Genomic DNA, 125,425 nt, shown 5'->3' with positions numbered 1-125,425 from the left:
AAGAACCCTAACCTTGCTCCCACGTCACCTAACTCCACCTCTCCGTGACGTCACATCCGGGAGGTCGCCCGCGCCCGCATTACACTATCATTCTCACGTCATGAAATGAGTGAATCGAGTCTTGATCTCTTCGTATAGCAGTGCGGTGCGCTGTGATGCCGCCACCACGAAGCCGTTCAGCGGATGCCCCACCCCGACCTTGCCACTACCAAGGGACGGAGCTGACCCCTGCGTCTCCCTCACCTCACCTCACATAAACACACCCGCACGCATTCCCCCCCCCCCCCCCCCATAGAGCTCCGAGGGGAAGTCACCTGGCCGACCGGTTTTTATCCGAGAAACCCTTATCGGGATTAACTTTCACGGTTTCCGGTGGCCAGGAAATTGGACGACCTCCCCCGATGCTACTTCGCGGCGCTGCGACCGGCATTAAGATTGCAAGTTCGCGGCGAGGGGCCACTCGGCCACCGCGCTTGAAACGCACCCCCCACACCCACGCACGTATCGACGAGGCCGGCAGGGGAGGGACGGAACGGCATGATTAGCGTGATCACAGGGGCTCTTGCGCGTAGTCGGCAGGATGGTTAGGATAATTATGCTTGAGCGCGCAGGCACCATTGTTAGGGAAGTTAAAGGATAAAGCTGAAATTATGAATAATCAGAAGGGCGGAGGCACGCGGGGATCCCGGGCACAAATTCCCACGGCGACCCTTTGGGATGGACGCCGCCGCATAATTAGCATAACCAAGACATCCCGGAACCGCCGCACGCGCCCGGACTGGCGCGCGCCCATTGATAAAGAAAAACTGGGAGTGCAGAACCACAGGCGGGGCAGCATCTCTTTGATGTAGGGGTGATAAAAGGGGGGCACAAATGGGTAGATCGCTCTCTCACTCCAAGAAGCCAGCGATCGAGACGGCTCCCAGCTCTGCCCTCCGGACGTCCGTGAAACGTGCCCAGACGAGCAGCGAGGAGAAGCCACAGGACACCGGGTACATCGAACAGTGAGTAAGGAGGTAAAAGTATTTCGTAAGGAGATAAATAGAGAATAAACCCAGGGGTATCAGAGTAGGCAAGCCTCGTCGATGAACACTGATTTAACAACAATTCACAGGCAGCCGGTAATAAACCATTAATAGCTGATCGTGGCCTCGTGTGATCTCGTTGAGAAGGGTGTCGCGTGTGGAGCTGTATGCGTGTGTGCGCGTACGTTCACTACGTGTATGATACAGGTGCGCGATCCTAACGTGAGTAGTCAGTGGTGAGTGCCGCGTGGAGCTGTGTGTGGGTGTGGGCGTACGTTCGCTACGTGTAGGATACAGGTGCGCGATAAAGAAAGGGAGGTATCATGGTAGAGTGGAAGGGGGCGTAATACTACTCGGTAATTAACCATGCCTACTACGCGGACCCACGGTGGGGGGGAATCCTCGAGCGACGGCTCCCACACCATGGGTGAAGAACCCAGCAGCGGTTCGCCTAGCAGCGGGGGGGCGAGTAATGATGTTAGCCCGGCCGTTAGCGGTACAGAGGGAGGGATCTCGGGGGCCAGCGACCCCCACAGCGCTCTGTGTTAGATAACGGCCCACGGAAGTGGACATCACAGAGGCACCTCTGACAAACCTTCAAAGTGGAGACCTCTGGTCCATGGGCACAGTAGATGGCAGCAGTTTTCCCTCCCACTCTGATTCAGAGAGATATAATTTAGTCAAGTTAAGTGCCGAAATTCAATGAGATGGGTTTTTTTGTGTGCAGTCATTGGTGACTGTACATAGCTGTTTAAATTCGGCTTTAGATTTACAAACTACTGATGTATGAAATGGCATTGCAAACACTAACATCATAAGGATGGTAAATATTCACAAATAAAAAACTAATTTAGTTTCATAACATCCAATAAGTATTATGTACTGTAGTCACGAGTGCATGCTACTGTACTGCTCCTACAAGGCGGCAGTGGGAGACGCGGCTGGAGGCGCTGAGCGCTACTGGGCTCCCAGTCCCGGGTCCTAGAGAGGCCCTCAGTCGACATTTCTGTGGCGAGGATTCTTTTAGGTGGAGCCCGAGACTTTGCACTGGTCTCGTGACTACTCACCAGGCTACACGCACCGTGACCACATTGGGGAGAAAACGTATACATAATCGATTTTCTTTTATGAATCGTTACCACGAATCGTGATAATCGAATCGTGTGGGGGTGGGGGTGGCGTCTGATTGGTTCAGGCTTGAGGTGGTCGAGCGAATGATGGGGGTGGGTATATTTACTCGTCCAGCTCTGCTGGGTATTCTCACTCGTGGAGACTGTGTAGATTTGTTGATTTCATTTATTTTTGTTGTTGTTAAAATGTTCTCCGGTACAAAGAGCACGACAACGAATCGGCGTTCTACGGGGGTCGCGCTCAGCCGGTTCTGCCGATATCTCTGCTGTCTGTAGACCATCTGAAGCCTCCCACGCATCATGCGACTTGCGTGTGGCCACCCCACCCTGAGCCCCTCCTCACTCATCTGTAGATCTCTTTCTCTCTATATCAGTGGTTCTTAACCTTTAATGCAGCCTTGCACCCCTTTGGTTTTCAATCGTTAAAACAACGTATAATATTAATAAATACATAGGGTTTGATCAAAAAAAGTAGTTGTACGTGCCCGTGCTTAATTTGTCTTTCGTGGATTTATCTTCTAAAAAAGTCTGGCCATGTCTCGCACCCCCAGAAAGGGAATATCGTATCCCCAGAAGGTTCGTGCACCTCAGGTTAAGAACCACTGCATTAAGGGGTCGTAGTGACTGATTTTCTATATTGTTACTTTTATTCTTCAGTGTAATCAACTGAGGCGATGAGTCTGGTGCCCTCTGCGTAGCGATGGTGTTTGATGCCAAAGCTATTAATGAGGTCAATAGGAGCTGCGTAGGCCGTGGACATCACGAGGCCGAGGTCAGAATGGTGAGAGACTCTCCATGGGTGCTCGGTTTCCGCAAACAAAGACTCCCCTCTTTGACCGAGAAACTCCAGCAGCCTGAGCAGTCGGACGTCATCTACCGTAGGGCTGGACCGCTGATAATGAAGTGACATTCCGGGAGGCCAATGAAGGGAGGAAAGTGGCTAACAGTGTCCATGGTGAAGAGATGTCAAGGCTAGTCTGGTGATGCGAGTTAAATATCTAGCCACGTCTAACATCATTCATGAGTAAAATTAAATGGGCCTCGATCCCACTTCACCAACCCGGATTGTAGTTTATGCTCTAAGTGTATTTATCGCGAGAAAGCAATTTTCGTTCATATTAACGTTCAAGTGTTCACATCCGCTCGTAATCCAAGTGCATTGTCTTCGGTTAGGCTGCGCATAAAAGAACGCACTGCTGACATCTTAAGGAGTCGCAGTAGAAGTAACTTTTGTATTTCGTATTGAACGCCTGTAAATGGCCACTTTAGCACCTGGAGAATGCTTGAGAGACGTGACGGTCAACACGCAGCCCAACCCAGACAACCACACGTGGAGTATTTGCATTTTATGGGGCTTAGAGCACCTCATTCATCCTGTAGACGATAACAAAATACATCTGGAAATTCAGGGACATCTAAAAAACGTCAGGCAGACTTCAAGAAATATCAGGCAAGATGCATGGATACTATGTATGTTGCATTTACAATATCCGTGTTTTTTTACGCAGTCTCGATTACTTTTGGAGCGATAGACTATACCCTCATTTTGTCCCCAAATAACCTTAAACATGTCACGTGCTTTGTTTGCTTTTGTTTAAAGTGCACAATGGAATGACAACTCGTGCTGAAACTATTCGCATTGTAGCTGTTCAAGAGATAAGGCGCTCATGTTTGGAATGCTGCTGAGCATTGTGCCAGTGCCTGCTGAATCATTCCACTTCTAGTTGGTTTCCAAAGGTCGCAGGTATTTTAACGTTTAAGCTGCCTGTCAGTTCTCAACGTAAAACAAACTTCTTATTAAACTTGTAGATTTATAATTATTATTATTTGATGACACTGCGTTGGCAGTTGTGCACAAGCAAAGATAGCAAACTCTCAACGCATTCGTCAATTATAGCCAGATAGTTTAACACGTAGGATTTCGCGACCAATATTATTCATAATCAACGTTTTTGGGTTTAGATCGCGTTATTTATAAATGTGTCGTAACCCTCCACTACCCGACACGGCCAATCAGTAAAAAAGTGTCACGTTGACAAAAGACAAATAGTTCACTGCTTTAGCCCCAAATTATCAACAGAAGGTGTATACAGGATTAATTGTTCATGTGGCAGATGCTATATTGGACAGACAGGGCGTAACATTAGTGTAAGACTAAAAGAACACCAGAGAAATATTAAACTTTCGCAAACGCAACTGTCGGCAGTGGCAGAACATGCTTGCCAACAGGGACACTCAATTGATTTTGACAACGTTGAAGTGTTGTGTAAACTAGTTACTACTGGAAAAGACTAATTAGAGAATCCATTGAAATTGAGAGAAACAGAAATAACTTTAATCGCTCTGACAGCTACAGGTTTAGTGCGGCCTGAAAGCGTATTATTAAATAAGATACATTACAATTCCTTATAGGGGAAACAACCACTAACTGATTACTAACGTAGCATAATCACAATAAAACACATTCCAAGTGATTAATAATCTACAACTCCATCGTAACAACTGCCTGATTACTAATCTAGTATATAATTACAATAACCCCCCCCCCTCAAATCTCTGCACCTGATGAGTTAATGAGTTAATGATGACGTCACCCTGCTGCTGCTCTATATAAGAACGGGAGACAGAGGAGAGCCTCACCATTCTGGCGAATTGCCCGATGATGAGGTCCGCGACCGCGGCTGTGTTGTCTCTACCATGTCTCTTCTTGTGTCGTGCCTAGTCTCGGCTCCCTGGCTGCCTGGCCAGGGGCAGCCTCGCAGACCCTCGGGGACATGGCGACCAAGCGCTCTGGGGTGGTGAGCCGAGGTGAGCGGGCCGGTGGGACTGCTGCTGAGGCGGAGGATGGTGCGATGAGACTGCCTGGAGGAGGGAGACCCGCAGAGGAGAGGGACGAGGCGCGAGCGTCGACCTCGAGGCGAGTGGAGGAGGACGCCTGGTGGCAGCGGGCGAGGAATGGAGAGGAGCCGACGAGGATTGAAATGGTGTCGGCCAGCCAAGGAGAGGAGGCGGAGGAAGCACCGAGCTCGGCGGGCCTGCAGGCACAAGGTGCCCAAAGCGACGCTGTCCAGGCAAGTCCTGGACCTGTGGGGGCAGGGCGGCCCCAGGAGCACGCAGGGCGGTGGCGCGGAGGATCGGGGGGGAACTTCACCCCGATACACGCCAAGCGGCACAATTGTGTACGGATGTCCTTCAAGGAGGACGTGCCAGAGGAGGTCACGATCGACAGACCGAGATTCGTGCGGTCTGTGATGATAGAAACTCTGCGAGTGGATCCTGCAGATCTGTTTTGTTTGATAGCCCTGCCGGGGGCCGGGCTTTTGACGTGAGCTTCAAGACAAGTAACTTGTTGCAACGTTTTATGACTTTGTTCGAGGAGAAGGCGGGGGAACGGCCACTGTCACTGCTTAAGCTCCAACTGCTCTCCGAGCTAGATACAAAAATTGTCACCGTGTTTTTGTATAATGAGACTCTGCCAGACCACGACGTTGAGGTGTGGCTGAGGCAGCACTGCCTGGTGCTATCTGATGGTAAACGAGTCCAAGACTCGCTAGGGATCTGGACGGGCGCCAGGCAATGGTGAGTGAGGCTGAAAACGGCAGAAGGAGCCCTACAACACATCCTGAGCGCCCTGAACATTGGTGGCAATAGGGGCGACGTGGTATACGCTGGGCAGCCCAAGCTTTTCAGAAGATGTGGCGGAAGCGGGACGATGGGGGACGGGAGTAGAGAGGAGGACGGGCTGGGTACGCCGCTGCAGGACGAGAAGGAGGAGGGGGAGATGACGTCAGAGGAAGACGCAGATCCCACGGGCCGGCAGGCGGAGCACCCCGTGGATGAGGACAAGGAGTTCGTGGAAAAGCCCCCCGAACCATCGGGGGCTAGCTGGGCAGAGGCGGTGGAGGTGGGAGAGGAAGGGGAGGAGCAGCAGAGGGCGAGCACCAAGAGGGAGAAACTTACGAGGGTAACGAAAAGAAAACGGAGGGCGCCATGCGCCCCAACGAGGGCTACCCCCACACACGGCCCAGAAACGTCGGGCTCCTCGACAGATGTGAGGACGTCGGAAGATGGTGCTGTGGCGGCTAAGATCAACCAGGGAAGAGGGCTGCCCAAGGAGCTTAGGAGAGCGGAACAGTTGCAGGGATTGGCTGATAAAAACGTGTACGAACTATTGGACGACGAGTCTGGGTAGGGAGAGGCAATTCTGAGTTTGGACCTCACCATAGCATCAGTAAACGTGAGGGGAATGTGGGGCAGGGCTAGGAGGGGGGCCATTCTACATTACCTACGGTCCCTGAAAAAGGACGTTTACTTTTTACAGGAGTGCCACTTGCCATACTCCCTTGGTCGAGAGGATCTGGCTAGGGACTGGGAGGGACACTGCTTCTGGTTCGGAAGTAATGTTAATAGGTGCACAGGAGTGGTCATCCTCCTAGGTAGAAAGAACATAGAGGTGCAGGAGGCCCGAGAAGTTGTCCCGGGACTACTCCACTATGTCGATGTTTCATATGATGGGGCGGCGGTCTGGCTGATCAACGTGTACGCCCCCACATGCTCTCCGGAACGTGTGGAATTACTAGAGAACGTGGCAGCCTTGCTGCTAACACGAAGGCACATCGTCATGGGGGGTGATTTTAATTGCCCGCTAACCCTGGTGGACACGCTGCCAGTCGCCGGAAGTCGAAAGTTGGACCCCTCCTCTAGGAGGCTGGGGGCTTTGGTTGAAGATTTTGATTTGATTGACTCTTAGCGGTCATTACACCCAAAGCGACCAGGGTTCACGTGGTCTAGTTGTTTGGGAACCTCACACTCGAGGATTGATTTCCTCTTTGTCTCTGCCAAGGTTAAGGCGGAGAGGGTGGAAAACAAACCCTTCTCTTTTTCCGACCATAAGATGATAGCTGGGAGGCTCGGAATCCCAGGTGGGCTGAGGTTGGGAAGGGGAATCTGGCGCATGAACTCGGGACTGCTGGAGGACAAAAAGGTGGTGGAGGAATTTGTCAGGCAGTACGAGGAATGGAGGAGCCTGCGGTGCTGCTTTGGCACTATAGCTGAATGTTGGGGAATGGTGAAGGGGCGAATTAAGACCTCTTTCCAGACCCAGAGCAGAAGGAGGAGCGTAGGGGGTGCGTTGCGGGGATTGAATGAGAGATTGGAGGGAGCGTATAAACTGATGGAACTGGGATTCCCCGTCATGGGAGAAATAAAGCAACTAAAAGATAGGATATCTGCGGTGTTGGAGAAGCAGGCCGCGCAACTTTCTTTCAGGGCTCGGGTGAAGGCGGTCGAGGAGGGTGGGCGTTGCACGCGTTTTTTCTTTAAGAAATGCAGGAAAGCGGGCAACGCAATCCGAGAATTGGTATGTCCCAGATTAGGTAGACTCAAGCACACAGATGAGATAACGGAGGCCGCCAGGGGTTACTTCAAGGAATTGTACAGGAGTAGGCCGTCAGACGAGGGGGCGCGGAGCACATTGCTAGGGGGGTAGATAGGGTTATTGGGACTCCAGAGGAGATGAACAAGCATATCCAGAGGGCAGAATTGGATGAGGTGGTGGGGGGATTACGTCTGCACAGAGCACCAGGGGTAGATGGGATACCGGCTGAATTCTGTGTTACGTTTTGGAATACCGTCAGGGACGACATGTGGCAGATGTATAAAAAAATTACGGAGGAAGGCCCTGTGCCAGATTCAATGACAAGAGGGGTCATAACCCTTGTATACAAGGGGAAGGGGGAGCGCAGTGACCTCGGGAGCTGGCGCCCGATCACCCTGCTGAACACCGATTATAAAATCCTGGCCAAAGTTATCGCGGCGCGACTGGGGAAGGTGGTGGGGGAGGTGGTGGGGTCTGACCAGAAGTGTGCGGTTCCGGGCAGGCGGATATCCGATAACCTCGTTCTGTTGAGGGAGGTGGTGGAAACCACTGTGGAGAGGGGTAATTCATTGGGACTACTCAGTTTGGATCAGGAGAAGGCATTTGATAGCATCTCGCACGATTATTTGTTCGCGTTTTGAGGCGAATGGGGGTGGGGAAATAGCTTATTGATTGAATAAGGAAACTATATCATAAGCTCACAGGTAGCCTGCTAATAAATGGAGTCCTCTCGGAAGGGTTTCCAATTGGGTCCGGTGTGCAGCAGGGGTGCCCGATGTCGCCTGTGCTATTCATAATGTTCATGGAGCCTTTTGCCCAGGCTGTCAGGGGAAGCCGGCTGATTAGAGGGGTGAGCATGCCAGGGTGTACGGAACCAGCAAAAATTGCAACGTATACGGACGATGTTGTCATTTTCTGTGGGGATGTTGCTTCGGTATGGGAGGCTCTAGGACTCGCGGATAGATTATTCTTGGCCTCAGGATTAAAGGTGAACGTAAGCAAAAGTGAGTTGTTGATATTCGGTGACCCCAGGTTATTTGAGGGCCGCCCGCCAGGTATAACGGTCCTGGTGGAGGGGATCAAAATCTTAGGAGTCACGTTCTATAGGGAGGACTCTGCGACAAAGAATTGGAGGGGAAAAGAGTGCATGGTGAGGGGCAGGCTGGCTGGTTGGGCAGACAGGTGCCTTTCAATGGAAGGTAGAATGTTGGTCTTGAGGGTGGAAATCCTCCCGGTACTTATCTACCTGGCCTACGTGTTCCCGCCGGGGGCGCAAATGGCAAAAAGGTTGGAGCGCCTGTTCTTCAAGTTCATCTGGGGGGGAGGGATGGACTGAGTAAAAAGAGAAACAATGTACAAACGTGCCGAGAACGGTGGGAGGGGGGCCCCGAATGTCGCGTGCATCCTCGACACGATTTTAGTCTGTAATACGCTGCGACTATATTTCTCCAATGGGCTCCAGGTGAAAGCCTCGTATTATGTTCTGTACAGACTGGCGTGGCTCCTGAGGTGGCTAAGCATGGCGTTGTTGCCACGTGGCACCCCCTGGCTTGGCCTCAGGGGTGGTTGTGCACCGCGGTAAATGAATACATCACGAAGTACGAGCCGGACCGGACACGGGGGTCGTGGGTTCCCAGGGAAGTCCTGGCGGAAATGTCGAAAAAGGAGGTCTGCACAGAGGTGCCAGGTGCTCGGGATACCCGGCCCCGACAAATTTGGGAAAATGTAACATCGGCAGCCCTGACGAAAAGGCAGCGGGACTTATCCTGGCTGGCCGCATGGGACAGGCTGGAATGCAGGCTATTTATGTGTTCCCGCAGATTGGTCCGCTCTCCTGATTGCCCGAGAGGCTGCGGCCTGGGAGAGAGCGCTGCTCATACCCTTGTACAGTGCCCATTTGCCCAGGAGGTGTGGGAGTTAAGTCGACCCCTGCTGTCCCATTTTTGCCCCGTAAAGGCCACAGCGCCTAAAATAATTTGGGGGATGTTCAGGCAGAGGGCGGGTGAGGTCTGGACTCAGGCATGGGCCGTCATAGGTGCCGTAAAAGAGGCCCTGTGGATGGCGCGCCAGAAGCTGATTAAGGGCGTCTATATGTCGCCTCCCGAGGTATACCGACTAGCCAGGGGGCTGTTAGAAAGGGTGGTTGAGGTGTAGCGGGCGACAACGGGCAGAGCAGCCACAAACGCGAAGTGGCGATGGCCGCCACCCAAGTGTGGGATAGGCTGAATTCGACACGACCCCCCCCCCTTCGACGAGAATGGGTGGATGAACGTACCCCCCACCCTCCGTTGGGACGGTGACTTCTTGCCTTTTCTGAGTAAAGGGTGTGAAAGAGGGGAACTCGATCGCGGCGTACTCAGTGCATCGGCTGTAAAAAGGATCCCCTGTTCCCGTTACGTTCATGTGTTTTTCCGGTCTTTTGCTGTTATTTTGGCTGTACAAGGCTTGCTCTTGATTGAAAGGAAATAAAAACGTTAAATCGCAACCAGCCTGGCTTGCCAGGGGAGACACCAGGAGCACCGAGGTGATCCTTCCAGCCCGTCCGGATCTCAAGTGAGACTTAGCCACCAGCCCCGATGCCTGCGAGGGCCCTGACCGTGTGGCTAGGGATGACCACGCTGCCAAGAAGCGGGGACTGCTGGAGAATGGAGATGGCAATCGCAACAGACGAGAGTCAAGGACCACGAGGGCCACCCGAGTTGCTGAAGGAGACCAGGATGACCGAGCCACCCAGCTTATGTTCGCAGCAGATGAAAAGGAAGCAGGGAGAGCGCCAAGAGCAATGAACGCCACCTGCACTGCTGAGGGAGCCTGGGACGACAGAGTCGGCCAGACGGTGACTGCAGGAGACAAGAAGAAGACGCGGCGGAAGGGGACTGGGGCAACCAGACCGACCCGCTGGCAGCAGGGGGATGCGTGGAGGAGGCACGGAGACGGATGGAGGGGAACGCGGCGGAGGCACGGCAGGAGAGGATGGAGAAATGGATGGGAGGGCGGGAGCTGATGGAGTGGGTGAGGGAGGCCGAGGAGAAAAAGGTATGGCGTCCGGAAGCAGAGAGGCCGGTGCCCCCGAGCGGATGGTGGGGAACGAAGCCAGGGAGACGCCAGCAACCCTGGGGCAGGGGGAGGCCCGGAGGGAGAACGCGACAGTGGATGCTGGACCGGTGGGAGCTGGGAGGCCCCGGGAACGAGCCGGGAAATGGCGAGGCGGGGCAGGGGTGAGTCTGACACCACCTCATGTCAAACGACATAATTGCGTCAGAGTAGTGATGAAGGACGAGGTAGCAGAAGAAGTGACCATCGACCGAGCGACCTTGTACGGTCAATAATGATGGGCTTGCTACAAATAGAGCCAACAGACTTGTACTGTTTGATAACTCTGCCAGGAGGGAGGGCGTTTGATGTAAGCTTCAACTCAAGCCCCCTTCTACAAAGATTTATGACCTGCTTCGAGGAAAAGGCAGAGGAGAAGCCATTGACATCAATGAAGCTACAACTGTTATCAGGGCTGGACACGAAGGTGGTGACTATTATCCTATACAATGAAGCCCTACATGACCACGACGTGGAGGTCTGGCTAAGACAGCACTGCTCGGTACTGTCGGGCTGTAAAAAGGTGAGGGACTCAGTGGGGATATGGACAGGGGCAAGACAATGGAGGGTGCGGCTGAAAACAGAGGGAGGGACCTTGAGACACATCCCGAGTGCCCTGAACATAGGAGGCAACCGGGGATATGTTGTGTATGCCGGACAGCCTAAACTGTGTAGGAGGTGTTGGGGAAGCGGTCACCTGGCCGCAGTGTGCAAGACAAAAGTCTGCTATAGATGCAAGGCATTGGACCACGAGGTAGAAGAATGCAGTGTTCCGGCACAATGTAACCTCTGCGGTAGTCGAGAACATCTGTACAAAAATTGTCCGGAGTCGTACGCCAACAAGGTTGGGGCGTATAGGGTAGGAGGAGCGAGGGATGAGGAAGGGGGTGGGACCAAACTGGACCCGGATAAGGAACTGGTGAGGGAAGAACGAGGGGAGGTGGCTGAGCAGCAGCTACCAGCGACGGACGGAGGGGGAGAAGGGGAGAGGCATGCAGAAAGAGCAGAATCAACATCGAGCGAGCAGGATGGGGGGCTGACGGGGGAGGGGAGCGACGGCATGGAAAGCATCACCAAGAAGACCGTGGAAGACTGGGCGGAGGTGGTGGAGGAGGATGAAGAAAAAGGGAAACGACAACAGGAGGGAGGCGATAGCGAGAAATGGGAGGGACCAATCGGAAGAAAAAGGAGGATACAGAGAGCTCTAAAAAGAATCGCCCCTTCAGACAGCTCGGAACCCTCGGACTTCTCGCTGGACACAGAGGCCTCGAGGGAAGGGATGGAGGAAAGGGTGGAGAGCTGGCGCAGGGGGAAACCCTTGAGAACAAGGGGCAAAATGAAATTACGGGAAGTGGTGAATGAAGACTGTTACGGAGGGCGAGCGGAGAAGGCCGTTTCGGACTGAGACACATCCCAACATGGAACTTTCCGTGGCGTCCGTAAATGTGAGAAGCTTGAAGGGAAAGGGGAGGAGAGGAGCAATAATACAACTACTACAGGCTACCAAGTGGGAGGTGGTCTTCCTCCAAGAATGCCACCTACCATACACCCTGGGCCGGGAGGAGCTGTTGGAGAGCTGGGATGGCTACTACTTTTGGTCCAGGAGTAATGAAAATCGATGCACGGGGGTGGTTACCATCCTAGGCAGGAGGGGTATACTGATAGTCGGGTCCCAAGAGGTGATCCCGGGCCGCCTCCATTATGTGGACGTGTCTTATGAAGAGGCAGACCTGAGACTACTAAATGTGTACGCCCCCACGACGTGCACAGAAAGAGTGGACCTATGGAATAATGTAGGGACCCTGCTCGTGACGAGACAGCAAGTCATAATGGGGGGTGATTTTAACTGCCCGTTGTGCCTGGCAGACCTATTATCGGTGGCTGGGAGGAAGAGGCTCGACCCTTCCTCTAGGAAGTTGAAGGAGCTGATAGAGGATTTTGAAACGGCTGACACCTTCAGAAAGGTACACCCGGTGAGACCGGGATACATGTGGTCGGATAAGGGCGGTAGAACGCAATCACGAATAGATTTCATCTTTGTGTCTGCCAATGTAAAGGTGGATGGAGCAGACCTGGAACCCTTTCCCTTGTCAGATCACAATTTGGTGAAGGCAAAGCTCGGTATTCCAGGTGGCCTGAAGATAGGGAAGGGAACCTGGAAAATGAATGTAAGCCTGTTGGAAGACAGAAGGGTCGTGGAAGACTTTGTAAGGAAGTACGAAGACTGGACGACCCTGCAGGAATGCTTTGCAACGAGGGAGGAGTGGTGGAGCATGGTGAAGGGCCGGATAAAGGCTCTCTTCCAGACACATAGTAGAAGGAGGAGTGTAAACAGGGAACTGCAGCTGTGGAACGCTAGAATCGAGAAGAAGCACAGGTTACTTGAGCTGGGATTCCCGGTGGGTGAGGATATACAGAGATTGAAGGGAAGGTTATCCTCGGTATTGGAGAAAAGAGTCAAACAAATAGCATACAGGGCAAGGGTCAGGGCAACGAAACAGGGAGAGAAATGCATTTCTTAAAGAAGAAACTCGTACAAGGCAGGAGACAAGACAGTTAGGGAATTGGTGAGTCCGGTCAGAGGCAGGCAGGCAACGACAGAGGGTATGATAGAGATAGCGGAGGAGTACTATGGGGAGTTGTATGGGAGGAAGGGAACGGATAAGGGAATAAGGGAGGCACTACTAGGGGAGCTAAAATATGAGGTTAAGAACCCAGAGGTACTGGGAGGGAGGATCCAGATGGAGGAAGTGGAGGAGGCAGTGAGGAGGCAGAATAGGGATAGGACGCCAGGACTGGATGGAATTCCAGCAGAATTCTATATTACATTCTGGGATTTAATGAAAGGGGACATGCTGCAGATGTATAGGGAAATGCTGGAGGGCGGACTGGTGCCAGAAGAAATGTGTGAGGGGCTCATCACACTGATGTATAAGAAGAAGGGGGATCGGAGAGAGTTGTGAAACTGGCGTCCAGTTACGCTCCTGAACTCTGACTACAAGATTATGGCAAAAATAGCTGCGACGCGCCTGGGGAAGGTTGTGGAGGGAGTAGTCGAACCCGACCAGACGTGTGCGGTGCCAGGAAGGAGGATTTCGGACTCCCTGATTTTATTAAGGGAGGCAATAGAAGAAGAGAGGGGATGCCCCCTAGGGCTTCTTAGCCTGGATCTTGAGAAGGCTTTCGACCGCCTCTCGCATGAGTATATGTTCGCAATGTTGGAAAAAATAGGAGTGAGGGGATCCTTGGTCGATTGGGTGAGGCGTCTTTACCAAGGGCTCAAGACCAGACTACTGATAAATGGGGAGCTCTCGGGGACAATTCCAGTAGAGTCAGGGGTGAGACAGGGGTGCCCGCTGTCCGCGGTTCTATTTGTAATGTGTATGGAACCCTTTGCACAGGCAATGAGAAACAATGAGGAGATTAAGGGAGTGACCATCCCCGGGAATAAGGAACAGGGGAAGGTGGCGCTATATATGGATGACGTAGTCGTGCTCTGTAGGGACGTGGCATCAGTGTGGGGGGCCATGAAGGAGACAAACTGCTTCGGCCTGGCCTCCGGCTTGAAGGTGAACTCGAGGAAGAGCGAATTGATGGCCTTCGGGGACCCGAGACTATTTGAGGGCCGGCCGCCTGAGTTGGGGATAAAGACGGAGGAAGTCAAGGTATTGGGAGTGTCCTTTTGCCGAGAGAGGTCGGCGGAACGAAACTGGGATGGGAGGATAAAGCAGGTAAAGGGACAGTTAGGCAAGTGGGCCGGGAGACGGCTCACGATGGAAGGGAGGATTCTGGTAGTGAGGGTGGTGGTTTTACCAACACTCAACTACCCGCCAGGTAGGTGGGAGGCAAGAATCCTGGAATCGCTGTTGTTTAGATTCATTTGGGGAGGCGGGATGGATAGAGTGAAGAGGGTGGTGATGTGTAAACGCGTCGAGAACGGGGGGAAGGGCGCCCCAAATATTGCACGTGTGCTGTCCTCAATTTTTGTGTGCAACACTTTGAGGTTATTCTTTTCCGAAGAGCCCCGGGGGAAGGCCGTTTGTTATTTAAGGTATCGCCTGACGTGGCTCCTGAGGGGGCTTGGGATGACCCAATTACCGGCGAGCACGCCCTTGGCCTGGCCACAAGGATGGCTGAATGCAGCGGTGGGTGACTACATAAAAGAGTACAATTTGAGTCAGAGAGGGGGACCATGGAACTCCAAGGAGGTACTGGCTGAAATAAACGAAGGGGAGGCTTGCGAGGGGGTGATGGGCGCAAAGAGGACTATGCACTGCCAAGTGTGGAAGAACATCTCTTCAACGGCACTCACAAAAGAACAGAGAGATCTGTCCTGGTTGGCGGTATGGGATAGATTAGCGACGAGGGGCTTCATGTTTTCCCGCCAAATGGCACATTCGCCCAAATGCCCGAGGGGCTGCAGCACAGACGAGGACGCGGTGCACGTCATGGTGAAGTGTCCCTTTGCACAAGAGGTGTGGAGACTGAGCAGTCTGCTGTTGTCCCTGTTTTACCCGTCGCAGGTGACAAGTCGGGACATTATGTGGGGAGTCTTAAGGGAGGTGCGGAGAGATAACAGAGATCGAACGTGGGCCATAATAGGCGCGACAAAGGAAGCCTTATGGGGAGCCCGCAGAAAAGAGTTGGATGGGTCCCCTATATCACCTTTGGGGGTGTGCTACTGGGCGAGGAGGTTGCTAGAAAGAATGATTGAAGTAGATCGGGTTAGGCTGGGATACAAAGCCGCAGGTGTGAAGTGGAAATGGCCCCTACCCGGCGTAGAGTAGCGAGGGGACTGGCGGAAATAGGGAAGGGATAGAGAAGGAGGGCCATGCACATGTTAACCGGCCTGCTATATCATGCGTGTGAGGAATATACGTGTTCGATCCGGGGAAGGCGATGTGATGGAACAGCGCACGGGTGTAGGGTGGTAATGAATGTATATAAGGGGCACGGGACGGCTATGTGATGCCGCCGCCACGAAGCCGTTCGGCAGGCGCCCCATCCCCGACCTCGCCACCACCAAGCAACGGAGCCAACCCCTCGTCCCCCTCACCTCACATGAACACACCCGCATGCATTCCCCCCCCCCCCCCCCATAGAGCTGGAACGGGAGCTCACCTGACGACCGGTTTTTATCCGAGAAACCCTTATCGGGATTAACTCTCACGGTTTCCGGCGATCAGGGAATTGGACAGCCTCCCCGACGCTACGTTGCACCGCGGCGCTGCGACCGGCCTTAAGATGGTATGGCTTCGGCGAGGGGCATTCGGCCACCGCGGTTGAAGCGCATCCCCCACACACACCACCCACGTGTCGACGGGGCAAGCAGGGGAGGGACGGGACAGCATGAGTAGCGGGACCGCAGGGGCTCTTGCGCATAGTCACGGATGGTTGGGATAATTACGCTTGAGCGCGCAGGCACCATTGTTAGGGAGGGAAAGGGATTAATTAGAATTTACGCCGCGCAACGCCGCACATTGATTAGCATATCACAGGCGCCTGGAACCGCAGTGCACGTGCTAGAGGGCGCGAGTCCATTGTTAAGGAAAAGCTGAGGGCCGCCATCCGGCGCGGAGCTGCATCCCTTTGATGTAGGGGAGGATAAAAAGGGGGGCAAAGGAGAGATCGGGCTCTCTGACTCCAGCGCCAGGTGACCAGACGCAGCTCCAGCCAGAGACCCGGACGTCCGTGCGACGCACCGAGGTACGCTGTTAGCACAAGGATCAGCGGACTGCCGTGGACACCTATCGGTGAGTAAGGAGGTAAAAGTAGGATCATAGCCGATAAATAGAGAATAGATTCAGGGGTGGTAGAATAGGCTAGCATCGTCGACTCAAACTGATTTAACATCAATTCGCAGGTAGCAAATAATAAATCATTAATAGCGAAGCGTGGCCTCGCGTGATCTTGTCGAGCAGTGTAGGCCGCTGTACGTGAGCTGTATCGTTCAGTTTCGTTCCGACAAACGGGGCACTACTTTTTCTTTGCTCAATATGTTCAACGTTAATAAAAGGTATCCAAGCAAAAAGTTCTCCACGCATTATCCTGCAGTTAATGAGAAAAGTGTAATTTATTGGCGCACTAAATTGACTGCGTATTGAGACATATAAAACTGTTGAGCTAGATTTTCAACCAATCAGCATCGAAAATGTAAGTAGGTCAGAGCCAAAATCAAGCCAATATCACTACGCACATGTAAACATGGAGGAGGACTTAAGCAGCGCAGCTTCATCTGATAGCGGCGATCAAACTCGATTAACACGGGTATGTTTACTCACTTGAATTGAATGTTATGCAAGTTAATATATTGCCAACTGGGTTTATAATTTATTCTTCATATCTTTATTATAGGACTTCTTCGTGAGGCAGCTCAAATGAAATCAGATCAGAGCATTCTGACATACATTCGTGGGAAAGACTGCATTGCAATCGAGGTCCGATACCACAAATCCTGCTATCGAGATTACACAAGATTTCTCAGCAAAACTGAAAAACATATAGGTAGGTAAAAAAAAATGTTTGTTCACAAATCTGTGGGGTCACTCCAATTACATTTACATATTGCGTGTGAATGCAATGTAATTCCATAATCAAATTATTTCTCTATAGAAGGTAGGGCTTTAAATATACATGTCCTATCTAATGCTCTGACTGGAGCCTTCACTTAGCAACAGTGAGACGTATGCTGGCATGGTATTTTGCATATGACCGCCAAAATTATGCAAGGTACCTATCAGCATATTGGGTCGAGATGATCAATCTTCCAAAGACTCATCCACACTGCTATGAAGAAATTACTGCAAAAGGAAACTGGACAGTATAGCGTAAGGATGCTAACAGGTTCTCATCCATAGCTTGTGACCAAAATCTCTGTAACCCTCAAAAACGCTAAGATGCCAGCTAGCAACATCAGCAAAGAGGAGCGTTTTGAATTAGCTCAATTAAAAAAGAGGGATGACATTGTCATCCTCTCAGCCGACAAAGGCAATGCCACTGTCATCATGGACAAAATAGAATACAACAACAAAATTCAAGAACTACTAAACGATGGCAGCTATACAAAAATAAAAAGAGACCCCACCAACAGCCTCGTCTCCAAAACCAACAACATCATTTCTGCTTCAACCGCATTAATTGATCAGACCAAACAGTTCTCGTTGAAACCTTCTGCAGCCAGACCACCAAGATTGTACGGCTTGCCAAAGATACATAAAGAAGATACACCTCTTCGTCCCATTGTCTCTACTACCAACTCCCCCACTTACAAACTGGCTCGTTTTTTGTCCGAAATCCTACGGCCTTTCACTGGAAAAACCACCTCTGCAGTACTAAACTCTACTGACCTGGTATCGACAATCAAGGGGATTGCCCTGTCCCCAGACGACCTGCTTGTCAGTTTTGATGTGGTTTCCTTGTTCACCAAGGTACCTGTGCCTGACACCATCGCAATCATTGAAGACTTGGTTCATCAAGGACTGAATGCTGGGGTACCCCCCTGGTGAGACACTGCTTAACCAATACATACTTCACCTGGAATGGAACCTTCTACAAGCAAATTGAGGGCACCCCAATGGGCTCCCCCCTATCTCCGGTTGTAGCCAACATCTTCATGGAGAAATTTGAGACGGACGCCATCCAGACTGCCACTCTACGCCCGACCTTATGGAAGAGGTACGTAGACGACACTTTTGTCATCTGGCCACATGGCCGGCCTGCTCTAGACCAATTTCTCGACCACATCAATTCCATACACCCAGCCATCAGATTCACCATGGAAGTCGAAAATGATGGCAAGCTACCCTTTTTGGATGTCCTAATCAAAAGGAGACCTGATGGTTCAATGAGCCACTCTGTCTACAGGAAAGCCACCCACACGGATGCTTATCTAAAACCGGATTCCCACCACCATCCATCTCAGAAGAATTCCCTCATCAAGACTCTATATCATAGAGCCCAATGCATCTCCGACCATGAACACATTTCCAGTGAACTCAAACACGTACGCCAAGCTCTTAAGGCAAATGGTTACTCCGACTATACAATCCGCAAAGCCATCACTCCAACCATCAAGAAGGATCCTGTTGAGGAGCCTTTCAAGACCATCACCTTACCCTACATTGCTGGGGTCACAAAAAAGATCTCCAAAATCCTGATTAAACACAAGATCCAGGTCCGATTCAACACAGTACATAAAATCCGTGATCTGGTACCGTCTGTAAAAGATGTGGTTCCAGACATACAGTACCCTGGCGTCTACAAACTAAGTTGCCTCTGTGGTAGCAGTTACATTGGGGAAACCAAACGACATGTCTCGGACCGCATCCGTGAACATAAAGCTGACCTGAAACACGGTAGGACTAACACCTCAGCCGTGGCAGATCACTGTTACAACTCAGTGGGCTCACATGATATTGACTTCTCCAAGACAGAGGTTCTCTGCAAGCCATCTGGCTATCATGAGAGATTCGTTCATGAGGCGATCCACATATACAAACACAGAGACAACTTTAACCGAGAAGATGGATTCTGGCTCAGCAATCATTGGAAGGACGTAATAAACCATTTCGATACACATTAGGGTGTGTAGAATAATACATAGTGTGATATTAAATGTATAAGATATAGGTTGGTTTACAGCAATACAGTATATAATTTAATGTTGGGTTTATCTATGGCAGTATATAGTACGGTATATGCTCGTGTGATGTAAGAGAATAAGGTTTAGATGGAAGCATATTATAGAATTTTTACGAGGTAAAATTGTAATGTATTACTTGCTGTTAGTAACTCAGCTTATTATAGAGTATAGTAAGTATACTGATGGTGCGATGCAGTTTATACTTTAGTTTTTATGTAGTTTATACTTTAGTTTTCTACGTGTTGTTGAGTAACTGCAGCTACATATCATTAACATTCCTTTCCTTTGTTACTGCTAATCCCTGCACCCCCCTTGGTTGCTGCTGATCCTGCATAATGCATGGGCATAATATGACTTTGACACCCCCCCGCCCAACGCCTACGCATTTTCCATGAATATGCTAAATCCCTCTTCACATGCACATTCTTTTTGTTAAGGCGCTCTTCAACCCCCAATGCAGCTTATATATAAGCTCCTAGTTTGGTAGTGTCTCATTCTTCACCTGAAGACGGCTGCTTGCGTTGTAGCCGAAACGTCGTGAGAATTGTTTTATTATGTTTTATTTTTATTATTTTATTACTTCCCTTCTACGTGACTTTACCGAAAGAAACAAGAAGATAAACCTGCAACCGTGATTCAAAGACCAAGGGCGGCATAACTGGGATAACATTGAACAGAGGTGCCATCCAACGATGGATACTGTCTCATCCTGAACGTTCTGCAATCACAAGGCAGTGTGAAATGATGGCTGGAATGCAACATGAAGAGAGGGGTCGTAAAGAGTTGGATGCAACACGAATTGCAAAAGACAATGCTGCTGTTATATCTTTGGTTTCAGCGGTTGAGTCTATGATCAATCCCTTGCTGCCTCGTGAAGATCTTTTAGGTATTAGCTCTGGTGTTGTTGCTACAAAGACTGTCAGAGATGACATACAAAGTGCTTGTGATAAAGGTGAAACAGCTCTAAAAATTTTCATCCAAGATCGAGTCCAGTCATAAAAAACAGACTTCTTCTCTCCAATAAAGTCATTGAAGCTCACTGCGTTTGGGGATCAAATGAAGAAATCATCCAAGACAAAAGATGGAAATCAAGTCATTCAAAAAAATGACAGGATACTCTTTGCACGACTGTTAGTGATAAGTCAATCCCTGTCTGTAAACTTGAAAGAGATTCTGACATATTCACTTGGCAATATCTCATCCTCGCTAGCAAGCACTGATGGTTCATTAGCCAAAACAAATAAGACTGCTTTTCTAGCTTGTTTAGAATCAAAGAACAAGGACTCTCATGTGAACAAGACTGTTGGTGATAATGGTGCCCTACTGATAGATGGCATGGCATTGATCAGGAGTCTAAAGAATATACCAGACACATTCGGCGAGCTTGCTGATGATCTTCTTCAACTTATGATTAAGATGGGTAGAAAGTTGTCCAAGGGTCGATTTTGTCATTGATCGCTACCCGGCAGTGAGCATCAAAAATGCTGAACGATCAAGACGTGCTGTTGCTGGACAACAATTCCTGCAAATATACAGCATCAAGCAGAAGACTCCAAGTCAGTGGACCAAGTTTCTAGCCAGTGGTGAAAATAAAAAAGCCTTGACAGACGTTTTCTTTGAGACATGGAGAACTGTGCCTTTACAAGCAGCTGGAAAAGACATAGCTATCTTTGTGGCACACAGAAATGTATGTCATCAACTCACTCTTAAAGATGGCATTATGTCTGTCAAAGAGGTAGAATCTTTGACTTGTGACCATGAAGAAGCGGACACGAGGCTCCTACTTCATGCAAAACATGCCTGGAGTGAACTTTATAATAAGATAATCATCCAGAGTCCTGACACTGATGTTGCTATCATTTCACTTTCAATAATGGCTAAGCTTCCCTCAGCAAAGATGTACTTTCTGACAGGAACAAAAGACAGGCAAAGAATGTTAGATCTCCAGGCTATTGGTTCTGCTTTGGGTCCTTCACTAACAGAGGCACTGATAGGACTACACACATTCACTGGCTGTGACTCAACTAGTTCCTTTTATGGGAAAGGAAAAGAGAAACCACTAAATATAGTGTCTGGAAATGCAGAGTACATCCGTGCATTTGTTGCTCTTGGGAGGCAATTTGAAATGGACAGCACCACATTTGTGACCATAGAACGTTTTGTGTGTGAGCTGTATGGAGAAAAGGTATCAGATGTTAATTTGGCCAGATACAATAGGTTCTGTGTCCAGGCCTCTTCCGAACAGGCATTACCTCCAACAAAAGATGCACTTACAGAGCACTTCAAGCGTGCTAACTACCTAGCTGCAATCCACAGGAGAGCATTGGATCATTTTATAAATGCTCCCAGTCCAGACGGCTTTGGATGGATTGTCAAGGATGGTGATCTCATCATATTATGGATGACTAAAGATCCAGCTTCTCAACAGATTTTGGGGTCACTCCACTGTGGGTGTAAGTCTCGTACTTGTACAGGTGGAAGGTGCTCATGCCACAAGGCTGACCTGGCCTGCACTGACCTATGTAAATGTGTTCATTGTGACAATGTGAGATTAACTGAGGATATTGTTTCATGTGAATCTGATAGTGAGGACAGTGATCTTGATATTTAGCGATGTGTATATGATAATACAATTAATATAGGACATATATATTTAATATAAATCAATAAAAATTCAATCTTGTTTACAATAATTATTGCTGTGAATATGTACATGTAGTGCAGTTGCTGCTCATGTATGCGAATTGACAATTCACCATTAAATGTGTTATTTTGAAAAGTGCTTTTTTATATATTATATTTTGGCTTAATTCTATTTGTTATTCAGATTTTACCTCAAATATTACCTTTCAATTGAAACAACATAATGAGAAGTAATTGGGATGTTAATGCTACAGCATAAGATTTCTTGATAATCTTATCATGTTTACTGTGCATAGATATCAACTTCAGGTATATCACACATTTCAAACTGGTTAATTTTGTACTTCAAGTGGTAATTCTGCATGTTTGGGTTTATATGATAAACAGGTTTAAAAGTGCAAAATTCCCTACGGTTTCCTTTTTTCAAAATGGGCACCTTTAGCATCATTTTTCTCAAAAACTGCAAAGTAGGTAGTTCCCCACTTGGTGGAACGAAACCCTATTTCTAGGCCTCTTTTAGGCTACCGACAGCGGCCTAGGCTGCTGTACGTGAGCTGTATCGTTCAGTTTCGTTCCGACAAACGGGGCACTACTTTTTCTTTTGCTCAATATGTTCAACGTTAATAAAAGGTATCCAAGCAAAAAGTTCTCCACGCATTATCCTGCAGTTAATGAGAAAAGTGTAATTTATTGGCGCACTATATTGACTGCGTATTGAGACATATAAAACTGTTGAGCTAGATTTTCAACCAATCAGCATCGAAAATGTAAGTAGGTCAGAGCCAAAATCAAGCCAATATCACTACGCACATGTAAACATGGAGGAGGACTTAAGCAGCGCAGCTTCATCTGATAGCGGCGATCAAACTCGATTAACACGGGTATGTTTACTCACTTGAATTGAATGTTATGCAAGTTAATATATTGCCAACTGGGTTTATAATTTATTCTTCATATCTTTAATATAGGATCTTAATTTTAGAACTTAGAATTAAATAATCATTTAATATAGGACTTCTTCGTGAGGCAGCTCAAATGAAATCAGATCAGAGCATTCTGACATACATTCGTGGGAAAGACTGCATTGCAATCGAGGTCCGATACCACAAATCCTGCTATCGAGATTACACAAGATTTCTCAGCAAAACTGAAAAACATATAGGTAGGTAAAAAAAAAAATGTTTGTTCACAAATCTGTGGGGTCACTCCAATTACATTTACATATTGCGTGTGAATGCAATGTAATTCCATAATCAAATTATTTCTCTATAGAAGGTAGGGCTTTAAATATACATGTCCTATCTAATGCTCTGACTGGAGCCTTCACTTAGCAACAGTGAGACGTATGCTGGCATGGTATTTTGCATATGACCGCCAAAATTATGCAAGGTACCTATCAACATATTGGGTCGAGATGATCAATCTTCCAAAGACTCATCCACACTGCTATGAAGAAATTACTGCAAAAGGAAACTGGACAGTATAGCGTAAGGATGCTAACAGGTTCTCATCCATAGCTTGTGACCAAGCAATAGAACAAACCTGCAACCGTGATTCAAAGACCAATGGCGGCATAACTGGAATAACATTGAACAGAGGTGCCATCCAGCGATGGATACTGTCTCATCCTGAACGTTATGCAATCACAAGGCAGTGTGAAATGATGGCTGGAATGCAACATGAAGAGAGGGGTCATAAAGAGTTGGATGCAACAAGAATTGCAAAAGACAATGCTGCTGTTATATCTTTGGTTTCAGCGGTTGAGTCTATGATCAATCCCTTGCTGCCTCGTGAAGATCTTGTAGGTATTAGCTCTGGTGTTGTTGCTACAAAGACTGTCAGAGATGACATACAAAGTGCTTGTGATAAAGGTGAAACAGCTCTAAAAATGTTCATCCAAGATCGAGTCCAGTCATCAAAAACAGACTTCTTCTCTCCAATAAAGTCATTGAAGCTCACTGCGTTTGGGGATCAAATGAAGAAATCATCCAAGACAAAAGATGGAAATCAAGTCATTCTAAAAAATGACAGGAGACTCTTTGCACGACTGTTAGTGATAAGTCAATCCCTGTCTGTAAACTTGAAAGAGATTCTGACATATTCACTTGGCAATATCTCATCCTCGCTAGCAAGCACTGATGGTTCATTAGCCAAAACAAATAAGACTGCTTTTCTAGCTTGTTTAGAATCAAAGAACAAGGACTCTCATGTGAACAAGACTGTTGGTGATAATGGTGCCCTACTGATAGATGGCATGGCATTGATCAGGAGTCTCAAGAATATACCAGACACATTCGGTGAGCTTGCTGATGATCTTCTTCAACTTATGATTAAGATGGGTAGAAAGTTGTCCAAGGGTCGATTTTGTCATTGATCGCTACCCGGCAGTGAGCATCAAAAATGCTGAACGATCAAGACGTGCTGTTGCTGGACAACAATTACTGCAAATATACAGCATCAAGCAGAAGACCCCAAGTCAGTGGACCAAGTTTCTAGCCAGTGGTGAAAATAAAAAAGCCTTGACAGACTTTTTCTTTGAGACATGGAGAACTGTGCCTTTACAAGCAGCTGGAAAAGACATAGCTATCTTTGTGGCATGCAGAAATGTATGTCATCAACTCACTCTTAAAGATGGCATTATGTCTGTCAAAGAGGTAGAATCTTTGACTTGTGACCATGAAGAAGCGGACACGAGGCTCCTACTTCATGCAAAACATGCCTGGAGTGAACTGTATAATAAGATAATCATCCAGAGTCCTGACACTGATGTTGCTATCATTTCACTTTCAATAATGGCTAAGATTCCCTCAGCAAAGATGTACTTTCTGACAGGAACAAAAGACAGGCAAAGAATGTTAGATCTCCAGGCTATTGGTTCTGCTTTGGGTCCTTCACTAACAGAGGCACTGATAGGACTACACACATTCACTGGCTGTGACTCAACTAGTTCCTTTTATGGGAAAGGAAAAGAGAAACCACTAAATATAGTGTCTGGAAATGCAGAGTACATCCGTGCATTTGTTGCTCTTGGGAGGCAATTTGAAATGGACAGCACCACATTTGTGACCATAGAACGTTTTGTGTGTGAGCTGTATGGAGAAAAGGTATCAGATGTTAATTTGGCCAGATACAATAGGTTATGTGTCCAGGCCTCTTCCGAACAGGCATTACCTCCAACAAAAGATGCACTTACAGAGCACTTCAAGCGTGCTAACTACCTAGCTGCAATCCACAGGAGAGCATTGGATCATTTTATAAATGCTCCCAGTCCAGACGGCTTTGGATGGATTGTCAAGGATGGTGATCTCATCATATCATGGATGACTAAAGATCCAGCTTCTCAACAGATTTTGGGGTCACTCAACTGTGGGTGTAAGTCTCGTACTTGTACAGGTGGAAGGTGCTCATGCCACAAGGCTGACCTGGCCTGCACTGACCTATGTAAATGTGTTCATTGTGACAATGTGAGATTAACTGAAGATATTGTTTCATGTGAATCTGATAGTGAGGACAGTGATCTTGATATTTAGTGATGTGTATATGATAATACAATTAATATATGACATATATATTTAATATACATCAATAAAAATTCAATCTTGTTTACAATAATCATTGCTGTGAATATGTACATGTAGTGCAGTTGCTGCTCATGTATGCGAATTGACAATTCACCATTAAATGTGTTATTTTGAAAAGTGCTTTTTTATATATTATATTTTGGCTTAATTCTATTTGTTATTCAGATTTTACCTCAAATATTACCTTTCAATTGAAACAACATAATGAGAAGTAATTGGGATGTTAATGCTACAGCATAAGATTTCTTGATAATCTTATCATGTTTACTGTGCATAGATATCAACTTCAGGTATATCACACATTTCAAACTGGTTAATTTTGTACTTCAAGTGGTAATTCTGCATGTTTGGGTTTATATGATAAACAGGTTTAAAAGTGCAAAATTCCCTATGGTTTCCTTTTTTCAAAATGGGCACCTTTAGCATCATTTTTCTCAAAAACTGCAAAGTAGGTAGTTCCCCACTTGGTGGAACGAAACCCTATTTCTAGGCCTCTTTTAGGCTACCGACAGCGGCCTAGGCTGCTGTACGTGAGCTGTATCGTTCAGTTTCGTTCCGACAAACGGGGCACTACTTTTTCTTTTGCTCAATATGTTCAACGTTAATAAAAGGTATCCAAGCAAAAAGTTCTCCACGCATTATCCTGCAGTTAATGAGAAAAGTGTAATTTATTGGCGCACTATATTGACTGCGTATTGAGACATATCAAACTGTTGAGCTAGATTTTCAACCAATCAGCATCGAAAATGTAAGTAGGTCAGAGCCAAAATCAAGCCAATATCACTACGCACATGTAAACATGGAGGAGGACTTAAGCAGCGCAGCTTCATCTTATAGCGGCGATCAAACTCGATTAACACGGGTATGTTTACTCACTTGAATTGAATGTTATGCAAGTTAATATATTGCCAACTGGGTTTATAATTTATTCTTCATATCTTTAATATAGGATCTTAATTTTAGAACTTAGAATTAAATAATCATTTAATATAGGACTTCTTTGTGAGGCAGCTCAAATGAAATCAGATCAGAGCATTCTGACATACATTCGTGGGAAAGACTGCATTGCAATCGAGGTCCGATACCACAAATCCTGCTATCGAGATTACACAAGATTTCTCAGCAAAACTGAAAAACATATAGGTAGGTAAAAAAAAAATGTTTGTTCACAAATCTGTGGGGTCACTCCAATTACATTTACATATTGCGTGTGAATGCAATGTAATTCCATAATCAAATTATTTCTCTATAGAAGGTAGGGCTTTAAATATACATGTCCTATCTAATGCTCTGACTGGAGCCTTCACTTAGCAACAGTGAGACGTATGCTGGCATGGTATTTTGCATATGACCGCCAAAATTATGCAAGGTACCTATCAACATATTGGGTCGAGATGATCAATCTTCCAAAGACTCATCCACACTGCTATGAAGAAATTACTGCAAAAGGAAACTGGACAGTATAGCGTAAGGATGCTAACAGGTTCTCATCCATAGCTTGTGACCAAGCAATAGAACAAACCTGCAACCGTGATTCAAAGACCAATGGCGGCATAACTGGAATAACATTGAACAGAGGTGCCATCCAGCGATGGATACTGTCTCATCCTGAACGTTATGCAATCACAAGGCAGTGTGAAATGATGGCTGGAATGCAACATGAAGAGAGGGGTCATAAAGAGTTGGATGCAACAAGAATTGCAAAAGACAATGCTGCTGTTATATCTTTGGTTTCAGCGGTTGAGTCTATGATCAATCCCTTGCTGCCTCGTGAAGATCTTGTAGGTATTAGCTCTGGTGTTGTTGCTACAAAGACTGTCAGAGATGACATACAAAGTGCTTGTGATAAAGGTGAAACAGCTCTAAAAATTTTCATCCAAGATCGAGTCCAGTCATCAAAAACAGACTTCTTCTCTCCAATAAAGTCATTGAAGCTCACTGCGTTTGGGGATCAAATGAAGAAATCATCCAAGACAAAAGATGGAAATCAAGTCATTCTAAAAAATGACAGGAGACTCTTTGCACGACTGTTAGTGATAAGTCAATCCCTGTCTGTAAACTTGAAAGAGATTCTGACATATTCACTTGGCAATATCTCATCCTCGCTAGCAAGCACTGATGGTTCATTAGCCAAAACAAATAAGACTGCTTTTCTAGCTTGTTTAGAATCAAAGAACAAGGACTCTCATGTGAACAAGACTGTTGGTGATAATGGTGCCCTACTGATAGATGGCATGGCATTGCTCAGGAGTCTCAAGAATATACCAGACACATTCGGTGAGCTTGCTGATGATCTTCTTCAACTTATGATTAAGATGGGTAGAAAGTTGTCCAAGGGTCGATTTTGTCATTGATCGCTACCCGGCAGTGAGCATCAAAAATGCTGAACGATCAAGACGTGCTGTTGCTGGACAACAATTACTGCAAATATACAGCATCAAGCAGAAGACCCCAAGTCAGTGGACCAAGTTTCTAGCCAGTGGTGAAAATAAAAAAGCCTTGACAGACTTTTTCTTTGAGACATGGAGAACTGTGCCTTTACAAGCAGCTGGAAAAGACATAGCTATCTTTGTGGCACGCAGAAATGTATGTCATCAACTCACTCTTAAAGATGGCATTATGTCTGTCAAAGAGGTAGAATCTTTGACTTGTGACCATGAAGAAGCGGACACGAGGCTCCTACTTCATGCAAAACATGCCTGGAGTGAACTTTATAATAAGATAATCATCCAGAGTCCTGACACTGATGTTGCTATCATTTCACTTTCAATAATGGCTAAGATTCCCTCAGCAAAGATGTACTTTCTGACAGGAACAAAAGACAGGCAAAGAATGTTAGATCTCCAGGCTATTGGTTCTGCTTTGGGTCCTTCACTAACAGAGGCACTGATAGGACTACACACATTCACTGGCTGTGACTCAACTAGTTCCTTTTATGGGAAAGGAAAAGAGAAACCACTAAATATAGTGTCTGGAAATGCAGAGTACATCCGTGCATTTGTTGCTCTTGGGAGGCAATTTGAAATGGACAGCACCACATTTGTGACCATAGAACGTTTTGTGTGTGAGCTGTATGGAGAAAAGGTATCAGATGTTAATTTGGCCAGATACAATAGGTTATGTGTCCAGGCCTCTTCCGAACAGGCATTACCTCCAACAAAAGATGCACTTACAGAGCACTTCAAGCGTGCTAACTACCTAGCTGCAATCCACAGGAGAGCATTGGATCATTTTATAAATGCTCCCAGTCCAGACGGCTTTGGATGGATTGTCAAGGATGGTGATCTCATCATATCATGGATGACTAAAGATCCAGCTTCTCAACAGATTTTGGGGTCACTCAACTGTGGGTGTAAGTCTCGTACTTGTACAGGTGGAAGGTGCTCATGCCACAAGGCTGACCTGGCCTGCACTGACCTATGTAAATGTGTTCATTGTGACAATGTGAGATTAACTGAAGATATTGTTTCATGTGAATCTGATAGTGAGGACAGTGATCTTGATATTTAGTGATGTGTATATGATAATACAATTAATATAGGACATATATATTTAATATAAATCAATAAAAATTCAATCTTGTTTACAATAATCATTGCTGTGAATATGTACATGTAGTGCAGTTGCTGCTCATGTATGCGAATTGACAATTCACCATTAAATGTGTTATTTTGAAAAGTGCTTTTTTATATATTATATTTTGGCTTAATTCTATTTGTTATTCAGATTTTACCTCAAATATTACCTTTCAATTGAAACAACATAATGAGAAGTAATTGGGATGTTAATGCTACAGCAAAAGATTTCTTGATAATCTTATCATGTTTACTGTGCATAGATATCAACTTCAGGTATATCACACATTTCAAACTGGTTAATTTTGTACTTCAAGTGGTAATTCTGCATGTTTGGGTTTATATGATAAACAGGTTTTAAAGTGCAAAATTCCCTATGGTTTCCTTTTTTCAAAATGGGCACCTTTAGCATCATTTTTCTCAAAAACTGCAAAGTAGGTAGTTCCCCACTTGGTGGAACGAAACCCTATTTCTAGGCCTCTTTTAGGCTACCGACAGCGGCCTAGGCCGCTGTACGTGAGCTGTATCGTTCAGTTTCGTTCCGACAAACGGGGCACTACTTTTTCTTTTGCTCAATATGTTCAACGTTAATAAAAGGTATCCAAGCAAAAAGTTCTCCACGCATTATCCTGCAGTTAATGAGAAAAGTGTAATTTATTGGCGCACTATATTGACTGCGTATTGAGACATATAAAACTGTTGAGCTAGATTTTCAACCAATCAGCATCGAAAATGTAAGTAGGTCAGAGCCAAAATCAAGCCAATATCACTACGCACATGTAAACATGGAGGAGGACTTAAGTAGCGCAGCTTCATCTGATAGCGGCGATCAAACTCGATTAACACGGGTATGTTTACTCACTTGAATTGAATGTTATGCAAGTTAATATATTGCCAACTGGGTTTATAATTTATTCTTCATATCTTTAATATAGGATCTTAATTTTAGAACTTAGAATTAAATAATCATTTAATATAGGACTTCTTCGTGAGGCAGCTCAAATGAAATCAGATCAGAGCATTCTGACATACATTCGTGGGAAAGACTGCATTGCAATCGAGGTCCGATACCACAAATCCTGCTATCGAGATTACACAAGATTTCTCAGCAAAACTGAAAAACATATAGGTAGGTAAAAAAAAAAATGTTTGTTCACAAATCTGTGGGGTCACTCCAATTACATTTACATATTGCGTGTGAATGCAATGTAATTCCATAATCAAATTATTTCTCTATAGAAGGTAGGGCTTTAAATATACATGTCCTATCTAATGCTCTGACTGGAGCCTTCACTTAGCAACAGTGAGACGTATGCTGGCATGGTATTTTGCATATGACCGCCAAAATTATGCAAGGTACCTATCAGCATATTGGGTCGAGATGATCAATCTTCCAAAGACTCATCCACACTGCTATGAAGAAATTACTGCAAAAGGAAACTGGACAGTATAGCGTAAGGATGCTAACAGGTTCTCATCCATAGCTTGTGACCAAGCAATAGAACAAACCTGCAACCGTGATTCAAAGACCAATGGCGGCATAACTGGGATAACATTGAACAGAGGTGCCATCCAGCGATGGATACTGTCTCATCCTGAACGTTCTGCAATCACAAGACAGTGTGAAATGATGGCTGGAATGCAACATGAAGAGAGGGGTCATAAAGAGTTGGATGCAACAAGAATTGCAAAAGACAATGCTGCTGTTATATCTTTGGTTTCAGCGGTTGAGTCTATGATCAATCCCTTGCTGCCTCGTGAAGATCTTGTAGGTATTAGCTCTGGTGTTGTTGCTACAAAGACTGTCAGAGATGACATACAAAGTGCTTGTGATAAAGGTGAAACAGCTCTAAAAATTTTCATCCAAGATCGAGTCCAGTCATAAAAAACAGACTTCTTCTCTCCAATAAAGTCATTGAAGCTCACTGCGTTTGGGGATCAAATGAAGAAATCATCCAAGACAAAAGATGGAAATCAAGTCATTCAAAAAAATGACAGGAGACTCTTTGCACGACTGTTAGTGATAAGTCAATCCCTGTCTGTAAACTTGAAAGAGATTCTGACATATTCACTTGGCAATATCTCATCCTCGCTAGCAAGCACTGATGGTTCATTAGCCAAAACAAATAAGACTGCTTTTCTAGCTTGTTTAGAATCAAAGAACAAGGACTCTCATGTGAACAAGACTGTTGGTGATAATGGTGCCCTACTGATAGATGGCATGGCATTGATCAGGAGTCTAAAGAATATACCAGACACATTCGGCGAGCTTGCTGATGATCTTCTTCAACTTATGATTAAGATGGGTAGAAAGTTGTCCAAGGGTCGATTTTGTCATTGATCGCTACCCGGCAGTGAGCATCAAAAATGCTGAACGATCAAGACGTGCTGTTGCTGGACAACAATTCCTGCAAATATACAGCATCAAGCAGAAGACTCCAAGTCAGTGGACCAAGTTTCTAGCCAGTGGTGAAAATAAAAAAGCCTTGACAGACTTTTTCTTTGAGACATGGAGAACTGTGCCTTTACAAGCAGCTGGAAAAGACATAGCTATCTTTGTGGCACGCATAAATGTATGTCATCAACTCACTCTTAAAGATGGCATTATGTCTGTCAAAGAGGTAGAATCTTTGACTTGTGACCATGAAGAAGCGGACACGAGGCTCCTACTTCATGCAAAACATGCCTGGAGTGAACTTTATAATAAGATAATCATCCAGAGTCCTGACACTGATGTTGCTATCATTTCACTTTCAATAATGGCTAAGCTTCCCTCAGCAAAGATGTACTTTCTCACACACTCACACACATATACTCACACTCACACTCACTCACTTACACACACTCACTCACACACCTACTCACACACTCACACACTCACTCACACTCTCACTCACACACTCACTCACACACTCAAAACCTCACACACTCACAACCTCACACACTCACTCACACACTCATTCACTCACACACAACAACCGCCATTCGCCACTAAGTGGCGGTGACGTCACCACGACGCTTGTGCCAGGCCAAGTGCACCTTGAGGCCACGTGAAGTGTCGAACGCCCGCTGGCAGGAGGTCACGGGGCAGACCCAGCAGGTGCCACGGGTCGACTGACCGAGATGACCGAGATGACTGGCTGATGCACCACCTGTGCCCCCTACTGTACCAACTTGCTGTGCTTTAGCCACCCGGCGCTCCGCTCATTGTTGTGAGCGTCGCTCCTCCGCCCTCCGTTGTTGTTGGAGGGCGACTGCCTCCAACTGCTCAGTAGCGTCCTTCACGAGCCTCCTCCACCGAAGCCGATCTTGACACCGCTGTTACCAGTCATCGGTAAGTCCACTCAGCTCCACGTCCTCCTGTACCACATCACTCCATCTCTTCTCTAGCCCGTGCCGCGCCCGTTTAGCCCCCTCGATCCGGCCGAACAAAAGCTGTTTAGGCACGCGGTGGCTGGGCATGCGGGCTACATGACCCAGCCAACGCAGCCTTGCCAACCGGAGGAGCTCACTGATGGGACTTTGCCCAGATCTTTCAAGGATTTGTGAGCTCCTCACACAATCCAGCCTGGTTAAACCCAGGATGGATCGTAGGCAGGCCAGCCTAAATGTTTCCAACTGGCGAAGATGCTCCATTAGGGGTTCCACGTTTCGCAAGCATAGAGAAGGGAGGGAATGACTTTGGCCGAGAAGACCTGAAGCTTCGTGCGGAGCGACAGACCAGGTAGCTTCCACACAGCGTTACGCAACCGATGAAAAGATATTGCCGCTCGACTGATTCGGAGTGAGACCTCTTCTGATAAACTGGAGCTGGTCATAAGCACACTGACAAGGTATGGGAAACTCTGCACTCTCTCCACAACTGCCCCATCACCGATTGGGAGTTGTGGGGGTGGAGTGTCCGATGGTACAAAATACCCAGGCAGGTGCTTAGTTTTGGTGGGGCTGATGGTCACGCCCCACCTCTTAGTGGCACGCTCCAGTCTCAGCAGCAGCGTCTCCAACTCTTCCTGTGAATGAGCAGCTATTACCAAATCATCGGCATACATAACGTGGTTGACCAATAGGGAGCCTCCCATTATATCTGTACCAAATGGAAATTCTCCCGGTACAGCTATTGAAGGCTTCACGAACTACGCGGTCAAAATAGATGTTAAATCATGTGGGAGCCAGAGGACATCCCTGTCGCACCCCAAGGTGTACAAAGAAAGGCTCTGACTTCCGGCCACGTAGTTTTACCCGGGCCTGCTCACCATCATGAAGGTCCATAATGATCGTGAGCAGAGGGTCAGGGACTCCGAAAGCACAAAGAACAACCCAGAGCCCAGGCCTACTGATGGTATCATAGGCCTTCACCAGGTCAATAAAGCAGAGATGTAGGTCATGTGGAATTCCCTACACCTTTGCTGTAGCAGACGGACAGAAAATATGGCATCTGTGCAGGACCGCCCTTTCCTGAAACCGCATTTGTGCTCCGCAAGCCTTTCCTCAGCGTGCCAAGCAAGGCGATGTTGAATAATCATTGCCAGGACCTTTCCCGGCACACTGAGGAGTGAGATGCCCCTGTAGTTGTTACAGTCTGTGCGGTCCCCCTTCTTAAAGAGGGGGACCACGAGGGCATCCTTCCAATCATGCGGAACCCGTCCAGTGGTCCAGACTGTTGTTATGATGTCATATAGGGCAGTCTGTGCACAAACGCCACCCTCCCTGAGTATTTCGCTTTGGAGATCATCTCTGCCCGGTGCCTTTTCTGGTCTCAGACTCCGGATCACCTTCAGTACTTCCTCAACAGATGGCACCTCAGCCAGCCACTCACAGGGGGTGACCTTTTCCAATATTTGAGGCACCGCAGCCCCAGCAGGGTTTTCCGCACTTTGTGCCATGATGTTTTCCTGGCTGAGGTATTTCCCCTCCCCCAGGACTTCACAGAAATGCTCAGCAAATCTGCAAACCTTTTCCTGGGGGTCGGAGATTGGATCACCGTTTTTTCCCCTGATGATGGTAATAGGTGTGGCGCTGCAGGTTACTTTTTTGATGGAGTTAAATAGTGATTTGTGATCGCGGGCCACTGAGGCAGACTTCATTTCCTCAGCAACCCGCGACCACCACTCATCCTTGCAGTGCCTTACTGATCTCCAAACCTCCGAGCGAAGGCTGTGGTACACCTCCTCATTCTCTGACGTGGGGTGCTGTAGCCGATGAGAGTGGGCCTGTCGCATTTTCTCAACTAACCTGAACACCTAATCTGTCAGCCAGGGTTTCTGGGGAGGTCTGGACCGCGTACCCAAAGCAGCCATTGCAGCTGCATGAGTCACAGTCCTAAACCTCGCCCATTTACCCTCGACATCAGGAGGAGTGGGGGACGATGCTAACGCCAGCTGCAAGCGATGATGAAATTCTCACTTGCAACTTTCATCAGCTGAGACCAAGCCACTTTAGGTTGGAATGGGGTCCTGGGTGTACACCCACCACCGGAGTGGAAGAATGGCAGGCGCATCTTACGGATGACTAGTCGATGGTCAGAGGGCAGATCAGCTCCACGGTATGTCCTGGTGTCAAGGACATGGGCTCGCATCCGCTGGTCCGTCACTATGTAGTCCAGCAGATGTTCTTGCTTGAACCCGGCATGCATCCATAATGTTGTGTGGATGCACCGATGCCGGAAGAGCGTGTTGGTAATTACAAGCCCATGGGCTGCACAAAAATCTAGCAGCCGCCTACCGTTGTTATTGAGCTGATCTGGCCCATGCCTTCCAATCACTCCAGACCAGGTGCCAGCATCATGACCAACTCGGGCATTGAAGTCACCCAACAAGATGACTCTGTCCTGAGTGGCCACTTTAGCCAGCACCTGTGACAGGAGGTCATAGAAGGCATCTGACTCATCGGCTTTGCCTGCATCCCTCCACGGATGTTCGTCTTCGGTGGGGGCATAAATAACCACGACCACCACTCCTCGCCTCCGGTTAATGGGAAGGCGAGCCCAAAGTATCCTGGGGCTTACAGCTTCCCACACCTCATCGCCACGCTCCCACGCCCCCTTCATTCTTTTGTTCAGAAGAAGAGCCACACCCTGTTGTTTGGCAGTCTCCTGCCCCGAGTGGAGGACTGTCCACCCCTCATGGTGGCAGGAGCCAGAGCCGGTCCACCGGACCTCCTGAATGCCACAGAGATCCAGGCGGTACCGGTCCAGCTCCCGACAAAGGAGTGGCAGCCTCTCCTCCGCAGTGAGCGTTCTAACATTCCACGTGGCCATCCGTAGTGGTTTTTCATTGTTTCTGGAGGAGCCCTTAGGGTGAAGATTCAATCTCCTGGCTCCGCCAATTGGGGTTTGGCCAGGAGACGTCATAGACGCCTGTCCCCCCGGTGCCTCCGGCACAAGCTTATTTGTTACATATTTATGTTTCATTCGTAGTTTAGTGGTAATGAATTGAGGGTGGAGGGGTTACCAGCCCCTCGCACCCGTCCAGAGCCCCCCTTTAGCCACTGTGGTGGTCACAGACGCCATGAGGGGAGAGGCCAATGGGCATTGGCCCTCCCCCCATAGCACTCTCCACGACAGTGTTGCCCGTCCGGCACCGCGAGGAGGTATGGGGTTGTTTTGCCGGACTCACACACTCACTCACACTCACTCACACACGGGCCTGCGGTCTGTCTCTCTTTCACTCACCGCTTGTATCAAGCCGTCTATGTCCCATCTGTATACTCCCGTACATTAATCTGTGTGTCTCTACTCTGTGTCTCTAGTCTGCGTGTGTCTAGTCTGCGTGTCTCTAGTCTGTATGCCTCTGTGTAGTACTTTACACTATATATACACTTTTGTGTTTCTGTATAAAGCCCTCTGTGTCCCATCTGTACACGACCACTAGCAGCAGCAGTGTTGGCAATGACCTGAAGCGGCCCTGGGCCTCCCCTAGGTCGACTCAACACCAAATGCATCCTGCCTGGTGCAGTGTGTGGTGAACATCGCTGCTGGGCAGAGGCGAAGCAAGACGGCTGTGGTGCTGACAGCCACCAACTCGTGAGCCGTCACGGCCTCCCTAGGCACTGCTGCTACTCGCTACGCTAACGGGACTTGTCCACACGATCTACTGAGGCTATACGGCGGAATTTGTGTGTAATCTGTTTGCATATAAGTCTCTCTGTGTATGTACAGCATCTGTGAAGCTCTTTTTCTTCACAGATGGTGCAGTGGTGAGGGGAGGCCGTGGCTTTCGGTGGCGCGTGGGGGGGAGTGAGAGGGATGACGTGGTGACGTCACTGCGTTGGGGCAGTGTGCGTTATGACGTCACCGCGGTGGGGCAGCGTGCGTGGTGATGTCACCGGTTTGTGAGTGTGCGTGGTGACGTCACCACGTTGGAGGAGCGTGCGTGGTGACGTCACCAAGTCCATTACGCAGAAGCAGCAGACAATTTGAACAGCTCGGACATTGTTGTTATTAATTTGTAGATTGAATTTGCTTGGCAGTGGCTGTGTAGAGGATTTGCTCCTCGTGTGTAATTAATGAACGGCGTTGCGGGATGCAGTGAGCAAGAAGGGCGCTGCACACAACTACATTGTTGTTGTTGTTTGTGTTCTGTATTTTTATTGTAGAATCAACGATACAAGCATTACAATTCCACTGTCATACGCGTACATTTATACTTTTTATAATTAATATTACTATTTTTGTTGTATCTCTCCCACAAACCATGACACCGCCAGTGTATAAACACATCCCAGTTTACCATTGCTAATCACTGCACCCGTACACTACAGTCACACTCTTTTGGCAGGGTGAATACACCAACGTTGGCTTCACACACCCACACAGAGCGGTACTTATTTTATCACCCCCCCCCCCCTATGTAGATTGTGAGGATTGTTTACGCTCAGCCCCCCCGTTGTGATGGAGAGCCACGCAGCCCTTAGCCACCGACAGCCACCAGCCAGTCACGGGCGTGGCGCTGCGCGTGGCGGTGACGAGGGTGGCGAGCGCCGTGCGTCGTGATGGCGTCTGCCCTCTGTGCTGTTCACGTTCACCTCTCTCAGGACGCACCACTCAGATCCACGATCCTCACTGAGTCATCATCATCCCACACCCCCAGCCCAGGGTGTAGGGGCTGAGTGAAGGTTTTATTAAACGAGTGCAACAGCGCCATGGAGTCAGCGCTGTAAAACGACAGCAGGCCCGCGTCCCAGTACAGATGGACCCCGACTCTCCGCGGAGGCTCCGGCACCGACAATGAGGTCTCTACCCCGACATGCAGCACTGAGAAGCTGTCGTCATGTTTCTGTAGACACCAGGAGACGTCGCTCACTCCCAGGAGGCACTCAGCACCAAGCCCTCTCCGTGGGATCGTCCCGTACGCGACTCCAACCTGACACCGCCTCGCGCTCCCCACGTCCACCTCCCAGTAGTGCTGACCCGACGAGAAGCTCTCAGAGCACAGGGCTTGGTTATAGACATCAAAGCGGTGTGGGTGATGGGGGCGACCCTGGGAGACATTGCTCCGCGTCGCCGTCCTGAGATCCGAATAAATCTGGAGGCGGTCGTAGGCTGAGTTTGTGTCCAGAGTCGGTGAGCGTCCATCTGTGGTGAGTATTAGTGTACACAAACTAATATTAGTTAGTGTTAGTGTACACAAACTAATATTAGTTAGTATTAGTGTACACATACTAATATTAGTTAGTATTAGTGTACACATACTAACATTAGTTAGTATTAGTGTACAGATACTAATATTAGTTAGCATTAGTGTACACGCACTAATATTCGTTAGTATTAGTGTACACACACTAATATTAGTTAGTATTAGTGTACACAAACTAATATTCGTTAGTATTAGTGTACACATACTAATATTAGTTAGTGTACACAATAATATTAGTTAGTATTAGTTTACACATACTAAAATTAGTTAGTATTAGTGTACACATTCTAATATTAGTTAGTATTAGTGTACACATACTAATTTTCGTTAGTATTAGTGTACACACACTAATATTAGTTAGTGTTAGTGTACACATACTAATATTAGTTAGTATTAGTGTACACATACTAATATTAGTTAGTATTAGTGTACAGATACTAATATTCGTTAGTATTAGTGTACACAAACTAATATTAGTTAGTATTAGTGTACACATACTAATATTCGTTAGTATTAGTGTACAATACTAATATTCGTTAATATTAGTGTACACATACTAAAATTCGTTCGTATTAGTGTACACATATGAACATTCTTCAGTATCTGTGGTACACATACTAACATTCGTTATTGGTTGTGTATACATGTTAGCATTCATTAGTATGTGTGTACACATACATTGCTAGTACACATACACAATTACTAACTCTAAACACATTTTTCTAAATGTGGACAGAAAACCTCGTGGACTAGGATAAATATCCACTCAACCACGGAGAGAACATGCAGACTTCAAATAGACAGCAGGCATTAGGGTGGGGATTGAGCCGACGACATTCTGTGTAGCAGGCGAGGTAGTTAACATCTACATCGCCACCATGGTGTTAACAACAGTGCTTGTACTGGAGCGTGCACTTCACCATCTTGGTGTGTGACTACACTGAGTCTAGTCACTCCTACAGCTCCTTACAGCTCTGCTGCAGTGTGGGCCTCTGAGCATCCTTTCATAAATTAATTGAAAAAACTTTAAAATATTTTTATTTTACCAGGTAAGGCCCACTGAGCTATTTAGTTCATTTTTTCTCAGTGTCCTGGCCACAAATGACAGCTCAACGAAATGGCTTATCATGCTCTAAACGTGTGATGTTGATTCTAAATGGAGGGAAAACCCGGAAGACCGAGAGAAAAACTCACGCCACCACCACCTGGAGAGAGGGAGAGAGATGCAGACTCCGAATATACAGCAGGGATTGGTAGGGTTGGAATCGAACCCACGACCTCCTGTATGTCAGGCGAGGTAGTGAACATCTCCCCACCGTGGCGCCCACCTCTCTAAGCTCTGGGCATCATTTTAAGAATTGTGGTCCAGCATCTAGTAATAAATAGCCCATTTAGAGTTGCAATTGATAATTAATGCACGTCTTGAAGTCGGCAAGGTGATAATAATTACTGGCTGTGAAGGCTGCCTGGGTGATGATGATTCTATTGCATTCACTCTCCACCCCGCCCTTTATATTTCAGTTGTTAATCCCAATCCTCTCTGACTCCACACACTCTGCTCTGTGAGAGTTGTGCCCCTACAATAATCGCTCTACCTTCATGGGACCTCCCTTGCCAGTATCAAATATTAGAATAGGTTTCACCTTTTCTGGCAATAAAACATTTGTGTTAAGATGTTAAAACACCAAACTGAAACCTTTTGCAAGGAATCGTGTCTGCATTAACTGCATTTGTGGTGAACATGCAAACAAAAAAATGCTCTGGTAGTATATGATGCATTGTCTTTGAAACTGATTGGTTCACACCAGAGACAGCTTTCTTTAGAGCCTCGTTTCAAACAGTGTTAGACCAGAGGACAACGCCCAATAGGCGAACAGCACAAGGACAATGCCACTATCAGGGCATTGAGAGCTCGGGGTGAGCAGCTACATCATGGGACCTCCCTTGCCAGTATCAAAATAGAATCGTTTTTTTGCATGTTCACCACAAGTATATGTGGTTAATTCAGACATGATTCCTTGCAAAAGGTTTCATTTTGGTATTTTATCATCTAAACACAACTGTTTTATTGCCAGAAAGGGTAAATCTATTCATATAACAGTACCTTGTTTAGAACACCTGCAGGGCGAAACGTGGTCGGCTCACATCAGCCCTGAGTCCAACTCGGCAACCAGCACCGTCACCCTCCTCTCCTCCCCACTCCACCCCGCGTGACAGAATGGGTGCCCGCCTGAGGGTGCCCTACGGTCACCGGTGTCGACATTCAACGCAAAGACACTGCACGGCGATTGATTTACCTAGACCAGCGGTCTGCAACCTTCGGCTCTCCTTGAGGGACCGCTTAGTGATGTTAATTATCAAGGTCACCACCGTCTCGTGTTCACCTCATGCATTGTGGCGACTTTTGACATATAGTTGTCTTATTTTATACCTGATTCAAACGTAAAATTATATTATTCTTATTTTGTCCTTCGACCCCTATCTTAGACTGTCACCATGCTGCTCTCAAAGAACACTCTTCCCGCTGTGTGATGTACCTCTTGATACACGGAGGCTCTCTTTGTTATCACTTCGGTGACCGCGTTTCTCGCTGAATCCACAACAGGTCTCCCCCTCCCAAGTTGGCAAGTGCCTGTGCACTCTCGCCTGGCTTAAACACACGACACAGGCCCGCCTCGTGGTGCTGATCTTGTGTTTGTAGCGAATGGGGCTGCAGCTATGAGTGAAGCAGAGAGACTTACACACAACAGCCAGGAGATTCGTTCGGATGTCTCTCACTGAGATTACTTTTGCAAAGATTCAGGCGGCTGGAGTCAGGGGCTGGGTCATCCTGAGTCTCCTGAGAGACGGAGCTCTTTCTGCACTCATAGCACAGGGCACATACAGAGTCTAATGAAGGTTCATGTCACTCTGAACACACAGCACGAGGCCCACAGTATAATGAGGGTCCATGTCTCTCTACACATGGACAATGCAGGCAGCCCTCGACTTGCGAATGCCCGTACATACAAACCAGCTTCCATAAAATAAAATAAACATTGATTGAAAGTGCAAACTCGCAGTTGCAAACTGAACTGCATAACTATTTTGGTCAGAGAAGCAATCCTCCACCAGATGGAATGAGTCGGCCTCGTGCTGGGAGTGTTTGCGTGTGTACGGACATTGTGTGTGTGTGTGTGAACATTGTGTGTGTGAAAGTGTGGGGGTACAGCTGGTGCATCTACCAGTAATCTAAGTCAGCCAACCCATGGCACCTGGGTCTGTCCCGAGACCTCCTGTCAGCGAGTCTTGTAGATTTCACGTGGCCTCAAAGTGCACTTGGCCTGGCAAAGGTGCCATGGTCACGTCACCATCACTTAGTGGTGAATGGCGGGTATTGATATTGGTGTGGGGAACGGTTAGTGTAACGGTGAGTGCGCTGTGCTACGAACGCGGCGACGTGAGTTCGTTTCTTGCTCACAGCCAACACAACACCTGGTGTGGGGTGTGAACATCGCCACCGGGGAGATAAAAGCAGTGGGCCGTGACGCTGGCCACCCACCCCCTCGTGTGCCACAGTGGCGGCAATCTTAGGCACTGCTCTCTGAGAGAACATGCCCCAAGCATCATGTTAAGGCTACACGGGGGATTGTTGTCGTTGGGGTGTCTTTGTCTTTGTGTGTGCATGCGTGCCCCGTTTGTTGTGGTGACTCATTGCCCCCCTTCCGACGACAGGCTAGCATCAATTGAACATAAATTTTGTTTTCTATTTATATTATTTTATTTTATGTTTAATTTACTATAGAGGTTTTTTAATTGTTAGATGCAAATGTACAACATTTCTTCTTTATTATGAGCTTAACAATGCTTCCCTCTTGTTGAACCGTAACACATTTTATAACCGTGTCGGCATTTAAATACGGTGCATTATTATTCTCCGATTTACGAACCGTTCGACTTACGAACGAGTCTCAGGAACAAATTACGTGCGTAACCCGAGGACTGCCTGTACGGGATACAATAGACTATATGGGATACAATTGCATAATGTTTTTTTTTTTAAATCACATCACGACCGTTCGCTGATTTGTCCACCAGGTGGCAGACAGAGCTCGAGTTTCAGTCTGGGTTGGTACTGACCTGAGACTCTCATGCAGGGGATCCTGAAAAACACAAACCCGCATTTCACATTAACATTGACATTATAAACAGATGCCCCGCATCCACACACTCCCCTGCTATTTACAGCGGAGTGCGACATCAGGGAATTAGCAAATACCTGCACACCGATAATGGTGAAAAACAGGGTTCGTTTAACTGGACACGGACTGACGTCTAAACATGACAAAACCACGCTAAACAGGTCTAGTCCATCACCTACACGAATGGTTTAATGACGCGCAACAACTGATGTATTGAACTCTGAATAAACTTAACTTTTTAACATTTTATCAGGTAAGGCCCACTGAACAATGTCGCTCTTTTTCATAAGCAACCTGGCTATCACAAATAACAGCTCAACGAAGTGGCTTATCACGTGGGAATTTATAGTGGCTGCCTAATACTCTGAATGTGTGATGTTGATTATAAATGTGGAATAAAAAATCAGAGAACCCGGAGAAAAATCTACGGGACCATGGGGAGAGAAAGAGAAAAACGCAACGCTATATTTACAGCAGGCATCGTCAGGGTCGGGGTCAAACCCACGATCTCCTGCATACCAGGCGAGGTAGTTAACATATCCTAGCCACCACGGCGAGTGAATGGAGGTGGTGCTACCTGCAGGAAGGAGAGCGGGTCCTGCACGGCGAGGGCGGCGAGCAGCTGGTTGATCTCTTGCTCCAGGCCGCGTGCTCTGCTCTCGTAGCGAGCGATGTCCGCCTGGATGCGGGACAGCACGGAGCGACCCTCCTCATCCACGTGCTTCAGCGCCTCCCTCTCCTCCTCTCTCAGCTGCTTCCTCCGGCGCTCAAACTCTCGGCTGATCCGCGCCTTGGTCCCACGCAGAGACTCCTACTTAGAGATACGATGACGCGCTCTTGAAACGCAACACAACAGAGTGCGATGTGACTTCATAAAGGACTTTGATACAGCCACGTCTCATAACTCCATACAAAGAGGTGGGTGACTTAATTTTTGAGAACGTCGAGTAATGAAATGCATGAAAGGAGGAGATTTAGTGAGGATATTCATGGGCACTCATGCCAAATGCTAAGTACCCGTATTGTTTGCGTGTTTGTTTATATCTGCACGTGACTGTGTGTCTCTGTACCTGCACGTGTCTGTGTGTCTCTCTGTACCTGCACGTGTCTGTGTGTCCCTCCGTACCTGCGCACGTTTGTGTGTCTCTATGAACTGCACATGTCTGTGTGTCTCTCTGTACCTGCACGTATCTGTGTGTCTCTCTGTACCTGCACGCGCCTGTATTCACCCTTGAGCTGCTGTGTCCGTGATTCTGCCGTAGTCTTATTCTTCTCTCTCCCTGTCTTCTCGAGTCTAAACGCCTCCTATACATGGGGTAGACAAATACGCGATGTTTCGTACTCCCATCATTATCATCATCATCTGGCCCATGTCTTTAACCCGGATCCTTGCAGGCAGGTTTCCTAGATCGCCCAGCGATAATCATTGCCTTTTCAATCGTTCAACTTCCCATGTTTGAGGTGGTCATTAGGAGGTAGCACAACAGCCGTGTTTGAGGTCGGTGGCTGGATCACAGCGCGGTGTATTGAGGAGTCCCCACTCCCACGCTCGTGTTTTCTACAGTGTTTCCCAACAATAGATTCTCACGGAACCGACAACCATAACCCCCCGAGATATCTACAGCACACACTTTGTGTGACAGTGCGGTAAATACCAAATCTTAAATCAGAAATTTTACAGGAAACCAAGCTGAGTGCCAGAGCGGTATTAGGATACAGACAGCGCTGGTGCTGATGGGGCTGCTGCTTAGGTGTGTTGGGACAAGTTGGACAGAACTCAGAGGAGGGGAGAGCCATGTGACCAGGTTCGCAGCATGCTAACCACTACACCACCGCGCCCCAATGTAGGAACAACTGCACACTCGTAACACAGTTTAAACATTTCTAGAAATGCAGTGTATGTGTAGGGCTGTTATGGAGGGGCTGTTTGTACATAAGATCAAACGGCGAACAAACACAGTGGGCGGAGCTCCGGGAGTAAACGGGGGCGGTGCCCGCAACGACGTCCGCATCGGGCAGCCTGGGGGTAGGGCTGCCCGGGGTTGTGATCCTGGAGGGGGTATAAAAGGGGATGACAGAGAGAGCTCGGGGCTCAGTATTAGAACGAAGGAGGGAAGATTGAAGACCCGGGTAGCTAGAGCCCTGGACTCCCCTGAGACACCGCCCTTGTCAGGGCCGCGCAGGACCGAGCCAGCGGCGTGTTCCCGTGAACCAGAGTCAGCACTCTGGGATTCCGGGTACCGTAGCCCGACTCGCCAGTGTCGGGCCAGACAGCCTCCCCTAGCCCGTTAGTGGAGGACTCGGGGTAGGTCAGGGATAGCTAGTGGTGTATCCCCAGTTATACGGGTCAGGGGGCCGATACCCCCTCTAGTGCTGTCCTGTCGTGACGACTTGTAAAATAAATACACGTGTGCCTCAACCTCGGTGTCAAGCGTCCTCACCGGTACTTCAACTGGAGTCAGAAGTACTACGAACATGGAAACGCGCAATACAGCTCGGGCCAGAGTACCGCAGGAGGAAGACACTGCTGAGATCGTCGAGCCCAAGACGGCTCCACAAGATATGGTGCAGCCGGGGCCTGACGCCTTCTTACCGGGGCATCGGAATGAAGAGGGGCCGCAGCCAGACGCGTTACGGCTGGCCCACGAAAGGCTGGCGGAGCTGCTGTATGCCGCTGCTGCCACGCTGGAGACCATCACGCGATTGGGGGCTGGTGGTCCACCACGGGGCGAGGGGAGCCGACGACCGGGGCGCCTTCCCGCCATTTCAGAAGAGTCGAAATTTGAATTTCTCGCCATCGACGCGGTGGCTGCTCAGGGCGTGGCCAGCTTGAACATCGGCTCCGACATCGGCCTCGCTGGAGCTGCCGCGTCATCACCGGCGGAGGGTGCGTCATTGCAGCTGCGACAGGCGATTCCATCGGCCGTTCGCGCCGAGCCACAGCCGTGTCGTGGTGACAACAACCTGCGGGGTTCTACAACAACCGCTGCACTACACCAGAGACTGTCCCCGCTTAAGGAGTTTGTCGGCGCGGAGGGAGACTGGGGCGGCTTTCGGCGACGCTTCCTCGCCCACCAAGAAATGGCAAACTGGTCGGACGATGAGGCTCTCTGCGCGCTGCCGGCGCTCCTCGACGGCGACGCGCTCGCCGCCCTCACATCGGCGCCGAGGGAGAAGCGTTCTACGCTGCCGATGGCGCTACAGCTGCTGGGCGGGGTCTATGGACCTTCAGCTGAATGCCGACAGCAGTTTTACGATCACAAGCGGGGTGAAAAGGAGTCGCCCCTGGCATACCGGACGAGCCTCCTAGCGATGGCGAAGACGGCCTTTCCTCGTATGGACGACGACGGCGTGGACGCGATGGTCACGGAAAAGATCCTCCTCCTGGCAGACGACCTCGACATCGCTGTCGTCGCACAGGAGGACGCGGAGATGACTTCTCTCCAGGCTGCGCGGCTCCTCCACGCCAACCTTCTGTCACTGCGGCGGAAGGCCAGCAGGGCATCGGCCGGGCGTGCGGTGGCTGCAGCCACCCTTCCGACGGAAGAGCTCTACGCCGTCGACCACCGACGGCAACAGGCGACAGGAGCACGGTCGGGCCGGGACGGGTCGAGCCGCTTCGACCGTCCATCATCTCCGACGGCGCTCCCGCGTTGTTTCAACTGCGGCGTCCGGGGCCACGTCGCCTCGGGGTGCCGCTCTCCTCGACAGCGCGGGATGACGCCTCGTCAGGACGCCGGCCCTCCTCCTCCCAAGTTCCAGCAACATGATCCGGCGAGTCGGCCAAAGCACTCACCTGTCGCACACTCTCGCACCGCAACGAACGGGGGGCCGATGTTGCGCTGCGACGGGCCAACACGGATCACTGCGGGGACTCAAATCGAACCCGGGCAGTGGTCCGTGTTAGCCCATCGCGTGGTGGCCGCGTCGTCGGGGTCGTCGGCCGTGGTCGGACACATTGACGGGGTAGAAGTACGCATCCTAGTCGATACGGGGGCATCGGCGACAATCATTTCGGAGCTAATTTACAATATTCTACCTGTACAGAGCCGTCCTTTACTGCCGGTTAACGTCCCATTCTATGCCGCTAACGGGGGCTCTCTCGGCATCATGGGACAGATTCGAGCGCAAATTTCTATCGGGGACATCAAATTGTCGGGGCCGATTTTTGTTTCCTCCTCGCTGGCGGTTCCGTGCCTGCTGGGGACGGACTTCTTAGGCAAAATGCCGATTCGTATTTTGATCAACCAAGGATGCATTGAGCTTCCGTCGGGGCGACGCATGGCGTTCCTGACTTCCCCTGCTGCGGCTCGGACGGCGTTCGCAACAGTACCGGCGTTCGTCGTTAAAACAGTTCGTGTGCCGCCGGGAGCTCAAATGTTAGTGCCTCTGAAACTTCGTAGGCCCTTCGCTAAGGGCGTTGGGGATCAGGGTGTTATGCTGGGACCGTCTAGGGCCGGGGTTAATGGACCTCATTTAATTCCGGCCCAGACCGTCGTAAGAGGGGAAGGGTGTTGTATGTATCGGGTTATGAAATTTTGATGAAAATAATAAAAATTAATAATTTTCCGAAAAATGCGCAAATCGCATTAATTATGATAGTGTGTGTATTAACATGCATAAATTATGATAATGCGTGTAATGATATGCATAAATTATGATAATCGTAGTAATTTATGCGGATGCTTGCGGTTATGTTAATGTGTGCAGTTGTGATAATTAGGCTCGGTTTCGTTTATCCAGGGTTATATCAATCAGGATAACACGATTATCATCGATTAAACATTTGCTGATTATCTTAGTGTGTTTATTATTTTTAGGTCACCAGTTTCAGATCTCATCACAGGATACAGCTGTCAAGAATAAGACAGTTTTGCATGGACTTGGAAGGAACACTCGATATGCTTCTGTGATAACAATTTTATTCTAACAAGCACGTGACATTCTATCATGCAGGTCAAACATGCGTCAATAATTCATGGGCAAGATTTTGCAATTAACTAATATGAACGACAACAACTTATGCAGTTGCGAAATTATGCAATTATGCAATATGAATAACGAAAACTCTTATGCATTTGACTAAAATGAATGAATAAACACTTATGCATTTAGCTAAATTGAATAACTAAAAATTCTTATGCATTTGCGATATTATGCATTAACTAATATGAATAACCAAAACTCTTATGCAATTACGAGATTATGCATTTAACTAAAATGAATGAATAAACACTTATGCATTTAACGAACTGAATGACTAAAAACACTTCTATCAATTGTAACCTCTACTTTTCCTACCAGGCATCTCATTAGTTCGCCCATGTATCGATCACAATCGGCGACTGGCCGAGTTTGAACAAGCATGACACACTTCCTATGGCGGTAATATAGCACTTATTATACCCAAGAGGCGAAGGTATATGTCAATAGATTCATCGGCAAGTATAAAAATCCTTTTAACGGAATGTTTGATACAATGGTGGGTGAGGGCGTGTGGGCGCGAGAGCGAATCTGGCTCTGTTTTAATTAATTCTTCGGCGAGACTCTGGGACAAAGGAAACTGGTTTGACAAGATATTCTCTCTCTGTGTTCGGTCGATTCGTAATGAGGATTTCGAGAGGTTGAGTTTGCCTCGACGAGTCTATTGATCGCCTATGTGATGAGCGGAACAAGGGAAAGGCACGGTAAACAACCTCACTCTTATCACCGACGGACTCTTAATCACTCGATGGGCCACGATTCCTCGTGGCCAGCTGATGGTTCATGTAGTTGATAATCCGTCTTTCGATAATTGTGTAGGGTTGATATGATGGTAGGGACGAAATGTATAGTCTCAAAGGGGGTTGGGCGTCGACGCGAGCGCGTGTGTTCCTACGTGAGGGAAGTTGTGGGTACGAACGACTTTCGGAGAAGGGTCCCCTGGCTGTCGCGCTGCGGTTGTCGGCTGCTTCAGACTCCTCCCTCGCTGAGCACGTACGAAGGTTGACGGCGCGGCTGCGCTCGTTTGCGTGGTCGGGCGAGCACGTGCGTGGTGGCGGCAAGGGAGCTGGCTCGTTCACTCGTGTGCGGCAGGCGAACACCTCGGCGATGCACGTCAAGGCAATGCACGTCAAGGCAACGCACGTCGCCACTCCACGAGCCTCGTCCTTATAGATGACAGGAGCTTCTTCGTTGGCGGCGACGAGGAGAGATGGCTGTCGCCCTGGAGAACTCTGGTGGGGCCTTAGCCCGGAGACGAGATGAGATGTAGGCCGTAGCCCGGACGAACTGTGGTGGAGCCAAAGCCCTGGCGACGAGGTGGCCCTCGTGGCCCGGATGGTCTGTGTTGGAGCCGAAGCCCGGACGAGATCTGTCTTTGTGTAATAAAAAGGACTCGAACACTTCTTTCTGTCTTCGTGTCCTTTATTTGGGGTTCGCGTTCTCCTTCCCACACGGCACTCCTCCTGAGACTCTCTCCCTGGCAGCCCCACATCTGCCTTCGCTCCCGTAGCCTTCCACGCTCCTGCAGCTCCGCTGCAGGCTCTTGGTACAGCCCTCTGGCTGCTCCCCCAGCAGCTCCATCTCTGCTCCCTGTTCCTCCGTGCGTGGCGATCTCGCCACCTCCCAACGTCAGCCCTTCGTGGCCTTTATGGCTATCTCGCCATTTCCTACCTCAATCCTCCACTCTCTCTTCCACCCCGCTGGCTGGCGCCGTCATGAGCCCCTCAGCCACCAGGCTGAGGCACGGCGACCACCCAACGTGTTCACCACCCTTCACTCCCCCGACTGCCCCAGATAGCTTCCTGTCTCCCCCCTATAACTTCTCCCCCACGTCACCCTGACTCCTCCCTCTCGGATCGTCATATCCGCCCCACCCATTTACGCCCGCATTACACTACCCTCCCCCGTAGAGAAAATCCCAGCCGTCCTCGGCTGAAACAGAACAAAATAATGCGGGCGAAGGCATCACAATCAGGAGTCCCCCAGACACAACGGAGATTATAACAACAACAACACAAGCAACGAAAGGGGAGGTATCAGGAACTGGAACAGAACACCGGCCTGTCCTCCGCACAACAACAACAAGAATAAGAATGGCACAATGAACAAAAACGGCAACTGACACGCAAGAACGGCCAACGCGCACAACCCAGAAATGTGATGTTTTAGTGCGTGTCCATGTTGCAGTTCCATCCGCTCGGCTCAAGTCCAATGTCAAAGAGCAAGTGGTAGAGCAGAACGACGAACGGTGCTCAATTGCTCCTTCAAGTCCTCATCCAGCTAGCACACCAGGTAACACCCAGTGCGACGGGAGCTGAAGAATCTGTGACGAGAAGGAGAATCCAATCCCCTGAGGCACAGCACAACAACGCACATCCGCATGTCGTACACGACAGCCACCCGGCCTCAGGGTAGTGGAGATGATGTAAATCCAGCCCGCTTAAAAAAAACTCCCCATAAATACCCAAAATAACGCAATGGATGCCCCAGTATTTACATTTTAACAACAATATTATTTACACGTGACAACAACAACAACAAAATTTTCTGCTCTTACCCACCAGCAGTCCACCCTTGAGGACCAGCACAGACATCGCACGTACACAGCATGTACCCACGGTCACTCTCAGCAACCCAACAAAACGCCTAATCGCACACCCTCGCGTGGAGAGAGCCACGCTCCCCAGCGGTAATGTTTAACTCGCCCTAACCCCCACCGTGGTCGTCAACCCACAGCAACATCCACTGACCATACTCTCAGCTAGTGCAATTTCGGGGATGAGCAGCAACTCGGCCACGCTCCTCCCTTACTATCCCATCAGAGATGGACACACACCAGCCTCGTATAGTCCGATGCTTTATAGCCCAGGGAAGGTTCATCCCCCAGCAATGCCAGACCCCCTGTACTCCCCCCACGGGGCAATGTTCTCTTATAGAGACAATAACACCCTAACCCAGATCCCGTGAGCCCCCGGCACACCAGGTTCAGTCTGCCACCGCACAACTGAACCATGACTCCCCGAGCCATATGAGCACATGGCCCATTAGTTTAAGACATACCACGGAGGTTTCGCCTCCGGGCTGTCAGGTCAGCCATCAGCCATAGGCCGAAGTGATCACAACTCGTGCATCACCCAATCAACAATGGCAGGCATAACAGATGGAATATTTGCCCCACCCCGGTTTTTCCCGCGCGCTCAAAATGGCGGCCCCCTTTGCCCAGCGCGTTCGCGCAATATCTCGCGCGCACTCAAAATGGCGGCCCTTTCCGCAAAGCGCATCGTCGCCATACCCCGCGTGCGCGCAAAATGGCGGCCCAACGTGCGAACACGTGGCCAGTTTTCTCCATTCGTGCACCCCAGCTTCCCTTAGCTGGGGGTCACAAGACGCATCCCCCGTCACGTTATAACAACCCCACCAACGATAGACGCACAGCCCCAGCCTGCTGCGCACAGCTGTCATATCGTGGAATTTTTAACCAATATTTTACCAACCACATTGGTTACACAACCCAACTCGCCAAGCAACTCGTGGCTGCATGCGATCAACCGAAAACGCGACGCCACTTGGCGCCAATTTACGGTCCCATTAGCATTAACCTTTGAGACACCCACAACGGCGTCATCGCGCACCCTCATTTTCAAAAAGCTCAATTACCCCTATAATATACACGCAATCTCGTGTGCACAACACCCATACAACCAAATTTTATGGTCCCCCTCTATAATATACACGCAATCTCGTGTGCACAACAACCATACAACCAAATATTTGGGTCCCCCTCGAATTTGTTAGCAATTTCCAACAGGTACGCACAATATAATAACAATCTCAATTCCAATAGTCAACCACTGCATCGCACCCCATAACCATACAGAACGGTATAACAGCACATACAATCAGCATATTGCGATCACACACGTACATTTAAACAATAGCAAGCAGATCTGCAGGCAACCAACACACCATTAATCCTGTCGTAACTTTGCAGCAATAACACAATTATTCTCTCTCTTGCAACAATCGCATCGCACACAGCACCTCGCAGCACAATACACCAAAAAAAATATTTTTTTTTTTCCCAATTAAGCCCATCGCACAAGGTAACCCACAATATACAGCGCAAGATACCCGACGCTCCCAAGTTAATAATTAACTTCACCATCAAGATAACAACTCCACGCAGCAGCCCACACACACAATTTGACACTCAGCAACTACAGCAGACTCTCCGTCCATTCTCAACACACGCACACACTTATATTGACACCAAGCAACAAGCAGATAGCGCGTTCATCGTTATTACACACACATACACACAGTCCGAACCGCGCTCCGCACAATCGAGTCATAAGAGAAACCCAAAATAGCCCCCCGGCCCTCGAAAGATGAGTGAGGTGTGTGTTAAGGCCGGGTGCGTATCGTTATGACTCGCCCGGGGCTGCAGCAAGAAGAGGACGGCAGGGTGGCAACTTGAGACGCCTCGCAGAACTCGTTCGGCGACTTGACGGCTCCGTTGTCACGCACCCGAGCCAGGACGGGAAGCTCCCGCCCCAGCAGCTGCAGCATCGGCGTCTTCTCCTCGCAGCACCCCCTCGAAAAACAGCAGCTCACAGCAGGCTGCTCACCCCGTGGCACCTCCAGATGGCAGCGCAAGGCTGCCTCTCCGCCGCGATGTTGAAGATGGCGGCGTCCTCCCGCCGCGGTGAAGACAAGATGGCGGCTTCCCGCCGTTTCTCCCCTGCCACGCCCAAGATGGCGTCTTCGTGCCACGTGGCAATGGCGCTGGCAGCGCAGGAAAGGCAGAGGCCTGCGGATCACCACCGGGCCTCCCCGACGTCGTCCTCGGCGTGGTGAACTCACACAGTCGCGCCAGCACGATTTTCAAGGTCCCCATCTGCATCACCATCTGTCTCCATCGTAAGTTGGCGTCCTCCGGCTGACAGGTCCACCGACGCGGCGACACCTTGCTCACCCGGACCCGTACTCGTTCCAGAACGGATCTCCTCTTCCATCGCAGGCAGGTCCACCGTCTGAGGAAGGTCGTCGTCGTCGGATGATGTAGCAGGAATATTCTTTTTTTTTTCTTCTTTCTCTCAGTTGTTTTGAGATGCCGTTTCACTTCTGACTCCAGTGTAATAAAAAGGTCTCGAACACTTCTTTCTGTCTTCGTGTCCTTTATTTGGGGTTCGCGTTCTCCTTCCCACACGGCACTCCTCCTGAGACTCTCTCCCTGGCAGCCCCACATCTGCCTTCGCTCCCGTAGCCTTCCACGCTCCTGCAGCTCCGCTGCAGGCTCTTGGTACAGCCCTCTGGCTGCTCCCCCAGCAGCTCCATCTCTGCTCCCTGTTCCTCCGTGCGTGGCGATCTCGCCACCTCCCAACGTCAGCCCTTCGTGGCCTTTATGGCTATCTCGCCATTTCCTACCTCAATCCTCCACTCTCTCTTCCACCCCGCTGGCTGGCGCCGTCATGAGCCCCTCAGCCACCAGGCTGAGGCACGGCGACCACCCAACGTGTTCACCACCCTTCACTCCCCCGACTGCCCCAGATAGCTTCCTGTCTCCCCCCTATAACTTCTCCCCCACGTCACCCTGACTCCTCCCTCTCGGATCGTCATATCCGCCCCACCCATTTACGCCCGCATTACATTTGTATGGATTTTCCTTCGGTTTATATCGGAAAATTCCACTCGGCTTCCCGAGTTGTTCAAAGGCTGTGTCATAAAACCTTCCTGTGGGGGTGGACCATCTGCGTCCGTGTGTGTGTCCATCCGTGTGTTTCGCGTGCGTGTTTGTCCGTGTGTTTCGCGTGCGTGTTTGTCCGTGTGTTTATTAGCTTTGAAGACACAGCTGTGTGTGTCGTTCGGGAAGAAAGGGGTGGGGGTGGGGGCCTCGTGTCGGCTGCTTCAGAAGTTATCCATTAGCCAGACCGATGATTCGCGTCGAGTTATAAAAAAAAAACATTCGAATCCATGTTTTGTTACTGAATAATATTTGTCGCGAAAACCTACGCGTTAAGCGAGCTTAATTATTCTCTCCCTTGCTCGGGGATCATATCTTTTGTCTCACACAGCTTAAGTTGTTTTGGTTTGGAAGTTGAAATGCAACTTATTTGCTGCTTTGTTCCATCTGCACAGTTATGCCGAAACCGTGTTCACGATGTTTCATCGTGACCCGATCTCTCATGGAAATGTTATTTCCTCGCGTGTGCAATTTTTGCTGTCCGTGTTGTGGGGAGACAAAGGCGGTTGTTTCCACGGTGGGAGCACCCGGCGCATGCGCTTATTTATTCGAAGGCGTGTGTTAATTTCCTTTGAGCCCTTGCCCCAACCTTTATGGGTGTCATTTCCTGGCTTGGTGCCTGTGTGTGGAGGTCCTCTCGGAAAGACAAAGGCGGCCGTGTTGCTCGCTTCCCATGGGTGTTGTGTTTGGTTAATTTTGAGAGCCTTCTCCGCCCTTGATTTCTCTTCTACTTTAATTCCGTACTTATTATTTGACTTCTTGTGATTATTTGATCTGATATCCCGGCTAGGAATTTTGTTTTGGAGCGAAATAGATGCCATAATTATTCTTTGATGCTTCGGCCCGGCCGTGTAGATATTCTTTAAAGGTAAATAATGTCAGTATTTAATTAACAATGATGGGTCGCGATTCTGGTGCAGACTGTCGTCTGGTTTTCAATTGGAGTGAGGATGGATACTGTTTGCTTAATCTTTATGGTTAAGTTGGTAACTTGTGTATTTAACATGGTTCAAAGACCCATCTGTGCTTTTTGTCGTCAATGCTGTTTCTTTGTTAAGAATATAATTATCTCTTCCTCCATGGTGCCCGGCCCTGCAACCCCCCGCCTGCCATTCCCCCCCTCCCTTGTTCCTCTTGTGTGAATTTAGGGGAGTTTTTATTACCTTATTGCCCCCCCTTTCATGTCCTCTTTCCTTTGAAATGAGGTGTGCGCACATCTGTGGTAGTGTGGGGGCCTCTGTGGACGTGTGGGGGCGTGTTCGTTCCCACGTGGCCGCGTCTATTAAAAAAACGATATTATCTATGTTGGCAGAATAATTCTTAAAAAAAAAATAATATTTAAAAAAATAAAAAGGCGGTACATACACAACAGTCCGCCCGTTTGAAAATTATCAGGGGTCGATTTGGCCACTGGCGAATTTTCAAACAAAGTAATGCCCCCTTTTTATGTCATGAATCCCATCCGCCGCCCTTACTCTCGGCGGTTATTTCTTACGACGCGCGTGCACGTATTACAATCTTAACCTGGTTACATTTGAATTAAGCAAAGAAAATAACAACACGTTAAAACATCGATATTGCGTTACATCGGTTCTCATCCCTCATAACTACGGCGAATATTCATTTTTGTTTTTGTTAAATCCTGGTTACATTTGAATTAAGCAAAGAAAATAACAACACGTTAACATCGATATTGCGTTACATCGGTTCTCATACATCATAACTCTGACGAACATTCATTTTTGTTTTGTTAAATCCTGGGAAACGCTAGGTAGCGGTTTCGAACGCATTTATGCGTTACCTTCCTCATGTTGCCTGGTTTACCACTTATCACTTTGATAATTTGATCACGGTTTTCGGGTTCGTTTTTGTAGTTTCCTCTCTCACTCTCTCGCGTCGTGGGAGTGTGTGGTGAAAAATTGTGCTGCACGTAACCAGAATTCGCGCACACGACCCACTTTGACACTTGGTTCGAGGCATTCGCTCTCTCTGCGATTACATGCACATTTGCCGAGTCAGTGTGTCGATTTAATTCTGTCCCTCGTAATGTTGCCCTCTTTGTTTTTACGAGTGTGTTGGATTTCAACACCATTCCCGATACGTCATGGACATTCGTCTCCATTTTAGCACTCCGATCCACGTAATTTTTGGTTTCCCTTGGATATTTTCCATTCAAAGGCTCACGCCTGCGCTCCTCAGGGCGTGTCTCTGTGTTCTCTCTTTGTCTCTGCTGTCTGCTATCCACCGTCCGATCACACTTCAATTCAGCCCTGTCACTTGCAGCCTGCTCAGGGTTTAACACCTCGGCGGGTGGGGCGCGTGTTGGCCGCTCGCTCGCACTCACTGTGGATGGTTCATCACGTATTTGGACCGCATTCTGTGTTATTCCTCTATTCCCTCTTGGTATAGCCGGTGGAGGAATTGGTCGGAATTGGATCGATTGTGTTTGACCTCCCATCCTGCGATTCTCCTGAATGTTCGCATCCATACCTCCGCGGTCTGTGTAACACCTTCCCGCTAGGTGGTTATCTTCCAATCTCTGTGCGTAATTTGAACCTTGCGTGTGTCGTGGGATGGGGTGTTGATATGGTTCTGCTCTGAACCTCTCCCTCCTGCGATTCTCGTACATTTTTGGCCAAGTATTTCTCCCATTTGGGTGCCAAATTTTTCCTGGATTGTTACCTCGCCATCTTTGTGGGTAATTTTGATCTTGTGTGTGTCGTGGCATGGGGTGTTGATATGGTTCTGTTCTGAACCTCTCCCTCCTGCGATTCTCCTGAATGTTCGGCTTTGTGCCGCTCTCATTCTCGTGCCAACCTCTCTCTGGGTTATTTTGCCATGTGTGCGTGCGTTTTTGCTCCGTCCTGCATGGTGGGACTGCTCGGTGATTTTTATTCCTCTCTGAGAGGCTGGGTTCCTCATCCCTCTCCCTGTGTTCTGGATCCGAATTATGATTCTTAGCTCTGTATAACCATGCCATGTACGCCTTGCTCTCTATGCGGCGTAAGGATGCGGTTTCTGGATTCAAAACTATTCTCACCCTTTCTGTAATCTCTGGGCTCAAGGATTCAAAAAACATAATTTTGAACATTTTATCTCCTTCGTGGTATTGATTCACATCGCCTGCGTAATATGCTCTTTTAAATTGGACGAGGTAGTCACGTGGATCTTGGTCCATGCCCTGGGTCATCGATTTTACAGCATAAAACCCCTCAGTGAGTGTCGAATATTCTCCAAACTTCCGAATCACTGCCAGGCTCAGTTGTTTAAAATCATTTCTAACCTTGTGTGGTAGTGACTTTACCCATGGAATAGATTATTTATGTAAGGTCCGTTTCAACAAACTCGCTTTTTCATCTCGTCTCCTCAGCCCTCTAATCATTGCCTTCTCTTCTACTGTTGCGATATGTGTGTGGATATCCATAGTCTTATTGTGGGGGTCAAAATCGGGAATTCTGACTAGAGCCTTGTCCATCAATTTAAGGGTTTTACTGGTGAATAGGTATTCCGAAAGTTGATCGCCGACAGCGTCATCATCAAACAAGTTATCATCAGGCAATCTGTCACTTTGGTCTGTGCTGTGTCGGGCGTGTTGCCATTTCCCTTCAGTTTTTGCCTCTGCCCTTAGTGGAGCATGTCCTGTTGACTTTACTTTAACATTTTTCCTCCCTCTCTCGAATTGTGAGGGTTTCCCTTTGTCAAGGATTTTTTGTTCGACATCCATAATTTTTGTGCGATTAGACCCTGGACTCTGTCCACGTACCCAAGAGTGTGATTTAATGTTACTTCCATATTTATTCTGTGGATCAACGTCTGTGAGTTTCGCTGGTGTCGCGAGCTTTGAGTTCTCCTCCCTCTCGAGGGTGTGAGGACATTTCTCCTCGTTTATTAGAGACGATTTCTCTCCCGTTTCCTTTCCACAATTTTCCTCATTCCACAATCCCTGTCTGTATGCCTGTGTGGGAAGGCATGAGTCCTGTCCTGCCTTCTCTGCAGTTTTTGCATCGTGTTCGCCTTTGTTACATCTTATCCAGTCACTTAATTTCCCTCGAGGTGTGTTCGTGTTATCGATATAGCTTCCTTCCCATATGTCTCTCTGACTGTACTGCTTTGTAACAGATTGGTCGGTACGTTTTAATACGAGTTCCCAGTATCCTGTAACCCATTCAAAAATTATTCTTAATCCCAGCATCTCAAAAGTGTGGCGGGAATTACTTTGACATTCCCTTTCAGAGTGCATATAAAACAATTATCTCACAGAGTGTAGTCAATTTGACTCGAGCTATCTGTTATTTTCCGATTCAGAGTGCGTACCTCTAACACCATTTATCACAGGATGCAATTGGTTTGATACGATATTATCTTAATTCCACTGTCTCTGTTTTAACCTGCTATTCTGGGTTTTAACCTTAGAGGGCGTTTTTTGTTTTCCGCCCGTTCACAATTACCATGCAATGTTCGATCCCGATATTCTGGTTAACACGAAGTGATTCATTCCATCATCCATGCAAAACACTGTCTGCGAGAGATCCCGGACGACGCCACCCATTATGTTGTATGTATCGGGTTATGAAATTTTGATGAAAATAATAAAAATTAATAATTTTCCGAAAAATGCGCAAATCGCATTAATTATGATAGTGTTTGTATTAACATGCATAAATTATGATAATGCGTGTAATGATATGCATAAATTATGATAATCGTAGTAATTTATGCGGATGCTTGCGGTTATGTTAATGTGTGCAGTTGTGATAATTAGGCTCGGTTTCGTTTATCCAGGGTTATATCAATCAGGATAACACGATTATCATCGATTAAACATTTGCTGATTATCTTAGTGTGTTTATTATTTTTAGGTCACCAGTTTCAGATCTCATCACAGGATACAGCTGTCAAGAATAAGACAGTTTTGCATGGACTTGGAAGGAACACTCGATATGCTTCTGTGATAACAATTTTATTCTAACAAGCACGTGACATTCTATCATGCAGGTCAAACATGCGTCAATAATTCATGGGCAAGATTATGCAATTAACTAATATGAACGACAAAAACTTATGCAGTTGCGAAATTATGCAATTATGCAATATGAATAACGAAAACTCTTATGCATTTGACTTCAATGAATGAATAAACACTTATGCATTTAGCTAAATTGAATAACTAAACATTCTTATGCATTTGCGATATTATGCATTAACTAATATGAATAACCAAAACTCTTATGCAATTACGAGATTATGCATTTGACTAAAATGAATGAATAAACACTTATGCATTTAACGAACTGAATGACTAAAAACACTTCTATCAATTGTAACCTCTACTTTTCCTACCAGGCATCTCATTAGTTCGCCCATGTATCGATCACAATCGGCGACTGGCCGAGTTTGAACAAGCATGACACACTTCCTATGGCGGTAATATAGCACTTATTATACCCAAGAGGCGAAGGTATATGTCAATAGATTCATCGGCAAGTATAAAAATCATTTTAACGGAATGTTTGATACAATGGTGGGTGAGGGCGTGTGGGCGCGAGAGCGAATCTGGCTCTGTTTTAATTAATTCTTCGGCGAGACTCTGGGACAAAGGAAACTGGTTTGACAAGATATTCTCTCTCTGTGTTCGGTCGATTCGTAATGAGGATTTCGAGAGGTTGAGTTTGCCTCGACGAGTCTATTGATCGCCTATGTGATGAGCGGAACAAGGGAAAGGCACGGTAAACAACCTCACTCTTATCACCGACGGACTCTTAATCACTCGATGGGCCACGATTCCTCGTGGCCAGCTGATGGTTCATGTAGTTGATAATCAGTCTTTCGATAATTGTGTAGGGTTGATATGATGGTAGGGACGAAATGGATAGTCTCAAAGGGGGTTGGGCGTCGACGCGAGCGCGTGTGTTCCTACGTGAGGGAAGTTGTGGGTACGAACGACTTTCGGAGAAGGGTCCCCTGGCTGTCGCGCTGTGGTGGTCGGCTGCTTCAGACTCCTCCCTCGCTGAGCACGTACGAAGGTTGACGGCGCGGCTGCGCTCGCTTGCGTGGTCGGGCGAGCACGTGCGTGGTGGCGGCAAGGGAGCTGGCTCGTTCACTCGTGTGCGGCAGGCGAACACCTCGGCGATGCACGTCAAGGCAATGCACGTCAAGGCAACGCACGTCGCCACTCCACGAGCCTCGTCCTTATAGATGACAGGAGCTTCTTCGTTGGCGGCGACGAGGAGAGATGGCTGTCGCCCTGGAGAACTCTGGTGGGGCCTTAGCCCGGAGACGAGATGAGATGTAGGCCGTAGCCCGGACGAACTGTGGTGGAGCCAAAGCCCTGGCGACGAGGTGGCCCTCGTGGCCCGGATGGTCTGTGTTGGAGCCGAAGCCCGTACGAGATCTGTCTTTGTATGGATTTTCCTTCGGTTTATATCGGAAAATTCCACTCGGCTTCCCGAGTTGTTCAAAGGCTGTGTCATAAAACCTTCCTGTGGGGGTGGACCATCTGCGTCCGTGTGTGTGTCCATCCGTGTGTTTCGCGTGCGTGTTTGTCCGTGTGTTTCGCGTGCGTGTTTGTCCGTGTGTTTATTAGCTTTGAAGACACAGCTGTGTGTGTCGTTCTGGAAGAAAGGGGTGGGGGTGGGGGCCTCGTGTCGGCTGCTTCAGAAGTTATCCATTAGCCAGACCGATGATTCGCGTCGAGTTATAAAAAAAAAACATTCGAATCCATGTTTTGTTACTGAATAATATTTGTCGCGAAAACCTACGCGTTAAGCGAGCTTAATTATTCTCTCCCTTGCTCGGGGATCATATCTTTTGTCTCACACAGCTTAAGTTGTTTTGGTTTGGAAGTTGAAATGCAACTTATTTGCTGCTTTGTTCCATCTGCACAGTTATGCCGAAACCGTGTTCACGATGTTTCATCGTGACCCGATCTCTCATGGAAATGTTATTTCCTCGCGTGTGCAATTTTTGCTGTCCGTGTTGTGGGGAGACAAAGGCGGTTGTTTCCACGGTGGGAGCACCCGGCGCATGCGCTTATTTATTCGAAGGCGTGTGTTAATTTCCTTTGAGCCCTTGCCCCAACCTTTATGGGTGTCATTTCCTGGCTTGGTGCCTGTGTGTGGAGGTCCTCTCGGAAAGACAAAGGCGGCCGTGTTGCTCGCTTCCCATGGGTGTTGTGTTTGGTTAATTTTGAGAGCCTTCTCCGCCCTTGATTTCTCTTCTACTTTAATTCCGTACTTATTATTTGACTTCTTGTGATTATTTGATCTGATATCCCGGCTAGGAATTTTGTTTTGGAGCGAAATAGATGCCATAATTATTCTTTGATGCTTCGGCCCGGCCGTGTAGATATTCTTTAAAGGTAAATAATGTCAGTATTTAATTAACAATGATAGGTCGCGATTCTGGTGCAGACTGTCGTCTGGTTTTCAATTGGAGTGAGGATGGATACTGTTTGCTTAATCTTTATGGTTAAGTTGGTAACTTGTGTATTTAACATGGTTCAAAGACCCATCTGTGCTTTTTGTCGTCAATGCTGTTTCTTTGTTAAGAATATAATTATCTCTTCTTCCATGGTGCCCGGCCCTGCAACCCCCCGCCTGCCATTCCCCCCCTCCCTTGTTCCTCTTGTGTGAATTTAGGGGAGTTTTTATTACCTTATTGCCCCCCCTTTCATGTCCTCTTTCCTTTGAAATGAGGTGTGCGCACATCTGTGGTAGTGTGGGGGCCTCTGTGGAAGTGTGGGGGCGTGTTCGTTCCCACGTGGCCGCGTCTATTAAAAAAAACGATATTATCTATGTTGGCAGAATAATTCTTAAAAAAAAAATAATATAAAAAAAAATAAAAAGGGGGTACATACACAACAAGGGGACCCTTTCATCGCGGTCCTCAATGTGGGGTCGCAGACAGTAGTGGTTCCTCAAGGGACGGTGCTCGCTCACGCGACGCCGGTGCCCTGCGAGGAACCTGTCGCGAACCACGTTGGCACTGTTTCCCGGACGCACCCGCATTCGGACAGCGATGAAGGGTGGCTCGACGCGCTTTGTGCGGGATCGACGGACCTGTCCAATTCAGAGCGCCAACAGCTTAGATCGCTACTGAAGGAATTTTCCGACGTTTTCAGTCGGAATAAATACGATTTGGGTTTTACTCACCTGCTGCGTCACCATATTGACACGGGTGACAGCGCGCCAATTCGCCAAAATCCATTTCGGTTGAGTCCCGCCGAAAAGGACCATGTCAAATCGGCTGTCGATGACATGTTAGCCGCCGACATCATTTCTCCCTCCACCAGCCCTTGGGGAGCGCCGATTGTCCTGGTTAAAAAGCAGGACGGCTCGTTGCGGTTTTGCGTGGATTTTCGGCGCCTTAATAAAATTTCGGTGGCCGACGCATACCCGCTCCCACGGATGGACGAATCGCTGGACGCCTTGGCGGGAGCGCGATTCTTCTCCACACTAGATTTACTTTGGGTATTCTGGCAGCTTCCTCTGGACGATGATTCAAAGCCTAAAACTGCTTTCCGTACACCGCACGGCCTGTTCCAATTCAACCGGTTGCCGATGGGCTTACACTCAGCGCCGGCAACTTTCCAGCGATTGATGGAATTGGTTTTGGCTGGATTGCAATGGGAGTCGTGCCTGATTTATTTGGATGACGTTATTGTCTTTGGAAAAACTTTTGACGAACATCTCCAGAGGTTGCGGGCGGTTTTCCAAAAGATGCGGGCTGCTAATTTGAAATTTAAGCCCCAAAAATGCCATTTGTTTCGCGAGTCGGTGCGTTATTTGGGGCACATCGTGGGGCGCTCAGGTATCGCTACCGATCCCGCCAAAACGCAGTGTGTCAGCTCCTGGACGACTCCCACCTCGGTGGGAGAGGTGAGGAGTTTTATTGGCTTCGCGTCATATTACCGACGCTTCGTCGCAAATTTTGCGACGATTGCCAAACCCCTACACGCTTTAACATCTAAAGGGGTTCGGTTCCACTGGGGTCGGGATGAGGAAGCTGCTTTCTGCTCCCTTCGGGACGCCCTGGTGAAAGCTCCTCCCTTGGTTTACCCAGATTTTTCGAGGCCGTTTTTGCTCGACACCGACGCGAGCAACACGGGTATTGGAGGCGTGCTTTCCCAGGTGGTTGACGGCGTGGAACGGGTGGTTGCGTACGGCAGTCGGGTGTTGTCTCCAGCGGAGCAAAGATATTGTGTCACCCGTAGGAAACTGTTGGCAATTGTCTATTTCATCCAACAGTATCGCCCATATCTGTACGGTCAGCATTTCACCGTCCGTACAGATCATGCGGCACTGCAGTACGCCCTGAAGGTTCAACAGCCATCGGGACAATTGTCCCGATGGTTGGAGGTCCTCCAGGATTTCGATTTCGAAACCACCTACCGTAAGGGCGTTCGCCACACCAACGCGGACGCTCTGTCGCGCATGCCAACCGCCTCCGAATGTGCATGCCTCCTGGGGTCGGGGCGTTGCAGGCCAGCAGGGGACGTGCCGGTTCCAGTCCTGGCGGCCGCCGCCGATGATGAAACATTTCTCCCCGATGATATCGCGGAACAGGGAAGAGATTCCCTGCTTGGGTTGCCCGTTAATGAATGGGGGCGCCTCCAGATGGAGGATACCTCCCTCCTCGCGTTGCGTCGTCGCGCCGGGGAGAGGGGGCGTGGGACGGGTGATGCCGACGCATGGGAAATGCACGCGGGGTTGCTTATGCATTGGGACGGAAAATCCCACCGTCACCGGCTGGTGGTCCCTTCTGGGTTACGGGGTAAGGTGGTGTGGGCTGCTCATGAGCGCCTCCTCCACCTGGGTACCCAAAAGACCCTCGCCTTGCTCCAGCTTGACTTTTTTTGGCCGGGCATGACACGGGATGTCACGGATCTGTTGTCAGCATGCCCTCGGTGTGCGCAGCGCAAACCACCAGCACGGGAGTCGAACCCGCCGTTGCAGTCCATCACAGTCTCCAGGGTGAACGAACTTGTAGCGCTGGATATCCTGGGCCCATTTCCCGCCACCCCTAGGAGAAATAGATATTTGTTAACAGGGGTTGAGTACTTTACGCGCTGGCCTATGGCCTGGCCCCTGGCCAATCAGTCGGCAGCAGCCATCGTGGACGCCTTTGTCCAAGGCTACGTCATGGACAAAGGTGCTCCGGAGCGGCTGCTGACCGACCAGGGTAAAAAATTTTCCGGGAAACTCCTCAAACAGGTCTGTGATCTCCTGGGAACGAAGAAAATTCGTACCTCTTCATATCACCCGCAAACTGACGGGATGGTCGAGCGTCTGCATCGCACCATCACGTCTATGTTGTCGCACCAGGTTTCGGAGTCACAGACCAATTGGGACTTGCAAATTCAAGGGGTCCTGGCAGCATATAGATTGGCCCCCCATGCTGTGACGGGATTTTCACCCTTCTTTCTCATGTATGGCCGCGAACATGACCCACCTGTTCGGGCACAGCTGCAGATCCCCGCGCCGCTGGGAAAGACGAAATTGGACGAACACGTTAAATTTAACCTTGAAAAACTGACGGAGGCACGGGATGCTGCCATGTTAAATTCCGACAGGCGTCAAAAGGCGAATGAGCGCCTCAGACTGGCACGCGCGCACGTGGTGCAGTGGAAGCCAGGGGACAGGGCATAGCTGCACTGTCCCCAGGTACCACTCGCGACCTCCTCGAAGCTGGTGCGGCCGTGGCGGGGCCCCGTCGAGGTGGTCGAGGTTTTGCGACCTCAGTGCGTTCGTATCAAGTGGGGGAAGCGCCGGTGGTTCGTTCACCCCTCTAGGCTGAAACCCTTCGTTGCGGTGCGAGGCCCCACTCCACACACGCAGGGCCAAACATGTGGGGGGTCGACCGACTCGGAGGGTCCGTCTCTGTTGCTCTCGCCTGACGTCTTGCCGGTTGTTCCGCCCCCAGGTACATCAGGAATGACGGGCTCGCGCCCAACAACCCACACAGGGGATGCCGAGAGTCTCGCCACTTCAATCGCGGACTCACCTCTAAAGGGACAGCTGCCACCGGATGGCCCGCCACCTGGGGTTGGCCCATGTGACGGGCCTGCGGCAAAGGACGCGCGCAAGGATGCGCAGACTCTTGTAATGCACAGAAAAAATATATATATATATTTTCACGTGTTATGGTTACTGTGCGCTGCGTTGGTGGGGTGCTCCTGGCACGTTGTTGTTGTGTGTGTGTGTGTTGTGTGTGTGTTGTGGGTGTTGTGTGTGTGTTGTGTGTGTGTTGTGTGTACGCTGGGGGTTCCTGGCGAATGTATATACTTTGCTTTTACGGATTTCGTATTTATTCGGGGGGGGGGGGGGCGCGTCGGTTTATACTCCATTCAGGGGTATGGTTATTGTTGTAGTTCAATTCGCGTTCTGTTGAAAAAATGAGGCACACACGAGGGTCAAGGGGTAAAGGTACCTTTATTGAAATTGTTGCAGCCGGGACGGCTGCGAGCTATGCAGGGGGGGGTGATGTAGGGCTGTTATGGAGGGGCTGTTTGTACATAAGATCAAACGGCGAACAAACACAGTGGGCGGAGCTCCGGGAGTAAACGGGGGGGGGGGGTGCCCGCAACGACGTCCGCATCGGGCAGCCTGGGGGTAGGGCTGCCCGGGGTTGTGATCCTGGAGGGGGTATAAAAGGGGATGACAGAGAGAGCTCGGGGCTCAGTATTAGAACGAAGGAGGGAAGATTGAAGACCCGGGTAGCTAGAGCCCTGGACTCCCCTGAGACGCCGCCCTTGTCAGGGCCGCGCAGGACCGAGCCAGCGGCGTGGTCCCGTGAACCAGAGTCAGCACTCTGGGATTCCGGGTACCGTAGCCCGACTCGCCAGTGTCGGGCCAGACAGCCTCCCCTAGCCCGTTAGTGGAGGACTCGGGGTAGGTCAGGGATAGCTAGTGGTGTATCCCCAGTTATACGGGTCAGGGGGCCGATACCCCCTCTAGTGCTGTCCTGTCGTGACGACTTGTAAAATAAATACACGTGTGCCTCAACCTCGGTGTCAAGCGTCCTCACCGGTACTTCATATGTGATACTAGTAATTTTAAGACTATTTCTAAAAGTAAATATATGCAGATTAAGTTTAACAAGTAGGCTTTGGCGACCAATACTATTCATAAAATAGTTTATTTGGGTTAGAGCGTGTAAATTCAAATGCGTGGTTAAACCCGCCACCACCCGACTCAGTTAATGAGGAAGGTTTGTCACGTAAATAAAACGTGCCAATACGTTACTAGTTCAGCACCACCGGTGTGTTGGAAAGTAAACCAACAACATTTACAATTAGTGACTAGTTCAGCACCACCGGTGTGTTGGAAAGTAAACCCATAACATTTACAACTCGAGTACCGTGACGTTTTGCTTCACTACTAATTACAACCAGCCTCATCAGGCGACAGCCATAATTGAATACGCAGAGTAACATTGTCAGTAGCAGCAAACACAATAATGTCAATCTTTATTTGAAGCTTTCGTGACTGCAGGAATTATTATCTGGTTCTTTCGGTAAAGTCACGTACAAAGAAAATAAATTAAGTAATAGAATACGACGTTTCGATTGCAACACAATCAGTCGTCATCAGGTCGCTAAATTTGAGAGAGAGACAAACATAGACACGGGGACACACAGACACACAAGTGTTGTCTCTTTCTGCTTGTGTGTCTGTGTGTCCCCGTGTCTGTTTCCTATTTCTGCTTGTGTGTCTGTGTGTCCCCGTGTCTGTGTTTGTCTCTCTCACAAATTTAGCGACCTGATGATGACTGCTTGTGTTGCAATCGAAACGTCGTATTCTATTACTTAATTTATTTTCTTTGTACGTGACTTTACCAAAATAACCAAAGAGTAATAATATCAATATTAAAACTATCATATTAACACTATAACGATAAGAGGAATATTACCAGCAGCAACAACGACAACAGAAACAACAACCACATCCATAGTCATGATGATGATGATTGACTTGAATATCCTTCATTGGGATATTTGACTTAAGCTCTCCCCATTTGATTGCAGGGCCTGACACTGGAAGGATTAAGCACTGTGAACGTGAAACTCTGCCCACGCCAAGTCCCACACAGTCTGCTGGCTGTGTGCCCTTAGACCCGCACTCTGTTGCCCCATTTCACCTGCCAATAAAAGCGTGGCAGGCTAAACGCTCTGGTAGTTAGCCAAGCTGCACCGTGGCAGCGCTCAATCACAATCCACTGTTCTGTCGCGGAATGCAAATACACATCGTCTATGTTAGAGGCATGGTGGCATTTTAGACACCAAACATTGCAACATAATCAAATCTAAATCTTCTATATGGACAAAAAACTCTGCCTGACGGCCTGTCTCTACCAACGGAATGGCTTCTGATTTGCCTCTTTAAAGTTCATGGACAGTGCACTTTTGAACCGTCTCACATTTGAAGTATCTCGCGGTAGTCCACATTTCTCTCCACCCATCATTGCTACTCAAAAGTACGAATCTTATCATGTCTTGCCTCACGGCAGATGGGGAGCGTACGTTAACAGGAAGTTCCTGTTTTTTTATGCTAATGTTGGTCACGTGACCAGGAAGTGACGATGTTAGATTTCCACTGTACCACGCGGGCGTCAGCCATTACACAGATAAGTCAAGATGGCGGCACGCATCGCATCTCAGTGAGACCACAGCCGCACTTGTCCATTGTGGGAGCTTAAGTAGCATTATCTGTAAGTTGTTTATATTCCTATAATATTGGAAATGCTGTTGTAATTTTGGAATGACCGTTATAGCAATGTAAATGCCTTTATGGTGCCGTTAAGTTGTTGTAGTAAATACGAGGCCTAGTTAGTAACGAAGCCTGTGACTTTCCTTATTGTGGATGTTACTTGTGATTTAGTAGGTCGAGTCAGACTTATGCCTATGTTGCGATCCTGAGAGTGATGACGAAGTATCTCATCCACAGTTTAGTATTAAGTGTAATGCTGTACATTTGGGGTGCAGTGGGATGAATACACTATGTTCCTGTAAGCAACGCACCAGCTTGTGCCTTTGTCTAGTTGTTCAGGGGTAATGTGGGGGCCTTGTCCTTCCAGGATCTATTGCTATCTGAGACAATGTTCTGATGCTGTGGTGTTCATTGTGTGGGTGTTTCCGAATTATAACAGATGCTGTATCTGTGTTTTCTCACCAGTTTTACCTGTTACAATCAATAAATGACGATCGGAGTTGGACGGTCATCCTGGCTCCGAGGGTTTATTGAACACATGGTTATCTACTCGACTAGCGGTGCAACGCAGCGCACAGCGAGGCCGAGATAGTAAAAATATATTCTTCCTGAAGCTCCCAACCCGTGCTGCAGCCAGCTCTCTGCAGCCAAGTAAAAAGATAGTCTTCTTGAAGCTTCCAACCAGCCCTGCAGCCAGCTCTCAAGCAGTCAGCCTGCAGCAAGAAAAGAGCTCTCAAGCAGTCAGCCTGCAGCAAGCAACCAGCTCTCAAGCAGTCAGCCTGCAGCAAGCAACCCAGCTCTCAAGCAGTCAGCCTGCAGCAAGCAACCAGCTCTCAAGCAGTCAGCCTACAGCAAGCAAGGAACTCTGCAACGTGTCTACATTAAAATCGTGTTGCAAGCATCGCAGCATGGACAGCCACAGTTCAGCAGGGAGAGATGTTGAAGAAGATGATTTAAGCAATCCAGGACCTCCCATCCTGCCTCAAGAGGACCAAGGGAGTTCAAGGCCCCAGAGGGAGGTCAGGTTGACGCAACGGGCCTTGGAAAGCTATGAGGCTGAGAAACAGGACCTGGATGCCAGGATACAACGGGCATGGAACTGGGTTGAAGCAGATTTATCTGAAGCTTCAAATGCCTCAGACACAGTGGCCTCAATTCAGCGGGCCATCCAGCGAATAAATGTGAGCAGCTCAAGCTACAAGCTCCTGGCAAATAGATACATCTCCCTCCTGATGAAGGTGAAAACAGATGAGGGCATTGAGGGAGTGCGCAGACAAGAGCACTTCCTTGAACTGCTCGATGATAATGTGCAGGCAGTGATACAATATGCAATGGACCGTGTGGAGGGCTTAAGAGAGACACGATCTCAGCACTCTGTCTCATCCAGGTCCACCACAAAATCTAAAGCCTCAACACACTCACATATATCATCTACTGGTATGGCAGCAGCTCAGGCACGCGCCGCAGCAGAAGCAGCAAACGCCCGTATTGCCTACATGGCCGAAGAGGAAGCCATGCTAATTGAAAGGGCTCGTATACAAGAAGAAGCAAGCATAGCAACTGCTGCCGCACGAGAGCAAGAGAGTATATTAGAGGCTACTGCCACATGGAAGAAAATTGAGCTAGATGCTAAGTTAGGCACCCTACAACTCAAAAGGGAAGCAGCTGCTGCAATGGCCCAGGCAGAGGTGCTCGAGGCAGCAGCCAACCTGGATAAGGAAGAGAATTGGAGTGAGTTTGGCACTCAGACACCTGTCAAGGACCGTGATCAACTCACCAGAAAAAATATTTTGACTGGTCTGAACAATGCATCAATGCTCCTCCACCAAACCATACTGAACAAAGGGTGGACGTTCAGGCATTGCCATCTCCACTCCGAATGAACATGAATGCTGTCTACAGGAATGGTGGAAATGCATATCCTGCTCTGGCAGTTAGTCGCCAACTCAGCGTCGCGCACGTGGGGTCTGACGTGGATGCACCAAGTCAGACCCACATTCCAGACAGTCACATAAGGGGATCCAACCAAGGTGATCGAAACCCTTTGGGCCCACAGTCCAACGCCATTGCAAATGACGGCATGCTAGGCAATACAGCCAATAATGCCGCCTCACAAGCGCCAGTATGGACACACCCTGGATCTGCAGGACTAGGAGACTTTGCTAGGTACCTGGCTCACCGCGAACTAATCAACACAGGACTCGTTAAGTTTGATGACTACTCTGAGAACGATCGAGCCTGGAGATCTACCTTCAGGAATGCAATCCGAAATGTAGACATCTCTGCAAGTGAAGAACTCGACCTCTTAGTGAAATGGTTAGGAAATGAGTCTGCAGAGTACGCAAAGAGGATCCGGTCAGCAAACATTGACGACCCTGCCTCAAGCCTGCATGCGGTGTGGGAGAGGCTCGAGGAGTGCTATAGTAGCCCAGAAACCATTGAGAAGGCTCTCTTCAAGAAGTTGCAGAACTTTCCAAAAATCTCTGGTCGAGACAATAAAAGGTTACGGGAGCTTGGAGATCTTTTGATGGAGCTTGAATCAGCCCAGGCTGATCCCTACTTACCAGGTCTCATTTTCTTGAATACCTACCATGGCGTGAACCCCATCGTAGAGAAATTGCCATTTGATGTGCAGGAAAAATGGAGAACAGCAGGTTCAAGATACAAGTCAGAGCATCAGGTTGCATTCCCCCCATTCTCTTTTTTTCTCAAAGTTTATCCGCAACCTGGCTAAGACTAGAAATGACCCGAGTTTCATGTTTGGCACCACGGGGATTTCCAGTCCAGATCTCCCAAAAATGAAAAGGACAACTGCGAAACGAGGAACAGCGAGAGTGCCAATTTCCGTACACAAGACTGAGGTCTCTCCTGCGACATTCGCAAACTCCGTCCAGGCAACCACCACAAAAAAAAGATAGAGGATCCAGAGAAGCAATGCCCATTGCATGATAAACCTCACTCCCTCCAGAAATGCCGTGAGTTCAGGAGGAAGCCATTGGAAGAGCGGAAGAACATGCTGAAAGAATTTGGAGTGTGCTTCAAATGCTGTGCTTCTACTAACCACCTTGCAAGGAATTGCAAGGCAGATATCAAGTGCGAGGAATGTGGCAGCGACAAACACGCAACTGTTCTGCACACATTTTACTCGAAACCCAGTAGCACTAAGGCTTCCGATCCCGAAGCAGAGCAGGCGGGGAGCAAGGCGAGACTGCCGCACTCACTTCGTCAATCACAACCAAATGCACAGAAGTCTGTGGAGAAGGCTTCAAAGGAAGATCTTGCTCAAAGATATGCCTCGTCCGAGTCTATCCCAAAGGACATCCTGAAAGGGCAGTAAGAATGTCCGCCATAATGGACGACCAGAGCAACAGGTCTTTGGCAAGGTCAGAGTTCTTTGATCAGCTAAGTGTAGGTGGGAATCCCTTTCCATACACGCTCAGAACATGCTCAGGACTGATGGAGACAGCGGGAAGAAGAGCGAGCTGCCTCATGGTGGAAACCATAGATAGCGCCATGAAGCTAGCCCTTCCTACGGTGACAGAGTACAACGAGATACCGGACGACAGGAGTGAGATTCCCACGCCCGAAGTTGCACGTCACCACCCACACCTGAAACCCATAGCAGAGTTCATCCCGCCATTGGATCACGTGGCACAGATTTTACTTCTGCTCGGCAGGGACATGCTGAGAGTCCACAAGGTTCGCGACCAACGCAATGGACCTCACGACGCTCCCTATGCCCAGAGACTCGACCTAGGATGGGTCTTCGTAGGTGACGTTTGTCTGAAGGGAATACACAAACCAGACCACATTAGCACATTCAGAATGAGTGTGCTCACGAATGGACGCACGTCGCTCTTCAAACCGTGCCCCAACCACTTCACGCTGAAAGAGAAACTCGGCGAGAGAAGTCAAGGCTGTACCGTGCAGACTTACGAAGAAACCACCACGACTTCGCTTGTACATCCACCGTCTTCGCTGGAGTTTGTTCCTCCACGTTTCTCCAAGCCAGTCCTGACTGACGGGAAGAAAACTAAGGTGAAGCCGCTGCTCGTCGCTCTGCTGGTGGTCGTGGTGGTGGTTGCTGCGGCCGTAGCCTCTTCGTTCCTAGACGCGGAGCTGTCATCCGAGTGGGAATCCTGGAAGGAGTTCCACGGCAAGGGCCCACAACCCGACCATACCATCTCAAGGCTCGAGCTGTGTGGAGCCATTCTTGCTACAGAGGTGGCGGAACTGATCTTAGACGAATTTGACGTCAAACTGGACGCGGTCAAGTTCTACACGGACAGTAAGGTCGTACTAGGCTACATAAACAACCAAACCAGAAGGTTCTACACCTACATCAGCAACCGGGTGGAGCGCATCAGGAGATCGACACAGCCGGAGCAATGGAATTACGTTCCAACTGACCAGAATCCAGCAGATCTCGCAACTAGGTCCGTCCCTGCATCTCTGCTGAATCAAACCATCTGGCTGACGGGTCCAGCGTTCCTGTTACGACGTGACGTTGGCCCATGTACTACCAAGGAGACCTTTGGACTCTTAGAGCCCGAGTCCGACAAGGAGATTCGTCCTCTAGTGACAACTTTCGTAACAAATGTGCGACCAAGAAGTCCACTGAGTCCACACCATTTTGAACATTTCTCGAAATGGACGACGCTCGTGCGAGTGATAGCACATTTAACGCATATCGCAGACTGCTTCCATCGCCCGATGAGAGGCACCACTGGTAGCTGCAATGGATGGCATCACTGCACAGTGCCACGCACTGAAGACGAGCTTTCCAGAGCAAGGAAATCAATCTTCCGCTGTGTGCAACAGGCAGCTTATGCAAGTGAGATCAAGGCCATCAACAAGGGAGAAGACCTTCCTAGGGTCAGCACCCTCAGGAAGCTAAACCCCGGGAAGGACAAAGACGACTTGCTCAGGATCGGTGGTCGGCTAGGGAATGCAAAATTAGATGAGAATGAACGAAACCCCTTCATAATCCCAAGCCAGAGCCACATCGCAATCTTACTCGTGCGCCACTACCACGAGAAGGTCAAGCACCAAGGTCGGCACTTCACAGAAGGAGCAATCCGATCTGCAGGGCTGTGGATCGTTGGAGCAAAGAGGTGCATCGCCAGAACAATCCACAAGTGTATTCGGTGTCGCAAGCTACGTGGAGAACAGGAAGAACAGAAAATGGCTGACCTCCCAGCCGATCGACTCAGTGTGGAACCTCCCTTCACCTCTGTAGGGATCGACGTGTTTGGACCGTGGACGGTCATCTCCCGCCGCACCAGAGGAGGGCTCGCGAACAGCAAACGTTGGGCAGTGCTGTTTACCTGTATGAGTACACGAGTAGTGCACATCGAAGTCATCGAGTCCATGGACTCTTCGAGCTTTATAAATGCATTCCGGAGGTTCTTCGCCATCAGAGGGCCAGCCAAGCAACTCCGTTCTGATTGTGGAACCAATTTCATAGGAGCATGTAAAGAGCTTAAGATCAATACGGAGAATGTCGAAGATTATTCTGTCAGGAAATACCTTAGTGACCAAGGCTGCACATGGATATTCAATCCTCCCCACTCTTCGCACATGGGTGGAGCCTGGGAACGCATGATCGGGATTGCTCGACGCATTCTCGACTCCATGCTATGTGATGTCGGGTCCACATGGCTCTCTCACGAGGTCTTGACCACTCTCATGGCCGAGGTCTCAGCCATAATTAACTCAAGACCCCGGATCCCCGTCTCAACCGACCCGGAGTCACCATTCATCTTGACTGCTGCTACACTTCTTACCCAGAAGACAGATGTGCTCACAGCACCTACCGAGGAGGCCAGCACTGCAGACCTCTACAGACGTCAATGGAGACAAGTGCAGAGCTTCGCGAACACGTTCTGGCGTCGCTGGAAAAACGATTACCTTACGACACTCCAAGTGCGCAACAAGTGGCAGTCTAATAGACCAGACATCCAAGAAGGCGACCTCGTCCTACTGAAGGACAACCAAGCCAAACGGAATGAGTGGCCAATGGGCCGCATCCTCAAGTCGATTCCAAGTGCCGATGGAAAAGTTTGAAAGGTCGAGGTTATGATTGCGAAGCAAGGAGTCGCAAAAACTTTCATCAGGCCCATAGTCGAGATAGTACTACTTCTCTCTCGCAAAGATATGGACAAATAAGTCGACCCGTTGAAGTTGTTATACACTTGTTTATGAGATAGGAAATAAATGGTGGTATCTCCTAGATACCAGACGGGGAGTGTCTTGCCTCACGGCAGATGGGGAGCGTACGTTAACAGGAAGTTTCTGTTTTTTTATGCTAATGTTGGTCATGTGACCAGGAAGTGACGATGTTAAATTTTCACTGTACCACGCGGGCGTCAGCCATTACACAGATAAGTCAAGATGGCGGCACGCATCGCATCTCAGTGAGACCACAGCCGCACTTGTCCATTGTGGGAGCTTAAGAAGCATTATCTGTAAGTTGTTTATATTCCTATAATATTGGAAATGCTGTTGTAATGTTGGAATGACCGTTATAGCAATGTAAATGCCTTTATGGTGCCGTTAAGTTGTTGTAGTAAATACGAGGCCTAGTTAGTAATGAAGCCTGTGACTTTCCTTATTGTGGATGTTACTTGTGATTCAGTAGGTCGAGTCAGACTTATGCCTACGTTGCGATCCTGAGAGTGATGACGAAGTATCTCATCCACAGTTTAGTGTTAAGTGTAATGCTGTACATTTGGGGTGCAGTGGGATGAATACACTATGTTCCTGTATGCAACGCACCAGCTTGTGCCTTTGTCTAGTTGTTCAGGGGTAATGTGGGGGCCTGGTCCTTCCAGGATCTATTGTTATCTGAGACAATGTTCTGATGCTGTGGTGTTCATTGTGTGGGTGTTTCCGAATTATAACAGATGCTGTATCTGTGTTTTCTCACCAGTTTTACCTGTTACAATCAATAAATGACGATCGGAGTTGGACGGTCATCCTGGCTCCGAGGGTTTATTGAACACATGGTTATCTACTCGACTAGCGGTGCAACGCAGCGCACAGTGAGGCCGAGATATATCACGTGAAGTGTATTTTACATCTGTGCCAGCCATGTCACAAAGTGCTTGGTCTTCTAACTAAAACATGGAACACCCTACTTTGCTATCCATTAAAATCAACATTGCCATCCTTCGTGTCTTTGCTGTCTATCGTGTGCCAGTTTTTCAATCCGCGTTGCCCAAAGTGATTTGGTTTACTATCACAATGCTGGCACAATATGAGTTACCTAATAATATTCAAATCTAAATGATAAAATACAGACTTTCTATCTGAACAACACACGTACACAGAATGCTGTAGTCACACTGAGGGATATTGGATTACAGCAGTGATTAATATCTCACCTGATTTGTCCGTTGTGCATTTTCCACTGGAATGACCTCATGCCCTCTATGTTCCCCAGTGATGGTGCTGTTGTGTATGTACCCCCTTTTTATTTTTTTAATATTATTTTTTTTTTAAGAATTATTCTGCCAACATAGATAATATCGTTTTTTTTAATAGACGCGGCCACGTGGGAACGAACACGCCCCCACACTTCCACAGAGGCCCCCACACTTCCACAGATGCGCGCATACCTCAATTCAAAGGAAAGACGGCATGAAAGAGGGTAATCAAGGTCATAAACTCCCCGAATTTCACACAAGAGGAACAAGGGGGGGGTCAGCAGGACGCCCTTTTGAAAAAAAAACCCCACAGAACCAGGAGACACGGAGGAAGAGATAATTATATTCTTAACAAAGAAACAGCATCAACGACAAAAAGCACAGATGGGTCTTTGAACCATGTTAAATACACAAGTTACCAACTTAACCATAAAGATTAAGCAAACAGTATCCATCCTCACTCCAATTGAAAACCAGACAAAAATTGCACCAGAATCGCGACCCATCATTGTTAATTAAGTACTGACATTATTTACCTTAAAAGAATATCTACACGACCGGGCCGAAGCATCAAAGAATAATTATGGCATCTATTTCGCTCCAAAACAAATTCCTAGCCGGGATATCAGATCAAATAATCACAAGAAGTCAAATAATAAGTACGGAATTAAAGTAGAAGAGAAATCAAGGGCGGAGAAGGCTCTCAAAATTAACCAAACACAACACCCATGGGAAGCGAGCAACACGGCCGCCTTTGTCTTTCCGAGAGGATCACGACACACAGGCACCAAGCCAGGAGATGACACCCATAAAAGTTGGGGCAAGGGCTCAAAGGAAATTAACACACGCCTTCGAATAAATAAGCAAACGCCGGGTGCTCCCACCGTGGAAACAACCGCCTTTGTCTTCCCACAACACGGACAGCAAAAATTGCACAAGCCAGGAAATGACATTTCCATGGGAGATCGGGTCACGATGAAACATCGTGAACACGGTTTCGGCATAACCAAGCAGCAAATAAGTCGCATTTCAACTTCCAAACCAAACCAACTTAAGCTGTGTGAGACAAAGGATGTGATCCCAGAGCAAGGGAGTGAATAGTTAAGCTCGCTTAACGCGTAGGTTTTCGCGACAAATATTATTCAGTAACAAAACATGGATTTGAATGTTTTTTTTTTAACTCAACGCGAATCATCGGTCTGGCTAATGGATAACTTCTGAAGCAGCCGACACGAGGCCCCCACCCCCACCCCCTTTCTTCCAGAACGACACACACAGCTGTGTCTTCAAAGCTAATAAACACACGGACAAACACGCACGCGAAACACACGGACAAACACGCACGCGAAACACACGGACGGACACACACACGGACGCAGATGGTTCAGCCCACAGGAGGGTTTTATGACACAGCCTTTGAACAACTCGGGAAGCCGAGTGGAAGTTTCCGATATAAACCGAAGGAAAATCCATACAACACAGATCGACAGGGGCTCTGGCCCCCATCACAGATCTCCAGGGCTGTGGCTCCATCTCTCCTCGTCGCCGCCAACGAAGAAGCTCCTGTCATTCAGAATGACGAGGTTTGCGGAGTAGCGACGCGTAGCTACAAGCCGAGGTCTGCACCACCTGAGAAGAATCGCTACCCTGAGTCGCAGAGTTGCGAGTGAAGCCAACAAAGACGCCAACGTCCACCCTGCCACGATCGAAGCATCGCTCCTCGTCAGAGTGACGACCAGCGAACAACCCGCAGGAAAGGCGGAGATCGCTGAACGAGCACCACCGTGCGCCACCTTGCGCCACCGTGCGCCGCCGTGCGCCACCGTGCGCCACCGCGCGCCATCGAGCGACAACGAGCGACACCTTGCGCCACCGAGCGACACCGAGCGACACGAGCGACCGAGCATCTTCAAGGACAGCATCGTGCCAACTCGTCATCTAGCAGTAGAAAGAGAGAGCGCACGAGCAGCACCAAGCCCCCGGAACCATCAAGCGCCAAGCAAGCAAGTTTCTTCAAGGAACATCGTGCCAACGCCGCTCAATCCAGCAGTGGAGAGAGAGAGAGAGAGCAAAAGCCGAGCGACACGCCGAGCGAGGGAGCAGCAGGAGCTGTTCGTATCCTCCCACACCACACAAGCTAACGACACAATTAATATTACGAGGGGACAACGCACACACAGCACGCACACGAATAAGACTTTAAAAGAAAAACTGTCTTTTCGTTTCAAAAAGGGTTGCCATTTCGAGGTGGTGCGTTCAATATCAACTGATCGTGCAAAGCAGTTGCTGCCGTCGAGTTACATAAATGCATAAGAGTTTTCGTTATTCATATTGCATAATTGCATAATTTCGCAACTGCATAAGTTTTTGTCGTTCATATTAGTTAATTGCATAATCTTGCCCATGAATTATTGACGCATGTTTGACCTGCATGATAGAATGTCACGTGCTTGTTAGAATAAAATTGTTATCACAGAAGCATATCGAGTGTTCCTTCCAAGTCCATGCAAAACTGTCTTATTCTTGACAACTGTATCCTGTGATGAGATATGAAAATGGAGACCTAAAATATTATAACACACACTAGGATAATCGGTAAATGAATCTATGATAATCGTGTTATCCTGATTGATAACTCTGGATAAACGAAACTAAGCAAATTATCATAACTGCACACATTAACATAATCGCAAGCCTCCGCATAAATTACTACGATTATCATAATTTATGCATATAATCACACGCATTATCATAATTTATGCGTATTAATACACACACTATCATAATTAATGCGAATTGCGCATTTTTCGGAAAATTATTAATTTTTATTATTTTCATCAAAATTTCATAACCCGACACATACAACATAATGGGTGGCGTCGTCCGGGATCTCTCGCAGACAGTGTTTTGCATGGATGATGGAATGAATCACTTCGTGTTAACCAGAATATCAGGATCGAACATTGCATGGTAATTGTGAACGGGCGGAAAACAAAAAAACGCCCTCTTAGGTTAAAACCCAGAATAGCAGGTTAAAACAGAGACAGTGGAATCAAGATAATATCGTATCAAACCAATTGCATCCTGTGATAAATGGTGTTAGAGGTACGCACTCGGAATCGGAAAATAACAGATAGCTCGAGTCGAATTGACTACACTCTGTGAGATAATTGTTTTATATGCACTCTGAAAGGGAATGTCAAAGTAACTTTCGCCACACCTTGAGATGCTGGGATTAAGAATAATTTTTGAATGGGTTACAGGATACTGGGAACTCGTATTAAAACGTACCGACCAATCTGTTACAAAACAGTACAGTCAGAGAGACATATGGGAAGGGAGCTATATCGATGACACGAACACACCTCGAGGGAAACTAAGTGACTGGATAAGATGTAACAAAGGCGAACACGATGCAAAAACTGCAGAGAAGGCAGGACAGGACTCATGCCTTCCCACACAGGCATACAGACAGGGATTGTGGAATGAGGAAAATTTTGGAAAGGAAACGGGAGAGAAATCGCCTCTAATAAACGAGGAGAAATGTCCTCACACCCTCGAGAGGGAGGAGAACTCAGTGCTCGCGACACCAGCGAAACTCACAGACGTTAATCCACAGAATAAATATGGAAGTAACATTAAATCACACTCTTGGGTACGTGGACAGAGTCCAGGGATTGATCGCACAAAAATTATGGATATCGAACAAAAAATCCTTGACAAAGGGAAACCCTCACAATTCGAGAGAGGGAGGAAAAATGTTAAAGTAAAGTCGACAGGACATGCTCCACTAAGGGCAGAGGCAAAAACTGAAGGGAAATGGCAACACGCCCGACACAGCACAGACCAAAGTGACAGATTGCCTGATGATAACTTGTTTGATGATGACGCTGTCGGCGATCAACTTTCGGAATACCTATTCACCAGTAAAACCCTTAAATTGATGGACAAGGCTCTAGTCAGAATTCCCGATTTTGACCCCCACAATAAGACTATGGATATCCACACACATATCGCAACCGTAGAAGAGGAGGCAATGATTAGAGGGCTGAGGAGACGGGATGAAAAAGCGAGTTTGTTGAAACGGACCTTACATAAAGAATCCATTCCATGGGTAAAGTCACTACCACACAAGGTTAGAAATGATTTTAAACAACTGAGCCTGGCAGTGATTCGGAAGTTTGGAGAATATTCGACACTCACTGAGGGGTTTTATGCTGTAAAATCGATGACCCAGGGCATGGACCAAGATCCACGTGACTACCTCGTCCAATTTAAAAGAGCGTATTACGCAGGCGATGTGAATCAATACCACGAAGGAGATAAAATGTTCAAAATTATGTTTTTTGAATCCTTGAGCCCAGAGATTACAGAAAGGGTGAGAATGGTTTTGAATCCAGAAACCGCATCCTTACGCCGCATAGAGAGCAAGGCGTACATGGCATGGTTATACAGAGCTAAGAATCATAATTCGGATCCAGAACACAGGGAGAGGGATGAGGAACCCAGCCTCTCAGAGAGGAATAAAAATCACCGAGCAGTCCCACCATGCAGGACGGAGCAGAAACGCACGCACACATGGCAAAATAACCCAGAGAGAGGTTGGCACGAGAATGAGAGCGGCACAAAGCCGAACATTCAGGAGAATCGCAGGAGAGAGAGGTTCAGAAAAGAACCATATCAACACCCCATCCCACGACACACGCAAGGTTCAAATTACGCACAGAGATGGCAAGATAACCACCTAGCGGGAAGGTGTTACACAGACCGCGGAGGTATGGATGCGAACATTCAGGAGAATCGCAGGATGGGAGGTCAAACACAATCGATCCAATTCCGACCAATTCCTCCACCGGCTATACCAAGAGGGAATAGAGGAATAACACAGAATGCGGTCCAAATACGTGATGAACCATCCACAGTGAGTGCGAGCGAGCGGCCAACACGCGCCCCACCCGCCGAGGTGTTAAACCCTGAGCAGGCTGCAAGTGACAGGGCTGAATTGAAGTGTGATCGGACGGTGGATAGCAGACAGCAGAGACAAAGAGAGAACACAGAGACACGCCCTGAGGAGCGCAGGCGTGAGCCTTTGAATGGAAAATATCCAAGGGAAACCAAAATGTATGTGGATCGGAGTGCTAAAATGGAGACGAATGTTCATGACATATCAGGAATGGTGTTGGAATCTAACACACTCGTAAAAACAAAGAGGGCAACATTACGAGGCACAGAATTAAGTCGACACACTGACTCGGCAAATGTGCATGTAATCGCAGAGAGAGCGAATGCCAGGAACCAAGTGTCAAAGTGGGTCGTGTGCGCGAATTCTGGTTACGTGCAGCACAATTTTTCACCACACACTCCCACGACGCGAGAGAGTGAGAGAGGAAACTACAAAAACGAACCCGAAAACCGTGATCAAATTATCAAAGTGATAAGTGGTAAACCAGGCAACATGAGGAAGGTAACGCATAAATGCGTTCGAAACCGCTACCTAGCGTTTCCCAGGATTTAACAAAACAAAAATGAATGTTCGTCAGAGTTATGATGTATGAGAACCGATGTAACGCAATATCGATGTTAACGTGTTGTTATTTTCTTTGCTTAATTCAAATGTAACCAGGATTTAACAAAAACAAAAATGAATATTCGCCGTAGTTATGAGGGATGAGAACCGATGTAACGCAATATCGATGTTAACGTGTTGTTATTTTCTTTGCTTAATTCAAATGTAACCAGGATTTAACAAAAACAAAAATGAATATTCGCCGGAGTTATGATGTATGAGAACCGATGTAACGCAATATCGATGTTAACGTGTTGTTTATTTTCTTTGCTTATTTCAGATGTAACCAGGTTAAGATGGTAATACGTGCACGCGCGTCGTAAGAAATAACCGCCGAGAGTAAGGGCGGCTGATGGGATTCATGACATAAAAAGGGGGCATTACTTTGTTTGAAAATTCGCCAGTGGCCAAATCGACCCCTGATAATTTTCAAACGGGCGGACTGTTGTGTATGTACCCCCTTTTTATTTTTTTAATATTATTTTTTTTTTAAGAATTATTCTGCCAACATAGATAATATCGTTTTTTTAATAGACGCGGCCACGTGGGAACGAACACGCCCCCACACTTCCACAGAGGCCCCCACACTTCCACAGATGCGCGCATACCTCAATTCAAAGGAAAGACGGCATGAAAGAGGGTAATCAAGGTCATAAACTCCCCGAATTTCACACAAGAGGAACAAGGGGGGGGTCAGCAGGACGCCCTTTTGAAAAAAAAACCCCACAGAACCAGGAGACACGGAGGAAGAGATAATTATATTCTTAACAAAGAAACAGCATCAACGACAAAAAGCACAGATGGGTCTTTGAACCATGTTAAATACACAAGTTACCAACTTAACCATAAAGATTAAGCAAACAGTATCCATCCTCACTCCAATTGAAAACCAGACAAAAATTGCACCAGAATCGCGACCCATCATTGTTAATTAAGTACTGACATTATTTACCTTTAAAGAATATCTACACGACCGGGCCGAAGCATCAAAGAATAATTATGGCATCTATTTCGCTCCAAAACAAATTCCTAGCCGGGATATCAGATCAAATAATCACAAGAAGTCAAATAATAAGTACGGAATTAAAGTAGAAGAGAAATCAAGGGCGGAGAAGGCTCTCAAAATTAACCAAACACAACACCCATGGGAAGCGAGAAACACGGCCGCCTTTGTCTTTCCGAGAGGATCACGACACACAGGCACCAAGCCAGGAGATGACACCCATAAAAGTTGGGGCAAGGGCTCAAAGGAAATTAACACACGCCTTCGAATAAATAAGCATACGCCGGGTGCTCCCACCGTGGAAACAACCGCCTTTTTCTTCCCACAACACGGACAGCAAAAATTGCACAAGCCAGGAAATGATATTTCCATGGGAGATCGGGTCACGATGAAACATCGTGAACACGGTTTCGGCATAACCAAGCAGCAAATAAGTCGCATTTCAACTTCCAAACCAAACCAACTTAAGCTGTGTGAGACAAAGGATGTGATCCCAGAGCAAGGGAGTGAATAGTTAAGCTCGCTTAACGCGTAGGTTTTCGCGACAAATATTATTCAGTAACAAAACATGGATTCGAATGTTTTTTTTTAACTCAACGCGAATCATCGGTCTGGCTAATGGATAACTTCTGAAGCAGCCGACACGAGGCCCCCACCCCCACCCCCTTTCTTCCAGAACGACACACACAGCTGTGTCTTCAAAGCTAATAAACACACGGACAAACACGCACGCGAAACACACGGACAAACACGCACGCGAAACACACGGACGGACACACACACGGACGCAGATGGTTAGCCCACAGGAGGGTTTTATGACACAGCCTTTGAACAACTCGGGAAGCCGAGTGGAAGTTTCCGATATAAACCGAAGGAAAATCCATACAACACAGATCGACAAGGGCTCTGGCCCCCATCACAGATCTCCAGGGCTGTGGCTCCATCTCTCCTCGTCGCCGCCAACGAAGAAGCTCCTGTCATTCAGAATGACGAGGTTTGCGGAGTAGCGACGCGTAGCTACAAGCCGAGGTCTGCACCACCTGAGAAGAATCGCTACCCTGAGTCGCAGAGTTGCGAGTGAAGCCAACAAAGACGCCAACGTCCACCCTGCCACGAACGAAGCATCGCTCCTCGTCAGAGTGACGACCAGCGAACAACCCGCAGGAAAGGCGGAGATCGCTGAACGAGCGCCAACGAGCAACAACCTTGCGCCACCGTGCGCCACCTTGCGCCACCGTGCGCCGCCGTGCGCCACCGTGCGCCACCGCGCGCCATCGAGCGACAACGAGCGACACGTTGTGCCACCGAGCGACACCGAGCGACACGAGCGACCGAGCATCTTCAAGGACAGCATCGTGCCAACTCGTCATCTAGCAGTAGAAAGAGAGCGCGCACGAGCAGCACCAAGCCCCCGGAACCATCAAGCGCCAAGCAAGCAAGTTTCTTCAAGGAACATCGTGCCAACGCCGCTCAATCCAGCAGTGGAGAGAGAGAGAGAGAGCAAAAGCCGAGCGACACGCCGAGCGAGGGAGCAGCAGGAGCTGTTCGTATCCTCCCACACCACACAAGCTAACGACACAATTAATATTACGAGGGGACAACGCACACACAGCACGCACACGAATAAGACTTTAAAAGAAAAACTGTCTTTTCGTTTCAAAAAGGGTTGCCATTTCGAGGTGGTGCGTTCAATATCAACTGATCGTGCAAAGCAGTTGCTGCCGTCGAGTTACATAAATGCATAAGAGTTTTCGTTATTCATATTGCATAATTGCATAATTTCGCAACTGCATAAGTTTTTGTCGTTCATATTAGTTAATTGCATAATCTTGCCCATGAATTATTGACGCATGTTTGACCTGCATGATAGAATGTCACGTGCTTGTTAGAATAAAATTGTTATCACAGAAGCATATCGAGTGTTCCTTCCAAGTCCATGCAAAACTGTCTTATTCTTGACAACTGTATCCTGTGATGAGATATGAAAATGGAGACCTAAAATATTATAACACACACTAGGATAATCGGTAAATGAATCTATGATAATCGTGTTATCCTGATTGATAACTCTGGATAAACGAAACTAAGCAAATTATCATAACTGCACACATTAACATAATCGCAAGCCTCCGCATAAATTACTACGATTATCATAATTTATGCATATAATCACACGCATTATCATAATTTATGCGTATTAATACACACACTATCATAATTAATGCGAATTGCGCATTTTTCGGAAAATTATTAATTTTTATTATTTTCATCAAAATTTCATAACCCGACACATACAACAGTGCAGACTGTGCAGACCGGGCTCTCATCCTGTTCACAGTAAAGAATGAGCTCCTGTCTGTGCTGCCGGCACCGTCGCTCCTCCAGGTTCGCAATGGGAGCCGCCAGGACGGGGTCACTTAGTCTGGGATTCTCTACTTGAGGCCTCAAGTGCCTCGCACAGAAGGACATCTCACATCTCAGGCAGGTCTTCACTGCAGGAGTTTGGCCATCACCACAGTGGTAACACACAACGGCCGTGGCCATCCCGTCTCCAACTCTGAGCTGCTCTGCCAGGTTTGCGAGGGCCACGTTCCTTCTCAGCTTGGGTCGCACAGGGAAGGTCACTCGGCACTGCGGGCAGCTGAAGCTGCTCGCCGTCTGTTGTATGTGTTGGAATTATGAAATTTTGATAAAAAATAATAAAAATTTATAATTTTCCGAAAAATGCGCAAATCGCATTAATTATGATAGTGTTTATTAATATGCATAAATTATGTTAATGTGTGTAATTATATGCATAAATTATGATAATCGCGGAGATAATCGGAGTAATTTATGCAGATGCTTGCGGTTATGTTACTGTGTGCAGTTATGATAATTAGGCTTGGTTTCGTTTATCCAGGGTTATATCAATCAGGATAACACGATTATCATCGATTAAACATTTGCTGATTATCTTAGTGTGTTTGTTATTTTTAGGTCTCCAGGTTCAGATCTCATCACAGGATACAGTTATCAAGAATAAGACAGTTTTGCATGGACTTGGATAGAAGCATTCGAACAGTTGGTGTTAAGCAATTTTAATTCTTAACAAGCACATGACACTCTCTTATGCGAAAGCAGGTATACGTCAATAAATTCATGTAACTCGATTATGCAATTAACGAAAATGAATGACTAAAAATACTTCTTCATTGGCGAAATTATGCAGTTAACGAAAATTAATGACTAAAACATTCCTTATTCATGTAACTCGACGGCAGCAACTGCTTTGCACGATTAGTTGATATTGAACGCACCACCTCGAAATGGCAACCCTTTTTGAAACGCAAAGACAATTTTTTTAAAAGTCTTATTCGTGTGCGTGCTGTGTGTGCGTTGTCCCCTCGTAATATTAATTGTGTCGTTAGCTTGTGTGGTGTAGGAGGATACAAACAGCGGCCAGAAGTTTTCTCTGGGTTGGGCGTGGCCGCCGCGAGCCCCTGCTCGTTCCGTCTCTCTTGCGTGTCTCTGCTTGTGCGCTCTCTCTCTCTCCACTGCTGGATGACGAGATGGCACGACGCTCGGTGACGCCCGTTGACGTCCGAATCGTGCTGCTCTTGCGCTCTCTCTCCCTCTACTGCTAGATGACGAGTTGGCACGACGCTCGGTGACGCCCGGTGACGTCCGAGTCATGCTGCTCTTGCGCTCTCTCTCTCTCTCCACTGCTGGATGACGAGTTGGCACGACGCTCAGTGACGCCCGGTGACGTCCTGTCTGTTCACACTGGTCGTTGGTCGGTTTGCCCTCAAACACACGGCGCATTCGATGGCGCTGTCCTCTTCCTCCCAGCCGTTTGATCAGGCTTTCTCCACTGCTTCGCACTCTCTGCTTTGCACGCTTGGTCGACGCTTGGCGATCTCCGCCCTTTTACAGGTTGATTGCTTGTCGTCACTCGTCACTCTCTCTGCTCCGTGCTTCCCTTGTTCGTGCAGCTGCCAGCTTCACTCGCACTTAACTTTGTTCTGCGAGAAGCGACACCAGCTATCGGCATCGGTGTTTCGTTTCCTCACGGCGCTCCGCCAGCCGGAGCACGGCTGAAACCCAGCCCCGACCCAGGTTGAACTCAGACTTCTGCGACTCGAACGACTCCTCCTCGTTCCATCACTTCTCGAGGCACAACCGCCCCAGCTCTCTTGCGAGCCCCCGTCGCAACGCTGCGTCGCAAGCCGAGTTGCGAGACTGAGCGCGACTCAACCCAGACTGCTCTCAGACTGTCACTTTAACGATGTCTCGTCGTTCCATCTCTCCTCGAGGCACGACGCGCCTCCACTCTCTTGCGAGCCCCGTCGCAACACCGCGTCGCAAGCCGAGTTGCGAGACTGAGCGCGACTCAGACAGACTGCTCTCAGACTGTCACTTTAACGATGTCTCGTCGTTCCATCTCTCCTCGAGGCACGACGCGCCTCCGCTTTCTTGCGAGCCCCGTCGCAACACCGCGTTGCAATCCGAGTTGCGAGACTGAGCACGACTCAACCCAGACTGCTCGTTCGCTGTGTGCCTGTGCCTAACTCAAAACGTGACTCCCTCTTCTCTCTCCGCGTCTCTTGCGAGAGAAAACAAACAGAATTAAAAAAAACAGATATCTTTGGAATGTCAGGCACCGATTCCCCACTGTGACCTTTTTGCTCCCTTCTTGCTTGCCCTGCGTGGGTCATTCTGAGGTCAGACCCCGCTGGAAGACAAAGGTGGCTGATGAGATGTTTGCAATACATTTATGTGGTCCTGTGTGTTACATTTATTCTTGAATTATATTTTATGAGTTCCTTTGGTCTTAGTATCGGGGTTATCATTCGTCTATGTTTAATGAATATTCGTAATGATCCTCGTCACATTATTATTTTGGGGCTTCGCCAAGTTTAGTTCTCCAGAGATTGGTGTTTTATTCTGAGTTATATTTTAATGTCCTGAGGTTAAGCGTAACTATGTTTCCACTTAAGCTTTCTGGAATTCGTACTCTTTAGTTTTTAGGAAGGTCGTAATAATAATAAAAATGTTATTGTTTGTTGGTTAATTATCTTTGTTAAGTTTCTACTTTTCGGTAAGGAAAACGTTAAGAAAACGCGAAGTTTCAACCGTTATTTACTCTGCACCTTATCTGTACATCTCCAGATGTCTTGGGAGGCTAGTCCATACATCTTTTTGTCCATCTGGATGTCTATGACCTCTCTGTGACTGAATTCTTATCATTTTAACCGCCCTCCATGTTTCATGGATTCCTGGTGTGCTTGTGAGAAGTGAGTTGTTTTCATTGTTTAAATAAAAAAAAGATATATAGATAATATAAAAAAATATAATAATTTGTTTTTGAATTGTTCTTAATAAAAAAAAGGGTATAGACACAACAATCCGCCCTTTTGAAAATTATCAGGGGTCGATTTGGCCACTGGCGAATTTTCAAACAAAGTAATTGCCCTTTTTTTGTGTTATGAATCCATAAGCCGCCCTCACTCTCGGCGGTTATTCCTTACCACGCGCGTATGTATCACAATCTTAACATGGTTACATTTGAATTGAGCAAAGAAAATAAAACAAAACGTTAAACATCGATATTACATTACATCGGTTCTCATACATCATAACTACGGCGGATATACATTTTTTAGTTTTTGTTAAATCCTGGGAAACGCTAGGTAGCGGTTTTGAACGCATTTTTGCGTTATTTTCCTCCTGTTACATCCTTGCAATCTTTTTACCAAGTTCCGAGTGTCTGGTTTACCACTTATCACTTGATCATTCGATCACGGTTTTCCGGTTCGTTTTTGTAATTTCCCCTCTCACTCTCTCGCGTCGTGGGAATGTGTGGTGTAAAATTGTGCTGCACATAATCAGAATTCGCGCACACAACCAACTTCTGTACTCCGTCATCAATGGCATTCGCTCTCTCTGCGATTACATGCACATTTGCCGAGTCAGTGTGTCGATTTAATTCCGTGCCTCGTAATGTTGCCCTTTTGGTTTTTCCGAGTGGGTTGGATTTCAACACCATTCCCGATACGTCATGGACATTCGTCTCCATTCCAGCACTCCGATCCACCTTAATTTTGGTTTCCCTTGGATATTTTTCATTCAAAGGCTCGCGCCTGCACTCCTCAGGGCGTGTCTCTGTGTTCGCTCTCTCTGCCCCACCATCGCGCGCTCTTGCGACGTTCTGGGTGGCTTTACCTTTTTCCGGGCGATCCAGTTTTCCTATCTGTCTGTTATCTACCGTCCGATCACGCTTCAATGCAGCCCTATCCATGTGTAGTAAGTATCGGAGGAGACGATGTCGAAGTTGAGACACACTGTTTATTAACTCCGGGACAGATACAATAGTTGAAGGGGTATCGGCCCCTTCACCCGTACTATGGGAAACCCACCCTAGTACTAAGCCCTCTGTCCTGTCCCCCAGTCCTCCTCTACTGGGCTACGGGAGGCTGACTGATCTGGCCCTGGCAAGCACAGATCTCGGCACCAGCTAACCAGCCTTGCCCTGACAAGGGCAGCGGTCTGGAAGCTCCTGGGCCGCGCCACTGGCTTACCCGGCTCGGCCCTTATAAGGACGGCGAGACCGGGGAGTCCCAGGGCCTAATCTCCGAGTCTTGGATCTTCACTGGTCAGCTTCGTGTCGAACTGAACTCGAGCTCTTTGGGTTCCACCTTTTATAGGGATCGCCTCCGAGGGCTGGGGCGTGGGCAATAACTGATGCGGACGTCGGTGTGACCACCCGTGTATGTGAGTGCCGACAACCCTGTGTTTGTTGTCCGCCGTTTCTCCCGTAATAACCCCTACACATGTATTTGATCCGCGCGTCATTTACAAGAGCACTGCTCGTGTTTCCTACCGCATCGTATGCTTTTAATGTTTCCCTGTCGTGGCGGTATTTGTTCGCCCTGTCACTTGCAGCCTGCTTGTATTTCCCATTGAGCTCAGGGTTTAACAAAATTTCAGCGTGCGTGGCGCGTATGGGCTGCTCGTTCTCAATCACTGTAGGTAGTTCATCACGTATTTGGACCGCATTCTGTGTTATTCCTCTATTCTCTCCTGGTATAGCCGGTGGAGGAATTGGTCGTAATTGGACTGATTGTTTTTGACCTCCCATCCTGCGATTCTCGTACATTTTGGCCCAGTGTTACTCCCATTTGGGTGCCAAATTTTTCCTGGATTGTTACTTTGCCATTTTTGTGGGTAATTTTGACCTTGCGTGTGTCGTGGCATGGGGTGTTGATATGGTTCTGCTCTGAACCTCTCCCTCCTGCGATTCTCGTACATTTTTGGCCCAGTGTTTCTCCCATTTGGGTGCCAAATTTTTCCTGGATCGTTACTTCGCCATCTTTGTGGGTAATTTTGACCTTGCGTATGTCGGGGCATGGGGTGTTGATATGATTCTGCCCTTGGCCTCCACATTCTGCGATTCTCCTGAATGTTCGGCTTTGTGCCGCTCTCATTCTCGTGCCAACCTCTCTCTGGTTTATTTTGCCACGGGTGCGTGCGTTTTTGCTCCTCCCTGCATCGTGGGACTGCTCGGTGATTTTTATTTCTCTCTGAGAGGCTGGGTTCCTTATCCCTCTCCCTGTGTTCTGGATCCGAATTATGATTCTTAGCTCTGTATAACCATGCCATGTACGCCTTGCTCTCTATGCGGCGTAAGGATGCGGTTTCTGGATTCAAAACCATTCTCACCCTTTCTGTAATCTCTGGGCTCAAGGATTCAAAAAACATAATTTTGAACATTTTATCTCCTTCGTGGTATTGTTTCACATCGCCTGCGTAATACGCTCTTTTAAATTGTAAAAGGTAGTCACGTGGGTCTTGGTCCATGCCCTGGGTCATCGATTTTACAGTATAAAACCCCTCAGTGAGTGTCGAATATTCTCCAAACTTCCGAATCAATGCCAGGCTCAGTTGTTTAAAATCATTTCTAACCTTGTGTGGTAGTGACTTTACCCATGGGATAGATTCTTTATGTAAGCTCCGTTTCAACAAACTCGCTTTTTCATCCCGTCTCCTCAGCCCTCTAATCATTGCCTCCTCTTCTACTGTTGCGATATGTGTGTGTATATCCATAGTCTGATTGTGTGGGTCAAAACCGGGAATTCTGACTAGAGCCTTGTCCATCAATTTAAGGGTTTTACTGTTGAATAGGTATTCCGAAAGTTGATCGCCGTCAGCGTCATCATCAAACAAGTTATCATCAGGCAATCTGTCACTTTGGTCTGTGCTGTGTCGGGCGTATTTCAGCGGTGTGCATTTTCTGTGTGCGCGCCCAGTGCTGTGTCGCTCGTGTTGCCATTTCCCTTCAGTTTTTGCCTCTGCCCTTAGTGAAGAATGTCCTGGTAGCTTTACTTTAACTTTTGTGCGATCAGTCCCTGGACTCTGTCCACGTACCCAAGAGTGTGATTTAATGTTTCTTCCATATTTATTCTGTGTATCAACGTCTGTGAGTTTCGCTGGTGTCGCGAGCACTGATTTCTCCTCCCTTACGATGGTGTGAGGACATTTTTCCTCGTTTATTAGAGACGATTTCTCTCCCGTTTCCTTTCCAAATGTTTCCTCATTCCACAATCCCTGTCTGTATGCCTGTGTGAAATAGAATGAGTCCTGTCCTGCCTTCTCTGCAGTTTTTGCATCGTGTTCGCCTTCGTTACATTTTATCCAGTCAATTTGTTTCCCCCGAGGTGTGTTCGTGTTATCGATACAGATCCCTTCCCATATGTCTCTCTGACTGTACTGCTTTGTAACAGATCGGTCGGTATGTTTTAATACGAGTTCCCAGTATCCCGTAACCCATTCAAAAATTATTCTTAATCCTAGCATCTCAAGTGTGGCGTCAGCTTTGACCTTTTCTTTCAGAGTGCATATAAAACAGTTATCTCACAGAGTGTGGTCAGTTTGACTCGAGCTTTCCTGTTATTTTCCGATTCAGTGTGCGTACCTCTAACACCATTTATCACAGGATGCAATTGGTTCGATACGATATTATCTTAATTCCACTCTTTGTTTCAACCTGCTATTCTGGGTTTTAACCTCAGAGGGCGTTTTTTTTTTTTCCGCCCGTTTACAATCACAATGCAATGTTTGATCACGATATTCTGGTTAACACGTAGTGATTCATTCCATCATCCATGCAAAACACTGTCTGCGAGAGATCCCGGACGACGCCACCCATTATGTTGTATGTGTTGGAATTATGAAATTTTGATCAAAATAATAAAAATTAATAATTTTCCGAAAAATGCGCAAATCGCATTAATTATGAAAGTGTGTATTAATGTGCATAAATTATGTTAATATGTGTAATTATATGCATAAATTATGATAATCGCGGAGATAATCGGAGTAATTTATGCAGATGCTTGCGGTTATGTTGCTGTGTGCAGTTATGATAATTAGGCTTGGTTTCGTTTATCCAGGGTTATATCAATCAGGATAACACGATTATCATTGATTAAACATTTGCTGATTATCTTAGTGTGTTTGTTATTTTTAGGTCTCCAGGTTCAGATCTCATCACAGGATACAGTTAACAAGAATAAGACAGTTTTGCATGGACTTGGATAGAAGCATTCGAACAGTTGGTGTTAAGCAATTTTAATTCTAAACAAGCACGTGACACTCTCTTATGCGAAAGCAGGTATACGTCAATTAATTCATGTAACTCGATTATGCAATTAACGAAAATGAATGACTAAAATACTTCTTCATTGGCGAAATTATGCAGTTAACGAAAATTAATGACTAAAACATTTCTTATTCATGTAACTCGACGGCAGCAACTGCTTTGCACGATCAGTTGATATTGAACGCACCACCTCGAAATGGCAACCCTTTTTGAAACGCAAAGACAATTTTTTTTAAAGTCTTATTCGTGTGCGTGCTGTGTGTGCGTTGTCCCCTCGTAATATTAATTGTGTCGTTAGCTTGTGTGGTGTAGGAGGATACAAACAGCGGCCAGAAGTTTTCTCTGGGTTGGGCGTGGCCGCCGCGAGCCCCTGCTCGTTCCGTCTCTCTTGCGTGTCTCTGCTTGTGCGCTCTCTCTCTCTCTCCACTGCTGGATGACGAGTTGGCACGACGCTCGGTGACGCCCGGTGACGTCCGAGTCGTGCTGCTCTTGCGCTCTCTCTCCCTCTACTGCTAGATGACGAGTTGGCACGACGCTCGGTGATGCCCGGTGACGTCCGAGTCGTGCTGCTCTTGCGCGCTCTCTCTCTCTCTCCACTGCTGGATGACGAGTTGGCACGACGCTCGGTGACGCCCGGTGACGTCCTGTCTGTTCACACTGGTCGTTGGTCGGTTTGCCCTCAAACACACGGCGCATTCGATGGCGCTGTCCTCTTCCTCCCAGCCGTTTGATCAGGCTTTCTCTACTGCTTCGCGCTCTCTGCTTTGCACGCTTGGTCGACGCTTGGTGATCTCCGCCCTTTTACAGGTTGATTGCTTGTCGTCACTCGTCACTCTCTCTGCTCCGTGCTTCCTTTGTTCGTGCAGCTGCCAGCTTCACTCGCACTTAACTTTGTTCTGCGAGAAGCGACACCTGCTATCGGCATCGGTGTTTCGTTTCCTCACGGCGCTCCGCCAGCCGGAGCACGGCTGAAACCCAGCCCCGACCCAGGTTGAACTCAGACTTCTGCGACTCGAACGACTCCTCCTCGTTCCATCACTTCTCGAGGCACAACCGCCCCAGCTCTCTTGCGAGCCCCCGTCGCAACGCTGCGTCGCAAGCCGAGTTGTGAGACTGAGCGCGACTCAACCCAGACTGCTCGCAGACTGTCACTTTAACGATGTCTCGTCGTTCCATCTCTCCTCGAGGCACGACGCGCCTCCACTCTCTTGCGAGCCCCGTCGCAACACCGCGTCGCAAGCCGAGTTGCGAGACTGAGCGCGACTCGGACAGACTGCTCTCAGACTGTCACTTTAACGATGTCTCGTCGTTCCATCTCTCCTCGAGGCACGACGCGCCTCCGCTCTCTTGCGAGCCTCGTCGCAACACCGCGTCGCAAGCCGAGTTGCGAGACTGAGCACGACTCAACCCAGACTGCTCGTTCGCTGTGTGTCTGTGCCTAACTCAAAACGTGACTCCCTCTTCTCTCTCCGCGTCTCTTGCGAGAGAAAACAAACAGAATTAAAAAAAAACAGATATCTTTGGAATGTCAGGCACCGATTCCCTACTGTGACCTTTTTGCTCCCTTCTTGCTTGCCCTGCGTGGGTCATTCTGAGGTCAGACCCCGCTGGAAGACAAAGGTGGCTGAGGAGATGTTTGCAATACATTGATGTGGTCCTGTGTGTTACATTTATTCTTGAATTATATTTTATGACTTCCTTCGGTCTTAGTATCGGGGTTATCATTCGTCTATGTTTAATGAATATTCGTAATGATCCTCGTCACATTATTATTTTGGGGCTTCGCCAAGTTTAGTTCTCCAGAGATTGGTGTTTTATTCTGAGTTATATTTTAATGTCCTGAGGTTAAGCGTAACTATGTTTCCACTTAAGCTTTCTGGAATTCGTACTCTTTAGTTTTTAGGAAGGTCGTAATAATAATAAAAATATTATTGTTTGTTGGTTAATTATCTTTGTTAAGTTTCTACTTTTCGGTAAGGAAAACGTTAAGAAAACGCGAAGTTTCAACCGTTATTTACTCTGCACCTTATCTGTACATCTCCAGATGTCTTGGGAGGCTAGTCCATACATCTTTTTGTCCATCTGGATGTCTATGACCTCTCTGTGACTGAATTCTTATCATTTTAACCGCCCTCCATGTTTCATGGATTCCTGGTGTGCTTGTGAGAAGTGAGTTGTTTTAATTGTTTAATTAAAAAAAAAGATATATAGATAATATAAAAAAATATAATAATTTTTTTTTTTGAATTGTTCTTAATAAAAAAAAGGGTATAGACACAACACGTCTCCCAGGCGGCCTCCAGGCACGGCAGGCAGAACGAGTGTCCACAGCTCAGCGTCGAGGGGCAGACGAACGTGTCCTGGCAGATGGAGCAGCGCAGCTCACTATCCACACTCTCACTGGGAGTCGCGCTCGCCATGACCCATGGCTTCGCTGGCATCGCTCGCTGTGTGGCTCAAAGAGACTCTGGACCAGGACCTCTCTCTTACAGCGACGGCGAAGAAGGAAGGAAAATACTAAAAATATTTTCATTGTCGTCACTGACATCACGCGTCACTGCCTGGGATGTGAACCCGCGCCCCTTGGTGCGCAAACAGAATCTTCAAGGTGAACACCTCTACTGTACACACGTTGATATTTAAAGAAATTAGGTGAGGCTCAGCTGCGGTGGCTCATTCGTGAGATGAGTGTCGAGAGATGAACCCATCCTTCTACAACAAGTTGATGGCAAGATGTTATCTCGCTCGCCCGGTGTACAGGTGTGGGGGCCGTTGGCCCCCGGGGTCGCCCCCGTCTGCATCCCTTATTCCGGTTGCGCCACCGCACCGCCCTAATACCCGCTAGGGTTTCGCCGGGATTCGAACGCGACGCCCCTACTCCTACAGCCTCGCGCAGCGCTCCAACGCTGCGAGCGTACGTACGCACAGCATCATCAATCAAACGCCATACCCCCCCCCCCCCTTCTACACCGCTACGTACAGCTCTCACACGCTGCGAGCGTGTGCCCGTCTATAGCCCTGTGCGGCACTCTCCTCCACGTCGAATAACCACGTTACCAATGCGTACCTATATCCGACACGTAGCGAGCGTACGCACACACCCACGCACAGCTCCGCGCGCTCTCACTCAATACTGACTACTCACATTGTGATCGCGCACCTGTATCATACACGTAGTGAACGTACGCGCACACACGCAGCTCCACACGCGACACCCACTCTTGCGCCGCTCCGCGCAGCGCTCCCACGTGGCGAGCCGCTGTATACACAGTGCCACATGCGTTCACACCTCTCAGCGAGATCACACGAGGTCACGATCAGCTATTAATGATTTATTGTCTGCTACCTTCAAACAATGCATCACAGAAACAACAGAAGTCATGCTGGGACATCAGCCACCGAAAAAGAAACAACGATGGATGACACATTATATTCTCGATCTAATGAGCAAACGAAGAATGTACAAAAATAACGACTTGAAGAAGTACAAACAAATGCAACAGAAGATCAGAGAAGCAATCCGACAGGCAAAAAAAAAGTGGATGGATGAACAATGCACCGAGATTGAAGAACTAATTAAAAAACATGACAATTTTACTCTGCACAAGAAGCTCAAAGAAGCTGGTAACATCTACAGACCAGCCCCAACAGCTACCTTGTATGCGGACAACAACCAACCAATCCTAAATAAACAAGAAAAAATGGACACCTGGACAAACTATATACACAAGCTCTATGGCGCCACGAGAACACCTGCAGAAAAAGACCAACAGATGTCGAAAGACGCTCTACACATTTTAACATCAGAAGTAGAACATGCAATCAAAACAGCTAAGTCAGGCAAAGCGTGCGGGCCCGACACAATCCATGTAGAATTGCTCAAACTATTAGACAGCAACAACATACGACAACTGACTAATTCGTACAATTGTAATAAAAGGACTCAGACACTTCTTGCTGACTCCGTGTCCTTTATTTGGGGTTCGCGTTCTCCGTCCCACACGGCACTCCTCCTGAGACTCTCTCCCTGGCAGCCCCACATCTGCCTTCGCTCCCGTAGCCTTCCACGCTCCTGCAGCTCCGCTGCAGGCTCTTGGTACAGCCCTCTGGCTGCTCCCCCAGCAGCTCCATCTCTGCTCCCTGTTCCTCCGTGCGTGGCGATCTCGCCACCTCCCAATGTCAGCCCTTCGTGGCCTCTATGGCTATCTCGCCATTTCCTACCTCAGCCCTTCGTGGCCTCTGTGGCTATCTCGCCATTTCCTACCTCAGCCCTTCGTGGCCTCTGTGGCTATCTCGCCACTTCCTACCTCAATCCTCCACTCTCTCTTCCACCCCGCTGGCTGGCGCCGTCATGAGCCCCTCAGCCACCAGGCTGAGGCACGGCGACCACCCAACGTGTTCACCACCCTTCACTCCCCCGACTGCCCCAGATAGCTTCCTGTCTCCCCGCTATAACTTCTCCCCCACGTCACCCTGACTCCTCCCTCTCGGATCGTCATATCCGCCCCGCCCATTTACGCCCGCATTACACTACCCTCCCCCGTAGAGAAAATCCCAGCCGTCCTCGGCTGAAACAGAACAAAATAATGCGGGCGAAGGCATCACAATCAGGAGTCCCCCAGACACAACGGAGATTATAACAACAACAACACAAGCAACGAAAGGGGAGGTATCAGGAACTGGAACAGAACACCGGCCTGTCCTCCGCGCAACAACAACAAGAATAAGAATGGCACAATGAACAAAAACGGCAACTGACACGCAAGAACGGCCAACGCGCACAACCCAGAAATGTGATGTTTTAGTGCGTGTCCATGTTGCAGTTCCATCCGCTCGGCTCAAGTCCAACGTCAAAGAGCAAGTGGTAGAGCAGAATGACGAACGGCGCTCAATTGCTCCTTCAAGTCCTCATCCAGCTAGCACACCAGGTAACACCCAGTGCGACGGGAGCTGAAGAATCTGTGACGAGAAGGAGAATCCAATCCCCTGAGGCACAGCACAACAACGCACATCCGCATGTCGTACACGACAGCCACCCGGCCTCAGGGTAGTGGAGATGATGTAAATCCAGCCCGCTTAAAAAAACTCCCCATAAATACCCAAAATAACGCAATGGATGCCCCAGTATTTACATTTTAACAACAATATTATTTACACGTGACAACAACAACAACAAAATTTCCTGCTCTTGCCCACCAGCAGTCCTCCCTTGAGGACCAGCACAGACATCGCACGTACACAGCATGTACCCACGGTCACTCTCAGCAACCCAACAAAACGCCTAATCGCACACCCTCGCGTGGAGAGAGCCACGCTCCCCAGTGGTAACGTTTAACTCGCCCTAACCCCCACCGTGGTCGTCAACCCACAGCAACATCCACTGACCATACTCTCAGCTAGTGCAATTTCGGGGATGAGCAGCAACTCGGCCACGCTCCTCCCTTACTATCCCATCAGAGATGGACACACACCAGCCTCGTATAGTCCGATGCTTTATAGCCCAGGGAAGGTTCATCCCCCAGCAATGCCAGACCCCCTGTACTCCCCCCACGGGGCAATGTTCTCTTATAGAGACAATAACACCCTAACCCAGATCCCGTGAGCCCCCGGCACACCAGGTTCAGTCTGCCCCCGCACAACTGAACCATGACTCCCCGAGCCATATGAGCACATGGCCCATTAGTTTAAGACATACCACGGAGGTTTCGCCTCCGGGCTGTCAGGTCAGCCATCAGCCATAGGCCGATCTGACCACAACTCGTGCATCACCCAATCAACAATGGCAGGCATAACAGATGGAATATTTGCCCCACCTCGGTTTATCCCGCGCGCTCAAAATGGCGTCCCCCTTCGCCCAGCGCGTTCGCGCAATCTCTCGCGCGCACTCAAAATGGCGGCCCTTTCCGCAAAGCGCATCGTCGCCATACCCCGCGTGCGCGCAAAATGGCGGCCCAACGTGCGAACACGTGGCCAGTTTTCTCCATTCGTGCACCCCAGCTTCCCTTAGCTGGGGGTCACAAGACGCATCCCCCGTCACGTTATAACAACCCCACCAACGATAGACGCACAGCCCCAGCTTGCTGCGCACAGCTGTCATATCGTGGAATTTTTAACCAATATTTTACCAACCACATTGGTTACACAACCCAACTCGCCAAGCAACTCGTGGTTGCATGCGATCAACCGAATACGCGACGCCACTTGCCGCCAATTTACGATCCCATTAGCATTAACATCTAAGCCACCCACAACGGCGTCATCGCGCACCCTCATTCTCAAAAAGCTCAATTACCCCTATAATATACACGCAATCTCGTGTGCACAACACCCATACAACCACATTTTTGGGTCCCCCTCTATAATATACACGCAATCTCGTGTGCACAACACCCATACAACCAAATTTTATGGTCCCCCTCTATAATATACACGCAATCTCGTGTGCACAACAACCATACAACCAAATATTTGGGTCCCCCTCGAATTTGTTACCAATTTCCAACAGGTACGCACAATATAATAACAATCTCTATTCCAATAGTCAACCACTGCATCGCACCCCATAACCATACAGAACGGTATAACAGCACATGCAATCAGCATATCGCGATCACACGCGTACATTTAAGCACAATAGCAAGCAGATCTGCAGGCAACCAACACACCATTAATCCTGTCGTAACTTTGCAGCAACAACACAATTATTCTCTCTCTTGCAACAATCGCATCGCACACAGCACCTCGCAGCACAATACACCAAAAAAAATATATTTATATTTATATATTTTTTCCAATTAAGCCCATCACACAAGGTAACCCACAAATAATACAGCGCAAGATACCCGACGCTCCCAAGTTAATAATTAACTTCACCATCAAGATAAGAACTCCACGCAGCAGCACACACACACAATTTGACACTCAGCAAATACAGCAGACTCTCCGTCCATTCTCAACACACGCACACACTTATATTGACACCAAGCAACAAGCAGATAGCGCGTTCATCGTTATTACACACACATACACACAGTCCGAACCGCGCTCTGCACAATCGAGTCATAAGAGAAAACCAAAATAGCCCCCCCCCCGGCCCTCGAAAGATGAGTGAGGTGTGTGTTAAGGCCGGGTGCGTATCGTTATGACTCGCCCGGGGCTGCAGCAAGAAGAGGACGGCAGGGTGGCAACTTGAGACGCCTCGCAGAACTCGTTCGGCGACTTGACGGCTCCGTTGTCACGCACCCGAACCAGGACGGGAAGCTCCCGCCCCAGCAGCTGCAGCATCGGCGTCTTCTCCTCGCAGCACCCCCTCGAAAAACAGCAGCTCACAGCAGGCTGCTCACCCCGCGGCACCTCCAGATGGCAGCGCAAGGCTGCCTCTCCGCCGCGATGTTGAAGATGGCGGCGTCCTCCCGCCGCGGTGAAGACAAGATGGCGGCTTCCCGCCGTTTCTCCCCTGCCACGCCCAAGATGGCGTCTTCGTGCCACGTGGCAATGGCGCTGGCAGCGCAGGAAAGGCAGAGGCCTGCGGATCACCACCGGGCCTCCCCGACGTCGTCCTCGGCGTGGTGAACTCACACAGTTGCGCCAGCACGATTTTCAAGGTCCCCATCTGCATCGCCATCTGTCTCCATCGTAAGTTGGCGTCCTCCGGCACAGACAGGTCCACCGACGCGGCGACACCTTGCTCACCCGGACCCGTACTCGTTCCAGAACGAATCTCCTCTTCCATCGCAGGCAGGTCCACCGTCTGAGGAAGGTCGTCGTCGTCGGATGATGTAGCAGGAATATTCTTTTTTTTTTTTTTTTTCTCTCAGTTGTTTTGAGATGCCGTTTCACTTCTGACTCCAGTGTAATAAAAGGACTCAGACACTTCTTGCTGACTCCGTGTCCTTTATTTGGGGTTCGCGTTCTCCGTCCCACACGGCACTCCTCCTGAGACTCTCTCCCTGGCAGCCCCACATCTGCCTTCGCTCCCGTAGCCTTCCACGCTCCTGCAGCTCCGCTGCAGGCTCTTGGTACAGCCCTCTGGCTGCTCCCCCAGTAGCTCCATCTCTGCTCCCTGTTCCTCCGTGCGTGGCGATCTCGCCACCTCCCAATGTCAGCCCTTCGTGGCCTCTATGGCTATCTCGCCATTTCCTACCTCAGCCCTTCGTGGCCTCTGTGGCTATCTCGCCATTTCCTACCTCAGCCCTTCGTGGCCTCTGTGGCTATCTCGCCACTTCCTACCTCAATCCTCCACTCTCTCTTCCACCCCGCTGGCTGGCGCCGTCATGAGCCACTCAGCCACCAGGCTGAGGCACGGCGACCACCCAACGTGTTCACCACCCTTCACTCCCCCGACTGCCCCAGATAGCTTCCTGTCTCCCCGCTATAACTTCTCCCCCACGTCACCCTGACTCCTCCCTCTCGGATCGTCATATCCGCCCCGCCCATTTACGCCCGCATTACACAATCAAATATACAATGGCAATAAAATTCCATCCGACTGGCTACAATCCATCTTTGTGGCCATACCAAAGAAAGCAACAAGCCGGAAATGCGAGGACTACAGACTGATAAGCTTGATGAGCCACGTGCTGCAAGTCTTCCTGAAGGTGATCCAACAGCGCATACGCTCCACATGCGAAAATGCATTGAAGAACACAGTTTGGCTTCTGTAAAGGACTAGGCACAAGAGAAGCAATCTTCTGTCTACAGATACTACTACAGCGATGCTACGAACATCAGAAAGAAGTGTACATCTGCTTCATAGATTACGAGAAAGCCTTTGACTCAGTCGACCACGACCGACTAGCAGCTCTATTAAAACAACTGGGACTAGATAAAAACGACATCAACTTCATCATTGCTCTTTATTGGAAGCAAACAGCCCAACTCCGATATGACAACGAATTGACAGACCCAACACCAATACAAAAAGGTGTACGACAGGGCTGCCCACTTTCACCCAGTCTTTTCAACATCTACTCGGAGCAGATTTTTGATCGAACACTAGCAGATAAAAACATTGGTATTAAAGTCAATGGACAATACATCAACAACATCAGGTATGCCGACGACACTGCACTGCTGGCCGATTCAGAACAAGACCTACAACAAATCTTGGACGAGGTTGCCACAGAGAGTCAAATATGGGGCTTACGAATTAATAAAAAGAAAACAAAGGTTATGAAGGTCAGCCGAACTACAAGCGAAATAACAATCAAGCTGGGAAGCGAAAAATTGGAACAAGTACACCGATTTAAATACCTTGGTGTAATCATTGACGATCAGTTGAACCATGAAGTTGAAATCAAGAGCAGAATTGAACAAGCAAGGCAAGCATTTATTAAATGGAAAACACTCCTTGCAGACCGCAACTTGAGTATATCACTGAAACTGCGCACACTGAAATGCTACATCTGGTCAATTTTACTGTACGGAGTAGAGACGTGGACACTGACAACAACAGCAACAAAAAGGCTCGAAGCTTTCGAAATGTGGCTGTATCGAAGAATGCTGAAAATCCCATGGACAGCCAAAACCACCAATACACAAGTTCTGCAAGATATGGGCACTGACAGGCAACTGTTGAAGACCATCATTAGCAGGAAGTGTTACTACCTAGGCCACATTGCCCGAAACGACCACAAATATCAGCTATTAAAGCAAATCCTGGAAGGAAAAATCGAAGGGAAAAAACGACCAGGACGGCCAAAAACGACATGGCTCAGTAACATCAAAACATGGCTACAATTAACAACAGCACAAACTCTACACGCCGTGCTAGACCGGGACCAATATCATCGTGAAGTCGCACACGCCGTTAGGCAGCACTAAAGAAGAAGAAGTCTGCTACCTGGGAATTGATGTTAAATCAGTATAAATCGACGAGGCTGGCCTATTCTACTACCCCTGGACCTATTCCCTATCTATCGGCTTATGATACTAATTCACCTTCTTACTCACGGTTCGAAGTATCCGGTGTCCCGTGGATTCTCCTCGCTGCTCGACTGGGCACGTCGCACGGACGTCCGGAGGGCAGAGCTGGGAGCCGCCTTGATCGCTGGCTTCTTGGAGTGAGATCCCTCTACCTTGCTACGATCCCTTTTATCCTAACTCCCGGACTCAGGCCTCCGCCTCCCCGTTCATGTGCGGCGCATATGCTAATCAATCCCTTTCTCATGCATGGTGCCTTGGTTATGCAAATTATGCGGCGGCGCCCATCACAAAGGCACGCCGTGGGAATTTGTGCACGGGCTCCCCGCGTGCCTCCGCCCTTCTGATTATTCATAATTTCAGCTTTATCCTTTAACTTCCCTAACAATGGTGCTTGCGCGCTCAGGCGTAATTATCCTAACCATCAGCGACTACGCGCAAGAGCCCCTGTGGTCATGCTAATCATGCCGTCCCGTCCCTCCTCTGCCTGTCTCGTCGATACGTGGGGGTGTGTGTGGGGGAGGCGTTTCATCCGCGGCGGCCGAATGCCCCTCGCCGCGACCATACAATCGTAATGCCGGTCGCAGCGCCGTGGTGCGAAGTAGCGTCGGGGGAGGTCGTCCAATTCCCCGGTCGCCAGAAACCGTGAAAGTTAATCCCGATAAGGGTTTCTCGGATAAAAACCGGTCGGCCAGGTGACTTCCCCTCGGAGCTCTATGGGGGGGGGGGGGGGAAATGCGTGCGGGTGTGTTTATGTGGGGTGATGTGAGGGGGACGCGGGGGTCGGCTCCGTCACTTGGTGGTGGCGAGGTCGGGGTGGGGCGCCTGCTGAACGGCTTCGTGGCGGCGACATCACACAGGAAGTGGTGGGGTTTGATCCCGACCCTGACACCTGCTTTATATTTAAAGTTTGCGTCTCACTCTCTCTGTGCTCGCGTGAATTTTTCTCCTGGCCCTCCTGTTATTCCCTCCACATTTACAATCAACATCACTCGTTTAGAGTAGTTGGCTGAAATACATTTCTACGTGATAAGCCATCATTTGTGGCCAGGTCGTTTCTAAGAAATAGCTACACAACTCAGTGAGCCTTAGTTGTAGATATCTCATGATGTCCTGTAACTCCATCTCCGTGTAATTACCCCAACGTGACAAGTTGCTTGAATGTCATCGTGGCATCAGAAAAAAAATGTGCGTGTAGCCTCCCGTGACAGATCCTAGAATCTTGAGCCTTTTGCTAGCAGTGTGAATCTATCACCAACTCTACCTGCTTCCATCACCCACTGCTGGCGATGTCACCGTCTCTCACTCTCACCTTGTCCGAGACTGCAGATCCCCGTGCCGGCCATTCACAGCGGCACCCACCGCTTTGTTCACCTGCGTTGTTATGCAAATTATGCGGCGGCGCCCATCACAAAAGCACGCCGTGGGAATTTGTGCACGGGCTCCCCGCGTGCCTCCGCCCTTCTGATTATTCATAATTTCAGCTTTATCCTTTAACTTCCCTAACAATGGTGCCTGCGCGCTCAGGCGTAATTATCCTAACCATCAGCGACTACGCGCAAGAGCCCCTGTGGTCATGCTAATCATGCCGTCCCGTTCCTCCTCTGCCTGTCTAGTCGATACGTGGGGGTGTGTGTGGGGGAGGCGTTTCAACCGCGGCGGCCGAATGCCCCTCGCCGCGACCATACAATCTTAATGCCGGTCGCAGCGCCGCGGTGCGAAGTAGCGTCGGGGGAGGTCGTCCAATTCCCCGGTCGCCGGAAACTGTGAAAGTTAATCCCGATAAGGGCTTCTCGGATAAAAACCGGTCGGCCAGGTGACTTCCCCTCAGAGCTCTATGGGGGGGGGGGGGGGGGGAATGCGTGCGGGTGTGTTTATGTGGGGTGAGGTGAGGGGGACGCGGGGGTCGGCTCCGTCACTTGGTGGTGGCGAGGTCGGGGTGGGGCGCCTGCTGAACGGCTTCGTGGCGGCGACATCACACAGGAAGTGGTGGGGTTTGATCCCGACCCTGACGCCTGCTTTATATTTAAAGTTTGCGTCTCACTCTCTCTGTGCTCACGTGAATTTTTCTCCCGGCCCTCCTGTTATTCCCTCCACATTTACAATCAACATCACTCGTTTAGAGTAGTTGGCTGAAATACATTTCCACGTGATAAGCCATCATTTGTGGCCAGGTCATTTCTAAAAAATAGCTACACAACTCAGTGAGCCTTAGTTGTAGATATCTCATGATGTCCTGTAACTCCATCTCCGTGTAATTACCCCAACGTGACAAGTTGCTTGAATGTCATCGTGGCATCAGAAAAAAAATGTGCGTGTAGCCTCCCGTGACAGATCCTAGAATTTTGAGCCTTTTGCTAGCAGTGTGAATCTATCACCAACTCTACCTGCTTCCATCACCCACTGCTGGCGATGTCACCGTCTCTCACTCTGACCTTGTCCGAGTCTGCAGATCCCCGTGCCGGCCATTCACAGCCGCACCCACCGCTTTGTTCACCTGCATTGTTTCACATTCACACGCACGGCTACTCAACACGCATGCACACGCAGCAACACAAATGCCCATCTGCGTTCACCATGATTGTAAAAAAACATGCAAATAAAACTAAACTATTTTCATGTTACCACTGAGCTATTATCTTATTTTTCAGAAGCGACCTGCCCATCACAAATGACAGCTCAACAAAGTGGCTCATCATGTTAGAAATGCATAGCAGCCAAATAATCTAAATACTGAACTCTAAACGCTGCTTGAAACCGGAGACGCTCTTAGACTCTGTGGGTTGTTCACAGCAGATAACGAATGCCTTGGACTCGACACCCCAGTCGGACTCATGGAAAAGCCCGACATGAATTACACTGAACACACGGCCTGGACTCGTCCACTTTACTTACTAACAGATAAAAACTCGGCACTGTGTTTGAAAGCTTCCTTCTACAAGGTCACCAATGCGAACGAAGGGGGTCTCCCCACGATGTCCATGGCTCATTCCTCGGTACGGCAGCAGCGACGGCTCAGTGCTCAGCAGGCGCAGTGACTCCAGGCCAGGCAGGCAGCGTGATCCGCCGCTGGTTTTGCAGCCAACAAATCCTCGCAGCGTCCCCCGCTTTGGTGACAGCTCAGCACCCCTCGGGTGCAAAGCAGCACACACCCGGCTACGCGCTCAGTTTCACTCACACACTCACACACTCACTCACACACACGCACCTACAGTCTCTCTCTTTCTGACTCACCGCTTATATAAAGCCGTCTATGTCCCGTCTGTATACTCCCTTACATGTGTAATGCGGGCGTAAATGGGCGGGGCGGATATGACGATCCGAGAGGGAGGAGTCAGGGTGACGTGGGGGAGAAGTTATAGCGGGGAGACAGGAAGCTATCTGGGTGAGTCGGGGGAGTGAAGGGTGGTGAACACGTTGGGTGGTCGCCGTGCCTCAGCCTGGTGGCTGAGGGGCTCATGACGGCGCCAGCCAGCGGGGTGGAAGAGAGAGTGGAGGATTGAGGTAGGAAGTGGCGAGATAGCCACAGAGGCCACGAAGGGCTGAGGTAGGAAATGGCGAGATAGCCACAGAGGCCACGAAGGGCTGAGGTAGGAAATGGCGAGATAGCCATAGAGGCCACGAAGGGCTGACATTGGGAGGTGGCGAGATCGCCACGCACGGAGGAACAGGGAGCAGAGATGGAGCTGCTGGGGGAGCAGCCAGAGGGCTGTACCAAGAGCCTGCAGCGGAGCTGCAGGAGCGTGGAAGGCTACGGGAGCGAAGGCAGATGTGGGGCTGCCAGGGAGAGAGTCTCAGGAGGAGTGCCGTGTGGGAAGGAGAACGCGAACCCCAAATAAAGGACACGGAGTCAGCAAGAAGTGTCTGAGTCCTTTTTATTACACTGGAGTCAGAAGTGAAACGGCATCTCAAAACAACTGAGAGAAAGAAAAAAAAAAGAATATTCCTGCTACATCATCCGACGACGACGACCTTCCTCAGACGGTGGACCTGCCTGCGATGGAAGAGGAGATCCGTTCTGGAACGAGTACGGGTCCGAGTGAGCAAGGTGTCGCCGCGTCGGTGGACCTGTCTGTGCCGGAGGACGCCAACTTACGATGGAGACAGATGGCGATGCAGATGGGGACCTTGAAAATCGTGCTGGCGCAACTGTGTGAGTTCACCACGCCGAGGACGACGTCGGGGAGGCCCGGTGGTGATCCGCAGGCCTCTGCCTTTCCTGCGCTGCCAGCGCCATTGCCACGTGGCACGAAGACGCCATCTTGGGCGTGGCAGGGGAGAAACGGCGGGAAGCCGCCATCTTGTCTTCACCGCGGCGGGAGGACGCCGCCATCTTCAACATCGCGGCGGAGAGGCAGCCTTGCGCTGCCATCTGGAGGTGCCGCGGGGTGAGCAGCCTGCTGTGAGCTGCTGTTTTTCGAGGGGGTGCTGCGAGGAGAAGACGCCGATGCTGCAGCTGCTGGGGCGGGAGCTTCCCGTCCTGGCTCGGGTGCGTGACAATGGAGCCGTCAAGTCGCCGAACGAGTTCTGCGAGGCGTCTCAAGTTGCCACCCTGCCGTCCTCTTCTTGCTGCAGCCCCGGGCGAGTCATAACGATACGCACCCGGCCTTAACACACACCTCACTCATCTTTCGAGGGCCGGGGGGCTATTTTGGTTTTCTCTTATGACTCGATTGTGCGGAGCGCGGTTCGGATTGTGTGTATGTGTGGGTAATAACGATTAACGCGCTATCTGCTTGTTGCTTGGTGTTGATTAAAGTGTGTGCGTGTGTTGAGAATGGACGGAGAGTCTGCTGTATTTGCTGAGTGTCAAATTGTGTGTGTGCGCTGCTGCGTGGAGTTGTTATCTTGATGGTGAAGTTAACTATTAACTTGGGAGCGTCGGGTATCTTGCGCTGTATTATTTGTGGGTTACCTTGTGCGATGGGCTTAATTGGAAAAAAATGTTTTTTTTTTTTTGGTGTATTGTGCTGCGAGGTGCTGTGTGCGATGCGATTGTTGCAAGAGAGAGAATAATTGTGTTGTTGCTGCAAAGTTACGACAGGATTAATGGTGTGTTGGTTGCCTGCAGATCTGCTTGCTATTGTGTTTAAATGTACGTGTGTGATCGCAATATGCTGATTGCATGTGCTGTTATACCGTTCTGTATGGTTATGGGGTGCGATGCAGTGGTTGACTATTGGAATTGAGATTGTTATTATATTGTGCGTACCTGTTGGAAATTGGTAACAAATTCGAGGGGGACCCAAATATTTGGTTGTATGGTTGTTGTGCACACGAGATTGCGTGTATATTATAGAGGGGGACCATAAAATTTGGTTGTATGGGTGTTGTGCACACGAGATTGCGTGTATATTATAGAGGGGGACCCAAAAAAAAATTTGGTTGTATGGGTGTTGTGCACACGAGATTGCGTGTATATTATAGGGGTAATTGAGCTTTTTGAGAATGAGGGTCAGGGTTGCGATTTCCGCATGAAAAATGCGGAAGGAGGGTTCAAATTTTCCCGCATTTTTGCTAAAGTCAACCGCAAACGGTGAAAAGACTACTCCTATGACCGCGCGCTTTTAACAACACGTTAATGCGTTCTATTGGAAAGGATACATGCAAGGCCCAGCATCACGTAGGGCTTTGAGTTACTGATTGGAATGAATATATGATTTCCGCATTTCCGCACAAGAACCACATACTTTATTCAAATGCGGAGCCGTGATTACGAGCACATGTACATGATGTATCCTTTCCAATAGAACGCATTAACGTGTTGTTAAAAGCGCGCGGTCATAGGAGTAGTCTTTCCACCGTTTGCGGTTGACTTTAGCAAAAATGCGGGAAAATTTGAACCCTCCTTCCGCATTTTCCATGCGGAAATCGCAACCCTGATGAGGGTGCGCGATGACGCCGTTGTGGGTGGCTTAGATGTTAATGCTAATGGGATCGTAAATTGGCGCCAAGTGGCGTCGCGTATTCGGTTGATCGCATGCAACCACGAGTTGCTTGGCGAGTTGGGTTGTGTAACTAATGTGGTTGGTAAAATATTGGTTAAAAATTCCACGATATGACAGCTGTGCGCAGCAAGCTGGGGCTGTGCGTCTATCGTTGGTGGGGTTGTTATAACGTGACGGGGGATGCGTCTTGTGACCCCCAGCTAAGGGAAGCTGGGGTGCACGAATGGAGAAAACTGGCCACGTGTTCGCACGTTGGGCCGCCATTTTGCGCGCACGCGGGGTATGGCGACGATGCGCTTTGCGGAAAGGGCCGCCATTTTGAGTGCGCGCGAGAGATTGCGCGAACGCGCTGGGCGAAGGGGGACGCCATTTTTGAGCGCGCGGGAAAAACCGCGGTGGGGCAAATATTCCATCTGTTATGCCTGCCATTGTTGATTGGGTGATGCACGAGTTGTGGTCACATCGGCCTATGGCTGATGGCTGACCTGACAGCCCGGAGGCGAAACCTCCGTGGTATGTCTTAAACTAATGGGCCATGTGCTCATATGGCTCGGGGAGTCATGGTTCAGTTGTGCGGTGGCAGACTGAACCTGGTGTGCCGGGGGCTCACGGGATCTGGGTTAGGGTGTTATTGTCTCTATAAGAGAACATTGCCCCGTGGGGGGAGTACAGGGGGTCTGGCATTGCTGGGGGATGAACCTTCCCTGGGCTATAAAGCATCGGACTATACGAGGCTGGTGTGTGTCCATCTCTGATGGGATAGTAAGGGAGGAGCGTGGCCGAGTTGCTGCTCATCCCCGAAATTGCACTAGCTGAGAGTATGGTCAGTGGATGTTGCTGTGGGTTGACGACCACGGTGGGGGTTAGGGCGAGTTAAACGTTACCGCTGGGGAGCGTGGCTCTCTCCACGCGAGGGTGTGCGATTAGGTGTTTTGTTGGGTTGCTGAGAGTGACCGTGGGTACATGCTGTGTACGTGCGATGTCTGCTGGTCCTCAAGGGAGGACTGCTGGTGGGTAAGAGCAGGAAATTTTGTTGTTGTTGTTGTCACGTGTAAATAATATTGTTGTTAAAATGTAAATACTGGGGAATCCATTGCGTTATTTTGGGTATTTATGGGGAGTTTTTTTTAAGCGGGCTGGATTTACATCATCTCCACTACCCTGAGGCCGGGTGGCTGTCGTGTACGACATGCGGATGTGCGTTGTTGTGCTGTGCCTCAGGGGATTGGATTCTCCTTCTCGTCACAGATTCTTCAGCTCCCGTCGCACTGGGTGTTACCTGGTGTGCTAGCTGGATGAGGACTTGAAGGAGCAATTGAGCGCCGTTCGTCATTCTGCTCTACCACTTGCTCTTTGACGTTGGACTTGAGCCGAGCGGATGGAACTGCAACATGGACACGCACTAAAACATCACATTTCTGGGTTGTGCGCGTTGGCCGTTCTTGCGTGTCAGTTGCCGTTTTTGTTCATTGTGCCATTCTTATTCTTGTTGATGTTGCGCGGAGGACAGGCCGGTGTTCTGTTCCAGTTCCTGATACCTCCCCTTTCGTTGCTTGTGTTGTTGTTGTTATAATCTCCGTTGTGTCTGGGGGACTCCTGATTGTGATGCCTTCGCCCGCATTATTTTGTTCTGTTTCAGCCGAGGACGGCTGGGATTTTCTCTACGGGGGAGGGTAGTGTAATGCGGGCGTAAATGGGCGGGGCGGATATGACGATCCGAGAGGGAGGAGTCAGGGTGACGTGGGGGAGAAGTTATAGCGGGGAGACAGGAAGCTATCTGGGTGAGTCGGGGGAGTGAAGGGTGGTGAACACGTTGGGTGGTCGCCGTGCCTCAGCCTGGTGGCTGAGGGGCTCATGACGGCGCCAGCCAGCGGGGTGGAAGAGAGAGTGGAGGATTGAGGTAGGAAGTGGCGAGATAGCCACAGAGGCCACGAAGGGCTGAGGTAGGAAATGGCGAGATAGCCACAGAGGCCACGAAGGGCTGAGGTTGGAAATGGCGAGATAGCCATAGAGGCCACGAAGGGCTGACATTGGGAGGTGGCGAGATCGCCACGCACGGAGGAACAGGGAGCAGAGATGGAGCTGCTGGGGGAGCAGCCAGAGGGCTGTACCAAGAGCCTGCAGCGGAGCTGCAGGAGCGTGGAAGGCTACGGGAGCGAAGGCAGATGTGGGGCTGCCAGGGAGAGAGTCTCAGGAGGAGTGCCGTGTGGGAAGGAGAACGCGAACCCCAAATAAAGGACACGGAGTCAGCAAGAAGTGTCTGAGTCCTTTTATTACACATGAATTGGTGTGTCTTTAGCCTTTATGTCTCTAGTCTGCGTGTCTCTAGTCTGTGTCTCTAATCTGTATATCTCTATAAAAATTATGTGTCCCGTCTTTGTTGTATATTTGCCTTTTCGAAAAAAAATTAAGAGTGATATTGCCGATTTGTAACGTAACAGTTTTTTCTCTCCATATGTCTGGATGTAGCGCGTTCTAAAAAAACGCATAATACGAATTACATCAATTCTCCACGACCAGAATAACATGTATTTCAGGGGTCCAGAGCCTGCCCTAACGCCTTTGTCTTCCCAGTGGCTGTCATTGCATGCTGCAGCAGAAATTCATATTAAGGATGAGTCGACCTCAAGAAGGGGGAAGGCCGTTTCACAATAAACAAGGCTACAGACACACACCACACCAGGGGCAATTAAGAATATCTGCGCTCACACAATCTTGGGATGGCCTCCGGAGGGAGGGAGGCAGGGAGGGGAGTGTTAGAGGGGTTATGATATCAGGTGTCAGCATGTCCAGGCAGCCGTAACAAGAGGCAACTAGGCTGACCAGATCAATGCAAGGGGCATGATAGGAGGAGGAGCTTTGGGCTTTTGATGTGTCTAAGAGAAAAAGTCCCTACATAACAACATACGAAAATCATACAAGTCAGTCTTGCAGAGGCAAACTCCGGAATATGGTCCTCAAAATCAACCATAAGTGTCGAGTCTTGCAGAGGCAATGGCTCGGTGTTGCTAAGTGTTGAGTTCTGCGTTGAGTATCGCTGAAAGTTTTATTCTATGTTTTTCCTTAATGTTTCCGAAAGAACCAAGAAGATGAATCCCTGCAGTCACGAAAGCTTTAAATCGAAATGTTTCGCGTCACTTGCAGAGTCAAAGACTTTGAGAAGTTGTACTGTACTAAGCTAAGAGTTGTAATAAGCTAAGAGGTGTGCGAATGCATTTTCATATAATACTGTGATCAACTAAGACGTGTGAGAAGTTAAGTGGAGATTTTAGTTATACACCAATATCGAGAGTGCATGAAATGTTATCAAAGCTATATACTGGAAAAGTTATGTTGACCAAGTGACTGATACTCTGACGGTAAGAGTCTTGATGAGTTCTGGAGAAAGCGAGGAGCAGTGAGACAACGGCGCACAGCAGGAGACCTCCCGAGGGAGGGAGGGGAGGGGGGCCCCAAGAGTGCTCGCGCGAAGCGAGCACCCACAAGGAACGAGGAGCAGCGTGGCCACAGAGCACTGCAACTGCCGATGGAGCCTGGCGTGCAGATCACCTGCAAGCCGTGCAGCGCAGCAGCTGGCGGCTGACCACGAGCGCGCCGACTCGGAAGCCTCGAGCACCCTGCAGCGTGGAGCGAGCACGATGCACAGACAACCGTACGAAGGGGCGGCAAGCAGCAGGGCCGTGAGCGCACTACAACTGTGGACCAAGCCTGCCGTGCTGCAACTTCGTTGTGGGACTTGAGGTGTTGTTTAGAAATAAGAAAGGAGGATAAACATGAACTTGACACTCACTCACTGTTTGTAACTGTACCTTGTACAGTTGTGGGCTAAGAAGAATCTCAGCTTGGACGCCTCACACACCACAACAAGGGAATTGTGTATGGTCACGTTAACATGAGACAGCCTATTGTTTTATTTTAATCACGTGATCGTGAGATCAGAACGTTGGTTCTAACCATTTGATACGCATATTTTCGGACAGGCATTCCATGCGAATATTGCTATTTTAAGGTCTGCCTATTGTTTTATCACGAGATAGTGCATTTTATCCAATACTTGTTTTTCTGTCATTCAATACGGATTGATGAGTAGGTATATTTGCATGGGTACTGTAGTTTATTTGAATGCCTGTTGATAAGAGTTATGCATATTAGAGTAAGTTGATATTAAAGTTGCTCAGATTAAAACAGGTTTCCGAGTGCTTATTTCCTAAGCTCATGCATCATTGTCGTAATGACGAACTGTCTCCTGAGATCTGAATCCCGAGACATTACATAATTACACACGTAAATGTTAAAGCGAGAATCATGAAATCAGAGAGATAATTTGATATTATCACGATTGGTGAAACATACCCCAAGACGAGAGAAGCAATTATAATTGTAATCTACATAATAGATAGACTACATAATAATCACACACACACACAATCACTAACACATTATTACGCATACATGAACACACATAATCATAAATATGTAATAAAGGACTCCGTCACACGATGTTGATCTCCGTTGGTCCTTTATTTGTGTTCGTCTTCCGCTCACCCCGCTGGCCTCCTCCTCGGCCCAGTGTCGTCTCTCCTTGCGCCCCGCGCACTCTACAGCTACCCTGCTGCTCTGCTCTGCAGCCACACTGCTGCCTCCGCTCTGCAGCCACACTGCTGCTCTGCTAGCCCTGCAGCTACTCTGCTGCCTGTGCAACCTCGCACCCTCTGCTAGCCTCCGCTAGCTCTGCAGCTACTCTGCTGCTCCGTGCAACCTCGCACGCCCTGTGCTAGCCTCCGCTAGCTCTGCAGCTATTCTGCTGCTCCGTGCAACCCCGCACGCCCTGTGCGCCCCGCGCACTCTGCTCTCTCCACACCCCGCTGGCTGGCGCCGTCCGGTGAGCCCCCTCAGCCTCCAGGCTGAGGGCACGGCGACAACCCAACGTGGTCTCCCTCTTCACTCCCTCGACTGCTCCAGATCTCTTCCTCTCTCCTTCCTATAACATCTCCCCCACGTGACCCTGACTCCACCTTCTTCCACGTGACCCTGACTCCTCCCTCTCGGATCGTCACATCCGGCCTGCCCATTTACGCTCACATTACACCCCCCCCCGTAAAGAAAAATCCAGCCGTCCTCGGCTAAAACAGGACAAATAATGCGAGCGAAGGCATCACAATCAGGAGTCCCCCAGACACAACGGAGATTATAACAACAACAACAACAACACAAGTAACGAAAGGGGAGGGATCAGGATCCGGAACAGAACACCGGCCCGTCCTCCGCGCAACAACAACAAGAATAAGAATGGAACAATGCACAACAACGGCAACCGACACGCAAGAATGACCGACGCGCATAACCCAGGAATGTGGTGTCTTAGAGCGTGTCCATATTGCTGTTCCATCCGCTCGGCTCAAGTCCAACGTCAAAGAGCAAATGGTAGAGCAGGAATGACGAACGGGCGCTCAATTCCTCCTTTAAGTCCTCATCCAGTTAGCACACCAGGTAACACCCAGTGTGGCAGGCGCCGAAGATCTGTGACGAGAAGGAGAATCCAACGCCCTGGAGGCAAAGCACAACAACGCACATCCGCATGTCGTACACGACAGCCACCCAGCCCCCAGGGTAGTGGAGATGATGTAAATCCGGCCCGCTTAAGAAAACCCAAATAAATACCCAAAATAGACGCGATGGATGCCCCAGTATTTACATTTTAACAACAATATTATTTACACGTGACAACAACAACAACAAAAAAATTCCTGCTCTTGCCCACCAGCAGTCCTCCCTAGAGGACCAGCACAGACATCTGACGTACACAGCATGTACCCACTGTCACTCTCAACAAAGCCCCCAGTCGCACACCCTCGCGTGGAGAGAGCCACGCTCCCCAGCGGTAACGTTTAACTCGCCCTAACCCTCACCGTGGTCGTCAAACCACAGCAACATCCACTGACCATACTCTCGGCTAGTGCAATTTCGGGGAAGAGCAGCAACTCGGCCATGCTCCTCCCTTACTATCCCAAACAGCGATGGACACACACCAGCATTTTATAGTCTGACCCTTTATAGCCAAGGGAAGATTCATCCCTCGGCAAGGCCGGACACCATCGACCCCCCCCCCCCCCCCCCACCCCCCCCACGGGGCAATGTTCCCTTATACATTCAACAACGCCCTAACCCAGAGCAAAACAAGTCCGCGGCCCTTCCCGCTGGAGGACCCGCATAGAGAATCCCCGCTCCATGCTAGCCAGGTCACCCAGTTCGCTGGCACATAACAAAACCTCCACTCCAGAATCCCGTGAGCCCCCAGCACACCAGGTTCAGTCTGCCACCGCACAACTGAACCACGTACTCCCCAAGCCATATGAGTACATGGCCCATTAATTCGAGACATACCACGGAGTGTCTTGCCTCCAGGCTGTCAGGTCAGCCAACAGCCATAGGCCGATGTGAGCACAACTCGTGCATCACCCACTCAACAATGGCAGGCATATACAGATGAAATATTTGCCCCACCGAGGGTTTTCCCGCGCGCTCAAAATGGTGGCACCCTTCGCCAAGCGCATCCCCGCAATTTCTGGCGTGCACTCAAAATGGCGGGCCAACGTGCGAACACGTCGCCAGTTTTCCCCGTGCGTGCACCCCAGCTGCCCTTTGCTGGGGGCACAACACACATTCCCCGTCACGTTTTAACAACCCCCCAATGATAGGACACAGCCGCAGCTCGCTGCGCACAGCAGTCGTATCGGGGGAATTTTTACCCATATTTGACCAAAACACATTTCTTACACACACCGACTCGCAAAGCAACCCCTGGCCGCTAGCAATCAACAGAATGAGCGACGCCTCTTTGCGGCAATTTACGGCCCCATCACCCTTAACAGCAGAGTCACCAACAACAGCATCATCGCGCACTCTCATCGCGCGCCCTCTCTCTCAACAAGCGCAATTACCCATGAATACACACGCAATCTCGTGTGCATAAACACCCATACAACCGAATTTTTGGGTCCCCCCCAAATTTTTACCAATTTCCAAACAGGTACGCACAATTAATGACAATCCCGAACCCAAAGGTCAAGCAATGCACCGCACTCCGTATCCGTACAGAACAGTCTAAACAGCACATAGTTAGCATATCGCGATCACAAGTGTATATTTAAGCACAATAGCAAGCAGATCTGCAGGCAACCAACGCACCATTAACCCTGTCGCACCTTGCAGCAACAACAAAAATATTCTCTCTTTTGCAATCAACCACATCGCACACGGCACCTTGCAGCAACAACACACCAATTTTTTTTTCAATTTAGCACGTCACACACGGCAACCCACGAGATGGTACAGCACGGGATACCCGACGCACCCGAATTAATAATTAACTTCGCCATCAAGATAACAACTCCACGCCACAGTGCACACACACTATTTGACAGTAAGCAAACAAGCAGATAGCGCGTCCATCGTCAACACACACACACACAGCCCGAACCGCGCTCCGCACGCTCGAGACATGAGAACAATCGCCCCCCGGCACACGCTAGATGGGTGAGGTGTGTGTTAGGGCCGGGTGCGTATCGTTACGACTCGCCCGGGGCTGCAGCAAGCAGAGGACGGCAGGGTGGTAACTTGAGACGCCTTCTTGTTTACCGAAAGAAACAAGAAGATGAATCCCTGCAGTCACGAAAGCTTTAAATCGAAATTTAACTTGAGACGCCTCGCAGAACTCGTTCGATGACTTGACTGCTCCGGTGTCTCGCACACGAGCCAGGACGGGAGAGCTCCCGCCCCAGCTGCAGCAGCGTCGGCGTCCTCTCCTTGCGGCCCCTCCTCACAAAACAGCTGCTCAGCAACAGGCTGCACACCACGCGGCGCCTCCAGATGGCAGCACACGGCCGCCTCTCCGCCGCGATGTTGAAGATGGCGGCGTCTTCCCACCGCGGCGACGACAAGATGGCGGCTTCCCGCCGTTTCTCCCCGACCACACCCAAGATGGCGGCGCCCTGCCGCGTGTTGGAGAGGCAGGAAGCGTGGGCCAGGCCCCAATGGCGGACGGCTCAGCCCCACTCGGAGGCTCACCACTTCCAGGCCCGTCGCGTGGCCGATCCGGCCTCATCACCGGCGCCAACAGGGTGACAAAATCCAGCAGAATGGCCCGCAGCGATGCAAGTTGGACCGCCACTTGGCCGCTGGAGGATGTGCACCGACGGCCGTTTCTTCATCGTCGGAACACGTAACAAGTGGGTTACGCTTTTCCAAGTTCTCAGCCCTCTTCCTCGATGTTATTTTGTCTTGAAAAAGTCCACTCTGACACCAATGTAATAAAGGACTCCGTCACACGATGTTGATCTCCGTTGGTCCTTTATTTGTGTTCGTCTTCTGCTCACCCCGCTGGCCTCCTCCTCGGCCCAGCGTCGTCTCTCCTTGCGCCCCGCGCACTCTGCAGTTACCCTGCTGTTCTGCTCTGCAGCCACACTGCTGCCTCCGCTCTGCAGCCACACTGCTGCTCCGCTAGCCCTGCAGCTACTCTGCTGCCTGTGCAACCTCGCACCCTCTGCTAGCCTCCACTAGCTCTGCAGCTACTCTGCTGCTCCGTGCAACCTCGCACGCCCTGTGCTAGCCTCCGCTAGCTCTGCAGCTACTCTGCTGCTCCGTGCAACCCCGCACGCCCTGTGCGCCCCGCGCACTCTGCTCTCTCTGCACCCCGCTGGCTGGCACCGTCCGGTGAGCCCCGTGTGAGGGCCGGCTCGCGGGACCCAGAGGTTGTGACCCACGCCCAAGCTTGGGGTGGGTCTGTAGGCTCCATGGACGTTACGGGGCTGGAATGCAGTGTGAGCATGCAGTGTGAGCATGCAGCGTAAGCTATAGTAACTACACGTGTCAGTGGAGTGTGTAGCGGGAGAAGTAGTGACCACACGTGTCAGTGGAGTGTGTAGTGTGAGAATAGAGACCACACGTTGTATCGTAACAAGTCAAGATTTAATAAAAGAGTGTGCTACCCGTCAAGTGGATTCCTGCCATCATTCCGAATACTTCAACTGGCGTCAGAAGTGAAACAGTCTTCTAGGCATGGATACAAGGAAGACCCGTCGGACTCACGGGAATGACCGCGAGGATAACCTTGACGACTCGGGCCAGCTGGCATCGGGGGGAGAGGACGAGGAAATGCCGACGCCGCAGGACCCGCCAAGGGCGCCGGACGAGCGACTGAGGACCGAGGCCGTACTCCGCTAGGCGCACTCCCGTCTGGCAGAGCTGCTGTTCGCCGCCGCGTCCATCCTGGCAGAAATCAACACAGCGAGAGGAGCGGGGACGTCGACGGACATTCAGCAAGCGCGGCCCGCAGATTCCCGCCAAAATGACTTGGCGATTCCCGCCATTTCAACTGCGCGGCCATCTTTTGGCGGGAACGGCGAGCAACACGTGGCGGCGGTTCTCCACGCGCGCCCGCTCACGTCATCAACGCGCACCGCGGACGCCATCAGCCGCCCGCCATTGGGGCCGCCATCTTGCAGACCGACGGTGCGGCAAAGAGGAACCACGTGGCAGAGGACGACTTCAATTTCCAGCAGCGCCTTCCCACATTGTCAGCCTTCAAGGCGGAGGGTGGGGACTGGGGCGCATTCCAGCGCAGGTTTCTGGCGCATCAGGAGATGTCGGCCTGGACCGACGCTACGGCGCTGCGGGCACTGCCTGCCATGTTGGACGACGACGCGCTCGCGGCCTTCAGGTCCGCACAGAGGTCGGACCGCTCCACGCTCAAGGCGGCGCTGGGTCTCATGGCCAAGGTCTACGGACCTCCCTCGGCGTGTCGCCATCACTTTTATGCCCGACGGAAGGCAGACACGGAGACCGCTCTCGCCTACCGCACGGCGTTGTTGGCTCTCGCCGACGCCTCATTCCCTCGTATGGACGAGGAGGGCCAGGGCGCGATGGTTTTGGAGCAGCTGCTCAAATTGGCACAGGACCTGGGGGTCCCCATCAACACGGCCGACGAGGTCGATATTTCTTCGTTGCGGGTCGCAACAAGTATACAGGCATACGAGGTCCTCCAGCGTAAACAGGGGGCCGTCTGCACTGCTGCCGTGGCCTCAGCTCCGGGCCCGGTCGTCACCAAACCCCAAGTCATCGGCCCATGGGAGGAGGCGTTCACCGCTGGACGACCGGGGGACTGGAGGTCGGGGGGTCGTTCGCCTCTGCGATCGGCCCGCAAGCCGGAGCAACCGAGACCTCCGACGTCCCTCATCACGTGTTACAACTGCGGCCTCCGGGGCCACGTGGCGTCCGGTTGCCGCGCTCCTCGTCAGCGCGCCCTGGGACCTCGGCTGGACGACGACCAAGGCCCCAAGTCATCCCTACTACCCCCGGCAAGTCGCGGCACTTCACATGCCCGGCCTACATGCACGACACACATGGCCCGTCGCGTTGCGGCGGAGGAAGGCCGGTTAGGGATCGGGGATTCGGTTCGGCGAGGGGGGTTCGTGCGGGACCGAGGGGACATTGAATGGTCTGAGTTGGGGCACAGGATAGTGGCTGCGTCGGCGGGATCATCGGTCGTTACAGGATTCATTGACGGGGTCGAGGTCAGGGTGTTGGTGGACACGGGGGCGTCGGCGACTATTATATCAGACCTCATTTACAACATTCTCCCCGTCCAATGTAGACCTCTGCTCCCGGTCGACGTGCCATTTTACGCGGCAAATGGGGGCTCGTTGGGCATTGTCGGCCAAATTAGGGCGTCCATTTGCATTGGAGATATTAAATTGTCGGGACCCGTTTTCGTTTCTTATTCCTTAGCGGTCCCTTGTCTGTTGGGCACAGATTTCTTGGCTAAAATGCCCATTAAAATTCTCATCGATCAGCGTTGCATTGAGTTACCATCGGGTCGCCGTATTTCATTTTTGACGAATCCTACCGAAATTCGGACGGCGTGCGCTACAATACAAGCGCTGGCGACGCAGACCGTGAACGTGCCCCGGGTTCACAGATGTTAATTCCCCTCCGGTTGAGAAAACCATTGGTTGGAGAGACCTCGGAACGAGGCATGCTTTTGGGTCCTTCTAATAGGGTTGTGGGGGGTCTCGATTTGTCGGTGGCTCACACTTTGGTTCGGGCTGACAGGGACCCATTCGTGATGGTTTTAAACGCTGGTTCGCGGCCGGCCGTTATTCAGCAGGGCACTGTACTAGCTCACACAACACGGGTCCCTGCGGAGGAGCACCTAGTTGCACAGGTTGACCCAAGCCCGACGCAGAACAATCCATCGAGGGAGGACCTTGAATGGGTCGATTCGCTGTGCGCGGACTCGACCCATTTGTCAGCGGTACAGTTGGGTGCGCTGCGTGCGTTACTGATTGAATTTTCGGACGTCTTCAGTAAGCATAAATATGACATTGGGTGCACGGACCTGTTGCACCACCACATTGAAACAGGCGATGCGTCACCGGTCAGGCTAAATCCCTTCCGGCTGAGTCCTGTTGAAAAGGAACACGTTCAGTCGGCCGTTAACGATATGCTGGCGGCCGACATTATTTCGCCTTCTTCCAGTCCATGGGGAGCACCTATTGTGCTGGTTAAAAAGCAAGACGGGTCTTTGCGATTTTGCGTAGATTTCCGTCGCCTGAATAAGATATCCGTGGCTGACGCGTATCCGCTCCCCAGGATGGACGAGTCCCTCGATGCATTATCTGGCGCGCGATATTTTTCGACTCAGGATTTGTTGTTGGGATTCTGGCAGCTGCCACTCGACAACGAGTCTAGACCCAAGACGGCATTTCGGACTCCAGGGGGCCTGTTCCAGTTTAACCGGTTACCCATGGGTCTTCACTCCGCTCCCGCGACGTTTCAGCGCCTTATGGAGTTGGTTTTGTCGGGCTTGCAATGGGATACTTGCTTGATTTACCTAGACGATGTCATTGTTTTCAGTAAAACGTTCGAGGAACACCTCCAGCGATTGAGAGGGGTGTTCTTGCGTATGCGATCGGCTAAATTAAAGTTTAAACCGGCCAAATGCCACCTTCTTCGTAAGTCCGTGAGGTACTTGGGCCACATTGTCGATTCTTCGGGGATCTCTACCGATCCCGCGAAGACGAACTGTGTCAGTTCATGGCCAACGCCCACGTCGGTTTCGGACGTGCGCAGTTTCATCGGTTTTGCTTCTTATTACCGCCGATTCGTTGAGCATTTCGCCACCATTGCAAAACCCTTGCACGCTCTAACGGCAAAAGAAGTCAAGTTCCGATGGGGACCGGAGGAGGAGGCCGCATTCTGCTCCCTCCGGGACGCCTTGGTGGGTGCCCCGCCCTTGCATTACCCTGATTTTACAAGTCCCTTCTCGCTAGACACGGATGCTAGCAACACGGGCATTGGGGGGGTACTCTCACAGGTCGTCGGGGGAGTCGAAAGGGTGGTTGCCTATGGTAGCAGGGTTTTGTCGCCGGCGGAGCAGCGCTACTGCATCACCCGTCGCGAGTTGCTGGCTATTGTTTTTTTGTACAACAATTTAGACCATACCTCTATGGCCGTCACTTTACGGTCCGGACGGACCACGCGGCACTTCAGTATTCATTGCGGGTTGCCCAACCCTCGGGCCAATTGTCACGGTGGTTGGAAGTCCTCCAGGACTATCAGTTCACGACCACATACCGAAAGGGGTTGCGCCACACTAACGCCGATGCCCTGTCGCGATTGTCGCCTTGTCACAAATGTGCGTGCTTAATGGGATCGGCGCGCTGTAAACCGCCAGCTGCGGAAAGTATGGGGGCGTTCGCCGCGACCGCGGATGCACCGATCGGCGATGTTCCCGCTGCCCCTGAAGGAGTGGACTCGCTGCTCTCATTGTCGCTGATTGAGTGGGGCCGTCTCCAAATGGCCGACAGCTCCCTGCTCGCGCTGCGCCGCAGGGTGGGGGGTCCCGAGGAGGGCCGGGAACGGACTGGCTCCTGGGTGCTCAAGCAGGGCCTGTTAATGAGATGGGACAATTTGTCCCGGCGGCACGCACTCGTGGTGCCTTCCGCTGTGCGGCCGCACATGAACGCCTCTTGCATTTAGGGGTCAACAAAACGCTTGCTCTGCTTCAGCGTGACTATTATTGGCTGGGGATGGGGAGTGATGTGGTGAACATTCTAAAGGGGTGCGTTGATTGCGCCAGACGAAAACCGCCGGCCGTGGCGTCGAATCCACCGCTGCAATATATTCAGGTTTCGCGCACTAACGAGCTCGTTGCGCTCTATTTTGGGACCTTTTCCAGTCACGCCGAGGGGAAATAAGTACCTGTTGGTTGGTGTCGAGTACTTTACCCGGTGGCCTATGGCGTGGCCACTCGCCAACCAGTCGGCGGCGGCTGTGACGGACGCCTTTGTCCAGGGCCATGTTCTGGACAAGGGGGCTCCCGAACGCTTGCTAACCGATCTAGGGAAAAAAAATTTCTAGTAAATTGCTGCAAGAGGTGTGCGACCTATTGGGTACTAAGAAGGTGCGTACCTCCTCGTACCACTCACAGACAGACGGGATGGTGGAGCGACTCCACAGGACTTTGACTTCTATGCTGTGCCAGAAGGTGTGCGAGGCACATGTTGACTGGGACCTGCAGGTCCCGGGGGTCCTCGCCGCGTATAGAATGGCCCCCCATGCAGCAACGGGATTTTCCCCATTCTATCTGATGTATGGTCGGGAGGCCGACCCGCCCATGGAAACGCAGCTGGGACTATCCGCGCCACGAACGAATTCGAAATTGGCTGAACATATTAAATTTAACATTCATAAGCTGACCGAGGCACGGGAGGCCGCACGGCTTAATTCGCGGGCTCGCCAAATTGCCAACGAGCGTTTGCGTGCACGGAAGGTGTCCCTGCACATTTGGAAACCAGGCGATAGGGCCTGGCTGCACTGCCCTCAGGCACCTTTGGCTACGTCGCCTAAATTGTTGAAGCCATGGCGGGGACCCATGGAGGTCGTGCGGGTTGCACGCCCCCAGTGTGTTCAGATAAAATGGGGAAAGCGCCGTAGGTACGTCCACCCCTCCCGACTGAAACCGTTCTCGCCTCCATATGGCCTCCCTTTGTGTCGTGAGGGCCGAGCATGTGACGTGACCGACGACCCGAGGGGGGAAATGTCTCCGCCTGATCCTCACATGTCTCCGCCTGATCCGCTCCCAGGTGTCTCGGAACTGACAGCTGCCGACCACCGGCGGCCGGATCCCCGCGGCGCGCCCGGTCCTTCCAGGCCCGATCCGCGCCTTCCAGGGCTGCCGGAGCCACCAGACGGTCGTCAGCGTCCCGTCCCATACGATGGACCGGCCAGGCGGACTCGCGCTCAGTCGCGCAACTTTTCTTGACCAACCGAATGAGGGGCCGATGCGGCCGGAGCGCCTCGTCACTGCGTTCCTCTTCTGCTCGACCGCTCCATCATCCCGGTGGAGGAGCGAGCGGAGCGGGGGGGGGATCGATAGTCACAGAGACACTGGACACGTTCCTTTTCTCGGACTTGCTTTTATTGTGTTGTTCGTCGGTTTGTACATAACTTGTTGTCTAGGTGTTGTGTGTTGTTGTTGTTTTTTTTATTGTGTTGTTGTTGTTGTGTTATGGGGCACACTGGGGGGTTGGGGTTTTGTTGTGTTACTATTGTTGTTGTTGTTGTGTTGTTTAGCGAGCTATGTGGGAGGGGGTGATGTAGTGGTGATACGCGCTGACAGTGGGGATCGTGGGGCAGCGCGTGGTGATTGGCTGTGTGCCGGTGACGCGCGCTGACGGTGAGGGATCACAGGGCAGCGCGGGGTCACGGTTTATGTGGTGGTGATTGGCTGTGTGTTGGTGACGCGCGCTGACAGGGAGTGATCGTGTGGCAGCGCGGGGCGATTGGTTGTGGAGTGGTAACACGCGCTGGGAAAACGGATCGTAGGAACAGCGCGCCGTGATTTGTCGACTAGTGGGTGCTCACATCGCGGTCCGCAAGAGGGCTATATAAGGCGGTGCGCGCGGGCGCTCGGGGAGTTGGTGACCAGCGAAGACTGAAGACGGCGGAGGAAGAGATAGGGCCCTGCGGCACCTAGTTCCGCTGTCCTCGTAAGGACCGGGGCTCTGTGTGACCCAGAGGCGGCACCCTGGGACCCGGGGCCGAACGTCCGTGTGAGGGCCGGCTCACGGGACCCAGATGTTGTGACCCACGCCCAAGCTTGGGGTGGGTCTGTAGGCTCCATGGACGTTACGGGGCTGGAATGCAGTGTGAGCATGCAGTGTGAGCATGCAGCGTAAGCTATAGTAACTACACGTGTCAGTGGAGTGTGTAGCGGGAGAAGTAGTGACCACACGTGTCAGTGGAGTGTGTAGTGTGAGAATAGATACCACACGTTGTATCGTAACAAGTCAAGATTTAATAAAAGAGTGTGCTACCCATCAAGTGGATTCCTGCCATCATTCTGAATACTTCAACTGGCGTCAGAAGTGAAACAGTCTTCTAGGCATGGATACAAGGAAGACCCGTCGGACTCACGGGAATGACCGCAAGGATAACCTTGACGACTCGGGCCAGCTGGCATCGGGGGGAGAGGACGAGGAAATGCCGACGCCGCAGGACCCGCCAAGGGCGCCGGACGAGCGACTGAGGACCGAGGCCGTACTCCGCGAGGCGCACTCCCGTCTGGCAGAGCTGCTGTTCGCCGCCGCGTCCATCCTGGCAGAAATCAACACAGTGGGAGGAGCGGGGACGTCGACGGACATTCAGCAAGCATGGCCCGCAAATTCCCGCCAAAATGACTTGGCGATTCCCGCCATTTCAACTGCGCGGCCATCTTTTGGCGGGAACGGCGAGCAACACGTGGCGGCGGTTCTCCATGCGCGCCCGCGCACGTCATCAACGCGCGCCGCGGACCGCCATCAGCCGCCCGCCATTGGGGCCGCCATCTTGCAGACCGACGGTGCGGCAGAGAGGAACCACGTGGCAGAGGACGACTTCATTTTCCAGCAGCGCCTTCCCACATTGTCAGCCTTCAAGGCGGATGGCGGGGACTGGGGCGCATTCCAGCGCAGGTTTCTGGCGCATCAGGAGATGTCGGCCTGGTCCGACGCTACGGCGCTGCGGGCACTGCCTGCCATGTTGGACGACGACGCGCTCGCGGCCTTCAGGTCCGCACAGAGGTCGGACCACTCCACGCTCAAGGCGGCGCTGGGTCTCATGGCCAAGGTCTGCGGACCTCCCTCGGCGTGTCGCCATCACTTTTATGCCCGACGGAAGGCAGACACGGAGACCGCCCTCGCCTACCGCACGGCGTTGTTGGCTCTCGCCGACGCCTCGTTCCCTCGTATGGACGAGGAGGGCCAGGGCGCGATGGTCTTGGAGCAGCTGCTCAAATTGGCGCAGGACCTGGGGGTCCCCATCAACACGGCCGACGAGGTCGATATTTCTTCGTTGCGGGTCGCAACAAGTATACAGGCGTACGAGGTCCTCCAGCGTAAACAGGGGGCCGTCTGCACTGCTGCCGTGGCCTCAGCTCCGGGCCCGGTCGTCACCGAACCCCAAGTCATCGGCCCACGGGAGGAGGCGTTCACCGCTGGACGACCGGGGGACTGGAGGTCGGGGGGTCGTTCGCCTCTGCGATCGGCCCGCAAGCCGGAGCAACCGAGACCTCCGACGTCCCTCATCACGTGTTACAACTGCGGCCTCCAGGGCCACGTGGCGTCCGGTTGCCGCGCTCCTCGTCAGCGCGCCCTGGGACCTCGGCTGGATGACGACCAAGGCCCCAAGTCATCCCTACTACCCCCGGCAAGTCGCGGCACTTCACATGCTCGGCCTACATGCACGACACACATGGCCCGTCGCGTTGCGGCGGAGGAAGGCCGGTTAGGGATCGGGGATTCGGTTCGGCGAGGGGGGTTCGTGCGGGACCGAGGGGACATTGAATGGTCTGAGTTGGGGCACAGGATAGTGGCTGCGTCGGCGGGATCATCGGTCGTTACGGGATTCATTGACGGGGTCGAGGTCATGGTGTTGGTGGACACGGGGGCGTCGGCGACTATTATATCAGACCTCATTTACAACATTCTCCCCGTCCAATGTAGACCTCTGCTCCCGGTCGACGTGCCATTTTACGCGGCAAATGGGGGCTCGTTGGGCATTGTCGGCCAAATTAGGGCGTCCATTTGCATTGGAGATATTAAATTGTCGGGACCCGTTTTCGTTTCTTCTTCCTTAGCGGTCCCTTTTCTGTTGGGCACAGATTTCTTGGCTAAAATGTCCATTAAAATTCTCATCGATCAGCGTTGCATTGAGTTACCATCGGGTCGCCGTATTTCATTTTTGACGAATCCTACCGAAATTCGGACGGCGTGCGCTACGATACAAGCGCTGGCGACGCAGACCGTGCACGTGCCCCCGGGTTCACAGATGTTAATTCCCCTCCAGTTGAGAAAACCATTGTTTGGAGAGACCTCGGAACGAGGCATGCTTTTGGGTCCTTCTAATAGGGCTGTGGGGGGTCTCGATTTGTCGGTGGCTCACACTTTGGTTCGGGCTGACGGGGACCCATTCGTGATGGTTTTAAACGCTGGTTCGCGGCCGGCCGTTATTCAGCAGGGCACTGTACTAGCTCACGCGGCACGGGTCCCTGCGGAGGAGCGCCTAGTTGCACAGGTTGACCCAAGCCCGACGCAGAACAATCCATCGAGGGAGGACCTTGAATGGGTCGATTCGCTGTGCGCGGACTCGACCCATTTGTCAGCGGTACAGTTGGGTGCGCTGCGTGCGTTACTGATTGAATTTTCGGACGTCTTCAGTAAGCATAAATATGACATTGGGTGCACGGACCTGTTGCACCACCACATTGAAACAGGCGATGCGGCACCGGTCAGGCTAAATCCCTTCCGGCTGAGTCTTGTTGAAAAGGAACACGTTCAGTCGGCCGTTAACGATATGCTGGCGGCCGACATTATTTCGCCTTCTTCCAGTCCATGGGGAGCACCTATTGTGCTGGTTAAAAAGCAAGACGGGTCCTTGCGATTTTGCGTAGATTTCCGTCGCCTGAATAAGATATCCGTGGCTGACGCGTATCCGCTCCCCAGGATGGACGAGTCCCTCGATGCATTATCTGGCGCGCGATATTTTTCGACTCTGGATTTGTTGTCGGGATTCTGGCAGCTGCCACTCGACAACGAGTCTAGACCCAAGACGGCATTTCGGACTCCAGGGGGCCTGTTCCAGTTTAACCGGTTACCCATGGGTCTTCACTCCGCTCCCGCGACGTTTCAGCGCCTTATGGAGTTGGTTTTGTCGGGCTTGCAATGGGATACTTGCTTGATTTACCTAGACGATGTCATTGTTTTCAGTAAAACGTTCGAGGAACACCTCCAGCGATTGACAGGGGTGTTCTTGCGGATGCGATCGGCTAAATTAAAGTTTAAACCGGCCAAATGCCACCTGCTTCGTAAGTCCGTGAGGTACTTGGGCCACATTGTCGATTCTTCGGGGATCTCTACCGATCCCGCGAAGACGAACTGTGTCAGTTCATGGCCAACGCCCACGTCGGTTTCGGACGTGCGCAGTTTCATCGGTTTTGCTTCTTATTACCGCCGATTCGTTGAGCATTTCGCCACCATTGCAAAACCCTTGCACGCTCTAAGGGCAAAAGGAGTCAAGTTCCGATGGGGACCGGAGGAGGAGGCCGCATTCTGCTCCCTCCGGGACGCCTTGGTGGGTGCCCCGCCCTTGCGTTACCCTGATTTTACAAGTCCCTTCTTGCTAGACACGGATGCTAGCAACACGGGCATTGGGGGGGTACTCTCACAGGTCGTCGGGGGAGTCGAAAGGGTGGTTGCCTATGGTAGCAGGGTTTTGTCGCCGGCGGAGCAGCGCTTCTGCGTCACTCGTCGCGAGTTGCTGGCTATTGTTTTTTTTGTACAACAATTTAGACCATACCTCTATGGCCGTCACTTTACGGTCCGGACGGACCACGCAGCACTTCAGTATTCATTGCGGGTTGTCCAACCCTCGGGCCAATTGTCACGGTGGTTGGAAGTCCTCCAGGACTATCAGTTCACGACCACATACCGAAAGGGGTTGCGCCACACTAATGCCGATGCCCTGTCGCGATTGTCGCCTTGTCACAAATGTGCGTGCTTAATGGGATCGGCACGCTGTAAACCGCCAGCTGCGGAAAGTATGGGGGCGTTCGCTGCGACCGCGGATGCACCGATCGGCGATGTTCCCGCTGCCCCTGAAGGAGTGGACTCGCTGCTCTCATTGTCGCTGATTGAGTGGGGCCGTCTCCAAATGGCCGACAGCTCCCTGCTCGCGCTGCGCCGCAGGGTGGGGGGTCCCGAGGAGGGCCGGGAACGGACTGGCTCCTGGGTGCTCAAGCAGGGCCTGTTAATGAGATGGGACAATTTGTCCCGGCGGCACGCACTCGTGGTGCCTTCCGCTGTGCGGGGGAAAGTTGTCCTGGCCACACATGAACGCCTCTTGCATTTAGGGGTCAACAAAACGCTTGCTCTGCTTCAGCGTGACTATTATTGGCTGGGGATGGGGAGTGATGTGGTGAACATTCTAAAGGGGTGCTTTGATTGCGCCAGACGAAAACCGCCGGCCGTGGCGTCGAATCCACCGCTGCAATATATTCAGGTTTCGCGCACTA

At 49.7% G+C, this 125,425-nt stretch overlaps 1 pseudogene; it reads right to left on the bottom strand.

Annotated features, from left to right (window-relative positions):
- Positions 1–36,912: 36,912 nt before the first annotated feature.
- Positions 36,913–92,426, bottom strand: LOC133359736 (E3 ubiquitin/ISG15 ligase TRIM25-like; annotated as a pseudogene).
- Positions 92,427–125,425: the final 32,999 nt, after the last annotated feature.

This window comes from Lethenteron reissneri, chromosome 65 (genome assembly GCF_015708825.2).
Source record: "Lethenteron reissneri isolate LAM-NWPU_2019-01 chromosome 65, ASM1570882v1, whole genome shotgun sequence".
Lineage (NCBI taxonomy): Eukaryota > Metazoa > Chordata > Hyperoartia > Petromyzontiformes > Petromyzontidae > Lethenteron > Lethenteron reissneri.
Note: the sequence above shows the minus strand (reverse complement) of the source record. Positions and strands in the feature narration are given on the sequence as shown.